Genomic DNA, 122500 nt, shown 5'->3' on the forward strand with positions numbered 1-122500 from the left:
CGTCTTCCCTAAGTCGTTGATTTTTCCCGAATCAGTTCGTCTATTTCCGCTTGTTTCTTCTCATAATCTGGACGGTCCGTTGTCCGACAGTTCCTTATATTATTATGACATGATAAAACACCTCTTCTAATTCCTGTCAAGAGATTAGGCGGTGGACTGGTGGTTAATTGGGGTTCACCCACCCGAATACGAATGTATAATTTCCACACGATTGTGGCAAATTATTTTTAATTCTCTTAAACAATTATCCATAACTAACGAAGTAACGCACCTGAACAAGCGTTTGTTAAAAAAAAAAAAAAAAAAATAAGTACACCCCGAATGGCTTTGAAGACACTGGAAGTGTCTTCGTGGTCACATACATACATACATACATACATAAGAGATTATGAAAATCCTACTGAAGACACCCGGATCTCCAATAAGTCTTCAAAACTTTAACTGCAGATCCGGAGCTCGCTTCCCAACACACTCCCACAACATCTAGTTTGCGGAATCCAGAGTCGGGATGCAGAATGTCCTCCAGGCTTCTCTCTCTCTCTCTCTCTCTCTCTCTCTCTCTCTCTCGATGAAGATTTTCTTGTACGAGATCTTCATCATTCTCTCTCTCTCTTGATGAAGATTTTTCTTGTACAAGATCATCATTCTCTCTCTCTCTCTCTCTCTCTCTCTCTCTCTCTCTCTTACTTGAAGGAAGATGCTGTTTCCTAGTTCCCTTCTACATGTCTTGTGCTTTTTCTCTGTTGTTTTATAGAGATTGTGTTGTTTTTTTTCGCTGTTAATTAGGAGTTTTTTGTTTTTCAGTTCCCTTTTTACAGCTCTTGCTTTTTTTTCTACAGAGATTGCTTTTTTTTCTACAGAGATTGCTTTTGTTTTTTTCACTCTTCCTTAAGAAGTGTTACTGGTTTCCAGTTCCCCTCTTTATGTCTTGTCTTTTTTTCTCTTGTTTTATAGAGATTACGTTGTTTTTTTCATTCTTAATTAGTTGTTGTTTTCCAGTTCCCTTTTACAGTTCTTTTTTATTATAGAGATAGCTTTTGTTTTTTTCACTCTTAAGAGAAGTTTTTTTTTTCCAATTCCCTTCTTCTTGTCTTGTTTCTTTTTTCGTTTTTATAGAGATTACGTTGTTTTCTCGCTCTTAACTGGGAAGTGTTTTTTCTTCCAGTCAACTCAACACATTATATTTAGTTTTGTAATATTACTTAAATATTGATCACCAAAGAAATGTTCCATAGCGACGATTTCATATTTATGTTCCCGGATAAATATGCTAATTTTTCCTTTCGTTCTTCTATGTTCCCATGAACCTATCATCAATATGTGGCCAGATATCTTGGTACAAATGTGATCAGAACAAACATAGCAGTATATACACGTATTCATGTGGTCCGAAGTGAATATTTTGGAATATTTATTTCAGGAAATGTGTTTTGACTGGGAATTTGTATCATTTAATAGGGGAATATGGAAAGTATGTAATTTATCTTACTTTAGTCTCGTGAGTAAGCCTTCGAAGAATCGCTAATTTTATGATATTTCGAGTTTAAAAAATATTGCAAAGGTTTTCTTTCACTATATATATATATATATATATACACATTGTAATATGCTTTCTTTAAGTTGATATAAAAATGACATTAAACTGCATTTTATCCACACATATATGCACACACAGAAATATATATATATATATATAAATATATATATATATATATATATATACAGTATATATATGTATATGAATATAAATATGTATAAATATATATATATATATATATATATATTATATATATATATATATATAATTTATATAAATGCATATGTATGTGTGAATATAAATATATATATATATATATATATATGTATATATATATATATATATGTGTGTAGTGCATATATATATATATATATTCATTTATATATTATATATATATATATAAATATGTATATATATATACATATATATATACATATATATATATATATTACATATATATATATATATATATATATACACACATTGTAATATGCTTTCTTCAAGTTGATATAAAAATGACATTAAACTGCACTTTATCCACACATATATGCACACACAGAAATATATATATATATATATATATATACAGTATATATATATATATATATATATACATATATATATAAATATATATATATATATGTATGTATATATATATAAATATATATTACAGTATACATATGTATATGAATATATATATGTATATATGTATATATGTATACATATATATATATGCATATGCATATGTATGTGTGAATATATATATATATATATATATGCATATGCATATGTATGTGTGAATATATATATATATATATATATATAATGTGTGTGCGTGCGTGCGTGTGAGTGCATGTATATGTGAGTGTGTATGTGTGTAAATAGGTAAACATGAAGAGACACCAGAAATTTTCTTGTTACTCTGAGCGTCAGAATAATTGTTGAGTCACACTATTACAAATATTCTTGTCTCGTTTTCGTAAATCTTCGTGCTAAGTTAGGTTTATCAATCCAGCATCTAAGCTAATGAAATGATATTCAAAAATGTTTGCACAAATATAGTATCGTAAATTAGAAGCAAGCCTAGGTAATACTTATAGAAGGAGTGATCCCTTCAGGAAAAAGAAATATTAAGGATACCACAGTTTTTGGCATGGGGGCCAGGAAGAGGAGCAGCAGGAGCAGGAGCAAGAGCAGGAGCAGGAGTAGGAGGAGGAGGATGAGGATGAGGAGCAAGAGCAGGAGTAGGAGTTAGAGCAGTAGCAGGAGGAGGAGGAGGAGGAGGAGGAAGAGCAGGAGCAAGAACCAGACCAGGAGCAACATCAGGAGCATGAACAAGAGCTGGAGCAAGAGCAGGAGCAAAAGCCAGGACCGGAAACAGGACAGGATCAGGAGCAAGAACAGGAGTAGGAGCTGGAGCAGAAGCAGAAACAGAAGCAGGATCAAGAGCAGGAGCAAGAACAGGAGCAAAAGTTGGAGCAGGAGCAGGAACAAAAGCAGGATCAAGAGCAAGAGCAAGAGCTGGATCAAGATCAGGACCAGGATCAGTAGCAGGTCCAAGAACGGGAGCAGGAGGAGCTGGGTGGGTGGTTTGTGATTTGAGATGCAAGATGACAGAAGCCTTTTCTTACAAGGACTGGCAGTGTTAGGAAAGAACCAGTTACAACATAATCCGAATGCGGATACGATCTTGAATGGCGTGTGTTGTGGTACATGTGATGAAGTAATGAAGGTAAATTGGTACAAGTTTTGCTAAATGATATGTTCAAAGAGAAAGGGGGTCGAGTTGCGCAGTCAATTTCGCACGAAAAGACACCACCGGAATAATGGCAAAGAATGTTGATAAACGCAACGAAGATTAAGAAAATTTTACGACCTTTGAAAACAGTTCGTCTGAAAATGTTCCAAAGGCTGATAGTGGGTGAAATCCAAGATCATGAGAGACTTCTGTGCGAGGGTCTAGTTCAGTGATAACTGAGATGCTTGGTGAATGCAACTGAAATTTATTAAACAAGCGTTGACTTTATATATAACGACTTGCAAGCAAGTACGTCACAAAAATTCAAACATAATCGAACATGAGCTACTATGATAACAACAAGAAGTTGGTCTAATAACAGTGCAAGGTAGGGCGATTGATAAGATATGAAGGAAAAACCGATACAGTGTACGAGCGTGTATGAAACACATGCAGTACACTGAACACTTGGCTCCAGGTCAATGTAAACTGAACTCAAGAGCTGGAAAGGTGTGTAAACTTGGATGTAATGAATATGAAAATGAGTTATACAACAAATCATTGGGTGTAACACATAACTGGAATAAGTTAGATCTATCTAATGGGTACGTATACTTATCTTTATAAACCTCTACGTATAATACAGCCTGAATTTTGTAAGCTTGCTTTCATTACAGCTTTATAGTGTTTCAAGCCAAATGGCTTAGTCTCCCAATCTCTGTAAATATCAGAAAAAAAAACTTCATTCAAAGAACTTCGTTGCAAACTTTACTCCAAGTTAATTCATTTCTCTACAATTTGGTTCTCGGTGCGGGAATGCATAGTTTATTTTTTTTAGTGGGTTTAATATGCAAAATATGCAAGCTAAAGATACCTGCAGGTTTTATATTCATACACCTGTGATAATTAGGGTAAGCAATATGGTTGTAATATTTTTTTTTTTTTTTTTTCATTTTAAAAATTGTTTTAGATTGGATGATGATGTGTTGTATTTTATGTTCCATCACAAATTATTTCTAATGAGATTTCTTGTTTTAATAGCTACTTTCTATGCGAGAGAGAGAGAGAGAGAGAGAGAGAGAGAGAGAGAGAGAGAGTGTGTTGGTTACATGTTTGATTATGAGTGTGGCAGTTAAAGTATACATGGGCTTCTCTGTTCCCATTATAAAAGAGAGAGAGAGAGAGAGAGATGAGAGAGAGAGAGAGAGAGAGAACCTATGAGTATTCATATTTGAAAACCCTTATTCTAAGTCATATTTCAATATGATTATTCGACCGTCCTTGTGGCGTTGTCAACAATTCTCTGAATATCGTTATCAAAGTACCTGGAGAGAGAGAGAGAGAGAGAGAGAGAGAGAGAGAGAGAGGTTTGAGTAAATGTTTGATTATGAGTGTGTCAGTTAGAGTATATATAGCTTTGTGCCTGTTCGATTATGAGAGAGAGAGAGAGAGAGAGAGAGAGAGAGAGAGAGAGAGACCCTCTCCAAGTATATATAAAGGTCAACATGTAGTTCCTTGTATGGATGTATGCTCGCCTATAAACTGGTACTGTACATCATGTTTCTTCTTTGTAGAGAGTACAGGCATAGGCCTATCATTTAGCTGATTTGAAGTACTTCATGATGCTTCTTTGTACAGAATACAGGTGTAGGCCTATCATTTAGCTGATTTGAAGTACATCATGATGCTTCTTTGTACAGAATACAGATGCAAGCCTATCATTTAGTTGATTTGAAGTACGTCATAAAGCTTCTTGTATAGAATAAGCTACAGATGCAAGCCTATAATTGAGGTGATTTGAAGTACATCATCTTCTTCTTTGTACAGAGTACAGGCATAGGCCTATCATTTGGCTGATTTGAAGTACTTCATAATGCTTTTTTTTACAGAATACAGATGTAGGCCTATCATTTAGCTGATTTGAAGTACTTCATGATGCTTCTTTGTACAGAATACAGGTGTAGGCCTATCATTTAGCTGATTTGAAGTACATCATGGTTCTTCTTTGTACAGAATACAGGTGTAGGCCTATCATTTGGCTGAATTTGAAGTACTTCATAATGCTTCTTTTTACAGAATACAGGTGTAGGCCTATCATTTAGCTGATTTGAAGTACTTCATGATGCTTCTTTGTACAGAATACAGGTGTAGGCCTATCATTTGGCTGATTTGAAGTACATCATGGTTCTTCTTTGTACAGAATACAGGTGTAGGCCTATCATTTGGCTGATTTGAAGTACTTCCTAATGCTTCTTTTTTACAGAATACAGGTGTAGGCCTATCATTTGGCTGATTTGAAGTACTTCATAATGCTTCTTTTTACAGAATACAGGTGTAGGCCTATCATTTAGCTGATTGAAGTACTTCATGATGCTTCTTTGTACAGAATACAGGTGTAGGCCTATCATTTAGCTGATTTGAAGTACATCATGGTTCTTCTTTGTACAGAATACAGGTGTAGGCCTATCATTTGGCTGATTTGAAGTACTTCATAATGCTTCTTTTTACAGAATACAGGTGTAGGCCTATCATTTAGCTGATTTCAAGTACATCATGGTTCTTCTTTGTACAGAATACAGGTGTAGGCCTATCATTTGGCTGATTTGAAGTACATCATGGTTCTTCTTTGTACAGAATACAGGCGTAGGCCTATCATTTGGGCTGATTTGAAGTACTTCATAATGCTTCTTTTTACAGAATACAGGTGTAGGCCTATCATTAGCTGATTTGAAGTACATCATGGTTCTTCTTTGTACAGAATACAGGTGTAGGCCTATCATTTGGCTGATTTGAAGTACATCATGGTTCTTCTTTGTACAGAAATACAGGCGTAGGCCTATCATTTGGCTGATTTGAAGTACTTCATAATGCTTCTTTTTACAGAATACAGGTGTAGGCCTATCATTTGGCTGATTTGAAGTACATCATGGTTCTTCTTTGTACAGAATACAGGTGTAGGCCTATCATTTGGCTGATTTGAAGTACATCATGGTTCTTCTTTGTACAGAATACAGGCGTAGGCCTATCATTTGGCTGATTTGAAGTACTTCATAATGCTTCTTTTTACAGAATACAGGTGTAGGCCTATCATTTAGCTGATTTGAAGTACATCATGGTTCTTCTTTGTACAGAATACAGGTGTAGGCCTATCATTTGGCTGATTTGAAGTACATCATGGTTCTTCTTTGTACAGAATACAGGCGTAGGCCTATCATTTGGCTGATTTGAAGTACTTCATAATGCTTCTTTTTACAGAATACAGGTGTAGGCCTATCATTTAGCTGATTTGAAGTACATCATGGTTCTTCTTTGTACAGAATACAGGTGTAGGCCTATCATTTGGCTGATTTGAAGTACATCATGGTTCTTCTTTGTACAGAATACAGGCGTAGGCCTATCATTTGGCTGATTTGAAGTACTTCATAATGCTTCTTTTTACAGAATACAGGTGTAGGCCTATCATTTGGCTGATTTGAAGTACATCATGATGCTTCTTTGTACAGAAGGTCAACATGTAGTTCCTTGAATGGATGTATGCTCGCCTATAAAGTACTTCATGATGCTTCTTTGTACAGAATACAGGTGTAGGCCTATCATTTAGCTGATTTCAAGTACATCATGGTTCTTCTTTGTACAGAATACAGGTGTAGGCCTATCATTTGGCTGATTTTAAGTACATCATGGTTCTTCTTTGTACAGAATACAGGCGTAGGCCTATCATTTGGCTGATTTGAAGTACTTCATAATGCTTCTTTTTACAGAATACAGGTGTAGGCCTATCATTTGGCTGATTTGAAGTACTTCATAATGCTTCTTTTTACAGAATACAGGTGTAGGCCTATCATTTAGCTGATTTGAAGTACTTCATGATGCTTCTTTGTACAGAATACAGGTGTAGGCCTATCATTTGGCTGATTTGAAGTACATCATGATGCTTCTTTGTACAGAATACAGGTGTAGGCCTATCATTTGGCTGATTTGAAGTACATCATGATGCTTCTTTGTATAGAATAGGCTACAGATGCAAGCCTATAATTGAGGTGATTTGAAGTATATCCATTTTGCATATGACAGTTAGTTTAGTACTACAAGCCCAAACTGCCGTTCTTAAAGGGTAAAGTAAATAACAATATACTGAATTCCAATTTGAGAGAAAAAAGATTCCTTTCCTTTTAACAATAGCTTCAGCTGTTAGTAGTAAACTCGAAACATCATCATACGATAATTGATCATGCTTCAGATTATCATCAGACAATTCTTAACCGGCTATTTCATTACCAGCGAATTTGATTTATACACAATATCTCTTGGGATATTTGCTCCAGAGGTTAGAACTCTGTGATACCTCTAAGGTAAAATTTTCTGGTATATCACTCGTAGAAATATCCCAAGTAGAAAGCTGCCATAGAAGAACTTCCATCAGGACGACAAGACTATCTCACTCAAAGATAGGTTTTTTCTATTTCAAAATCCGTTTTTCATCTTGATGACCTTTCCTCACTCTTACCTTAATAGATTGAATTTTATTCAATATATTACCCAGACACACAGTACAAAAGATAAATTTTCCCAGTACTATAAAATAAACAGGAATTCTCAATCTAAAATTCGTATTACCATACCTAACTCTGTATATAAGTAGAAAATTATAGATGGCACAACTTTAATAAAAGTCCCATCTGCAAGTCAAATATCAGCATAGGGTAAACCAGCTATCATTTCTTTGTCACCGAATACTAAGAAATTTTTTTTCTTTACTTTTTTTTTTTGAGTGAGGTTTACACGGTCGAATGATTCGTCGAACCTGCTTGTCAAACGGTTTGAAGAGGTTGAGTCAGCCACAAGTGCTTAAAGCGGGATTTCATAATTCACAAATTAACTATAAAAACTATAATTAAAAAAAAAAGATAGGAAATAAGATAGAATAGAGTGCCCGAGTGTAAACTTGTTCAAGAATAAGTTAGACAAGATCATAAAAAACTCTCTAAATGTTTAAACTAATTCGCTCTGTCAAAGAGCAAATGGAGTCACCAAGGATTGACTAAAAAATCTTTGAGACATTCAAAACCCTTTTAACTAACTACCTTCTCTTCTTGTTTTGTTAAAGTTTTTATAGTTTACATTGAAAATATTTATTTGAATGTTGTTACTATTCTTCAAAATATTTAATTTTTCCTTGCTTCCTTTCCTCACTGGGCTATTTCCCTGTTGGGGTCCCTGGGCTTCTAGCATACTGCTTTTCCAACTATGGTTGTAGCTTAGCATTTAATAATAATAATAATAATAATAATAATAATAATAATAATAATAATAATAATAATAACTCTTCAAAATTAACCGAATGTGTTGAAAATTTTATGCAAAGACTTTCGGGAGACTCTAGCGATGTGTTCTTTGTCTTAATAAAGTAATTCTATTGTAAAATCTATTCAACTTTATGAATAAAGACAAATTAATTCCCTTGTTATTCCAGACGGAAGTGGTTCCATCTGGGAGAGAGAGAGAGAGAGAGAGAGAGAGAGAGAGAGAGAGAGAGGAGAGAGAGAGAGAGACTTGTCAGACTTTAACATGTTTATGAATGAGTCTAGACAAAACCTAACATTAAAGGGCTGAAGGCAAAAAGTCGGATGTAAGGTGACTAAAGAAAATTAATCACTGCATATTTTGTAGCCAAACCTCATGAAAAATCATATCTGATAATAGGAACAAAATATGAATTATTGCATGATTACAAGGACCAACAATATATGGTAATACATAGAATTGTTTCAAAAGTAAAGCATTCATTCATGGTGACAGCTTACAACACGATTTGAGACGTTAACTTGTGATAAAGGCAGTGGCATATAGCAAGAACTCTCAAATTAAAGATAATTTGTCAATTAGATGCATACAGACTTATGCAGGTTTCCAACTTCAGGTCTTACTGAAATATGACAAATTCGAAGATAATTTGTATTTTTCCTAACCATACAAACCTTAGCTATTTACATTGGGTTTACCTTTTAGCGCAGCTGAAATGACGAGCCAATAGTTTTAACGAGGGTTAATTACCCCCGCGCTAGTTAGCGGGGGGTAGGGGAAGGGTAGCTTGCTACCCCTCCCCCCCCCCCCCACACACCGGTGACTTGCTTCACTTCACTTAGAGGTAGGACTTGACTTGGGGGTCTGGGATGGCGGGCACATATGTGAAAATACCTAAGGTTTGTATGGTTAGGAAAAATACAAATTATCTTCGAATTTGTCATTTGTTCCGTAACCGAAATACAAACCACGCTATTTACATTGGGTGACTTAACCCTTAGGAAGGGTGGAAAGTCCCCAGCCTTACTGACTTCCGCTTGCCCGGGGGCTCGATCCCTCAGTGAGCAGCACTAGAGAAAGGGAGCCCCTGTACCTCACAAGTTCCTAACATCGCTAGGAACGAGTGGCCTACATAAGCAGTGTGTGGAGGAGTGTGTGACTCGTCCTATGAAGTTGACCTTGAGACCTTCAGATAGGAATTCTAGGATAGGACGTTCCCAATACCACCTCGTCAGGGTATGGGAGACGCAACAGTATTAAGCTTAATACTAGGAGCACAAAGAAGCATGGGTTACTTGCAGAGGTCGAGGTCAGCTATGCGAGGACCAGGATGCTGCTTCCCCAAGAGAGGGGAGAATGAAGAGAGAAGTAAGGGTCAGACATACTCTTTCATTCACGCAGACTCAGGCCGGGTAACAACGCCCTCAACCTACTGCTACTTGTCCAAAAAGGAGCCTGAGGTTAGACCAGCTGTTTTGCAGCCACCACAGGGCCGATAGAAAACGTATCGAGGCTCCTGTGGGTCACGTCTTGCAGGTAGTGGGCTGTGAAGGTCGTTTGACACTTCCAGACCCCAGCTTGAAGTACCTGCGTCACAGAGAAGTTTCTCTTGAAGGCCAGGGATGTAGCAATACCCCTGACATCGTGGGCCCGAGAGCGACGTGACGGAGGAGGGTCAGGATTCAAGGCATGGTGGATAACCCTTCGAATCCAAGCTGAGATGGTGTTCCTGGTGACCCTCCTCTTAGTCCTGCCTGTGCTCACAAACAAAGCTCGCACTTGAGGACGGACTGCAGCCGTTCTCTTCAAGTAGTGCCTCAGACACCTCACTGGACATAGTAGCAGCTGGTCTGGGTCGCTTGTTACAGAACGGAGACTCGGGATCCTAAAAGAGTCGAACCGAGGATCCGACACTCCAGGATTCTGAGTCTTGGCAACAAACTCAGGGACGAACCTGAACGTTACCTCCCCCCATCCCCTTGAATGGGCGATGTCGTACGAGAGACCATGAAGTTCACTAACCCGCTTGGCTGAAGCCAAAGCGAGTAGGAAAGCCGTCTTCCAAGACAGGTGGCGATCGGAGGCCTGGCGTAATGGCTCGAAGGGAGGTCTCTTAAGAGACCTGAGGACTCGAACCACGTTCCAAGGAGGAGGTCTCACTTCCGACTGGGGGCAGGTAAGCTCATAGCTACGTATGAGTAGAGAGAGTTCTAGCGATGAAGAAATATCCACGCCCTTCAGTCTGAAGGCCAAGCTTAAGGCTGAGCGATAGCCTTTCACTGCCGAGACAGAAAGGCGCATTTCTTCCCGCAGATAAACGAGGAAGTCCGCTATTGCTGGAATAGTGGCATCGAGTGGAGAGATACCCCTTCCACGACACCAACCACAAAAGACTCTCCACTTTGCTTGGTAGACTCGCTCAGAGGACCTTCGCAGGTGCCGAGACATTCTCTCCGCAACCTGTTGCGAAAAGCCTCTCTCCGCGAGGAGACGCAGGATGGTCTCCAGGCGTGAAGCCGAAGCGAGGCTACGGCCCTGTGAGGGACGCCGGAGTGGGGTTGTCTGAGAAGCTCGTGTCGTGGAGGAAGCTCCCACGGGAGCTTCGTCAGGAGCTGCAGAAGGTCCGGAAACCATTCCGCGTGATGCCATAGCGGAGCTACCAGAGTCATCGAACAGTTGACCGATAGTCTGGTCCTGTTGAGCACCCTTCTCATCAGACAGAACGGTGGGAAGGCGTACACGTCGATGTTGTCCCACCGTTGCTGGAAAGCATCTTGCCAGAGTGCCTTGGGGTCCGGGACTGGGGAGCAGTAGAGGGGCAGCTTGAAGTTCAAAGCTGTCGCGAACAAGTCCACAGTCGGGGAACCCCACAAAGTCAGGACTTTGTTGGCTATCTGAGGATCCAAATACCACTTGGTACTCACTATCTGCGAGGCCCTGCTCAGACTGTCGGCGAGCACATTCCTCTTGCCAGGAATGAAGCGAGCTGATAGTGTTATCGAGTGGGTTTCGGTCCACCTCAGAGTCTCTACTGCAAGATGGGATAGCTGCTGAGAAAAAGTGCCTCCCTGCTTGTTGATATAAGCCACTACCGTGGTGTTGTCGCTCATCACCACCACGGAGTGACCCGCCAGGGACCGTTGGAACTGCTGAAGAGCCAGAAAGACGGCCTTCAATTCTAGCAGGTTGATGTGTAGGCACTTTTCTAATTCTGACCAAAGGCCTGAGGCCCTCTGGTTCAGAATGTGCGCCCCCCACCCTTCTTTTGACGCGTCCGAAAACAGAGTCAATTCCGGGGGGAGGACGAGAAGACTCACTCCCTTCCGCAGGTTCTCGTCGACCAGCCACCACCGCAAGTCCGTCTGTTCTAGAGACCCCATTGGGATCAGAATGTCCGGGGAATCGGATCCTTGATTCCACCGGGACTTGAGCCGCCATTGAAGGGATCTCATCCTGAGGCGGCTGTTTGGAACCAGACGAGCCAGGGAGGATAGGTGACCTAAGAGACGCAACCACGATTGGGCGGAAAGTTCTTCTCGCCTGAGGAAGGGTTCCGCCACCCTCCTCAGTCTTGCTATCCGGTTGTCCGATGGAAAGGCTTTGTGGAGATTGGTGTCTGTTAGCATGCCTAGATAAACCAGTCGTTGAGACGGCTGCAGAGAGGACTTCTCGAGGTTTACCACGATCCCCAGATCCTGGCAACGATCCAGAAGCCTGTCTCGGTGCCGAAGAAGGGTCGACTCCGAGTCTGCTAGGATCAGCCAATCGTCCAGATAACGAAGGAGACGAATGCCGTTCCTGTGTGCCCAAGATGAAATCAGGGTAAACACACTGGTGAACACCTGAGGAGCTGTGGAGAGACCGAAACACAGCACCTTGAACTGGTAGATCTTGTCGTCTAGGCAAAATCTCAGGTACTTCCTGGAAGACGGATGGATTGGGATCTGGAAGTACGCGTCCTTTAGATCCAGTGTGCACATGAAGTCTTGTGGTCTCACCGCAAGTCTGACCGTGTCTGCTGTCTCCATGCTGAACCGGGTTTGCTTGACAAACCCGTTCAGAGCCGAGAGGTCGATGACGGGTCTCCAACCTCCAGTAGCCTTCTTTACAAGAAAGAGTCGACTGAAGAAGCCTGGGGAGCCGTCGACGACCTCCTGGAAAGCACCCTTCTCGAGCATGGTCTCGACTTCGGCCTGAAGGGCCAGCCCCTTTGCCGATCCCGTGGCATAGGAGCTCAACGACACTGGATTCACTGTCAGGGGAGGTTGAGATGTTGTGAACGGGACGCGATAGCCTTGGCCGATCACTGAGACCGTCCAAGCATCGGCCCCGTGTTGCTGCCACCTGCAGACGCAACGCTGAAGGCATCCCCCCACAGGTGGACACGCAGGGGAACTGCCACCCCTAGGGCTTGCGGCCGCGGCCGCCACCCCTAGGAGTCTTGCCTCCCCTGGAGGACTTACTGCCCCTCTTGACCTTGGCTGGAAAGGGCTGGGGGCTTAGACACCACCTTCTTAACTGCCGGTGCCTGCTTTGGAGCCTTACGAGGCTGTTGCTGCTGTTGTGGCGGGGCTGGAGGGTTATAGGGCCGAGTTGTAAGGGCCCTATGGAGGAGGGAGTCCGTGCTGGATTTCCTCCACCTCTCAGCCGTTCGCTCCATGTCTTGAGGCTCAAACAGGTTCTCCCCCAGAAGGGAAACATGTCGGAGCCTACACACATCCACGGCGGGGACCTTCGGATGGAATCTCTCGGACACAGCATCGCGACGCTTCAACACCGAGTTGGCCCACAGGGTGGTAACCTGGTGCGAGAAAAACTCGATGGAGCGGGTGCCCGAGAGCAAGAAGGTCTCCAGGGCCTTCCTATTGGTCTCCTTGGACAAGTCCTCCAATCGCAATAGGATGCCCAGAGATCCTAGCCAAAAGTCCAGCCACGAAGTGGCCTGCATGGCACACTTAGCGACCTTCTCGTGGCTAAGATCTCTGACGCCGAGAACAACACCTGCCGGGCAGAGAGCTTCTCAAGGGGAACTCCCTTCGCCAGCTCCTCCACAGAGTGATGGAGAGGAAGAGCGAGGTTGGGCTCACCCAGAATCTCGAAATACCTCCTCTGCTGAAGACGAGGAGGAGGGATGAGCTTGTTCCCGGCAGTGGAACGACTGGAGGAGGCAAGAAGCGCGAGCTGAGCGTTGGCCCTAGCTCTGGCACTCTTCAGACCCCGAGACCAGGGCAGAGCCGCACTGGACTTCGGGGCCTTCCGAACGTCAAACACTTCATCCAAAATCGTCTTTGCCTTCACGGGGGGCGATGACTGGATCCATAAGCCCGTTAAGTTGCCTTATCAGGCTTAGGACTTGCCAGAAGGCATGTTCGGATTCCTGCTGTTCTCCTCCCTGCGGGCTGGCAGCTAAGTCTCCTGCCCCAGGGATCTCTTCCTGGGGTGAAACGTGGACATTCCCCCGGGTAGTCGTGGGTTCCTGGCGAATCCTTGAAGAGGATTTCGGGACGGTCTTGGAGTCCTTGGATTCCCTCCTGGGAGGGATACAGGATCCCAACAAAGAGATTCGAGGGGCCCCTTCCTCACGAGATGATTCTCCTCCATGAAGCGAAGTCTCCCCCCTTGGTGCCGAGGGGAAGACTACCGCCCCACTGCACTCACCTGAGGACGGAAAGGCCTCGTCCACGGGAGAAGGAGAAAGCACTCGAGCAGGAGAAGGGGCCTTCGCGACCGACCTCTTGGGAACCAACTTCGCCCTGGGGGAAGTCACCACGAAGTCGACTCCTCTCTTTCTCTTCAGCGTAGGAGAGACAGCCGTTGGTTTGTTACCCTGGTCAGCGAGTGCTGGTTTCATAACCCTCACGCCAGAGGACCAAACCAAGTCTGTTGCTCCAAGGACACAGAGTCCGAAATCCTCGCTAAAGGGAAAGGGATCGGGCGATCCTTCGGAGTGGACACCACAGTACCTGCCTGAAAAGAAGGTGGGGAAGAATAATGTACTAACCTCTCCTCAGTAGTATCCTTGTCCTGCACTACCAACCTGTGTTTGGGTGGAGGCGATCCCGAGCGTTGTCTAGGAACACGCGTTCCTACTGCTACCACCGGCTGCGGAATTCGCTGCGAACGATGGTCGCGCGAGGGCAAATGGTCGCGCGGGCGAACGATTGCGCGGGCGCGGAGGCGAGCGGTCGCGCGGGCGAGCGGTCGCGCAGGCGAGAGGGCGCGAGGGTGGGCAGGTGAATGAGCGCGTGTCCGAGGCGGCGAACGCAAGCGATGGCGAGGAAACGCGCTGCCGCGTGGGTGAGGAAGACCGCTGGCGATGTGGATCAACAGGCGATCGGTGATGAGCTGGTGAGCGCTGACGCGCAGGTAGGCGATGGCGCGTTGTGGCATGGTGACGTGTTGGCGAGCGATAGCGAGCAGCATGTGCCGGTGAGCGATCGCGCGATGGCGAGCTAGTAGCTGGCGAACCATGTCCCTTCAGAACCTCCGGCTGACGAAGCGTTGGAGAACATTGGCGCGCAGGCTGTAACACATGCGGGCGGTCCGGAGATCGCCGAGAAACAGGTGATCGCTGACGCGTAGAACGCTGGTGAATAGGCGATACCAAAATCGCCTGTGCGCGCTGACGAGCAGGTGAACGCTGGCGAGCAGGCGATCGTTGACGCGTGGGAGAACTCTGGCGAATAGGCGATACTAAAATTGCCTGTGCGCGTGGCGAGCAGGTGATCGCTGGCGCGTAGGTGATCGCTGGCGAGCAGGAGGTCGACGCGTGAGATCCTGTGAAGGGACAGGTGGCGCGGCGCGTTCACGAGCAGGAACAGGAAGATCGCTGGCGCGTTGGCGAACATGTGCTTTTGACACACGCGCTGAACGATGTTGCGTAGCCACAGGATCAGAAGACTGATGGCGCGCAGGGAGCTCAGCAGGAACTGTAGGATGGTCAGAGACCGCAGGGCGATGATCCTCAAATGAGCGCTAACGCTCAGAAGAGAGCTGACGAGCAGGAGAGCGCTGGCGAGGAGGGGGAACATCAGGTGAGCTCCGACGAGCAGGAGTGTCTTGACGAGCAGGAGAGCGCTGACGATCAGGAGAGCGCTGACGAGCAGGAGAGCGCTTGTGCGCTAGCACTGCTCGTGGAAGGGAAGAATCCCTTTGCCCCCGAAGGGACCGTTGCCCGTCGGGTGACGAGTTCTCCAGAAGGTGAAGATCTGGCAGGAGTTGGTGAATGGTCTGCAGAGAGGTCCAAGGGAGACGGAGCTGTAGGTTGAGGCTGACGAGGAGAGTCCCCTTCGGAGGAAGATCCAAACAGGCACCTCTTTAACCCCTTGTAAGGGGAAGGGAGGCCCTTGCGACGTAGCGGACGGTGAGCCTTACGGCGGAGGCGGCCTCGGGGAAGATCATCGGGACCATCAGTCCTCGAAGGGGAGTCTCAGTCAAAGCACTTCCCTTAGAAGGAAGCTGAGCAGCAGCAGAGACCGAAGGACTCACTTCCCCCTTCGAAGGATGTACGGAAGGGGGAGGAGAGCCCTCAGCACCAACATCCTCAACAGCACCTGCGGAGGATTGCCCAGCCACATCGGAGGCCTCTGCCACCACGACGTCAACGATAGACAGAGGGTCTACCTCTGCCACCGCCGGCGACTGCTTAACAGCAGCCCCCAACGAGACAAGGTCAATAAAGGCGACCCTGGAGGGCAAGCCCTTAAGCCCCAAGGAAGCCCAAATCTGTAAGAGATCATCATTAGACAAGGAGTTATCAATGGCCTCCCCCGGAGGAGGAGGGGGAACCGCCTCGCTATGGGAGGCGACGCCCTCTCCCCCACCCAAGGTCGGGAAACAGAACTAGGGCCTGCGCTACCACTCGGACGACTCTCCTTAGGAGCCGGACGAGGGGGAGCTTCGGAGGAGGTTTGGGCGGCGAAAGAAGAATCCCGAGAACCTTCCTCCTTCAAGGCAACCCCCGAAGGAGAACGGTCTCTCTTGGACTTCTTACGCCGGCGGCCAAACCTCTCCCACTGGGAGGCAGACCACTCCCTACACTCACAACACATGTTCTCCTGGTCACACCGTCGGCCCCGACACTGAGGGCAAAGGGTGTGAGGGTCCGTATCTAAGGCCGACATAAGGGTCCCACAAGGGCGGCCGGCTACACCAGGGCACGTACGCATTGTAATATAATAATATAATAATATAATAATGAAAGTCAACTTCAAACCAACACACAAGCTGTAGAAAAGAAAAAGCAAAAAGAAAGATTAAAGGCTGTCAACGAGGACGATGAACAGACACGTCTGTTCACCGCCGAGCCAAAAGTGAAAGTGAAGCAAGTCACAGGTGTGTGGGGGGGAGGGGTAGCAAGCTACCCTTCCCCTACCCCCCGCTAACTAGCGCGGGGGTAATTAACCCTCGTTAAAACTATTGGCTCGTCATTTCAGCTGTGCTAAAAGGTAAACCCAATGTAAATAGCGTGGTTTGTATTTCGGTTACGGAACAAGTAGAAATTCAGACTGTGATAGCCATTTTCTGAGGGGACCACCATCAAGAGGCTGTTTTGAAAAAGGTTATGAAAATTAATTCAAGTACAGTATTGAGACCACAGCAAAGGTGAAGTAAAGAAATTACTAGATAGTTTAATAAGAACACAGGTAAAAGACCTCCTCATCACAGGACTGGTCCGAAGAGTTTGTCTTCCATAAAAACAAAATTGCCTTTACTGAACTATAGTATGTACGTTTATATGAAAATTGAACAAAAATATCATTTGATAAAGTTAATCCAGCCAAAATTTCAAACCAATTTATCTATACACATTTGACATTTTAGATTAACTGAAGTTTGGGAATTTCTTTAAATATATAAATCAAATAATGACCCGCTTTCTGTGCACTGTTCATTAAATATTTGTATGTATGATCAACTCAAGGCAAGATTAAATCACCTCAAGAATGCTTGATTTAATTTTAAATTCATTATTCAATACAGTATTCTGGTATTTATTAATGATTGGGGGTTTTGAGATTTTAAGCATTCAATGAAAATAACATCGGCAGTTCATCGTTTTTTAATCGTTGCAGCTGTCCGTTTTATAAGAATTTTTATTTCCTTTTGTACATACTTGCTGGGATCCAGCACACTTCATCACTTACACCATCCTTCCTGTGTGCAAAATCAACTTCATTTGTTGTAACATATAAATCTCACAAAAATGCAATTGAAGCTTAATTATAGAACTTGTCACTGAAAAATAGAAATATCTCATGAAATGTGTTTTACCATTTTCATTCTAATAACTAACGATAAAATCAAAAAGAAGACTAATCTAATCAAAGTTAAATGATTTTCAACTTTATTTGAAGAGAAGTATGGTACAATCAATCCACTGGCAAACCACATGGCTGTGGACAAATGTAAAAACACATTTGATACCAGGCGGAGAACTGAAAACAATATCTGAGTTTTGTACATGTATTAGAGAGGTCAAACTAAAGACAATCTTCCTTTAAAAAAATCATCCTATTTACACGCTGTTTTAAGAAAATGGAAATATTTCTTATTCTCCCTTGATGTGCATCATTTCAGAGTACTGACAACATGCTTCCATGTTTTCTGAGTATGGATTATAAAGGGTCGCCGGCCGAAAATTTAATATACTAAACTCTTGTACTGTTTACGATTTGCGTAAACCACTTTCAGTGATATTAAATACATTAAGGCCAGTATACTAAAGTTTTCGTCACATCTAACAACTTGTAAATAAACCTTTTCACATTTACAAATACCTACAATCATATCTATATGCATAATACAATTTGTTTTTTTTTTTCTGGAATACAGTGCTTGAAGAAAATATACAGCTGAAGATTAAAATTTTCTAACATATTTTTTAAACAGGCACATTGAGAGAGAGAGAGAGAGAGAGAGAGAGAGAGAGAGAGAGAGAGAGAGAGAGAGAGAGAGAGAGAGAGAGAGAGAAAAGCAAAACTAAAACAGCCCCCTTCATTAATTAACAAAAACAATGAGTTGCCCTTGTCCCATACACATTCGAAAGTAAGTAAACCAAGTCTTCCATCTGGAGCAAATAAAAAATAAAAATGAATTGCAAAAGTGAGTGTGCCTTTTTTTCTTTGCCAGAGTTGATCTGAGTGAAATGGCAAAGCCAAACCTATACATTGATGAAACTGTGAAAACAAATAACCTTTGAGTGGGTGATCTCTTAGGGTGAATCTGCAAAAAATTGTGGAGGTTTGCAACACACAAACTGGTAATACACCTCCTCTTAGGGTACACCTTTTTATAAACTATCAAGTCTTACGATATAAAAATTAGGGTGGACAAAAGGACACATTAAAGTAAAAACTTTTGCCAATCCTTTTTCTAAACTTTGAACCATAAATGCTGCTTAGTCCTTACTTCTCTCCACCCACAGAAACACACACAAATAAAAAAATAAATGAAACATTAACAACTTAAAAAAGCACTACCACACTAGTACATTTGAGCACGAACACAAAACATGCAGCATAATTCTGTGAACAGAATTAAAAGGTATTAGCCCTTTAGAAGCTCAAAAGAATATTACTGTTGATATTGTCAAGGGTATAATCTAATTTTTGGGGTGGGCCAAACGGAGTTCTTATAAAATAATTAGATTAATTAATACATTATAACATTAAAAATGCAAATATTGGATAAATTAAAAAAGATCAAGATCCTGACATATTTTCCCTAATAAAATTACTTCAAAGACTTGACATTTGCTGTTGTTCAAGCATCAAAACATGTCTCGACTACAATATCAGTCATACTCCCCAATCAATACTTGGAAACCAACCACATAACTAAACAATATTGGCAAAAATGTTCTCTGCTCCCAACAAGCTCCCTAATATTGTTGCCAAGGCTTAATATTTTTTCCTCCTATGCTCACCTAATAGCAAAATAAAAAAGCAAAACATTTCCTTATGCAGTTGCATTTTATGTGGCTACCCAATAGCTGCATGCTGCCACGGAATACTTTGCATACTTGAGTATAATTGCGATTATGTTTGTTTGAGATATGCAAAATGTAAGCAATTTCAATCTACATTCGGTTCGTGACTGGCCATTGAGGCGGATCCCTAAAAAAGGAAGGATAGCGACGTTCTGTCCACTAATAAACACCAACATCAAGACAACGAAAAAATAATTAAAACTATACTTACAAAGAGTAATAACTCCTAAATTCTCATAATGGCACATGTTCTTGAATAATAGGAATAAAATAACATTTCAAAGTTAATAAGCAAAGAAAAATACATGGGGACTTTGAAATAAAAAGTACATTTTCACTTCCAGTAAAGACATAAATATCTCATCCATAGTTGAAGAAAAACCACTGAAGAAGAACATTGGTAATATCCGAATGGCAAACTTTAACGGATACCACTATTTCATTAACAAAATAAACATCTTCCTTAACAAGGTATAGCTTTGGTATTGTCCATTTCCCTCCATGTACCTCCCAAGCATCACATCTCATACTCTCAAGAATAAGAACAAAGGTCTGTGGAAAAGATACGCTATTTCTTAAAACTATATTTCTGAAGTGATGTTCATAATTACCAACTAAATCCAGTTTCTGAACGATACTACTTAATTACTACAAACAAATTCTCCCAAGGCCGACCCTGTTTGTTAACTGACAAAATAAAACGTACCACCTTTCTTAAAATTGATACCCAGAACTCCTCACAACCAACAATATTGATGGGGATGACTTTTGTCACAGAACTCAACTGTAACAAGAACCACATAGTGAAAGATGAGGTCCACCGGGAGAGATGCAGATTAGAGCTTGAAAGATATAAAAACACTGGTTATGGTTTTTCATGGTAATAAATAGGAGTGTAAAAATGTGGCAGTTACTGAACGTAAGATATGATTGCAAACTTAAATCTTATAAGGAAAAAAAAAAATGTCTCCAAAAAATGAAGTTTCATGGAAACTCAAAATTCCTTTTGATCACTACAGTGCCACCCACTTTTAAACATTGGGTTCCTCAGTTAATACATGTCCATCACATCTCTTTCTTTTCTAAAATTTAATAAAATATAACAAAAAGGTAAAGAACTCAACAATTCATTTTCTAATGCTGAAAGGCATTCTTGAAAGCCGACAAGTCCTTTAAAACTATGACGTGCCATTTTCGAAAAGTTGACACGTCATGTAAAAGTGCTGACAAGTCAATTTCGAATGTTAACACATCATCCTTTCTCAACATAGTTTCCGAATGTTTGCACATCACTGTAAAGTTGAGCAAGTAATGGTGGTGCTACAGTGACACAGAACTAAACATGAAATTGTCTTTATGTATCAATCAAGTTCATCTTCAAACATTACTCTGGATGAAGAAGATCTAGAAGATGAACTGCTTCTGTTCGTGGCACTGGAGGATGGATGCGTGCCACCGCTGCTGCTGCTGCTGCCGCTGTTAAGTACAGAAGCTGTGCTTTGTCCACCTTGCCTTCTTGCAGATCTAAGAAGTGAGAATAAAAATGGTCAACTCTCTTTAACAGACAGTCATTCTCGATTAACATTAACTCTCATAAGGCTCGCCTGGAAGGTTGTTCATAATAAACATTAATATCTTCAATAAAATACATTAGGTCTTGTTAAATATTTCAAAACTGAATCATAGAGAAAGCTTAGTAAAATTTACATTTTTAGAATTCATGCATCTAAAGAAATATATATTCATTATCAAAATACATCGAGTTAGTTTTGATTTCATTTACACAAAACTGCATGGTCTCTTGATTTCTGGTAAAACTCCTGCATAGCCAAGCTTGTTAAATATAAGGAACACATTCAATGGAGGTACCCTCAATTACCTACGAAGCAATACTTCAATTAATTACATGGTAAGGTTCCAAATACCAGGTAGTTAGCCTTAAGCAACAGTTGGTGTTATTTGAAATTTAGGGCAGCCAAAAACTGTTAATGACCTAATTTAAATTACAAGAACACATTTTTTGGATAATTTTATAAAATCTGCAATTTTGTTGAGATCTATCATACTTTTTTAGGATAATCCCTCTCAATCAAGCTAACCTGACAGATCCATTGAATATTGATGAAAATTTTCTTCTTTTTTACATTTAGGGGACTTTCTTATATCTAAAATTCCTGTCATCATTAATAACGAATAGTTAAAGAAAACCGTTAAGTTATCATTTAATCACAATAAACAAATTGGATTGAAAGCGTTGACACAAATTCTATTTCATGGGACTTCTCTATCACCCTGGGTATCACAAGTACAGTATAACAAATTTGCAAACTAGATGATATTGCTTTAATGTAGCCTTTTGTTTTACTTTATTGCCATCAGATTACCCATTCCACCTTTCTTACCTGATATATTTATAGACTGTACCAAATCAGAGAAAGGATCAAATATATTTGCAGTTGCTACATCAATACCCTCATTCCTTTGAAGACTCCATGTACAGGGGTCCAACATATTTCAACAAATACCAGTGTTTTATAATCTGTGGAATGAAAGCTTATTCACATAATTTTTTAAAAGAAAACTTCAACTTCTGACTCTTGAACGTTTTGTTGAAAGGCTTCTAAAGTAATTCTACTCACTAAGAACCATATTTTTTCTTTATATAAATTAGCAGACATCAAGCACCCTGTTTTCAATCCAGTATACTAGCTTATTCCATTGGACAGTATTGCAGCAAATAATACACTAAATGATGACTTGGATTCAACAGTAAAAATTGTGAGCATGGGTCTTTATGTTTATAATGGTATATTTTGCTTATGATGTTCAGAGATTCAGAAAACTCTATTAACCAAACTCTAAAGCTACTGGCCCACAGAAGAAAATTATAAAAATAGAAAAAAAATAATTTCCTCATACATTCTGGGTTAAAAATCAATAAAGTTGATTACATTGATAAAAATAAAGAAATTTGGTTCAGTATGGTAAATGAAACTTGGGATGCAAAAGGAGAGTAGCCTAACTTGCCTCCCAACAACTCAAGATGGGGGGTTTGCATGACCCAGGAAGGGAATGTCGCCATTGGCTGGAGCAGTGGTTCTCAAACTGGGTTCCGCAGTCCTCTGAGGGACCGCAAATGCATCTCAGGGGACCATGAAGGGTCATCAAATCCTATTGTTATAACATCCCCAAATGTGAACTATAATTAGGATTACTCTCACCATACTGTTTGGCATTTAATATATGATACCATATGATCTTTTACTCGTGAAATATAGTCAAAACGCAGAAAAAATGAAACATTCTATACCGCAGTATGTATCGCTCACTGGTTTTCTTATGAGAGAATAAAATGATGAAGGAGATAATACAGAAGTTAAATAAATGTCAAATGGACTTGGTAATATTCTATAATTCCAGGTTATGTATCAAGCATTACTGTACATATGATTAGGCGAGATACCAATTAACAAAAATACATACAAGGCATTTTGTCTATAACACACACACGAGAGAGAGAGAGAGAGAGAGAGAGAGAGAGAGAGAGAGAGAGAGAGAGAGAGAGAGAGAGAGAGAGAGAGAGATTGATTTTGGATGTCTCAAAGACTTTTTAGTCCATCCGCTGGGACTCATTTCCTCTTTAGTAGAGCAATTTAATTTAAGCATTTAGAGAGCTCTTATGATCTTGTCTAACTTAATTCTTGAGCTCATTTACTGTGTTACAGTTTACTACATCTGGCTGGGAGTCTAGGCCTATATGAAGTATTTGCTATTTAGTATGTAAAGAAATTGCCACATTGAGTAGTGTTGTATCTTTTCAATTCCACTTTGTATCCTTTACCTCTGGACTGATTTGTGCTAAGTGTGAATAGATTGTTGTAATCTACATTTGTTATTCCTTTAAGAATTTTAAATGCCTCTATTAGGTCCCCTTAGTCGTCAAGTTTGTAGATCAAATAAGGTCAAACGTTCCATCCTCTGTCTATATTCAAATTGCCTTAGTGAAGGAAATAGTTTGGTGACCCTAGCTTGTACTGCTTCCAGTCTATCTAATATCATTCTGAATACATCGAGCCCAGAATTGAACTCCGTATTCTAGATGGGGTCCTACTAGTGATGTATACAGCTGAGGTACAGTGTCTCTGTTTCTGTATTTGATTTGTCTCTTTAGGTAACCTATTAGATTTTGTGCTTTCTTTTCAACTTTTATGCTCTGTTCGGTGAACTTCAAATCCTTGCTGCTGATAATACAGAGAACTTCCTCCTGGTCTGCACTTCCTAGTTCATTACCCCACAGTGAGTATTCTGATTGTGGGTTACTATAATTATGTGCATGACCTTACACTTCCCACAGTTGAAAGGCATTTGCCATTCTCTGGACGATTCTCCTAGCTCCATTAGATCTTCTTCTAAGGCTGTAGAAGCCTTCTGAGTTCGCTGCATTTATGCCCTGTTTAGTATCGTCGGCAAATTTGGCTATTCTACTAGTTATCCTAAATCTATGATGTTAATATAGATCGGAAATAGCAATGGGCCAAGGAGGAATCCTTGAGGTACTCTGCTTGTAACAGCTGCCCACTCTGAAGCTTCTCCATTGATTACAATTCTGTTTTCTGTTTGTTAGCCAACCTTCAATCCATTCAGCTGGCTCGTCAATGATGCCTAGAGCTCTAATTTTGACCATTAATCTTTTATGAAGAACTTTGTCAAAAGCCTTTTGAAAATCTAGGTATATGATGTCTATTACACTGCTTTCATCATAAATACTAAATATATTGTGGAAAAATTCCATAAGACTTGTCTCACATGATCTCTTTTCTTTAAAACCATGTTGGCTATTTGTTCTACTATTCAATTTACTATTATTGATTAAAAATATTTGCAAGGCACTGAAATTAGACATACAGGTCTGTAGTTGCCAGGTTCTTCTTTTGGTGCCTTCTTGTAGATTGGAGGAACACTGCCTTGTTTCCATCCTTGGGTGCCTTCTTTCATTGGCTGTCATTCACAACATGATTTGTCAAAGTGTTGGGTTAGCTCTTCTTCTAGTTCCATAATCTCTCTTGGATGAATATCATCCTTTTATTTTATTTTTGACATCATCCATTCTAAAGGGTGAGAGAGAGAGAGAGAGAGAGAGAGAGAGAGAGAGAGAGAGAGAGAGAGAGAGAGAGAGAGAGAGAGAGAGAGAGAGAGAGAGAGAGAGAGAGAGAGAGAGAGAGAGAGAGAGAGAGAGAGAGAGAGAGAGAGAGAGAGAGAGAGAGAGAGAGAGAGAGAGAGCGTGTGTGTTACAAGGAGTTACAAGGATTTTGGATGTCTCAAAAACTTTTTAGCGCATCTGCAGACTCCACTTGCTCTTTGGTAGTGATTTACTTTAAGCATTTAGTTCTTATGATCTAGTCTAACTTATTCTTGAACTCGTTTATCATGTTACTGTATTCTACATCTGATGCACATCTATTCCAAGTAACCTATTTGCTATTTTGTATGTAAAGAAATTGCCACAGTGAGGGGTGTTGTATCTTTTCAAATCCAGTTTGTATCCCTTACCTCTAGACTGATTGATGCTAAGAGATTGTTCTTATCTACATTTGTTATTCCTTTAAGAATTTTGAATGCCTCCATTAACTGTCCCCTTAGTCTTTGAATTTGTAGATAAAATAAGTTCAAACATTCCATCCCTCATCTATATCCAAATTGCCTTAGTGTTGGAACTAGATTGGTGGCCCTAGCTTGTACTGCTTCCAGTCTATCTATATCCTTCTGAATACTTGGAGCCAAGAATTGCACTCAGTATTCTAGAAAGGGTATAACCTATGTGCATGACTTTACAGTTGAAATGCATTTATCATTTTCTGGACCATTCTCCTAGAATTTGCAGCATTTATGTCTAATTTATTATCATTGGGAAATTTGGCTATTGAGAGAGAGAGAGAGAGAGAGAGAGAGAGAGAGAGAGAGAGAGAGAGAGAGAGAGAGAGAGAGAGAGAGATAGATGCTAAAATTACATCTCTATAATACTTGAAAGTATCACTTCCAACAATAGCAAAACGTTTACTTTCCTTGAAGACAAAATCAAAGCTTCTAAGAAAAGGAAAAACAGAGGAATGCCTCCAGAGGTGGGTAAAATCAATAGATACAAACACAGCAGCAGATAATGATAGTCTAATGACCTGAAATTAACCCTTTTTGCACCTTTGGACATACTACATATGTGGATATCTTTACTCCCTTCAACGTCATTGAACTATTTTACGTCTAGTTAAATTTTTTCCCCTTTCATTATTTATGCCTAAGAAAATTTTACAAGATGTGTGATATTATACAGAAAAGAAAAATAATTTATTCAGCTAGAAGATATGAAATGTTAAGAAGGCTTATTACCTTCGCCAACTTCGTTGCGAAAGTTATGTTTTGATAGGTGTGTATTTGTTTGTACTGTATCTATTTGTGTTTGTGATTTGAAAAACTCAAAAACTATTTGACCAAATGTCATAAAATTTGATGGGATGATTATCCATGATCCCAGGACAATTTGATTAGATTTTAGGTCAAAAGTAAAGGCCAAGGTTATAAAAAGGTAAAACATATCTTTGTGGCTAATTAATATCTGATTTGCAACAAACGTGTGCCAAAATGTACATAATTCAATTGCCTATCCTGTGCTATACAGCATAATATAGGCAAAGGTATGCGCTCTACCAAGTGCCCGTTCTAGTCTCCAATTGGGGCTCGAGTGTTCAATTTCTTGACAAGGGGTTAAAATCTTAGGAATGAATGATTACCTACCTTACAACTAATGAAGCGCAATGTTATAACACCAAAGACAATATAAGAAAAACTGACTAAGATTAGCCTAATAGGGTGTTAAGATGGTACTTGCCTCCTCACCTTTCACCTGGGCCAGTGCTGGAATTACCACTACTTGCAGAATTCCCCCCGACTACCATCTGCCCGTCTTCTAACAACAATTTCCGACAAACAGGACAAGTACCATGCTGAAAAAAAATGGTTTGTATTAAGTTTCAATTCTACCCTTTTCATGACTCTGACCACGAGGAATTGTTCTCAAAATACAATGACGTCAGAAGGAGAACTATTGATAAAGTTGAAACATCAAATAAGTGGATAGTATTTTCAACATTAAAATCAATAAAAATTACGGTCTAAGTGTTATACAATGGTCTCATTAAACAAATACATAATAAAAGATAAAATTAATATAACATAATTCTTTGACTTTCATTAGACAATTTTATCAAAATAATGAAACATAACGGCGTCTCAAATATGCTTTTATAATTTATTCAATGAAATATTTAAGAATTTAAAAATTTCTAATATTTACTGTATACAACAGTGTAAATAAAATCAATTCAAACAAAATTAAAAGTAAACAGTACTTATTGATATAAAATATAACTTACGGTACATTATTGCAATATAACTTATTGAAATGAGCACATGAAAGAACTTGAAACACACCGTGCAGTTTAGAAAAAAATTAAGATAATGAAAAATTACAATTCATGAGAAAATTGTATGTTTCCTACCATACTTACCACAGACCAAGGTTATAGGAAAATTCTGAGCGCTCGCTCCCCAACCAGAGGTTCTCTCCCCAACATGCCTATAACCCCAAACATCCTTTCCATGGCGTGACCCTGACCTCTCTTGTTTTTTCCAGCACGCCCTAGAGGGATGCCTCAGGCGACCTTCCAGGTTGCTAGCCGCCATTCCACCCAAGTCTCAGAAACACGGTTCCTATCAGTAGAGTCTAACACGGGGAAAGATGGGGGGGGGGGGGGCATGTTAAAACTATTGGTTTGTGGTAAGTATGTTAGGAAAAATACAATTTTCTTAGAAATTGTCATTTGTTCCAAAACAATTCCTTAGCACGAACCAAGGTTATAGGAGCCTCAGAATTAGGAGGCACGGATTACACCCCTGTAAGAGAGGTATGAGGGCTGCAGAGAGGAGCAAGGCTTGTCAAGGAAAAATGCTACAATTAAGGTAAATGAAAATAGGGTAGTCCGAGAAACACTCACCAAGATAACATCTTCCTTCCCAGAGTAATCCATGGTAGGTAGAGGGGATAGGAATTTGAGACGCTCTACATGAAAAACATGGATCTCTCAGTGGGTACCCAAGCGGGGTTCAAGGGTCACCTGACCAGGTCTCTTGCGACTGTGAGGAGAGATCGGCGCTTCGTAACCACTGATCAGAGGCTGGTGACACCACTAGATGTGGGGGTGGGTGGTTAACATCTACCAGAGGCTGGACAGAAGGTGCACACATGATCTATGGATAAAAACATAGCATCCTAGCCTGAGCTGGGCAGCCTAAGGTAGGGGCACTTGAGATGGAAATCCAGGCTGAGCAGCCAGAAGCCAGCCAGGTTGGGCCTGCCAAGACGGAGACGCCTGAACAGCGGAAGCCTGGGTCGCATAGGGGACACGTGGCGCTGCTGGCCGCGGCAGGGGACCTCCGTCTGATTATGGGGCGCTGACCTGAAGCCGGTGTCCCCGAGGAGAGATCAGCATCTGGAAGCCGCCACCCCCTGAGGCAGGGCAACATCTACCAGCAGCTGGGCGGAGGCCGCACACGTGGCCGACAGATAGAAAGCCGGCAGCCCAACCTGAGCTGAGGCCTGCCAGCCAGGTTGGGCAGCCCCAGGTAGGGGGCTTGAGAAAGCAGGCCAGGCTAGGCAGGACAATGTGGCAGGAATCTGAGCCGCGAGGTCAACACGGGGCCAACCCACTGAACAGGGAGTGCTGCCCTGGGGCAGTTGCACAAGCCGAGCCATCTTCTCCCTAAACACTCCCTCTAACTCTGGTGTAGCCCTGGTGAGGGGGTGGAAGCGATCCTTGAAGGACCAGGACGTGGGAGGGGGGGAGCAACATTTGCAGCTCCCACACTGGCAAGGGGTCTCCTGGCGGGGAACTGAATGGGGCCCTGGGGTTACCAACAAATTCCCAGGCATCCCAAAAGGGGAGGTCAGCACTCAGTAGCCACTGCTGACCCGCGCGGCCACCATGAGGAGCCACTAACAGAAGCGGGGAACAACCTGTGCCGGGATTGTCCGAATCTCTCCGTCACCTGACTCACCTCCGCCCCATGGCAGAAACCACTTTGGCCGAAGCTGACGGCGCTACCATTAAAATCTTGCTATAGCACCACCGTCACTAGACACAAGACATTGATCCATAAAAGATCAAATTCGAGGCAGAATGAAAGGTAGTTAAAGCCTACTTTACAAACATAAGGTTTACTGTAAGACAACCTCGAGTTGAACCAAAGAACTATTGATAAAGTCAAGCAGATTTACTTGATTACTAAAACATAAACGTACACATGAAAAAATACTGTACATACAGTATATATTCTCACATACTCTACACATATTTATACAAGTGTATATATATACAAGTACATATAAACTATATACAGTATACACACGCAAAAGAAAAGATATCAATCTCAACTTCAAAATTTCAAACTTGCAGCAAATGTCTATGTTGAGCAGGCTGACACATATCTTCTATTGACCATATAGAAAAAATGTTTCGATTTTGCTACGGTTTTAAAAAAATTTATCAACTTTTAAATTATTTCTCATGCCATTTATTTCCTTATTTCTCCCATTGGAGCCCTTGGCTTATAGCAACTTGTTCCAACTAGGGTTGTACCTCAGCTAATAAAAATAATAATAATAATAATCAATGCCCGCACGCATGTAAATAAAACCATGCATACGTACCTACACGTATGCATGCCAAATATACTTCCACATATGCACGTAATAAAGCAAGAAACTGAACGTCTCTACGAGGGCTCAACAAAATCAGATGCTTAAACATAAGACCTAAATTGAGAAAAATGTTATTTTTATTAGTAAAATAAATTTTTGAATATACTTACCCGATAATCATGTAGCTGTCAACTCCGTTGCCCGACAGAATTCTATGGAGGGATACGCCAGCTATCACAATACTAGAAGGGGGTGTACTTACCAGCGCCACCTGTGGCCAGGTACTATAGTACTTCTTGTTGACACCTCCTCAATTTTTCCTCGGTCCACTGGTTCTCTATGGGGAGGAAGGGAGGGTCGATTAAATCATGATTATCGGGTAAGTATATTCAAAAATTTATTTTACTAATAAAAATAACATTTTTCAATATTAAACTTACCCGATAATCATGTAGCTGATTCACACCCAGGGGGGTGGGTGAAAACCAGTGTACAAGATTAAAGGATAGCTAAGTATCCCATATTTCATATAACAGTTATCTCAAATAACAATGAAATAATAAGTACCTGGTAAGGAAGTCGAATTGAACCGTTACTCTGCCTCTTTTTTAAGTTCGTCTTCCTTACTGAGCGCAGCGTTCCTCTTGGAGGCTGAATCAACTCAAAGGTGCTAAAGTATATAGGGCTGCAACCCCTACTAAAGGACCTCTACAAAACCTCTAACCCAGGCGCTTCTCAAGAATGAATTGACCACCCGCCAAATCAAAAGGATGCGGAAGGCTTCTTAGCCTACCGTAACAACCATAAAAACAACAATAAAAAGCATTCAAGAGAAAGGTTAAAAAAGGTTATGGGATTAAGGGAATGTAGTGGCTGAGCCCTCACCTACTACTGCACTCGCTGCTACGAATGGTCCCAGGGTGTAGCAGTTCTCGTAAAGAGACTGGACATCTTTAAGATAAAATGATGCAAACACTGACTTGCTCCTCCAATAGGTTGCATCCATTATGCTCTGCAGAGAACGGTTTTTATTAAAGGCCATCGAAGTAGCTATGGCTCTTACTTCGTGGGTCCTTACCTTCAGCAATGCAAGGTCTTCCTCCTTTAAGTGAGAATGGGCTTCTCTAATCAGAAGCCTTATATAATACGAAACCCCGTTCTTGGACATGGGCCTCGAAGGTTTCTTGATGGCACACCATAAGGCTTCTGACTGTCCTCGAATAGGTTTAGACCTATTAAGATAATACTTGAGAGCTCTGACAGGGCAAAGAACTCTCTCTAGTTCGTTACCTACCATGTTGGAGAGGCTAGGTATTTCAAACGATCTAGGCCAAGGACGTGAAGGAAGTTCGTTCTTTGCTAGGAATCCGAGCTGAAAAGAACATGTTGCAGATTCGGTCGTGAAACCAATGTTCTTGCTGAAGGCATGAACCTCACTGACTCTCTTAGCTGTTGCAAGGCAGACGAGAAAAAGAGTCTTGAGGGTAAGGTCCTTGAAGGAAGCTGACTGGAGAGGTTCGAACCTAGGTGACATAAGGAACCTTAAGACTACGTCTAGGTTCCAGCCTGGAGTGGATAGACGACGCTCTTTAGAAGTCTCAAAAGACTTAAGGATGTCTTGAAGGTCCTTGTTGGAAGAAAGGTCCAAACCTCTGTGGCGGAGAACTGAAGCCAACATACTCCTGTACCCTTTAATCGTAGGGGCTGAAAGGGATCTCTCATTCTTAAGATGTAATAGGAAGTCAGCTATTTGGGTCACAGAGGTATTGGTAGAGGATACTGAATTGGCTTTACACCAGCTCCGGAAGACTTCCCACTTAGATTGGTAGACTCTACGAGTGGAAACCCTTCTTGCTCTGGCAATCGCACTGGCTGCCTCCTTCGAAAAGCCTCTAGCTCTAGCGAATCTTTCGACAGTCTGAAGGCAGTCAGCCGAAGAGCGTGGAGGTTTGGGTGCAACCTGTCTACGTGAGGTTGACGTAGAAGGTCCACTCTTAGAGGTAGAGTCCTGGGGATGTCGACTTGCCATTGAAGTACCTCTGTGAACCATTCTCTTGCAGGCCAAAGGGGAGCAACCAGCGTCAGCCGTGTCCCTTCGTGCGAGATGAATTTCTGCAGAACTTTGTTTATTATCTTGAACGGTGGGAATGCGTAAAGGTCGAGATGGGACCAGTTCAGTAGAAAAGCATCCACATGAACTGCTGCAGGGTCTGGAACTGGGGAACAGTACAGCGGAAGTCTCTTGGTCATGGAGGTGGCAAACAGATCTATGGTAGGTTGACCCCACAAGGTCCAAAGTCTGTTGCACACACTCTTGTGGAGGGTCCATTCCGTGGGAATGACCTGATTCCTTCTGCTTAGGCGATCTGCTGAGACGTTCATGTTGCCCTGAATGAACCTCGTGACCAAAGTGAGGTTTTGACTTTTTGACCAAATGAGGAGGTCCCTTGCGATCTCGTATAGGCTCCTCGAATGGGTCCCTCCTTGCTTGGAGATGTAAGCCAAGGCTGTGGTGTTGTCTGAGTTCACCTCCACCACTTTGCCTAGCAGGAGGGACTTGAAGTTCAGCAGGGCTAAATGAACTGCTAGTAGCTCCTTGCAGTTGATGTGGAGCGTTCCCTGTTCCTCGTTCCACGTTCCCGAGCATTCCCGTCCGTTCAAGGTCGCACCCCAGCCCGAGTCCGATGCATCTGAGAAGAGATGAAGATTGGGGGTCTGAATAGCCAACGATAGGCCCTCCCTGAGAAGGAGATTGTTCTTCCACCACAAGAGAGTGGTCTTCATCTCTTTGGTGACTGGGATAGAGACTGCTTCGAGAGTCAAACCCTTGTCCCAATGAGCTGCAAGATGGAATTGAAGAGGGCGGAGGTGGAGTCTCCCTAGCTCGACGAACAGGGCCAGTGATGAAAGGGTCCCTGTGAGACTCATCCACTGTCTCACCGAGCAACTGCTCCTCTTCAGCATGCTCATGATGCACTCTAGGGCTTGGCTTATCCTGGGGGCCGATGGAAAAGCCCGAAAATCCTGACTCCGAATCTCCATTCCCAGGTACACAATGGATTGGGAGGGAATGAGCTGAGACTTTTCTATGTTGACTAACAGACCCAGTTCTCTGATTAAGTCCAAAGTCCAGTTGAGACTCTCCAGACAGCGACGACTCGTGGAGGCTCTCAACAGCCAGTCGTCTAAGTAGAGGGAGGCTCTGATGTCCGATAAGTGGAGGAATTTTGCTATATTCCTCATCAGATGCGTGAACACCATAGGAGCTGTGCTTAGGCCAAAACACAGGGCTTGGAATTGGTAGACAACCTTTCCAAAAACGAATCTCAGGAAAGGTTGGGAGTCTGGATGAATAGGAACGTGAAAGTAGGCATCTTTCAAGTCCAACGAGACCATCCAGTCCTCCTGCCTGACCGCTGCTAGGACCGACTTCGTCGTCTCCATCGTGAACGTCTGCTTGGTGACATACGCATTGAGCGCGCTGACGTCCAGCACCGGTCTCCAACCTCCTGTCTTCTTGGCCACCAGAAAGAGACGGTTGTAGAAGCCCGGGGATTGATGGTCCCGGACTATAACCACTGCCTTCTTCTGCACAAGTAGCGACACCTCCTGGTGCAACGCTAGCCTCTTGTCCTCTTCTTTGTAGTTGGGAGAGAGGTTGATGGGAGATGTGGTCAGAGGGGGTTTGAGGCAGAATGGAATCCTGTAACCCTCCCTCAGCCAACTGACAGACTGGGCGTCTGCACCTCTCTTTTCCCAGGCTTGCCAGAAGCTCTTGAGTCTGGCTCCTACTGCTGTCTGGAGGTGCGGAGAGTCAGTTTTTTCCTTTAGAGGCCTTGGAACCTTTCCTAGACTTGCTCCTGGAAGAGTCTGGACGGGAGCTTCCTCGGCTGGGGGCTCTACCACGAAAGGGCGGTATGAACCTCGTAGCAGGAGTATCAGCCACTGGGGTGCGATAAGTCCTGGGGACTGAGGTAGCAACCTTAGTCTTACGAGCCGATGAGGCTACAAGATCATGTGTGTCCTTTTGTATCAGGGCAGCAGACAAGTCCTTAACCAGCTCTTCGGGGAAGAGGAACTTCGAGAGCGGAGCGAAAAGGAGTTGTGACCTTTGACAAGGTGTAATGCTGGAGGAAAGGAAGGTACAAAGCTGTTCCCTTTTCTTAAGAACCCCTGATACAAACATCGACGCAAGCTCGCCAGATCCATCTCTAATGGCCTTATCCATGCAGGACATTAATAGCATGGCAGAATCCTTGTCCGCAGGGGAGGTCTTCTTGCTGAGGGCTCCCAGGCACCAGTCTAGGAAGTTGAACATCTCAAATGCTCTAAAAACACCCTTCAGGAAGTGATCAAGGTCTGAGAAGGTCCAGCAAACCTTCGAGCGCCTCATTGCAGTTCTACGAGGCGAGTCTACCAGACTTGAGAAGTCAGCCTGGGCAGAGGCAGGTACTCCCAAGCCTGGTTCCTCTCCTGTGGCATACCAAACGCCCGCTTTAGAAGTGAGCTTAGTCGGAGGAAACATGAACGAAGTCTTGCCAAGGTGTTGCTTAGTCTGCAACCACTCCCCTAAGATCCTTAACGCTCTCTTAGAGGACCTTGCTAGGACTAGCTTAGTATAGGAAGACTTAGCTGGCTGCATGCCCAGCGAAAACTCAGATGGTGGAGAGCGGGGAATAGCAGAGACAAAGTGGTCTGGGTATACCTCCCTAAACAGAGCCAAGACCTTACGAAAGTCAATAGAAGGCGGAGAAGGCTTGGACTCATCCACGTCTGATGAGGGATCCAGGTGTGCCGCCTCATCATCAGACGCCTCATCACCAGAGTGTAGCGAAGAGATCGGAAAGGTATGCTGAACAGCAGAGTCAGAACGAGCAGGAACAACAATATTAGTGGTTTCCTCTTCAAGAATCTGTTGAGGGAACACCTGAGGCTCAGACTGCAAAGGCTGAACAAAAGAAGAAGCAGAAGGTAGGCGCATGGGTGGAGGAGGCTGACTCCTGGCATGAGTGGCTGAACTCAAGGGTTGCGCTTGCTGAGTGGTTGGCGGAAGCGGAGTAGCAAGTTCCTGTTCCTGCGGTGTGAGCGGAGAGCGATGAGGTAGAGGCTGCGCAGAACGTAGTAAATGTCTCGCAAGCTGAGGCTCCTGAGGCGCAAGGCTAAGGTGTTGTGGTGCTTGCCTTGCGGAGGGTTGAGCTCGCTGCAGCGAGAGCTGAGGAGACTGACTCATGGATGGGAGAGGTTGTTGTACCTCAACCGAGTGTTGCATCACTGGTGGAGCAGCAAGTGGAAGCGGAGGAAGAGAGGTATAAGCCTCCTGATCCCATTGCTGAGGTTGCCTTAAGGAAGGCGGAGGCTGTACACCACTGGGAACAGTAAACTCAGAACGTGGCTCAACATCGTACGCCTGGCAGGCGGTACTGCGGTCAGGCGGAGCGAGCGCAGGCGGAGCGAGTGCAGGCGGAGGCGGAGGCGCAACCTTCTCAGCCCGACACTCACGCATCAAGACCGAAAGCTGTGCCTGCATGGACTGCAGTAGAGACAACTTGGGGTCGGCAGACACTACGGTCTGCTGAGGCAAAGCCTTAACAGCAGAGATCTGTTGCGGCAGAACCTTACTCCTCTTGGGCGGAGTGCAGTCGACTGATGACTGCGGCGAGTCAGAGCTGAGCCAATGACTGCAGCCCGGTTGAGCACTCGCGGACTGGACTCTGCGTTTGAGTGGTCTAGAGACCTGAGTCCAGCGTTTCTTCCCTGACAATTGATCAGCGGACGAGTAAAAGACGGGCTCAATCGTCTGCAGGTGGGAGTGACGGTCTCTGGAAGACACGCCCGCAACCACCGAGGATACTTCTGTGCGCCGATCAAGGCCTGCCGAACCCTTTTGCCCTTCGACATTGCTTCTCCCCTGGGCTTGGGAGCTTGCAAGAGGTCCCGGACTGGGAGGACGACTGGCACGCACAGAAGTATCCTCACGCACCACACTGACACTGACACTAGCACTTGGCACTGCACTGACACTAGCACTCGTCACAGCACTGGCACTAATTCCACCCACTGCACTCTTGACCTTAAGTTCCTTGACTTCGGCCATAAGAGACTTATGATCACTTACCACTGACTCTACTTTATCGCCTAAGGCCTGAATAGCACGCAAAACAACAGACATATCAGGCTGAGGGCAAATAGTAGGTTCGGGGGTAGCCACTACAGGGGTAGGAAAAGGTAGGGGATCATGAGGTGAGGAAAAAAGTGAAGAGTGAGAAGAACTCCTCCTAACTCTGCCTCTCTCTAACTTAGTTGAATACTTCAAAAGACGGACAAAATCAAGTTCCGAAAGTCCGGCGCATTCCTCACATCGATTTTCTAACTGACAGGGCCTATCCCTACAGTCAGAACAAGCGGTGTGAGGATCTACCGAGGCCTTCGGAATACGCCTATTACAAGACCTACATCGCCTATGGGTGGGGGCTTGTGAAATGTCAGACATCTTGAATCCAAAGAGTTAGCCAAGTGGGGTTTCAAAATCAAGCAAAAGATCGTTAACCGTTAATCAGGACTATATAAAAGCTATCTAAGCTAATATAAGAAGGTTTCCAGTAAAGCGACAGCCGAAATCAAAGAGAAATACTTCACCAAAAGCCGTGAAAATACTCCAAGAACATAAGCGTATCCCAGAACGTCTTGCCGGAAGCACGACAGAGGAAAAATTGAGGAGGTGTCAACAAGAAGTACTATAGTACCTGGCCACAGGTGGCGCTGGTAAGTACACCCCCTTCTAGTATTGTGATAGCTGGCGTATCCCTCCATAGAATTCTGTCGGGCAACGGAGTTGACAGCTACATGATTATCGGGTAAGTTTAATATTGAAAAATCTCAACTTAATAAGGAACTCCTTTATCCATAAAGTGACGGATTGACTAACGCTAATTATAAATATTGAAGGCATGCAAATGCTGTTACAGCATTCATTTAAGGTATACAATAAAATGTTAATTACTTTAATTATGCTGCTTCAATAATGAATCAGTACAAAGCTAATTGTTCCACAGCACAACCTCTAGCACCAGAACATCTGGAATGCTTGGTACAGGGAAAAGTAACAAACTGAGACCAGCACTACCTAACCTTGGTCCCTGTCCTGGATGGGGATAAGTGAAGATTCGGAATACTTGGATGAAAAACTTCTCTTGGAAGAAGAACTGTCCTTCTTATCCTTCCCGTGGGACAAGGCAATGCCATACTCTCACAGCCACAGAGGGGGAAACACAAGGTCCTATCTCGGACACAATCGAGACCACCTCTGTTACCGTTGATAACAGAGGAGACAATGAAAACCTCAGCACACTGGGCACTGACGAACAGGCTAACGAAGGACGAGAACCATTACCCTTCCTAGAGGGCGACCTGTCCTTCTAGCCTTCTTCTTCTTCATGGCCATCTTGGCCCATTGGGCACCTCTCCAGCTTACACATACTTCACGTGTCATTCGGGGAACACACACAGCCCAGACACAAAGTACACAAAACATGAGGATCCACCTTCACGTGACAGGAAAGCTGTACACAACTTCCCGTTAACACCTGGCCAACAACAAAGTAAAAACACAGATTCCATACTAGGTGAATGTAAGGGTACAGGAAGTAACAAGAAAAACTCGAGTAACACACGCTACAAGCGCAAAGGAAAAAACTAGCGTTCGCGAGAGAAGCAGTAAATCGACCACAAATGTGGACGATCAGAGATAGAATGGCGGCTAGCAACCTGGGAGTCGCCCGAGGCGTCCCTCTATGTCATGCTAGGAAAAACTAGAGGTGCCAAGATCGCACACATGGAGAGGAGGTTTGGGGGGGTATAGGCTTTAAATGTAATTTTAATAAAAAAGTAAAATGATTTCCATATCACCAAATTAAAAATAAAATTATTTCCATCCCACCAGACATTCATAATTCTTCTCTCCTGAAGCTTAATCTTATTGACATTTACCACAAATTAAGGTAAAAATTGCTAATTTTTTCTTCTTTTTAGACCACTGGATTCCAAAGTAGAAGACTGAGCTAGTAGCCTGGATCCTAATATTACTCTGTCACTGAAGTAAGCACTCATGAGCAACCACACGTTTCATATTTTAATGTAAAAACAGCTTTAAGCTTTGGCTGGCAGCTAAATGGGTCCATCAGGTTTCAAATGACAAGACTTTTCGAGTCTGTAGACTGGATCCACATATTATTACTTGCTAAGCTACAACCCTAGTTGGAAAAGCAGGATGCTATAAATACGAAAATAAACTACAAGGCACGTTATTAAGAATAACAACATTAAAATGAATCTTTCATATATAAACTATAAAATCTTCAAAATAACAAGAGAAAGAGAAATAAGACAGAACAGTGTGTCCAAGTGCTCCCTTAAGAAAGAGAACTCTACCACAAGACAGTGGAAAACCATGGTACAGAAGCTATGGCACTACCCAAGACTGGAGAACAATGGTTTGAATTTCGAGTGTCCTTCTCCTAGACAAGTTGCTTCCCATAGCTAAAGAGTCTTCTACCTTTACCATAAGGAAAGTAGCCACTGAACTATCACAGTGCAGCAGTTAACCCCATGAGAAAAAGAATTGCTTGCTAATCTCATTGTTGTTAGGTATACGAGGACAAAGGAGAATGTGGATAGACTAGGCTGGTGTATGTGTAGGCAAAAGAAAAATGAGCCGTAACCAGAGAGAAGGATCCAGTGTAGAACTGTCTGGCCAGACAAAGGACCCAAAACTCTCTAGCGGTAATATCTTATACCCCTCCTCTCACTGAAGTAGGCACTCATGATCATCCTCTTTACAGATATGTTATTGGTGAGTTATATCCTGAATTCCTGTCGAACAGTTAACATTCTAAGTAACTCTTTAAAAGTTTCACATTTATGTGTGATTGAATCATGTTTCAAATAGCAGTGAAGTAGTCTTATGTTGGCTTAGCCACCAGAACATCTGGTGTTTTCTCTAATGGTGTTAACATAGATACAAATGTCTTGTTGAAATGAGTCCCTTGCCAGCAAAGGATGGTTCGCGAAGTTTCAGAAACGCTTCGCCCTGAAAAGCGTTTCCCTGCATGGCGAGGCTGCTTCCGCTGCTGAAACTTACGCGAACGAGACGATCAAGAATATTATCGCCAAAGGTGGATACAAGCCGGAACAAGTGTTTAATATGGATGAGACCGGCTTGTTTTGGAAGAGAATGCCGTCGCGAACTTTCCTGTTCAAAGAAGAAGCCAAAGCCTCTGGCTTTAAAGCATTCAAGGATCGCGTTACCCTCGTGATGTGTGGCAATGCTGCTGGATTTTTGCTAAAGCCGGGGCTTATTTACAAGTCGAAAAATCCTCGCGCTTTGAAAAATAAAAATAAGAATCTCCTTCCCGTGTACTGTACTGGATACATAATCCAAAAGCATGGATTACGAAGATGCTGACCTCCAACTGGTTCCACCAGTGTTTCATCCCGCAAGTCAGTCAATATCTCTTAGAGAAGGGCTTGCCATTCAAGATCCTTCTCCTTATGGATAACGCTGGTGGACACGCAACTGACCTGTCGCGTGAGGGCGTTCAGGTTGAGTTCCTGCCACCCAACACCACGTCATTAATTCAACCGATGGACCAGGGGGTTATCAGGGCGTTCAAGGCCCTCTACACGAAGAATACCTTGGCGGACCTCGTTGCGTGTGTGGATGCTGCCCAAGATGATGAAGATGAAGATTTTAATTTGAAGGCGTACTGGCGGAAGTACACCATAGCCACGTGCCTGCAGAACATTCAGAAGGCACTGCAAGAAATGAAACCTGCAACCGCTAATGCGAGCTGGAAGAAGTTGTGGCCCCAGATTGTTTACGACGACGAGGGATTTACTCCGTCTGAAATCCAACACTCTGCAATACGCAAATCTGTGCAGTTGGCTGCGATAATTGGAGGTGACGGGTTTGGCGACATGACGACTGAAGACGTCGACGAGTTGTTGGACTGCCATTCCCAGCCACTAACGGACGCAGACCTAGAAGACCTGACGAAATCGGCCAGTGAAGAAGAGAGCGAAACACAGGAAGAGACCCAAGAAAATGTCGAAGAATCGGGCTTAACATTAGAACGGCTTGCCAAGGTCTGCAACCATATGAAGGAGGTGAAAGAAATGTTGCAAGAGTGGGACGAGGATATGGTTCGGTCTATGCAATTCTGCAACAAAGTCGATGACATCATGACTCCCTACAGGATGCTCTTAGAGCGAAAAAAGAAGCAGCGGCAGCAACTTCCGATCACAATGTTCTTCCAGCCTCGCAAAAAAGAGCCAGTTCCTCCTGCTAGTACGCCTTCGGAAGAAATTGAAGAAGTTTCCCAGGAAGAAGTTGAAGAGGTGTCCCAGGAAAAGACACCTCCGTCTGAAGAGACGTAAAATACTATCATTGGCTGCACAGTAGAAGACATCATCAGCTTCATCATCATCATTTCTACTGTGCAGCAAATTCATCGCCATCATCATTCAAGTTTTTCTTCAACTTCTTTCGTGGTGAGTACAGTAACAATCTTTATTTTTTACTTTAATATTCTAACATTTTAATATTTGTGCCTGTTTTAGTTTAGTATGCATTAAGTTAAAGGGAAGGTTTTAAAAGTCTGAAGAGTATACATGTTGTAACCTATCAAATTTTTTTGTTTAAAATTTACATTTACGTACGTAAAACACTCACTCACTCACTCACTCACTCACTCACTCACTCACTCACTCACTCACTCTCTCTCTCTCTTTCTCTCTCTCTCTCCCTCTCTCATAAATTGTTTTCCTGCTTTGCTACGTACAGTATGTACTGTATGATTTTATATAGATATGGTAAATAATATTTGTAATGACATATTTTCTAAAAGATTTTACTGTAATACCATTATTTATCACTTTCATCATGCGCGTTAAATGCCTTCTTTGTGTACTGAGCGTACTTTATGACGCCGTTGTTTCAGGCGGCGTCATAAAGAAAAACATTTCATTTGGAAGTCCTAAGAAAAATTAAGTAAAACATTGGTAATAACAAAATCAACATACCGTACTGAATAATCAATATATCGATGCAAAAACTAACCTATACACAGATGTGTAAATGCGTTTGTTTCTTCATTATGATCAGAGATAAACGTAAACAAAACATTGGTTGCCATTTTTTATCGTGCTTTTTGCCGTGTTTAGGAAACGCATGATATAAAATCGCCTTTAATATTTGTGCCTGTTTTAGTTTAGGGTACTGTAGTACATGCATTAAGTGTTCTGTACATTAAAGGGTAGTTTGTTAACAGAACTAAGTACAAGGGAAGGTTTTAAAAGTCTGAATATACATGTTAAATAAATAGGTAAATATGGTGTCACTACTTCGCGGATTTTCACCTATCGCGGTCGGGTCTGGAACCTATCTACCGCGATAAACGAGGGATCACTGTATGCCTAATGATTAAGAGGGTTTAGAAAAAAGACAAGGTACGAGGAACTTTTAGATAGAAAATTAGTAAATATGAAGTAGTGTCCTGAAGATGTGCTGAAGGGCCAGAAAACCATAGGGAAAAGAAATAAATGAAGAACTTGACCCTACGGTAGTTCATGACATAAAAGAATGAAGGAGAGAACTTATTTCTGTCTGACCTCCCAGGGGAGTTGAGGCTTTCTACGAATAAAATACATATAGTGTGAAGTGTCAATCTTAATGGCCTCCCTACCATTACAGGTTTCCCAATTCTGTTAATGTTATGATTTGTTATGAATGTAATATCAAAATCTAGATAAGTTCAGGTCATTAGACATTTAGTAAACATATAACTACTGTATGTATTATTAATTTCTTGATATACCCTTATCTGGCAAAACTTAGTAGCTAAGCCTATAAATTTCTATCTAACATACAGTTTTTATAATTCTTGCAAAGCTCTCCCCATTATACACAAGATTGGCTAGGTTTTGAGAGAAATATTCTAAAATACCAGAGGGTCAGAATAATAAGGACCTTTGAAAGACCCAGTTCTATACTAAGTTTTATAGCAAGCTATAGCTGACAATGCTGTAGTAACCTTCATAAAATTTTTTGGATATCTTCCTAAGAAGATTTCAATAACTTTAGTTAATCACTGGTAATCACCATTGATAAAATTGAAACTCTTAACATACCCAGTATTATTTCAATGCAGCCCTACTCCTCTTAAGATACCAGATGTATTGCAAGGAAAGAGTGCCGCATCTGAAGAGAGGAGAGACTAGCAAAGCCATGTATAAGCATACTCAGGCCTGCCGTCACGAAACTTTCTGGTCTCTTTCTCGAAGCAAGAGCACATCCACTGTCAACTAGCAATATATCAAGCACACCTTAAGTATTAGTAAATGCAGACCACAAACAGAACAGGTGGTCACCATGAAGACTACACAAGCCGGTAGAAAACATGCTTACCTCCTTGAAAATCTGCTGAAGGCCTTTCTCATTTAGACAAAACAATCCAAGTCTCTCCCAGTGTTCATTCCAAAAACGGGACAAAGACCGAAGTTACTTCTTGTGAGAAGAGATGGTCACAGGAAAATCCTGAAGGATAATCCAAAGGAGAAGACTTCTGTTGTCCTCCACCTCTTTCAGGTCCAAGGACCCAGGACATAGAGAGAGCAGGAAGGAAAGAGTTGCAAAGCAAAACTCCTTGGAAAAATTCATATAAACATACCCTGTTAATAAATACAATCATGAAACATATAGTCAATTGGTAATGAATTTGAATTTTTAATCCCTATATTGTACGTCATCTAGCATGCAATCAACAAGATGAATGTATTGTAAATCAATCAATGAATACAGCACACAAAACTACACCAAAAGTTTCATTAAGATCACATACAACTTTGATGCTAAAATTGTTATCCAGAATTTTCAACTGAGTATATATCAGTTTGTCTAAATTTTAACTGTCTATACAGTAAGCTGATTATCTATTTAGTAAAACTAACATTCCCAAATGACTGACTACTAGTTTAAAAATCACAGTCTAGCCTTTCGAACATGAAATACTGATTTTTAAAGTAATTTGTATTTTTCCAAACTATGCAAACCTAACTCCTTTAATAGGAGTACAAGTTCAGCTAAACTAAAAGAGTTGTTCAACTTTTAACAAGATGGTTGTAGTTATTGGCAGGTGGAGGGTAAGCCCTGCCCACCAGACAGTCAGAAAATTTTCCACTTTTGACCTAAGTCTTGTGGGCTCGTTGAGGCACGAAGTGTAACTTGAAAACAAAAAACTCGGGTTTGTATAGTTAAGAAAAATAAAAACGACTTTAAAAATTTTTAATTTTTTCTGACGGATACAAACCATTATCTTTTAATCGGAGGCAACAGTTCCTCCTTTAATTGAACCTGATGGCTCTGTTACTCACTATCCAAAGGTAATGGCAACTTTTGGCTGATGTGTTTGACAACAAGCAGAGTAATGAGAAATTCAATCTTCCTCATTCCTGGTTTTCTGGGCTAACCTAACTAATTTAGTATTTTGGTCCCTTGAAATTAGAACTCTTTTGATGGACCTTGATACTTATGGCAGTGTAGACCCAAATGGCATTGTTCATTGTTTTTTATAGACTGCTAATTTCTAAGCTCCTAAATTACATTATTTTCTGCAATTTAGCAAGAAGAGATTCTTTTACCAATTGTTGCAGAATTGGTAAGTTATTCCATTATGTAAACATGTTTGTGGTATCTCTAATCCCCCCCGAATAACGCCCAATTTCCATAACTCCCATATCATATAAAGTTTTTGAACGTCTTTTAACAAACCGTCTAAATAGATATGCTGAAGATAATCATCTGTTCCCTAGTTTGCAATTTTGCTTTCATAAAGGTCTTGGAGCACGTGATGCACTTCTTATGATCTCCAATGCTCTACAGAAATACCTAGATTGTGGTCAGGAAGTTCACTTGATTGGCCTTGACCATGTTAATCATGAGGCCCTGTTTTTCAAACTCAAACAGTCTTTTCTTAACATGTCAAATTCGTAAGTAATTTGCATTTTTACGAAAGATACAAACTTGGAGCTATTTATAGGGATATACTTTCAGCGAAGCTGAAAGACAAAACATAATAATCTTAGCGAGGGATAACAACCCAAACCTCTAGGAGGCAGGAGGGGGGGCGGGGGTAGCTGGCTACCCCGCTCACTCACACACCTAGACAGAGTACCTACTTTGCTTTCTGGCAGGACTTCTTGGGGGACAGGGCTAGCAGGACAATTTGTATAAATAGCTCCAGGTTTGTAATCGTTAAGAAAAATAAAAATTACTTACAAATCTGTCATTTGTTCTAACACTATATACAAACCCTTCGCTATTTATAGGGATGACTTGCCTCTTAGGAAGGAGAAAGTCCTCGCCAACTGGCGTTTGGCATTTGACCCATAATTCTCTCTCCTTCGATTTAGAACGTAGGTAGTAGGACCCCTGCCCTTGCAAAAATAAATGTGCTATGTACAATTAGCAGCCTGCAGAAGTTGTTTGTTTGTGATACTAGCAATGTGGACTGGTCTTAGTAAATAGGATCTCGAGTAGTAGAAATCTGAGAGTACTGAGACGATGCCCGAAGGCCTCCCTCGCAAGGGGTATTGGGGATGCAATAAGTATCATTTCTATACTTGGGATACACAAGCGAAATGAATCTTACCTACAGAGATGTAAGGTCAGCTGTGCTGGGTACCGTGGTGATGAACCCCCCCACCCCCAGGGAAAAGGTGAAAAAGGAGGAGGAAACAAGTCATTCTTTACTCATTCACCTAAGGCTAAACTCGGTAACCGCAGCCCTCAACCTTCTGGTACTTGGGCATCAAGGAGCTCAAGGTGTTTTTCACCACTTGTTGCACAGCCACCACAGGACCAATGGAAAACGTATCCATGTTCCTGTGGGTTAAGTATTGCAGGTAGTGGGAGGCGAAGGTCATCTGACGCTTCCACGCACCTGCACCACAGAGTGGTTTTCTTGAACATCAGAAACATGAGCTCTGGGTCGCTTTTGTGGAGGAAATTCAGGATTAAACTCAAAGTCGATGACCTTGAAGATCCAAGAAGAAATTGTTTTTCTTGTGACCCTACTCTTGACCTTCCCCGTGCTGATACACAGGGGTGAGCTGCTGCTATTCTTTCAAGGTAATACCACAGAATCCTTACCGACAAAATACCAGTTGGTCTGGATCTTCTGTTACAGAACAGAGACTCTCTATCTGGAATGGACCAAATCTAGGCCAAATGCTTCTCTCATATTCTATTTACAGTACTTGTACTGTGAGTTGAATCGCACAACGTTAACCGGAGTTTCCTTCATGTTGCTGATGCACGATATTTTAGCTTTAAGCTCTATGGAGCTCGATTACAGTTTAAAGCTCAGGAAATTATTTATTACGGCTCCGTCAGTGAGTATTCAATAGAAACTTTGTTGAGAGAGAGAGAGAGAGAGAGAGAGAGAGAGAGAGAGAGAGAGAGAGAGAGAGAGAGAGAGAGACGTATTCACATGATAACTAATAATAATAGCTTTAAACGAAATGTATGAAAACATATACAATTACATGTAATTAAATAAACATGACATTAATAGGAAAAAATATTTTACGATTAGTTATTTATTTATCGAAATGAGAAAAATAAATCGCTAATGTGTTTGATATACAGTACGTAGTAACATTGTGAGTCCATATATACTAGAAAGTTCTGTTCATTGTTTTTTTTTTAACTTGAGTCTGTACTTATTGATATAAAATTAATTGTAAATAAATAACCATAAGACTAAAAGGAAAAATGAGTTACAATCTTTTATTTAATTACCAAAATGAAAAAAAAAATAAATTGCTAATGTCTTTGATATGCATACGTAGTAGCATTGTGCGTTCATACATACCAGAAAGTACTGTTCGTTGTTTTTTTAACTTTAATATATACTTATTGAAATAAAATTAATTGTAAATAAATAACCACTAGGCTAAATGGATGATATGTTACAATCTGTGTATTTATTTACCGAAATGAAAGAAAAGTAAATCGCTAATGCGTTTGATATGCATAAGTAGTAGCATTTTGCGTTCGTACATACCTCACAGTAAGGTTCATTATGATTTTTAACTTAATTATGTACTTAATGATATAAAATAAATTTTAAATAAATAAGCATTATACTAAAAGGAAAAATATGTTAAGATCTGTTATCTATTTACCGAAATAAAAGAAAAATAAATCTCTCATGTGTTTGATGTGCATATGTCGTAGCATTGTGCGTTCGTACATACAGTAATACCTCGACATACGAGTGTCCCACATACAAGAAATCTGAGATATGAGGAAAGTTGAGAGCAAATATTTGCCCCGAGTATGAGACAAATTTGAGATACAAGGATATGAAACGGTTCCTTATGCAGACGCTAGGTGGCCGAGTTTGCGAGAGGCTGCTCACAAGGACAGCATCGTTCGCTCTTTCCCGTTGGATCTCCGTCGCTTAAAGTTATCTCCGAGCATCGGCCGTAGTGTTTAAATTTTTTAACGTGCTTTTTGCGTTAATCAGTACAGAATTAAGTGAATAAGCAATGGGTCCAAAGAAAGCAAGTGCAAACAAGGGTAGTGAAAAGAAAAAGCGTATGATGACAATCGAGATAAAGCATGTAATCGAAAAACATGCGAGTGGTGTACAAGTGACTGAGCTGGCTCGCCAATAAGAGAGGAGTACATCAACAATATGTACCATCCTCAAGCATAACGATGCTATAGAGAAGGAAATCAGAGACATGTTATTGAAGTGGCAGGAGTTTTCTGATTTTATGGAAAAGAGGCACCCGGACAAGTTGGCGTGTGGTCGTGCGTTAGCCTTTTGTGATGACACTTGTGTACGTCTTTTTCGTAACATTTTGAAGGGGATACAAAAGCAAACATCCCTAGATAGGTTCCTTTTAAAAAGGCCGGCAAAAAGTGAAGGTGAAAGCGAGTCAAAAAGCGAGGCAAAAAGAGCCAAGCTGGAAGAAGAAAAGTAAAAAGTGAAAACAAAATTAGAGTTAAGTTTTGTGTAGCATAAGATTAACATTTATTTTTAAGTGTGTGTTCAGTTAGCTAATTTCATTTAAGTTAAATTTAAAGTTTTGTTACGTAGTGTTACAAAAGTGTAGCGTACCGAACGTGTTGCCGTCAAGTCTCTCTCCTCTCCTTTCCCTCTCCCTCCTCCGCACACACCACCGTTAGCCACTACCGTCTGTCTCAAAGGTAAGAACTCCATAATAATGTCACATTTTATTGCAGATAATAACCAGTACATGGGTATCTGTTATTTTGTGAGCATAGGTTGTGAATTTGAACGATTAAAAACATGTTTTTCCACTGTAATATGCTGTTTTTAGGTGTTTTTTCAGAGGGTGGGAGCGGATTAATTTTTTCAAAGTTATTTTATATGGGAAAAATTGATCAGAGATACAAGCCAATTGACATACAAGCTTGGGTCCCGGAACACATTAAGCTCGTATCTAAAGGTATTACTGTACGTACACACACGAGAGAGAGAGAGAGAGAGAGAGAGAGAGAGAGAGAGAGAGTGTGTGTGTGTGTGTGTGTGTGTGTGTGTGTACGGCTACGCAATGTTTTATCATGATAAATAGTCTTTCTCTATGTACAGTATACTTTATCCAGCAGTACATTATGGTGCTATTTCAAATATTTTGGTAGTGTACACTACGATATCCGAGATGGATCACATCAATTCCGATGCAATCCATTTATGATGTCCTATGTACAACATAATTTACTGTAAGCTATTTTATTGTTTGCAGGCTATTTTATCGTTTGCCTAACCTAATAGTAATAAACCTGAAATTTAAAACAAAAGCACTTAAATGTTTTATTAAAGTACAATTAACTATCTAAATAATCATAATTCCCTAGAATGCAATAATGCTTCCAAAACAAAATCGAATATATATATGAGAGAGAGAGAGAGAGAGAGAGAGAGAGAGAGAGAGAGAGAGAGAGAGAGAGAGAGAGAGAGAGAGACCAACTGAACTTGAAAGCTTATTAGATTGGTTCTTAAACAGAACGCTGATGATGAACAGGAACGGGCACAGAAAGTGCATCATTTGATTGTTCTTACCAATTGGCAATATACACCATTTGCCGCAGAGCTTTGGCAGAGCTATATACTGTAAGACTGCATAGCCTCTACTACCTTTCGTCACGCACATATATACACATTTATTGGTGATTTGGATGGGGGTGCGATATATAATAGCTTTGTTATTTTTTATATTAAATGTGATTTTTCTATTTAGTTGTAATAACTATAGTGTTAAAATTTATGTTTTGTTTAAAAGTCCTTTCTGTCCAAGAGTCTAGTTTGTAAAAACCTAAGGGAATAGTTTGTATTATAGAAATATTTGTCTGTCAAGAGTGATTAAGGGTGAGGGGTTTGTTTGGTCACAATCCACCACAATACTCCTATTAAAGGACAAGGGTTTGTATCCGTGTAGGAACAAAAATAATCTATATAAAAATCTATGAAAACCAACATTTCAATTCTTTATATTAAATTTATACTTCTAAAACAGGTCTAAATGAACTATATATTATAAATAGGCTTATATTAACTCACATTCAAAGTTCAAAACCTCTATTAAAAATGGTTTAATAGCCATTTCTTCGATTCCTAGAACTTATGAAAACTTTTATACACTGACTTTTCATCATTTATGGAGTTCAATTTCTTTTTTTCATAATAAAGTACTGTACTAATAAAATATCCAGCATTTAACGACTAAATTTCAAATCCTATTTCAATTCCCGATTCAGTAATAATGTTGTTTGGCTTTTAAACAATCAAAACTATATTCCCAATTTTATTTAAATAAAATTTGGGAAATCAATCTTTTAACTATTGATCACAAACTATGGTAGCCTTTACTCAAACATTTCCATTAGAGCAACCAAAAGTCAATTAATTTTCTTCACATCAGTTACCACTCCCTAGATTTTCTGATATCATACAGGACAATTCTTAGATTTCCTAATTTTATGGAAAAACCAATAATTTCATGGAACTAACACTATATGTGATTATTAATGAACATAATTTCAAATGGAATTAATTTCTTCATCACCAAGGATCTCTTTTACTCCATAACTTGGGAGCACTGGTCTTGATGGGCTATCCTCCGTCCATCTGACCTACTGAAAAAAAAAAAAACCCTCAACCTAGAAGGTGTGAAGGGAAATACCTAATCTTTTTAAATCCAAAGACCTAAATCCTCGAATAAGAATCAAGAAATGTGACAGTCCAAGCACATCACAGTACCGTATACTAAGGATAATATCAATCAAGTTATTCAAACCTTCGTCACACTTACAAGACGACAAAAACACAGATTTACAACTAAAATACAAGAAAGGATTCGGATAACATCTTTTGCAGTTATTCAATAGTGGCCAAGTAAAGTTTTGAAATCTAGTGTAAGATACTCACAAGTTCTAACCATGGAATGATACAGTCACTGTGATAGCAATGTTCACAATGCAACTGGCGTACACCCTCATCTTCTTTGAAGTCCTCCATACATACCGAACATTGTAGTCCTTGTTCTAGAATTGGAAAGTAATAAAAAATATTAAAAGCTTACCATGGCACTAACGTAATTATATAAAATTAGTAATCTGTATGAGGTAATTATCTGGCAGAGATTCTGGGACTAATCAGAAAACAAAAATTCTAACGATTACAATACAGTACATGGAAACAGCTAACTAAATTCTTAAGTTGTAGTTACAGCCCATGTATTAGCAACCCCAATCCTTATACTCCCAGCACACTGCCTCCTCCTCTTCCTCTTTTAGCAGTTCTTAAGTTGTGATTGCTTTTATCCAAAGAGGAATGAAAACCAGTAAACATCAAAACAATTTCCAACCCTTGTCAATATCAATTCAAGCAAAAGGCTCACCCTAAGTTAAAGATAGGAAAACCTCTAGATAAGGTATACAAAGGTTTTTACTTACTATTTAGACAATTTTTTTTATAATGTGTATCCCATGAAAAGTGATTTTCCTATGCCTTGTGAGTCTAAAATTCACCCATTTACTTGCGGTACAGGTAGTAGTGGGTCCCTCCTAGTGTACCTAGCACAGTATGTTTTGGATATTACTACAGGTATAGGTTCTTTACAATTTTCATTCATCTCTAATCTGGTTCTTTTGGTAGCTTATTACACTCCTTTTAACACTTCCATTTTGTTCTGCTCTAATTTCCCTTGTAAAAAAAAAAACTTCATACAGATAATGATCTGTACTTAAACCCTGTAAAATACTAGAAATGTTGTTCAGCAGAACAAATACCTAAATTGCAACACGGACAAACCCCATTTATATTACATACATCTTCGTGAAGGAAGTAAACCCAATCCCAACCAGGAGATATCATCTGCAATCTAATTTTTTTGTTCTTTCCTGTTTCCAACCATTGTTTGCAGTGTTTCTTTGGTGACCTAAAGTGTTATGACCAATAATTTAATAAGAATTCCCTGCAGTATGTTGCACAGAGTAGTACTGTATAAATTACTTTTAAGCCAGTCTTTTTCTTATAAATAATAAAAACCTTTCTTTTTTCCCAACATCTTACAACATCTCTTGACTGTATCTCCAATGAATTATCACTTAATTTTTCTGGCAACTTTTCTTTTTCAATTAATAATTACCTAATACCCTGTACATGCAGTTAACGCATCATAGTAATACCTTGAGACACGAATTTGATTTGTTCCATGACCGCCGACGTATCTAAGAAAAAAAAATTGTATCTCAAAATAATTATTCCCATTTGAATTAAAAGAAACAGAATTAATCCATTCCAAGGGTAAGAAATTCACCCAAAACAAGCTACATGATTGTCGATTTTCTTTCAACACCTTATGAGCTTTAAAGGCCCTGGGATTCTCGGAGTGGTACATCAACAACAGCTTCACCTCACAATCACCGGTAGCGTTAGCGCAAAGGGCGAGAGTAAGCCTTATCCTTCATGGGCTTATGTCCAGGAAACTTCTTTTCCTCAGCGGTGATATAGATCCTCCTTGGCATTTACCCCCTCCCCCCAAAAAAAAAGCGGTGTCTCATCATAATTAAATACCTGTTGAGGTATGTAGACTTCCTTGGCAACAATAGAATTAAATGTTGAATAAATTCTTCAGCAGCCTTCACATCTGCACTTGCAACTTCGCCATGCCTAATGAGTAAGGGAATACCAGTTTGTTTTTTGAAATTTTCAAACCAGCCACGGCTGGCTCTAAACTCATCTCCAGTGCCTTGCAATGACTCTCCTCCCTCCTCAGCTGCATCCTGTTTAAGGTCATTGAAGATGGCAATAGCCTTTTTAGATATTTTAGTTTCTGTAACCGAGTCACCAGCCAGTTCCTTTCCTTTTCTTTTATCCATATCAAAGGTAGGCGCTCCCTCTTATCAAAGGTAGGCGCTCCCTCTCATTATGCAAATCCGAACGCAACTTTGACATCATAGTTTCGCCTTTAGAAAGCTGCACCTTCTTTATTGCGTCCTTTTCTTTGAGAATGATGGATATGGTGGACGCATTGCGGCCAAATCACAGATTCTCACACCTCGTTCATGCTTTCCTATTATCTCACGCTCTATTTCTACCGACGTCCTTTTCTAGGTTTTTTTTTCTTATCCCCATCCTTATCCTTAGATATAGGAGCCATGGTTCACAGAATAAATGTTAATAAATGTTAATAAAATAAAGGAAAACACATGAGAATCGTAAACACACAACACAACGTTTTCTGAACAACGACAAAGAACACACTGGAAGAGAAGTTCAGGTAACCTTTGGTGCTAAGTAAGCGTTCGGATCGACTTGGGTAATAGAACGAACACTCTGCCACCTACGGATTGCGTCGCGCAATTTTTTAAACCGTATCTCAAAAAAATTGTCTTACCTTAGGGTGTAAGTAATGATACAATGTATCGTCGTATTTCAAAAAAAATAGTATCGCAGTGCATTTGTATCTCATGCTATTACTGTACAGTATACTGGAGTATTAGAATATCGAAAAAGTAAAAAACTTGATCAGTTCATAACCCTTCAGTATTTACTTGCCCACACAAAAACATTGGTGAGTGCATTTAGCCATGACTAGTAAACAGTAGCATTAACAATTATTGCCTTCATAGTTACTGATAAGATAACATTAATTATGAAATACCGTGATAAAGGGCAGTCCTAAGCCTAACTTTAGATCAAATGGCATGAAAGGTAATAAACTTTCTTGACATGCAAATCTTATACTTTGTCTTTCTTCTATACAGTATTAAAACTTTGAGCACAATACTTTAATGATAATTTCCTTATGAACACAATTAAGGCATGTTAACACATGCACCTTTGTCTGGGATCTATGATATGTTCTGATTTTTTCTCTTATGTACAGGATTAAAAATTTCATTAACTAACAAGAAAAAAAGAACTAACTTAGTGTTCTTTATGCTTTGATTATCCTCAATCCTATGTTTAGTAAACACTTAAATTACACAACTCAAGTAAAAACCTTCTTATTGCTTTGTAGATCAGCAGGTCTTGTTTAAATCCCAACTTTTAAAAATGACAAAATTTTTATTTTTCGAAACTATAAAAAATCTTGCGAGTCCTTTAATAGGAATATACTTTAAGCTTGGCTAGAGCTTCAACTGTTGAAATTTGCAACAAGCTGTTGGTAGTTTCTGACCACCCCCGGGCCAGTAGATTTCAGTAGCCAACCTACTTCTCTTGTTCTACAAATATTTTATTTTGATTGTTTATTACTTCTCTTGTAGCTTATTTATTTCCTTATTTCCTTTCCTCAGTGAGCTATTTTTCCCTCTTGGAGCCCTTGAGCTTATAGCATCCTGCTTTTGCACTAAGGTTGTAGCTTAGCTATCAATAATAATAATAATAAATTTGGGTAGTAGACCCTCTTTCTGACAATGGCTGCCTCAGTTGCATTGATCTTGTACTGTCTTCTCATTGGCTCTTATTATATTCTTTTCAGAATTATTAGGCAAAAGTCATCCTTCATGGTGAGTAGTCAAATTCAGGAGTAACTGGCAAATCAAGGTTTTACAGTAAAATTTACAAGTCGGGTAAAATTTACAAGTCAGGTAAAAGAATACAGCAAACAAGCTACGTGTTTCTGGAGTGTCGTCTCCCTTCCTCAGGCGGGAGTAGAGTGGTGGAAACGATGCTGGCTACGTCGTTACATATGGCAATCTGGCTTAGGCGGAGAGGCGGTGGATTAACAATGGCAGCCTCAGATGTTGTGGGCAGAGTGAATGGTGACGTGGATAGGGTGACAAATTCTCATTGGCTAAGCCGCTAGCTAGGAGCAACTGTAGTTCAGTCAGCCTGCCTTCCTGCCTTCCCACTCATTCATGGGCAATGAGTCACCATCTTGTCCTCTGACAGCTGACCTTTTGATTGGTGGGAGAAATCACTGAGAGGGTATCCAGTGTAGGTAGGATGTCCGGTCGCTGATCAGAGGTGTCTTGGTCGGAGGTATCACAATCGGTAGTTGTCTTGGTTAGAGATATCATGGCTGGTGGGGTTACTCCTCAGTACGTTGTTCCTGCGACATGAGGGGACATATCCTGGGTAGTATCAGGTGCCGGTTTTTCTTGCAGTATGGCTTTGAGCTTCTAAATGGCATTCCCATAGGTGCGCACCCTTACGAGACAGTGAGGTGGTGGATGATTGTGAGCAGGTGAGATGGCATGCGATCACAAGCAGGTGAGATGATGTGTGATCGCGAGCAGGTGAAATAGCGCACGAACGTGAGCAGGAGTGAGATGGTGCGCAACTGCGAGCAAGTGAGATGATGTGCAACTGTAATCAGAAGAGGGTGCGCAACTGTGAGCAGGCGAGATGGCGTGCAACTGTGAGCAGGCGAGATGGTGCGCAACTGCGAGGAGGCGAGATGGCGCACAACTGTGAGGAGGCGAGATGGCGCGCAACTGCAATCAGGAGAGATGGCGCGCAACTGCAATCAGGAGAGATGGCGCGCAACTGCAATCAGGAGAGATGGCGCGCAACTGCAATCAGGAGAGATGGCGCGCAACTGCAATCAGGAGAGATGGCGCGCAACTGCAATCAGGAGACATGGCGCGCAACTGCAATCAGGAGAGATGGCGCACAAATGCAATCAGGAGAGATGCTGCGTAACTGCAATCAGGAGAGATGGTGAGCAACTGCAATCAGGAGAGATGGTGAGCAACTGCAATCAGGAAAGATGCGAGCAGGCGATTGGGAACATAACTTTAACCAAATGAAAAGGTGCGCGATAGCGCACATATAAGGTGACACTTCCATAGATGTATGCGATTTGCGCACAGGAGCGGTGGCGTTCCTGTAGGAGCACGCGATCGTCAACAGGCGAGATGGTGCTCCTGTAGGAGTGAGTGATCTCTTATAACAGATGAGGTGGCACACTCTTGGGAGCACGCGAACACATAGTAGCATCCTAATGCATAGTAGCACTCTAATGGGTGTGTAATCTTACAGTAACTTTTTCATTTCCAGAAAAGGATTGGGAAACACTCTCATGGGAAGAGAAATGGTAAAGACATTTAGATGAAACTCATAGTGATCAGTCTTGAAGGAGTAATGGTCCAAAATGAGGAAAAGAAAGCCGTCGCCCTTTCCTATTCTGAATGCCAGTGTGCTCTAACTCCAACAAACACGTAGATCTCATCTTGGTGCAAAAGACAAAGGTGCAGCAGTAATAAAGGAATAACTTCTAGTTCTCCTTCGATCGACAGTGTGCAAGAACGTTTCTTTCCTTCTTAAGTTACGACGCCATCACCTTCACGACTACACACTAGCAAGGAATGAACAAGAACAAATTTGTATGTTGGCAGGTTACACAGAAACTGTCAGTTGGCTACAATTTTTGGGAATAATGCAAAACCTTTAGTCCTTGCACAAAACGAACTGTTGACCATAAACCAGAAAAAGAAAAACTTAAAACAGCCAATTGACGGTGCATGGAGTACGTCTATTTTCGTCTATTTTAATAGCCAAAGTTCGAACCAAGTACATTCCTACTAAAGGACGAGGCTTTGTAGTATTCGTGTAGAAACAAATATCAATTGAGAGAGAGAGTTACAAGGATTTTGGATGTTTCAAAAAGTTTACTGTCTATCTGCAGAGACTCCATTTGCTCTTTGAAAGAGATTTAGTTTAGCTAATTGTTCTACCTATGGAGATCTAGCCCACATATGTATTGAGAATTCATTCAGCTATTTTTACATGAAATACTTTTAAAAGTTAATAGAAATGTGTTTAACATCTTAATTAGTATCAAATTTCCTTTCATACTAATAGCAGTAAGAATTTTTTATACTTTTGTTGGCTCATAGGCTTTCAGTAGCAGGATCAGCTGATATAAATGTTGGTCGTAAAAAAAATCTAATAATCTTTATTAGAATTTTAATATAAAAAAAGCTGTAAGAATTCACGATACATGTAGAGCTGCTCACTAGAGGTAGAGAGTTCAGCAGATGGTGTGTGAGAGTTAGAACATCATAAAATTGATCTCATTCATTTCGTGGGGACTTTATTTGTGGCTAGAGCAAATCCTGCACCACACGACAAAAGCCACTTACAAAATAATATCTTGAGGCAATAAGAACTATGATTTGTAAAGACTTACCAGCCTGATCTTTGGTGATGTTAACAGTTGGTATTTGTGATATTTGATCTCGAGATAAAGGAGGAGGACCAGTCCCATCCAACTGATTCATCAACTGAGTTATGATAGCATCCAGTCCTCCCCTGCCCCATGCATAGTCGCCAGGGTTTGAGGCTAGATTAGATGCTACTAAAACTGGGAAACCTGGGAGATCGATGCCTATGGGAGCCCCAGCAAATTCTGGACCTCCTACACTAGCCTCAATTACTCCTGTAGTCATCTGCATGATAAGGTCATGTATTAAAGGTGCGAGAGCATGTCTCTCTCCTCCACTCACTCTGCAAGAGAAAAATATAAGGTGAATCATTTGACAGTTTACAGATGTTAAAATGTTTCCTATCATTGAAGGACTCCTATTCCATGTTGCCATTCATACAGGGATTAAGGAAACTCTTGCCTGTGCTCTACTTTTAATTCTTTTACAAGTTGAAGACTCTCAAATTAAGTAATCCTGTTAAACCCCCTAAATTTTTTATTGGTGTTACTAATGTGAAAAAGCATGGCTTTCCAAAACAAGCTTAGTCACTGATGAACAGTAGCACAAAAATGACAAACCTACTTTTAAAATCAAGGAGTTATTCTGATCAGGATACACAAAAAAAATGCAAAGAGCAAGAATTCAATACTCTGAAAGTGATGGTGGATTACAAGTCTAACACATGAGGCTGAGACATTGGAGACTACCTCGCATCTACATCAAATTCTCAATCAACAGACAGGCAATATCTCATTATCTAGATTATAGAGTACAGTATAGATTTTGTAAAAGGCTTTCAACAACTATGGATACTCTAATACTGTACAGCATTTACCCTCTGGTAGGGGAAAGATGTTGCAAAAAATCCACATCACTTTCTTGTACAACAGAACAGCGGCTTCCGATAAGCTAGCATACCTCTACCATTTTCCCCCTTTACTAGTGTCACTTACAAATACTGCATCACTGGTTGCACAATTTTGATATTTCCCAATTGATATGTGACTCTTCAAAAGAAAATCTATCAACTAACAGGTAATGATATCACATACAAATGAAAAATATGCACAATCCTACCTCCTTCGTCCGTGCCTAGGGTTAAGATGCCTTAAACGCTGACTCCTCCTGGTTCCTGGGCCTGAAGCTGACCCTGATGGAGATGATGAGGCCCCTTGTCCACCAGAAGTGACATCTTGCAGCATGTCCCACGTGTCAAATTGCTCTAAGTCCATATCACTTGATGTATCACTATCAGAATTTTCGGCACGTCCATCCAACTCTTCAATAAATCCACTATTACATCGGGGACATACATAGTCCTATCAATAAAAAAAAATAATAAAATCAATGTCAGAGTTAAAACAGGAACATATTCTGTGAAATGTACCGTACAAAAAATTATGAAAGGCGAGGAAAAGTCTTTCTAACCAATGACAAGATGAGAAAACATTTGTAAAGTACAGTAAACAGATGAATATGAAATAAAAGCTTGATAAGACCTCAATTAGTTCATATAGTATTTACATAAGGATTGTACATTCATGAATTTGGGCAATATAATAAGGTGCTGGGGACAATGAGACCATTCACTCACCATGTGCAACTGGGGATAAAAGGTAGAAGAGGTTGGACAACAATAAGGAATACAGCTGCATTAGCTAAGGTATCACTTGTAAGTGGTCACTTTTCAGCAGGTCTACTAGCATCATTCAAACTCACCGTACAAGTAGTCTATATCTACGTTACTACTACGTACGGTATTTCTTATATGGCAGTGTACAATAGTTAATATAAAAAACACTAATACACAATGAATACAGTAACTCAATAAAAATATGACAAATTTAGAAGTACCGTATTTCCCGTGTCATAAGACGCACCTTTTTTCACGAAAAGTGCCCTCCAAAATCACCCTGCGTCTTAACACTTAAGAAAAAATTGTATAAGGGAGTTTGACACCCTTCAAACACCCAACTATTGACATACAAGCACTCAAACTCACGAGATAGAATATAATCCTACAATTATCATTAATATGTAATAAATTCATTTATTTTTATATTGCACATCCTTCAATGAAGTACAGTAGCAATTTTTTCTTTTTTTTTTGTAATCAGTTGATGACTTGCTAAACCTCTTCTACAAGAAAACATGCCAACCAAGTCTCATAGCAGACGACGCTATGACAGAGTTGTTTATGATGTATATATCTATAGTCTGATATTTTGTTGACATTTTGTAATAAAGCAATATATTGATAATGACTTTGTTGCCTGAGTTACGAAATAATACACTGACAGTTGGAAAAAATTCCTGTTTGTTGAGTGCAGTATTACCAAGTTAGCAGAAAAGTAACTAGACCTAGAAACACATAAACAGTAACAAAATTATTCCACCTAAAAGAGTGTCTAGATTTCTTAAATCAATAATTACATTTTGTGTGAAAATTTATGGGCTGTACGAGGAATTTTGGAATTAGTGCTAGAATTGTAAATCTTTAACAAAATTTTATGCACATTTGGCAACACTGCTTTAATGTAAACAACACTTGAAACACCAAACACTCTGACTAAACGTGTTGTTGTGGTGGAAACTATGACAACTTTAGAGGTTTCTTATATGAATATGTAATAAAATTGGGATAATCGGCCTATAGCTAATTAATATTAACTTAAAAATTTCATAATTCACCCAAAATAAGAAAAGTTACGTTGCAAGACAGTTATCACTCTAGAATCTGACTAGGGATTTGTACTAAGAAGTTTTTAAAATCCTAATTTTTTTTTTCTAGTAGAACTGCCTTGCTAATTTAAGGGTGCGTCTTACCACTTGTAGCGTCTTATGACACGGGATAGACGGTAGATATCCTGTTTTCAAGATGAATAAATTATAATACTGAGTGAATTTTACCTGGTGAAAGTTTTTTTACAGTAATAAATAGTTTGTTTTCTTTCTCCTCTTTATTTTTATTTATTTATTTTTTTTGAGGTGGGGACGGTTTCAGGATTTTGGGATATTGGGCTCGCCTAGCCTTGGACACTGCTGAGTTGAATTTGTCGTTGGCGAGTACAATCGTAGGGCTACTCGCTATTCATGGCGAGCGCAATAATAAAATATAAAAAGATAAATAAAACTAATAATACTGTAATAGTAAAATAAATACATCATATCTGCGTCCTGAATTTAACGTCGTAAATTTTTGGGCAGCATGTAAAACTATCGTAGAATTAGAAAAATGAAGCGAAAGAATATGCAATACTATTGCAGACTCGCCCTTCAAGAAATTGTTAATTTTCCAGTCAGTGCTTTTATTCCATCCAGTACTTTTATAAAATTTCGAGTTTTTTTTCCGGGCATTACTTTTATTAAATTTAGAGATTTTTTCCACTCGGTACTTTTATTCCATCAGTACTTTTATTAAATATTGAGATTTTTTCCACCCAGTACTTTTGTTCCATCAGTACTTTTATTGAATATTGAGATTTTTTCCACCCAGTACTTTTATTCGATACTTTAGAGTACCATCCAGTCGCCTTTTCTCACTGCTGCCAGCACAGTCTTCTGAGTCTCCATAGTAAATTTCGAGTTCTGGACGTAGCGGTTGAGGGCGCTTACATCCAGAACCGGTCTCCATTCCCCTGAATTCTTGGGAACTAGGAATAAGCGGTTGTAAAACCCTGGAAACTCCAAATCCTGCACCCTTTCTATCGCCCTCTTCTCGAGTAAAAGCGACACTTGTAGATGCATGGCTTGCCTCTTCGTTCCTCTCCTGTACTTGGGCGAGAGATCCACCGGATCTGCGACTAAAGGAGGCTTTAATACAAACGGAATTTTGTAACCTTCCTTTAGAAGACGTAACGACCAAGGATCCGCTCCCTTCTTCTCCCAGGCCTGCCAGAAGCTGTTCAGCCTGGCTCCTACTGTTTGAAGGGGAGAGCCATCAGACCCTGCCCTGGCTGGACTTGGCTCCTCTTTTCCTTTGCTTCCTTGCTTCTGGCTTGAAAGTACTTCTCCCTGTACTTTTACCTCGAAAGGGCTGAGCAGAATGAGAATACGACGTCCCTTCTTTAGTTCTACGAGAAGAGAAGGACGTAGACAAAACCTTACTGGCTGTTTTAGTAACCAAATCCTGAGTAGCCTTCTGAGTCAAGTTTGCAGCCACTTCCTTAACTAAATCCTGCGGAAATAGAGCCGAAGACATGGGCGCAAAAAGCAACTCCGATCTCTGACATGGAGTGACACCCGCAGAGAGGAAAGAACATAAAAGTAGCTCTTTTCTTTATAACTCCTGCAGTAAACAAAGCAGCAAGCTCATTAGAACCATCCCTGACTGCTCTGTCCATACATGACATAAGCTGGATAGGACTACTTGTGTCCATGTCCTTCATCTCGGTCACTCTTCTGCTTAAGGCTCCCAGTGACCAGTCCAGTAAATGAAATACCTCAAATGCTCTAAACAATCCTTTCAAGAGGTGATCAAATTCAGACATAAACCACAACACTTTAGTCCTCCTCATGGCCATGCGACGAGGAGCATCCATGAGGTTTGAGAAGTCTCCCTGCGCAGACGCCGGAGCTCCCAAACCTAAGACCTCTCCCGTCTCATACCAAACGTTCGATTTAGAGGCTAACTTAGCTGGTGGAAAAGCGAAGCATGTCTTGCCCAAAGCTTTTCTTGTTTCCATCCATGTTCCCATTAATTTTAATGCTCTCTTAGAAGAGCGGGAAAGCACCATTCTAGTATAAATAGAAGTCTTCACTGTCCTACCTAAGGTAAACTCAGAAGGGGGAGATCGAGGAGTAACCGCTGAATCATTGTCTGGAAATAACTCAGAGAAGACTAACATTAACTTTTTGAAATCCACCGAATGTTGAGGTGGTTTCTCCTCCTCATCTTCCGAGATATCCTCCAACTGTTCCTCATGAGAGAGAGCCTCATCCTGATCTTCTAATACAGAGGTTGCGGCTACGTTTTGTCCTAAACGTTGACCCTCCTGTGTGGGCTCAACAGTGTCGACATGGGCGCGCTTGCGTTGTTCCATATTAGTTTCCAACTGACAGTCACTCGACTTGCGTTTACTGTCACTATTGATTCTATAATGGGGCGAGTCTGGCTGGCGCCGCCTCCTGCCGCGCCACATTCACGCGATAATCGCACTGCCGCTCCGAGGAGTCCTGGCGCGCTGCGCTCATGCGCTGGTGCTCTGTCCATTCATGGCTCGATTGTTGTAGGTCGTCACGCTGGCGCTTAGAGCCTACCTGGCGTTGTTGGCCTTCATCAATTAACTCCTGAGGCTCGCCGCGCTGCCGCTTCGGCTCCGCTTGCGCATTGCGCCTGCTTCCATCTTGCCGCTTCGCAGCTAGCTTCGCCACTTGGCGAACGTTAACACGCTTGACTTGAATATCAGCTGAATACTCCTTTGATATTTGTTGAGAAACAGCGCTCTGCCGAAACAAATCTACTCCAACCTTCCGCTGAACAGTGGACTTGGGAGACCGCCTGTGCAATATCACATCAGTCCCAGAGACAACAGGCCGCCAGTGCGACAACGGGTCTACCACAGAAGACTGAAGCCCAGCCTCACTGCCAACGACCGGTCGATAAGACTGCATCATCGACGAGAGTTGTTGTTTCATGTTTAACAACATATTCCACTTTGGATCGTTCTGAGGAGATAATTGTACAGCCTTTTCTATAGCGAATTCGTCTTCTTCATCGCTCTCCACATCTTTATTCCTTTCGGGAGACGAATCCCAGTCCGAAGGAAGAGGAGGAGCATGAATCGTTACACACGAACCAGAAATTAACTCCGCATCCGAATCCATTACTCTATCCACCTCAGAAACCACCTTCGAGCGCTTCGCAGACGAACACTCGTCAAGGGACCGAAAACGTTCAGGTGTTTCCCAATGACTACAACCCGGCTGTTGCGGGGAGGAAACGTGCGGCTGTTCCACTGACTGAACTTTCCTCTTAATCGGTCTAGATTCCTTACGCCACCTATCATCAGGTGACTCCTCATCTGAAGAGGGAGACAAAGCACTAACCTCACTTTTTCTATGGTGAGGGTGAGCGCCCTGAGCTACGCCATCAGGATCACTCGAGGGAACGTCTACGCGACTGATGGAGCCTCTCATTCCCTTTCGCCCTTCGACATAACTTCTCCCCTTCCGGGAGCTTGACAGCGGTCTTAGGCTAGGCGAACGACAGGATCGCGCAGACACGCCCTCCATTACACTAAACACATTTGTCGGACTTTTAACACTTGAACGATCACTAGTCCGACCACTTTTAAGAAAATTAATTTCTGACATTTGTTTTTTGTCCGCTGCTAAAGATTCAACCCTCACACCGAGAGCTTGAATTGCGGATAACATATCCCTCATCGTAGGCTCTTTCGGCTCTTGATCTACCACTACGGGGGAGGTAAAAGGATTAATTACATCAGACCTAGATAAATCCACAGAACGGGAAGAACTACGTCTAATCCTTTCTTTCCTAATTCTATCTTTCTCTAATTTCTGAGTATAACGCTCGTAAGCTACCCACCGACTTTCCGTTAACGAAGAACATTCTTCACATCGATCCCCATAAGCACACGATTTTCCTCTACATTTAACACAAATCGTGTGCGGATCCACAGAACCTTTAGGAAGTAGAGTCTGACAACCTTTACTACACCTCCTATATAAAGGGGAGGGGTCATATTGAAAAGTGACAGAGAAAATTAAACAATAACAAAAGGTCAAAATAACTAAATAACCTCCCAATAATAAAGATTTTAAGAATATTTGAAAAGGAAAAACTCCAAAGCAAAAGCCAAAACAAAAAGACAGAGTACATCACCAAATAAACCGTCCAATTGAATGTAAATAAGCGAGTGAATTTTCAACGTTCCGACCAGCACGACCGGCAGGAAAAATCTGATGAAGTGGGGGTGGTTCTACCTGTAGTCCACCAGGGCACTAGTGTACAACTGACATACCTGCGTTAGCCGCGAGTTTTGAATTGGTTCTACCGAGGTGTCAGGAACGCTAGCCATTCTTATATAACCAGCGGGTAAGTTTTATGTTTAAAAAACCCTATTAAATAGCGTGGTTTGTATTCCAGTTACGGTACAAATTTCTTATGGAAGGAGGTGAGAAAGATGGAGGTCTCTCTCTTTTCTGATTAATAGGTTGTGAGCTACCAGGTTTTTGTACCTTCCCAATACAGGTGCACCTGATAACTTGGTTTCAAGTGGAATCTCCATTAAATCAAGAAGCATATGGCCTGTGAGAGGTTAGTACTATCCTTTGTAATGGGGGATGAAAGTTGGATAGTGGTGGGCAATGTCTTTTTGTTGATACGCAATAGTAAATCTTTAGGAGGAAATGTTCTTGTCTTATCACGCAGCACTTTATCATTAGATGGGGAATTTCTTTTTCGAGAACTACCTACAGTAGTGAGAGAGTTAGATGATTCCCGTGGAACGTTTTCTCCTGTTTTTAATGCTTTGCATAGGCAGTAGATTTATTGATTAATCCCTTGGCATGCCCCACGCATACATGTTCAATAACTGATTTATTGAAGGCAGCTTCTAATTTATAAAACTGGCAGCTCCTACGATTAGATTTATGATTAGAGTTGCAGTTCAAGCACCTTGCCTCAAGTGTGCATTCTCCATGGTGAAGATTGGAGCAAGTATTACAAATTTTATCATTCTTGCAAACTTTCGAAGGATGCTCAAATTTAGAGTAATTAAAACATTGCTGTGGCTTCTGCTTAAAAGGTCGAGCTCTAATCCTTTTATTTTCTAGTCTATGTGAAAAGGTACATCAGCATCCTGGAAAGTAAGGATAATCATTGATGTTCCAGGTACATTCTGTACTTTCCACACTGATAGTGGACACATAGCCAATACCCCTTCTTCCGTAAATTCATATAGCTCCCTATTGAAAACCACACCCCTTCCACAGCTAAAGTTTAGATGGAGTTTGATGTCCAATTTTATATCATCATCTTCTGTCTTGAAATTGGACAATATAACAGATTGTGTGTATGACTTGGCATTTATCAAATAACTTTTCTTAGCGAATCGTTCCTACCTTCCTCTAAAGAAATTTGCAGATCTTGAAATAATTTTCTGTACCTCCTGTAGATTGGTTTGGTTTTTTATGGGATGGCATAGCTATTTCTATGTCTTTATCAATCCAGTCTGCTGGTCTGTAGACATCCAGATCTGTAGGTACCCCACCACAAAGGGCACCCTTAATACTCATATTACCTACTTTAATATTCATAATGTTACAGCTTGCATTGAATGCTTCCTCATGATAAATTAAATGATAACCAAGAATCCCATTTATCATCTCGGTTTCATTCTAATTTCTTTTATCAATCCGTAGCATTCAAATATTTTATGTAGCACATCATAATTAGCTTCTAATGGGATTTGGGTAACATGTAGGATTTTCATTTTCCTGTCGCCCAAATTAAAAATTTTTCTAATGTTCAAAGAATTGGCCTTTTTAGTTCCCAAGTCATCAACAGAATTTTCTTTAAATGAATTGCCAGAGTCGTCAACAGTGCCGGGGGAGAGCCAGCATATCCAGGGGAGGGGGGGGGGGGTTGTTTTCAGCAGAATCCATTAGAAAAAATATAAGGGTATGTGATATTTAAAATTGTTTGATTCACCTCCTTGAGAACATTAAGGCATCACATGTTGGAAAGGAAATTTGCACTCTCCACTATTGGCACAATGAGAGTATACTTCCCAGATGGTCCACTCCATACCCTACCCGAAGGATAGCATCAAAACAGATATAGAGGCACAGGTGTAAGCTGAACCCGCCTGTTAGGACCGAGACCAAGAACCTAAGGAATCCTCCTCCCTGTATCTGTAATGATGGGCTTCTAGCCAAAAGCCGAGAGTCCTACCCCAAGCATTGGATCCCCCTGGATTCCGAAGACCCAACACTTGAGAATAGTTCTGCCAAAAAGGTCCAAACCATCTTCAAGTTGGCTGAGATCATCCAATACTCTCAAATATTTGAACGCAAACACCTCCCAACCGTGACACCTACTCCCATCCATCAAAGCAAGCAGCAACCGGATGTAGAAACATCCACGCCAGTGGTAATAACGGATTTAGACACATCCACGCCATATTTTTCATTTATTTGTTGACATTTGCGCCCGTTCGTTATGTACAGACCAGTTTTAGACCTGCGCATAAACCACACCCTCCTGCGCATAAACCACGCCCACCTTTACAGGATTACTTGTTTCCTTATAACCTTTCCCCATTTTCCCCATGTCATTCAAGTATTTTTATCTGCAGCATTCAAGTATTCTACTTGACCTAGTACAGTACAACTGTGTCCTTCCTGTTATGTAATACACACATGTACATATTACATTTTACGCAATAATTACTCGTTTTCTTATAAACCCTCCTAATTTTTACCCACTCCAATCAAGTACAGTATTCTTCTTGACCTGACCCTTCTGATATCGTATGTACCCACAATACCCACATTGACATACATGTACAGTATTTCATTTTAACCTAATCGTTCTTCTAATACCATATGTTTAACCAACACCCACCTGTACATAGGATACTTGAATAACTAGGGTATAAAAAGTAATAAGAGTCTTAACCCCTCTAATAACGTTATTATTTATACGTTGATGCAATACCCACTTGTATATTTCTCTTGCTTCCATGCCCCTTTTAACCATTTTCTCCCTTATTACAAAATTTCAATTTATTGCCTTTTCCCTGGAAACCTTTGTCCGTGTTAAGCCTTTGTTTGAATTCTACTCCTTTTGTGTTCTATTATGGAACTTCCTATACAAACGTGTAGTAGTTGTACAGTAGTTATCCTTACTTAAAAGCCATAGCAAAGTTTCATGGAGATTATTATGCTACACCAGATGTAATTAATACTTTTCTTAGCGAACATAATGTGATACCCCAAAAGTTACAGTGTCAAGTGTTGTTGCTGGTTAGCATACTGCGAAGATAACCATCTGTATTACTGTAACACTTAAATTAGAATTGCTAAGACCAAGAAGAAACGCTGTTGTGGTTATACATTTAGTGCCAATAATGGTACATTTCTAGAAAGAGGTCATCTCCCCCCGTGGAAGGTAATTTTGTTTGCTTATCATTTTTTAGCAAAACAGTGAGACTACGATAGCGTCATCGAGGGTATTGATATATCCTCTAAAACCAGCATGGACTGGAGAAGCTTCTGTTTGGAGGTTACAGAATACTTCTTTGACAACCAAGAGGCGATTGGTGGTGAGGGGACAGTGGTCGAGATCGATAAATCATATTTTGGCAAAGCCAAATACCCGAGGAAGACAATTAAGTTCTATATGGGTGTTTGGGGGGATTGAAAGTGTTTCTAAAAAGTTTCTTTAATGCCTTAGTCGATCCCCTACCTAATAAACGTCATGCTACAACCCTTATTCCGTAAATTCAACAATATATCAAACAAGGTAGTGTAAATATAAGTGATAAGTGGGCTGCATAAAACAAGATATCTGAAATTGGTTACCAACACAAAAATGTTAACCACTCAAAAAATTTTATTGACCCCCAAGATCAAGACACCCAAACCCAGAACATAGAATGTTTCTGGAGGGAAGTTAAGGAATGGGTCGAGAGGCCTGGAAATCAAACTAAATATTTCAGGCAATACTTTTGGAGGGTTTCATTTACCCACCACTACCAAAAGTACACTTTGTTACATCACTTCTTCCTTACTACCCTCCACTATCTCCGATATAGCAGCAGGTGCCTGAAGACCCCGATGATCCGCAACCTTCAACCTCCCGATCATAAAGTCATTATTTATTACTTTAAGTTTAATGCAGTTCATTATTTAAGTTATATTGATGTTAGCGTGCACAGATTAACATTACCGCTTGCCAGTATATACGGAGCTTGATGTTTTTATTTTTCAGCAAGCGAAGCGAGCCCGCGGCAGAACAAAAGCCACTAGATTTAGAGTAAAACATTTGTAATGTTAGCGTGCGCAGCTCAACATTACTGCTTGCCAGTACTTACGGAACTTGATGTTTTAATTTTTCAGCGATCAAAGCGAGCTACGGCAGAACAAGAACCATTATATTTATGATAAAATTTTAAACAGAAAATATATGTTTTCCTGTAGTAAATAATATGATTTCACCGAATTTAACTTTATTTCAATTACAACCAAACGCAACAGCATGAGTTAGCAGTACTGTTTGTTCTGTTGTTTTCAATTGACACAAAGGTCAATTTCGGTTAAATCACGTTACAGTATTTACTACAGGAAAACATATATTTTCTGTTCAAAATGATTCCCTGACAGTAAGTAAAACTTTACCGAACAACTCATGCATATATATTTGAAAGATATTAATTGGTTAAAAAATCCAGCAACTGATGAAGTCATACAAAAACCAGAAAGAAGCGGAATAAAACATGCTCACTACCCCATAATCATTCTCTCAATAGGGTAAATATATGATATTCTAATTTCTAGCAAAATCAAAAATTTCAAGTAATTTTTATTTTTCCTAACATACTTACCAAGAACTACTTTCTTAGGAGTTACCTGTAACCTCCTCTCTACCGACCAGAGTTTTGTGTAGTGTACCCCCCACCCCGTTTTCTATGGAGGCCTACCCCCGGCATTAAAGAATGTGCCCCGAGGGTAGGCTTATCGTAGGTCGATGTCCGCCCGGGTCAACAGCTTCAGTAAGTTCTATTGGATTAGCACAATGCTTGCAAGGGAGGAGAGGCACTCGGGGAAGGAAGGGAGGGCCATTACCCGAAAGTAGTTCTCGGTAAGTATGTTAGGAAAAATAAAAATTACTTAAAATTTTTGATTTGTTCCAACACGAATACTACCTCGAACTACTTTCTTAGGAGACTTACACTTTAGGAGGCGGGAGTGCTATTCTGACCCCCTGACCCGGTAAGCGGAGGCCAAGAGGCCCAGGAATAACGGTACCTACTAGAAAACGGATGAGAGGGTAACTACACAAAGAGTTCAAGTTAGTGTCTAAGTACTCACCCTTTGAAAAAACTTCTTCTGATTTTGCCTTCAGTAGCGTAGCCGTGAAGAATGTGTTATCCAATGGTATAAGTTGGTACTCCCCGATGAGGCTAGGAAGCAACTGGGTAGGATGGAAGGAAAACGCACCTGTGTCTCCCGGTTGCTAGCCGTGATTGAGCCTGGGGCTTTTACCGTTACACCGCTTGGAGGGCGGAGATGACTGTTCCAATGGAGTAGTCCTTGAGGTAATGGGCAGTAAAGGTTGACTGGTTCGACCAAGTACCTGCTCGCAGGATCTGACCTACTGCCATGTTTTTCTCAAAGGCTAAGGAGGTGCTCAGGCCTCTGATGTCATGAGGTCTGGGGGTGCCTGACACTGCTATGCCTTCCTCCTTGAAGGCTCTTGCAATAACTTGTCTCAACCAGAAGGAAATGGTGTTCTTGGACACTTGCTTCCTAGTAATACCCATGGATACGAAGAGGCTCTTGATGCCTGGGCGGAGATGAGCCATTCTTTCAAGGTATTTTCTAATGGTCCGTACAAGGCATAATTTTAAATCCTCTGAATTACTCGTCCTAGGGATGGCAGGTATTGTAAAACCTTCGAACTTCGGATCCCAGACTGCTGGGTTCTGAGTCTTAGCCACAAAAGAAGGGACGAACTTGAAGGATACTTCTTCCCACCCCTTCGAATGAGAAACGTCATATGACAGCCCATGGATCTCACCCACTCTCTTAGCGGACGCCAAGGCCAGCAAGAAGACGGCCTTGAGAGTGAGATCCCTGTCCTCGATATCTTTCAAAGGTTCAAAGGGGGGGCCACCCAACCTCTTCAGGACCTTGGCTAAGTCCCACTGGGGCACCCTACTCGCCTGTGGGGGGCAGGACTGCTCGAAACTCTTGACAAGCATCGCTATGTGCCTCGAGGCCCCCAGGTCGATGCCCTTCAGGAGGAAGACTTGGCCTAAGGCGGCCCGAACTCCTTTTATGGCTGGGATTGACATTCCCATCTTGTCTCTAAGAAACACCAGAAAATCTGCTATGTCTGGGACAGAGGCCTTAAGAGGCTTAATGTGCTTCTCAGAGCACCACTTCGTGAAGGAGGCCCACTTAGCCTGGTAGACCGCGGCTGAAGACTCTCTCAGGTATAACGACATTCTCTTAGCAGTGGATGAAGAATATCCTTCTTTCTTCAGGAGCCGCTCGATAGTCTCCAGGCGTGAAGACGTAGGGAGAGTGGGTTGTCGTGGAGCCTGAGAAAATGAGGTTGATGCAGAAGGTCTGACCTGTCGGGCAGAGGCCACGGTGGTTGACTCGCCAGGTCTTTTAGGTCCGCGAACCACTCTCTCTCCGGCCACCAGGGCGCTACCAAAGTCATCTTTAGGTTTCGGGCTGTCCTTACTCTGTTGAGCACCTGCCTTATCAACGTGAAAGGGGGAAAAGCGTACACGTCTAGATTGTCCCACTTGTGCTGAAAGGCGTCTTCCAAGGCTGCTTTCGGGTCTGGTACAGGAGAACAATATACGGGGAGTTGGGCGTTGAGTTTTGTTGCAAAGAGGTCCATCACCGGGGAACCCCAACGTTGGATGATGAGCTTGGCTACTTCTGGAAGAAGGGACCATTCTGTCCCTACTATCTGGCCCAATCTGCTGAGACCGTCGGCCAGCACGTTTTTCTTCCCGGGAATGAACCTCGCTAACAACACCACTTGGTTCTCTTCTGCCCAATCTAGAATTTTTATGGTGAGATCGCACAATTCCTTCGACTTCAAGCCTCCTTGCTTCTTTATGTATGCTACTACCGTGGCGTTGTCGCACATCAACGCCACGGTGTTTCCCTTTAGAAGATCTGCGAAGTGTAGGCAAGCCTTCTGGACTGCCTTCAACTCCAGGACATTGATGTGGAGTTCCTTTTCCCCGTCCAACCAGGTCCCTCGTGCTGTTTCGTCGAGGAGATGGGCTCCCCACCCTTGGTTGGAGGCGTCTGTGAACAGTAGTAACTCGGGGGGATCGCTCGCGAAGGGCATCCCCTTGAGTGAGTTCGACCGGCAATTCCACCATTCCAGGGAGGGTCTCGTGTTTGGTAGAACTGGGATTAGGACTTGTTGTGAGTCCAGTTGGCACCAGAGGTTCTTCAGGTTCCATTGTATGGCTCTGAGCCTTACCCTCCCTTGGGGAACTAGTTTCTCCAATGAGACCAGGGTGACCTCAGTTTCTGCCAGTCTTTCGCTCTCCTGGGGCGCCCCGACAGGAACGGACGAATGATATTCATGAGGTTGTTTATTCTGTCCTCCGAAGGGAAGGCTTTTCCCAGAATGGTATCTAACGTCATTCCCAAGTAGTTCATTCTGGTGGATGGGGATAGGTTTGATTTTTCCGGGTTGATCACGATGCCCAGATCCTTGCAAAACTGGAGGAGTTTCACCCCTTGTTCCTCCAAGAGGTCCTTCGAGGAGGAAAGAAGCAACCAGTCGTCCAGGTATCGGATGGGGCGAATGCCTCGTTCGTGAGCCCACACTGAGAAAGTCGTGAAGACTCTCGTGAACACCTGGGGCGCTGTTGACAATCCGAAGCAAAGGGTCTTGAATTGCAGGATCTGGGAACCCCATTTCACCCGGAGAAACTTTCGACTCGAGGGGTGGACCGGAATTTAGAAGTAGGCGTCCTTGAGGTCTATGGTCATCATGTAATCTTTCTCCCTCAAGGACAGCAGGACTGACTTCGGAGTGTCCATTTTGAAGTCTGTCTTCTTGATGAACTTGTTGAGAGCCGACAGATCTATAACCGGTCTCCACCCCCCCGTCGCTTTTTCTACCAGGAACAGACGACTGTAGAAACCCGGGCCTGGGAGAAGAATTTCTTCCATGGCGCCCTTCTCTAACATGGAGGCTACCTCCTCTTGAAGGGCGGTCTTCTTCAACGGGTCTTTGGGAGCTAGCCATTCCGCCCGGCTGGCCGGATAAGAGGGGGTGGTTCTGCTAAGAACGGTAGTCTGTAGCCCTCCTTTAGTACGGACACTGTCCAAGGCTCCGCTCCGTGAGCCTTCCATGCTTGCCAATGTAGTCTGAGGCATCCCCCAACCCGAGGCTTGGGCGGGGATAGAGGGGCCTCCCACTCTATCTCCTTCTGGAGGAGCGGCCTGAACGGCCTCTCCTAGAGGCAGAGTAACCTGTTCTGAAGGAGCTTGAGGATGCTGGAGCCCCCCTACGGGGGGGCTGAGGCGCTGAGGACCAGGAGGAAGAGGGAGCCTCTTTCCTCGTCTTGCTGGGAGAGGCCTGGGCCGTCGCGGCACTATCTGAGACGGACCTCTTGTAGGGAGGTCTCCTAGAAGGCGTAAGCCTGGGGGTGTTCGAATCTTTCCGCTTCGAGACCTTCTCCATAATGGTCTCTAGTTCTTTTAGGGGAAACAAGGAGTTGCCCCACAAGGGCAGGCTCCTCATGGCCCGCGCTTCCCTGTCTGGGACCTTCCGGGACACCTTAGCCAGGACGGTGTCTCTTTTGCGGAGTACCCAATTCGCTGTCAAGGCGAGCAACTGGTACGTTAAGAATTTTAAGGTTTTACCCCCGGAGGTAAGAAGTTCCCTCAGGAGGTTCTGCTGGTCAGGGACCGCGGGGTCGAACGAGGCTTGCACTCCTACTAAGGTGGAAGCCCACCAGTCCAGCCAAGAGGAGACGTTCACCAGACCCCTCGACATTTCTTCCATCAAGGAGGCCTCCGATGGAGAAAAACAAACTGGGGCCGAAGAGGCTTCATCTTCTGAGACGCCCTGACCCAGGATGTCAAGGGAAGGTTCCACTTTACAGGGGCCTGGACGACGCCCCTCTGGCACATATACTTTGCCCTGAGTCTTGAGGCCCTGGAGCAATTTTGAGGAACTCTGGGTTTTGGGGGCCTCGGCATTACTAGCCACCACTTTGTCCACATACTCTTGCCCTAGGACCAGATCTCGGGCTAGAGGAAGCGCTAGAGAGGACTTAGGTTGGGTAGGGGTCTGCATTATCCGTAAAAGGCTGGACCTCCAGTAGTCTTCGTCAGTAGCTGCAGGTTCCTCAATCTTATGGTGCCTCCTGATAAGGCCAATCACCCTCCTATAGGCCGAGTCCTCCGTTGGGGAACCCTCCCTCCCGTCAGCCGAGGTCTCGGCTTGAGACCGGGGAGCTGGGGCGCCGGGCACACCGACTGGACGTCTAGTTCTTGGAGCCAGGGGCGCCGTCCTACCGAGGTACTGGACTTCATCGGCGGGGGCGCCCGCACCAGGGGCAGGGGTTAATGCAGGCATCGCCGACTCAGCGAGGACTCGCGTCCGCTCAAGGGCTCTGGGTGACGAGGACACGTTTCCCGTGGGCTGACCCGACAGCGGGAACCGTTCCTTCCGACCCGAAGGCCGCACCAGCTGGGCTGGTTCGGCCAGGCTGCCCGAAAAGAAGTGCGTTTCCCCCCGCTGGGCGGGGTGAACCGGAGGCTTCGAGGACTTTCGCCTACCTGTAGAGTCCTTCCTACGGCCTGATCCCGAGGAACCGGGTCACCGGGCACTCCCCACCGGGCGCTTCGGTTCTGGAATACCAGGCACTCCCTTGCGGTGGTACCGGTCTTCCCCGGCGGGAGCCTCCGCACCAGGTTCGGGGGTCAGAACTGGCATCACCGTGCCGTCGAGGACTACCGTTCGTGTATTCTCTCTGGGGGACAAGGACGCGGCTCCCCGTGGGCTGACCCGACGGAGGGAACCGTTCCTTCAAGTCCGAGGGCCGAACCAGCTGTGCTGATCCGGCCAGGCTGCCCGTAAGGAAGCACGGTTCCCCCCGCTGGCGGGGTTAAACGGAAGCTTCGCGGCCTTACGCCTGCCTGAAGAGGCCTTCTCGCCTTTCTCCCTGCGAGGGTTATATCTGCGTCTGGAGGATGGCCTTCGTGGCGAGAAATCCCTGGACTGCCGGTCCGGGGAACGCTGCAATACAGACCTGGGAGGCTCCTTCTTGGCGACGTCCTCGGCTGCAGAAGTGACTGAAAAATACGCCAAAGAGACTGGAGAAGAATTAGGGACACTTTTCCCCCACATGGGGTCATCAGAGGAGACGTGGCCTGCTTGCACCAGGACTCCGTCTCCCAACACACTCCCGAAAGTAGTTCTCGGTAAGTATGTTAGGAAAAATAAAAATGACTTGAAATTTTTTATTTGTTCCAACCCGAATACTTACCTCGAACTACTTTCTTAGGAGTTACCTTCCCCACAACGGACCTACCTCGTCTCCTACTCTGGGTAGGGGAGGGTGGTAGGGAAGCTCTGTCAGACGAGACGCCCGGCGAAGCAAGGGGGGAAGGGGCGCTAGTCTTCTTAGGCGACCTCTTCGTCGCCTACTTCTTCTTGGTGCTATACCGCACCCACTCAAACTCCTGGGGAAGAGCAATGGGCACTTCCCCACAACTGACTTACCTCGTCCCCTACTCTGGGTAGGGGAAGATGGCTGTATAAAGAAGCTCCATTCGACGAGGCATCGGGAGAAGTAAGCGGCGATGAGAGGATCGTCTTCCTATGAGACCTCTTGGATGCATTCTTCCTCTTGGTGCCGAAGCGCACCCACTGCACTACGTTCCAGGACTAGCACTCCGGACACGTGGCTGTAGGAGAACATAAGCTGCCCCTACACGACGAACACAGAGGATAAGGGGAGGAAGGATGATTTATTGTTAAATTGTTCTCTTCAGCTATTAATTCCTTGAAGGGAATCAAGGAATACACTGGGTAAGCACAAGGGTGGAAGGTGAAAACACAGGAACACCCGGGAATAGTACACAGGAAACACAAGTTACCACGCGGGGAACACGTGGGACACTCAGAACGCACACAAAGGATCGATAGAGAACGAGGGCGACGTGTTGACACGTCGCGACCAGAGAACTTACTGAAGCTGTTGACCCGGGCGGACATCGACCTACGATAAGCCTACCCTCGGGGCACATTCTTTAATGCCGGGGGTAGGCCTCCATAGAAAACGGAGGGGGGGGGGTACACTACACAAAACTCTGGTCGGTAGAGAGGAGGTTACAGGTAACTCCTAAGAAAGTAGTTCGAGGTAAGTATTCGTGTTGGAACAAACTGGAATTCGCTATAAGAAATGGACGAGTGCTGGCTAGTTTGGGATTTTTCTCTATATGTTTAATAGGGACTGGGGCATAATAACTTACATACCAGGAGATTAAAACGTGAAGTCCATTGTTTACATCTGAGAGACTAAAGGGGACTTATTGCGCATGTTTTCCCATGGTTTGGGGAGCTTTCTGTGCATTTACAAAGACGTATTTATCAGGTGGTTTTTTTAAACCAATTAACGGCTTACAAGTATTTCTTCATAAATACCCGGATGTTATTCTACAACAGCCATTTTTTTTTTCAGCTTCGTTTTGAGATTCAACTTAACCACCGTCTCCAAGAGGGAACTTAAGGGAAGCACATCAATCTATTTCAAAAAAAAAAAAGAAGTGACAATGTCACTAAAAAGGTAATGAATTATTTGTGCTTTACTTTTCATAACGGAAGGATTTATTTGTGATTTACTTTTAGTTTGTGACCTGGGATGGGGTATCTAGCTAGCGGTTGTGACCTGGGAAGGGGGGTTTCTAGGTTAGGTTAGGTGGGTTTGTTAGGTTCTGTACCCGTTTACAAATATCAAAAGTTAAATAATATCGTTTTGACCCGTTTTCAGCCACTTACATGAACCATATATTTTTCCAACTAGTTATCTTGTGCTTATTTTGCATTTCTGACCATTATTATTACCGCGAATCACTGGTTTATTACATTTCCCCAACCAAAAAAAAAACCCTGGTTTCCCACTGGTGTCCCCTATCATTGTCTTTATATAAGAGGGTCCAAAAATTCATGAGAGAGTGGTTTGCCCCAATAATCAAGGTCAGAAAGGTATAAAATGCAAGATAGCAAGTAGGAAAAATATATGGTTCATGTATTTGGCTAGAAATTAAAGTATCATATATTTACCCTCAAAAGTAAATAGGCTCGGAATGATTATCATTTTAATCAATCAATAAGCTAGTTATAATTTACAGTCACCATTATAAAGAGTAAAATGTCAAAATAGCAAGCACTAATCCTTTTCAAGGGGATGTGTGTAGGATGGCGGCCACCTTATTTTCAACTTTATCGGAAACTTGTATAGAATATAAACTGTTATAAATACCCAGGGTAAGTACTTACTATACCGATATACAGTGGTAACTCTACATACAAATTTAATCCGTTCCACAAACGACTTCGGGTGTAGAAAATGTTCGGATGTTTTCCCATAAGAATACATTGAAATAGGATTAATCCGTGGTTGAGCCCCAAAACCTATGATAACTCCTAAATAAATTACTACACATAATTACACATGACAAATGCACTCTAAATTAGATAATAGACATGTACAAAAGAATAATTATAAAGAAATAATAAATTAGAAACGTGTTTTTAGCGTCACTTTACCTTAGAAAGTCCAGCGCAGGTGTCGGTCTTGCTAAGCAGAGAGACAGACAGACGGGCGCCGAGGGGGTAGAGGGCGTGACTACGATAAACGTACACTACCGTAACTTATTCTAACTTACACTAAGTGAACTTTAACCTAACTTAGCTTATTTATTTTTTTTTACATTTTCTTTTTTTCTTTTTGATGATTAATTTTAATCACTTTCACACACTACACTTAAAATTGATTGAATTTTTTTCTCTTCACTCTTTGCCATTTTCTTTGAACCACTTCCTTCCTCCTCATCACGAGTTTGCTTCACAGTTTTTTTTAAAAGAAGCTATCTATAGAAAGTTGCTTGGTGCGACTTTTCAGATGTTTCGAAAATGAGTTAGGCAAACATCATCGAACTGCGCAACTACACGACAAACCTGCAATTTTTTTGGATGGTATTTGTCGATGAAGTCGACCACGTCTTGATATTTTCCTAACACCTCTTTTATTTGCGCGGAACCTAACACAAGCTCTACCTCCTCGATCCCTTCCTCGTCATCACTCATGTGCTCAGACATAGCATGGAGTTCCTTGAGCTCCTCTGTAGTAAGTTCGTCGTGATGTTCGGCGACGAGTTCCTTGACGTCATCTGCGTCGACCTCCAGACCCATGGACTTGCCAAGGGAGACGATTTCCTCTACGTCTTCCGCTGCACCCACCACGGGATCAGGTTCGGGGTCAAAACCTCGAAATATCGGGGAGAAACTGCATCAGGCCACAGCTTCTTCCAGGCAGAATTGAGGGTTCGTCGAGTTAATCCCACCCAAGCCTGATCTATGATCTTCAAGCAGTGCACGATGTTAAAGTGGCTTTTCCAAAATTCATGCAAAGTTAAGTTTGTGCTTTGCGTGACATTAAAGCACTGCTTGAATAGGTGCTTGGTGTAGAGCTTCTTGAAGTTTGAGATGACTTGCTGGTCCATGGGCTAGAGGATAAAGGTGGTATTCGGTGGAAGATACAGCAAATAGGGCAAGAGTCAACCGATCCTTCATTGGCTTATGCCCAGGCAATTTCTTCTCTTCGGCAGTGATGTAGGTTCGACTGGGGATCTTCTTCCAAAACAGCCCGGTTTCATCATAATTGAACACCTGCTGCTCTACGTAGCCTTCTTCCTGCACGGTCCCTTCAAAGCTCTTCACAAAGTCAGCTGCAGCCTTTGTGTCCGCACTAGCAGCCTCTCCGAGGCGAACAATTGAATGAATCCCAAACCGTTTCTTAAATTTTTCAAACCAGCCACGAGATGCCTTGAAATCGTCTGAGGAACGTTCGGTTGAACTCTCCCCAGCATCACCCCCAGAGCTCGCCTCCTTCAAGTCAGTGAAGATGGCGTGCGCCTTCTCGCAGATGATAGTTTCGGTGATGGTGTCGCCAATAATCTCTCTGTCCTTGATCCAGATTAGCAGAAGTCGTTCCATCTCTTCAATGACAGGACTACATCGTTTTGAAATGATGGTGATCCCCTTGGAAGGTTTCACTGCTTTAATGGCTTCTTTCTGTTTCAAAATAGTCGAGATCGTCGACAAATTTCGGCCATATTCTTTTGCAAGTTCACTCACCCGGACGCCACGCTCATGCTTTCCAATAATTTCTTGCTTTACTTCTAAAGAAAGCATTTCCTTCTTCCTTTTCTCACCACTACCACTTGCGAAACTAAGCCTTTTAGGACCCATGATTTACGTAAAAACCCGTAAAAGGATGAACGTAAAAAATCACGATTAAAATAGTTAATAGCAGAACGCACAGGGCACAACCACACAGAAGCCGAATAAAACAGAGGAATGACCTAAGCCACGCTAATTGAGGGTCCCTCCGAGGTAGAAGTGCTGCCTTCTATCGGCGGAAATAAAAAATACTGTATATCCAGCGCTATGAGTACTATCTACGCGTACGTGTACTGTATTGTTTACTTCGGGGGTAGAGTAGGAACGTGTTCGAATTGTACTTCGCATGTCGAAAAATTCGGATACAACCAGTACGACGAAAATTGCTTACTTCGTGTGTCATAATAAAATTCGGATGTAGAGTCGAAAAATTGCTCGAATTTGACTTCGGATGTGGATACGTTCGTGTATAGAGGTTCCACTGTACAAAGATTTTGAAAACCATCTGATTTGACGTGAAATTTATTCCACTGTACAAAGATTTTGAAAACCATCTAATTAGACGTGAAATTTATAAGTCGAACAAGCTCTGTACTTTGCCACACAGTTTCTCGCTCCCATAGTTCCTAGAATTCCCTATAGATGACGTTCTAATCGAATCAACAGCGCCATAGCGGCGGAATACTAAATTAATCATCGGCCGCGGCAATTTGAAACAACCCAAGAGGACCTCACTTGACCTGGGGATTAACTTGGATTAACTTTTTCACCCAATCATAACCCATTTTTTCTAAAAATTCAAATACGGAAACAGGAGCACCCATCAGTGTGTAGATACTTGTGAATCTTTTTTCAATTCTGTCGACCCTAGTATGGTTAGGATTGTGAATTTTACAACAAGTGCCGAGTTTACAAAATATTTATATAAAATGGGACTTTTAGGTGATTTTTCGGGCATTTGTGAAAAAATGTCGTATAGGTGAAATGCGCTATAAGTATGATGGAAAATGGGCGAATAGTGGCAAAGCTAAGTTTTTTTTGCCGTTGTTCATATAGTTATTGCCGAAAGAAGATCGCCGCTAACCACGGTAGCTTTATTTCATGATCAAAGCTACCGTACGAAGATGCATTTGTTATATTAGCAAGTTTTATTTACAGTTTTTCTCAGAACCAGATTCTCCCTTTGTACAAAAAGTTTGCCTCACACACTAGTTGATAGGTACAACTTCTGTCGCGACATGTGTGCGGACATCTTAGTGATGGACCGTTAGAAAAATTGGCAGTGTATATAATTGAAAAACGTTATTTGAAGGCATTCCTGGAATTAGTTAAACGTGTTTATCTGCTCAATACCCACGATTCTGATTCCGAAAGTCCTAGTCCGTCCCAACACCCGTCCCCTCCACAACGTAGTGTAACAAACCATCCACAAAAAAAGTTGTCCCATTCCCCTACATCTAAAAGTGCCCGTCCAACGTGCCCTCCCGAAAAGAAGTTGTCTCTCGGCAGAAAGGCAATACCAGTTGAAGACTCGGACTTCAGTGACTTCGATTAAATAGGGGACCGTTGTAGAGGTTACGAATAAACCCGCAAGCTGAACAGAAAATAATGTAAGTACAACCCTCTCCGTTTCTGGTATGTGTGATCGCGGCCACATGAATGCATGATGTCGGCCGATTAAGAATATGCTTGTGTGTATGGGTGATAGCGGCCACATGTATGTATGATGACTGCCGATTAAGAATAGGCAAGTGTAAGGGGGGTCACCTGTTTAGGTTTAAGATTAATTACACGGCAATGTACGGGTGGTTGCAGGGGGGCGTTAACCCCCCACGTTAAGGAGAGACACGTCTTGTAGGTAAGGTTAGGTGGGCCCATTAAAGTTAGGCAGTGTTCTATTCTAGAGTTATTGCAGAACATCCTTTTGTAGGACAACGTCCACGTCTTACGAACGGTTAGAAAACAGGAAGAAATTCCCGTTTTCTGTGCCTGCGGGAGGACCTGGCCGCTGATCTACAAAAGGCTTCTTTTTTAAGTATCAATTTCTGATTTGCTAAAATTAACATAACTTACAGTAGGTTCTTTTATTCGGGGTTTTCAACTCAACATACTGTCCTCCTTACATGCATACCAGTCTAACGTAGCAGTTTGTTTACAAACAATGTTGTTGGAGTTACTAGATTTTCAATAACAGCTATACACAGTTTAGTGTCAATTTACTAAAAAGGAAAATTGTACATACGACCACAAGAAAAGTTTTGACTTAGGGAGCCTTTGTATATCAGTGGACAGTTCCTCACACGTTCATTAAAATGGACATCAACTAACCTAAACTATCCCCCCTAACCTAACCTACAAGCCATGTCCTTACCTACTTACCTAACGGGGGGTGGGCTTACACTGCCGTATTCTAAGTTAGACAATACATACAGGTGGCGTTATCATACATACACCTGATACTTTAAGAGAAAAAAAAATATAAATTTGGTCACTCCAGCCTAGATCTTCTTACCGCTAGGGCGGTAGTAAGGAACAGGCAACTCTCCCTACGACAAGGTAGGCTAAGGCAGGCTATAGTGGCCTCATTCCCTACAAGACAAAGAACCCAAGGTTGTAAATATACCACCATTTCCCAAATACTCATGTACGTTAAGCTACGCCTTCTAAACAGTACTGTTCACATTTCGGGATAGAAATACGTAAAGCCGATGAGACTGTGGCTGCGAACCATAGGCTACATTACATTGTCACGGCGATATGCCTTCTTTAAGAGGCTACAGTGCCGTAATTACACATATGGCCGGGAAAATAATGGCATTCCTTAAAGGAGGCCGCTTTCCAAAAGCTAAAATGCTTACCGGCAAATTTGGAGTTATCTCAACATTACATTTGTGACAAAAAAATCTATTTGAAGACGCAGCTGTCTCAACTCCAGCCTCCGCCATTTTGGTTCACTTAAAAACATTGGTCAGCATTTCGATTTTAGTCAAAAGTAAATTTTAGGAAAAAAGTCTTATTTACTCAAAATATATGCACAAAAATAAATAATAATATTATTTTTTCAGTTTCCTTTATTTTTTTTCTTCATATCGACTGTAAAACTGAAAAATTCTAATTTATAGCATTTGTGAATGATCTTAACTGTCATCGTCATGAGTCTACTGTAAAATATCGATGAATTACGTGACTTGTAGTACAATGTGCTGTAAATAGTTCACTATTATAAAAGCAAAACTATTTGATGAAATTTTGGCGATAGAACTTTCTCGCTGTATCACCAACCGAGTGACGTCAATTTTATAAGCAAATGGTGATGCAATAGCGAATGCTTTTACGTTCCACGATAATATTAACTGGGAGGACGAATTCTAGGTGTGGTATTAAAGCAAACATTACAGTTTAATGAATCGACTGTGGCGAGTTTTATATACACTAAAGACTAAAATGGGTTGAATTCCATAACATATAACTTTAACCGCTTTGAAAAACTACCTTACCCAAATACAGAAATAATAGTTTTCGGATTTATCATAGCCCGGATCCCGATGTTAGAAAGAAAGAAGGAAACTAAAGAAATAAATAAATATTTTAGATTTACAGAAGGGATTAGCAAGCTGCAGGAACCAACACAAATATAACTTGGGCAAATAGGTGGTTATTATAGAACGAAAGCAAGATCCAAAATCTATCTTTCGTGGAGGCCTGATTGAATATTCTTGGAAGTAGACCTACTGATGGGTTAAGTTGATAATAATAATAATAATAATAATAATAATAATTATTATTATTATTATTATTATTATTATTATTATTATTATTATTATTATTATTATTATTATTATTAGCCTACTAGCTAAGCTACAAACCTACTTGGTAAAGCAAGATGCTATAATCCCAGGGGCTCCAACAGGGAAAAATAGCCCAGTGAGGAAAAGACAAACAATAAACGATAGAAGAAGTAATGCACAATCAAAATAAAATATCTTATAAACAGCAACAACATTAAAACATAAATTTCATTATGTTTCAACATTTGCTGCAAGTTTGAACTTTTGAAGTTCCCTTGATTCAACTAACCGATTAGGAAGGTCATTCCAAAACTAGGTCACAGCAGGAATAAAACTTCAAGAGTACTGTGCAGAATGGAGCCTGGCTATTAGAATTAACTGCATGCCTAGTATTACGAACACGATGAAAGTTTCCGGGGAGATCTGAATGTAAAAAATGGCCAGAATTATAAAAATTCTTATGCAACATACATACCGAACTAATTGAACAACGGTGCCAGAGATTAATATCTAGATCAGAAATAAGAAACCTAATAGACCGTAAGTTCCTGTCCAACAAATTAAAATGAGAATCAGCAGCTGCAGACCAGACAGGAGAACAATACTTTTCCTACTTTACTCTGATGGCTGCTTTTCCGGTCCCATGCAACAGGGGAACCCTCTCTCTACAGGACCTCCACTTTCGTTTTACCTTGTTCGTTTAGAGTATTTAACGTTTCATATCACGTACTGTTAAATCGTCACTGTCAAAAGACTCATGAAATAAGAAAGTCTTCAGTTTCCTCTTGAAAACCTTAATGTCTTCAATCATTCGAATGTTTCGTGGGAGCTTGTTATATAGTCTCGGGGCCTCATATTTAAAGGCTCTGAAGCCTAAAGTAACTATCCTCGTGTCGACACAATTTGTTGGCTGTGTAATATGTAGCAATTCTCTGAAGTATTTTGGACGCCCGGTTCTGATAACTTGGTGGGTTAGTATACATATTTTAAGTTCAATTCTCGCTTTAATCGGGAGCCGGTGTAAATCGATTAGTATAGGGGTGATCCTATCTCTAGGTGGGACACCTTTTATTACTCTTGCTCCTCCGTTTATTATGTTTTGTAATTTCTTAAGTTGCACTTTTGGTAAATTGTAGTAGACAGAGTTACAGTAGTCAATCTTTGTAATAACACAGTTTATCACAAGTTTCTTTACAAAATTTTCGTCCAGGTAGTACTTTTTTTTATAAACCCAGTATTTCTTAGATGATAACCAGCCGTTCTTATTACATTATTTATTTGGGCATTTAGAGACAATACTTGAAACAAGGTAGAATGAAAAAAAGATTAAAACACTTCTTCAGAATAGATTGATCACCAAAAATCTTGAAAGACTTTCTCAGTAAGCCAAATTTTTGTTGTTGGGGAACCACTGCCCTTGATCTCCTTACAATCGTACTTTGAGTTTTGTTAAGATTCAACTTCATACCCCGTAATTTGCACCATGTTTTAGCTAGATCTCCATTGATGGATTCAGCAACCCCAGATCTATATTCAGGAGATGCAATTGATGCAAAGAGAGTAGCATAATCTGCATTATGGTGCCCATCGACAACAACTCCTTGCGATCTATTATTTAAAAATTCAACAATGATGCTAAAAAATGACCCACCCACTCCCAACTGTTTGAGTTTGAAAACAAGAGTCTCATGATTAACACGGTCAAAAGCAACACTAAAATCAAGGCTAATCATACGAACTTCATGACCACAATCAAGGGATTTCTGTACAGCATTGGAGATTGTAAGAAAGGCATCACATGCTCCAAGGCCTTTACGAAAACCAAATTCCAAACTAGGGACCAGATGATTGCCTACTGCAAACCTATTAAGACGTTTTGGCCAAAGACGTTCAAAAGCTTTAGATAATATGGGAGTTATGGACATTGGGCGGTAATCAGTTGGACTTGAGCTACCCCAAACACTTTTACATAGAGGAGTAACCTCACCAATTATCCAACAAGTGCTAAAAGCTCCTCATCTTGCAAACTTGCACAAAATAACAGATAATTTAGAGCTAAGAAATTTGCAGTCTTTATAAGATACTAAGGCAAAATACTATCCATAAACATCAAGGTCCATCAAGAGAGCTTTAATTTCAGGAGATCAAAAAGCTAAACTAATTAGTTTAGCCTCAGAAAAACAGGAATGAGGAAGATAAAGTTTCTCATTACTCTGCTTACTGTCAAACACATCTGCCAAAAGGGTTGCTTTTTCCTTAGGACAGTGAGTAACAGAGCCTTCTGCTTTAAGTAAAGGAATAACTGTTGCATCTACACCAAAGAGTGCAGATTTAAGGGTAGTCCACCACTTATGCTCCTGTACCAGAAAGGGTTTCTTTTATGGTTAAATTGTATTCCTTTTCAGTTGAAGCATAAACTCTCCGAACAAAAGTTCTTAGCTGGGTATAGTTATTCAAAGGTCAAATCTGATCTTTTAACCATCCAAAGATGATAGCCCTCCTGCTTCTCCAAATAAGCATGTCTACAATCATCATTGAACCAGGGTCTGTCCTTCACTTGATACTTTAGCAGACGAGAAAGGATACGCCTATCAATTATGTTGACTAGATTCTCATTCAAAGGGACAACACGATCTACACTACCATACAATCATAACCAATTCAATCCCAAAAGATCTTGCAAAATCCCATTCCAGTCTGCCTGAGATTTCATATATATATATATATATATATAAATATATATACATACACACACACACACACACACATATATATATATATATATAAATATGTATATACATACACACACACATATATATATATATATACATATATATATACAGTATATACATATATATGTATATACACACACACACACATATATATATATATATATATAATATATATATAATTATGTATCTATATATATATACTTATATAGTCATATGTGTATATATATGTCAAATTATATACATATATATGTATATATATATATATATATATACACACACACACACACACACATATATATATATATATATATACACGTATATATATATATATATATGTATATATATATATAATTTGACATATATATACACATATGATTATATATGTACATATATACACAGATAATTATATATATATATATATATATACATATATACATATATATATATATATATATAGGTGTGTGTGTATTGTACGGAACGAGTGTTAAGCACTCGATCCTCCAAGAAATTGAGGTCGTGTGTTTCATCAACATATTGTAATCCTTATTTCATATCAAACGAACACTTGTGCAGATATTATTATATGTTGTTCTTAGAGAGAAAGAAATCATCTTTCCGTTAGGTATACTCACAAAGTACACTTTGAATTTTACCTACGTCTACTGTACTTCGCTCCCCTCCTGTGTCAGGTCTTTACATTGGTGACCCCAGAAGCTGACCTATCAAGCATGAGCGACGCAAAAACCGAAAACGCAACAGTCGCTGCCACCCAGGTGAAGCTCCCTTGTTCACTCCCCGCAGCACCGAGGCGTAGTTCGACAGAGCTGAATCTATTTTCCGTAATCGACAAATTACGCGGACACAACGTATGACAGACATAATCCTGGAATTTTTCCTGATGATGTCTGGGGACATATTAACCCTTGGTACCGGGAGCAACCAAGGCCCATCTTATACGACAATATCAAGGCTCAGCTACTGGAGATGTATTCAGCGGGCCCTGAGGAGAGGGCCAAGTATTTTTTTTAGACTAATTTACACCCTGTTGGGGATACTAAGGCAAATCACACCTATTACGAGTTCCAAAGTTTGCTAACCCTTTCACCCACAGCCACCGGAGATGCAAGATAGGTCGACATCTTACGGGAAGCAACCATCACCCGATTACTAGAAGTGGTAAGGCCAGCAGTTCACGAAGCATCCTTGCTGCCACTATCAGAATTTCTTAATAAGATTGTGAACCTCACAGCATCCTACAAGGGCCAAAACAGCATGCAAAAATTCGCTGCATGAACAAAGTAAAAAGGAAGGAGGACTACAGCAGCAGCAGTGAGGAGGAGCAGGTGGCCCCACTCCATACCCGTCAGCCTTCATCATCTACACCACATAAGGAGCGTGGCTATTCGTCGGGATCATGGCACCAAGGTGGTGAGCAGAGAGGAGCTTCCTCTCAGGGCCACAGGGAGAGCCTCTGTTTCTAGTATTTTAAGTTCGGCACTAAAGCCAGATATTGTGAAAAGCCCTGCAACTGCATGTCAAAAATCAGACTGTAGGGCTGCAGCAGCCTGCTGCAGCCCTGTGCAAAAGTCATGCATCCTACCAAGATCCTTCTTCCCAAGTAAGTGATGGCCCTGCTAGAGGGCCAAATCATCTGTACTAATATCTACATGGGTCAGTCAGTACTGTTAACCTGCCAGTGTCCTTTTTCATAAGGGATAACAAGTTGGGAATGAGATTCCTAGTGGACACTGGCGCCTGCCGATCATTTGTTCCACATTCATCAAGTAACGCCTCCTGCCGGAGGTACAAAGGACCTACAATCAAGATTAGTGGGGTGAGAACGATGGATTTATCCTTCCAAGGAAAAAAATACTGTTGGCCGTACATGGTAGCCAACGTCGAGCAGCCCTTGCTGAGAGCTGATTTCCTTCAGACTTTCAAACTCGCAGTGGACGTCGCCTCCAAGCGGCTTCTGCAGCCGCAGGAGATGGGGATGGCTGCGAACCCAAGCTGTGATACACCACTTGAGTTCAAGGCTCTTATGGAGAATTCAAGGGTGACTTCAAGGAAGACTTAGTTGTTCGCCAACCAGGGGCCCCTCAGCACGGGGTTAAACATCACATTGTCACAGAAGGGCCTCCTGCTTACTCCCGCTACAGGAGATTGTCACCAGAGAAATTCAAAGTCGCCAAGGAAGTGTTCTCTAACTTGGAGCGAGCAGGAATCTGCCAAAAAGATTCCTCACCCTGGGCCTCCCCCTTACACATGGTAGCCAAGGCAGACGGTGCGTGGAGGCCCTTTGGGGATTATCGTCGACTTAACAATGTCACAGGGCCAGATCGTTACCCTCCTCCACATTAATGATATTACAAATAATCTTGCATTGGCAAAATATTTCTCCAAATTCGATCTACTTAAAGGTTATTTTCAAGTGCTCGTTGCCACAGAAGACATCTCTAAGACTGCCATAATTACCCCATTTGGCACTTACACTTTCATCTCAACCTGCTTTGGTCTCAGGAATGCAGGTGTCACGTTTCAGCGCTTAATGGATTCCATCAAAGGAGACATGACCTTCGTCGTCGTGTATGTTGATGATATACTTATCTTTAGACTCTCCTTCAGGCAGCATATTCAGGACGTCCATAGAGTACTACAATGCCTTAAGGAAAATGGTCTTGTGGTCAGACCTGATAAATGTGAGTGGGCATGGTCTTCAGTAGAGGTGGCCACCATCAAGAGTTTTCCCATCCCAAGGATGTCAAAAGTCTTCAGGAATTTGCTGGAATGATAAATTATTATCACCATTTCCAGCCAAATGTTGCAGAAATTATGGCACCGCTATATGGCGCCCTTCAAGGGAAACCAAAGGAATTGATCTGGACGCCACTACTTCAGAAGGCATTCTATGAAACCAAGAGAGCCCTGGCATCCGCTACAAGGTTGTCATGTCCCTCTCCTGATGGAGATCTAATTCTCACAACGAATGCCAGCAGCGTTGCTATTGGAGGCGTGTTGGAGCAACAGACGTCGAATAGAAAGCAGCCACTCTCCTTCTTCGGTGAGAAATTAACTGGCCCAGAGAGGAAGTACTCTACCTTTGACATAGAGCTGCTGGCAGTGCACAAGGGAGTACGCCAATTCCACCATCTCCTTGAGGGTAGGCCCTGCACCATCCAGACGGACCATCTGCCTCTCGTCCATGCATTTACTAAAGCTGCAGATGCATGGTCTTCCCGTCAGCAACATCAGCTCTCAGCCATCACGGAATTTCCCTGCCGGATTGCATACATTAGGGGAAACTCAAATAAAGTAGTAGATGCCCTCTCATACAATGCCATAAACGTAGTGCAACTTAGAATAAATTAAAATGATATTGTGGAAGGTCAAATGAATGACAAAGAATTAGTGCACATCCTTCGTGAGGATAATAATTTGAAGTGGATTTCTTAAAAAGTTGGATGGTTTTCCCTACTGTGTGAAATAAGTTGCCTTTCAGAAAGACTGCTTTTGAAAATGTGCATAATCTCTCTCACCCATCAGGCAGTTCAATAATGAAAATAATGATAGAGAGATATTTATGGAGGAATATGAAAAGTGATATAAAGTTTTGGTGTAGGAAATGTGTTTCTTGTTAAAAAGCAAAAGTAAGTAAGTGGGTAGAAACTGGTGTGGGAAAATTTAATAAGTTACCAGCTAGATGTCTAGCCCACATCCATGTGGATATAGTAGGTCCCTTAACTCCGTCAGAGGGATACGAATATTCATTTACGATAGCTGATAGAAATACAAGGTGGCCAGAGGTGGTTCCCCTCCATCAGCCGATGGTTGAGAGTTGTGCAAAGGATCTTATTCAGTGGGTGGCTAGACACAGTGTCCCAGAAACCATTGTGAGTGATAGAGGAACAAGTTTCACGTCACGCCTTTGGGAGGCATTGGCTGCATCCCTGGGCACATCCTTACATCACATTACAGCATATAACCAAGAGGCGAATGGCATGGTGGAACGTTTCCACCGCACGTTAAAAGTATCTCTTATGGCTAGGTGTTAAGGTCAACACTGGCACTGCAACCTACCCTGGGTGCTGCTGGGTCTCCGTACCGCTCCCCATGCGGCACTTAATTTGTTGCCAGCTGAAGCATTGTACGGTCAAGTAATATGAATACCAGCGGATGTCCTTCCAGGCAGCAACGAGCCACAGGGTTTAGCAGACGTACGAAATACCATAGAAAAAATTATGCCTGCAAAACAGTCGTATTCCGATGTCACAAAAAGATATGTGCCACCAAACCTATTCAATGTCTTTCATGTGTTCGTTCGAATTGACCATCACCGCCCACCTCTTTTTCCTAAGTATGAGGGCCCATACAGTGTATTAGAAAGAAGTGAAAAAGCGTTCAAAATTCAAATAGAAGGCCGTGCCCTTTGGGTGTCTATCGACCGACTAAAAGTAGCTTATCTACCTGAGCATGAAAACAGCTCTGCTTATTAGGGGGGGGGGGAGTCATGTACAGAATGAGTGTTAAGCACTCAATCCCCCAAGAAACTAAGGTCATGTGTCTCTTCAACATATTGTAATCCTTATTTCATATCAAACGAACACTTGTGCAGATATTATTATATGTTGTTCTTAGAGAGAAAGAAATCATCTTTCCGTTAGGTATACTCACAAAGTACACTTTGAATTTTACCCGCATCTACTTCACTCCTCCTGGGTCAGGTCTTTACAGTATATATACATGAATGTATATAAATTTATATATATATATATATATATACATATATATATACATATATATATATATATATATACATATATATATATATATATATACAGTATATATATGAATATATATATATATATATATATACATATATATACATGTGTATATATATATATATATATATATACAGTATATATATATATATATATATACGAAAATTATCTGGGCTTGTGAATCCACTGTCTTCTCACCTTTTCCCTTGTTCATTTGCAATCTATAGGGACTCATTCAGTTATTTTTTTTTTGCCCATATATCATTTCTTTCTCATTATATGTCTTATATGTCCTGCCCATATCCATTTAATTTCTTAACATGTTAGAATATCCTCTACTTTAGTTTTCTCGCGTATCCATGTTGCTCTTTTTCTGCCTCATTATTTTTTTCATAGCTCTTTGAGTGTAACTAGCTTATGTTGTAGGATTTGCTAAGGCACCAAGTTTCTTATGCATGAGTTAATACTGGTAGGACCATCTGATAGAATATATTTCAGTTCAGAGAAAGAGGCATTTTACTTTTCATTATCTTTTTTGTTTACCAAAACCTCTCCATCCCATGCTTATCCCTCTTTTAATTTCTGTGTTATGTCCTGGGGAAACACTTACTGCTTGCCTTAAGTAAGCATATTCATTAACAATCTCTAGAGGTTCGTCCTTAACCCTTATTCGTTATCTCTGTATTTTCATTGAATATTGTGTTAGTTTTGCTCATATTCATTTCCAGTCCTACATTTCTGCTTTCTCTCTTCAAATGTTCTATCATCTTCTGCAATTCCTTCCATGATTCACTAAATATAATTAAGTCATCTGCAATTCTTAAGATATGAAGGTATTTCCCATTAATGTTAATTCCTGCATTGTCCCAATCTAAATTCTTTAAACAGTTCTTCTAGGGACGTTTTGTATAATTTAGAAGAGATAGGGTCTCCTTGTTTAACTCCTTTTGTCAATTAGAATTTTTTCACTAAATTTATGTAGTTTTAAGATAGCTATACTACCTTTTTAGATATTTTTAAGGGTTGTAACAATGTTACATCTATACCTCGTCTTTGAAGGTCTTTCATTACTGCTAAAGTTTTGACAGAATCAAAATCATTTTTCATACTGTTTATATGCCAAAACCTTTCTCATTCTATTTAAAGGCCATACATAGGGGTTTGCCATACTTAGTTTTGTTATTAGCTGGTTAAATAGACGGATCTGGTCAGTTGTTTAATATCCGCTTCTTAAAACTGCATGCTTTCTTAGCTGATTAAATTCTATCTATCTTTTCATTTTACCTAATGTGATCATTGTAACTATTTCAAATATTAATGAGAGTAAACTTATTGGGTGGTAATTTTTTAGGTATTTTTTTTTTTTTTCTAAGCTGCAGGTATAGATCAGTCTTGTGAACATTTTGTGTAAAGTTCAGCGAGAATTGCTACCATGAAATCTCCTCTATCTATCAATAAATCCTTTGTTAGGCCTTCCTCTTCTTATTTGACTCTTTTCATGACTTTTATTGTTTTTTCCCTTCTTCTGCTACTCTCAGTACTGGATCAGTTTGTTTCATTATTTCTATTGGCGAAGATATTTCTTATATCCATTTTCATCCTTTAAAGCAAACATCTGTTGGTGTCCTGTTCCAAGTCTCCTTTATTATCAATTCGACGATTCTTCCTTTCTTTAGTGTTTGCTCAATTTTGGTCTGATTGTGTTTACGAGTGTCTTATTTTCTTAGTTTGTTTATATATTTTGAAAATTATATATCATCTTGCTTGGATTTTGCGCTCATTTCCAATATTTCCTTTATTAGATTTTTGTGTTTTCTGATAGTTTTCCTTAATCTTGTTTAGAAAATTTTCCACCTAGCTCTTGTGCTGACCCCAAAACAAATTTTGTAAAATTTTTATTAATTTTTTCGTCTTTTCCCTCTATTTCATCGCGTAGCTGGGAGTACCTATTTTGCATTACTAAGCTAAACTCATCATATTTTTTTTTCTTATTACAGGAAGGTTTATTTTCTCTCTTAAAATCAGCCTTTTTCTTTCCTTCCTAAGAGCTGGACCGATTTTACCTCTCACAATTCTATGTTCACTTTCCTTGAACTTGATTAGAGCTGTTACCTCTTTAACTAAATTATTTTTTTACTGTGAATAAAATCTATTTCGTTTTTATAGTTAGGCTTCTCCATATTTATTTTATATATTAAATAAAAAAAGGTGTTAATGATTTTAAGCTTTATTTTTTTTCAGCAAATTCTACAAGAATGTGTCCTCTGTCATTTCTTGTGCCTACTTCAAATTTGCCTACAGCTGATTCTCCTCTCCACTTATGACTTACTTTACATATAAATCGCCGAAAACCAAATGCAAATAGTCTTTTTTTTTCTTTTTTAAAGATATCTCCAGATCTTCATTAAAAGTTCATATTTCTTCCTCTGTATTGGATGTTATTAGTACATACTTTTAAGTCTGATAATCAGTCCTCCAATTCTATCACTGATGCAATAAGAATTTTCTACGCTACCTGCACGATTTTTATTAATAAGAAAATCTACTCCATTTTCTTGGTTTCTTTCATATCCTCTGAAGCAAAAGGTATGACCTTCTTTTAACTCGATATAACATTCCTTTATTGTAATTTTACTCAATCTTTTTATATCCCGATTGATTTATTTCAGATCTTCTAGTAACACAGAAAGATTTTCTACCCCTGACAGGGTCCTGACATTGTATGTTGTGAGGTTCAGTTTCCAAAGGTGGCTCTCTCTCTCTCTCTCTCTCTCTCTCTCTCTCTCTCTCTACACACACACACACACACACACACATATATATATATATATATATGTATATATATATATGTGTGGTGTGTGTGTATGTATGCATACATGTGGACGCACATACACATACACAGAAACATACATACACACACACACACATATATATATGTATATATATATATGCATATATATATGTATATATATATATATATATATACTCTGTATATATTGCTAATAGAAAGGCATTTTGAAAACTGGTTTTTTATGACGAACGCTGTATTATCAAATCTACGGAGTACTTTTCTGTTTGTAAGGTTTCATCTTCATACCTTATCATCATAGTTTAAAACTAAAGACAAATAACATAATTATATATTAAAGCATTATATAATTGTCTTCTGTAAACTAGAAATTAGAGGAAATTAGTAATATAAAAATTGTTAAAAATTTAAAGATAAAATTAGAAATAAAAAACAAATGATGGATATAAATCGTACGTAAAACATGCTAGGATTAGAAAGCTGATAGCACAAATTTGATCAATATTGGAATGGGTTTATAACAGAAATTACATCGTTAGTATGTTTTTGATAAATTCACCAAGTAGGTCTATCAGTATTTTATGATGGTCATTGTGTACAAATTGCAATAGGTCACATACAAATCGTCCAAAAAAATATGATTTTGTTGTTACGTCTTTTGTCAGATGCCAGGAAATCACGACTAAAGAGTGTTTTCTCGTAATTCTTTTTCCTGGGGGACCCCCAGACCGCACGCCGTCAGTCCCATTTCAAATTCTAGCCGCCGCTCCCAACCTGAGAAGACGCAGATGCCAGTACTTGGCTGCACTCGGGCGGAGTTAGTAAAAAAATAAAAATAAAAATAAAAATACAAATAATCTGGCAGAGTCATGGTGGTATTACTATGGGACAGTACAAGGGTGGCGGAGAGTTGGCGTACGGGTGATGCACTGACTATATACGGGGCTCACGTACAGGCTCGTATGGCCACGTGCAGCTGCATTCTGATATCACACGACTGTAAAGGCACCACAGAGGGATGTCATGTACACTACGTGTGGTCAGCGTAGCATTCTCGCATTTACGTTTAACAAAGTACAGCTGCATATAGACATCATATTTTTGGAGGATAAATTGCAAAATTTCATTGTGGATGACATCCGGTTTTTGCATACAGCTGCATACAGCTTCACATGGCCCCAGAATAATCTAAAAGGGCTTGCTGATTGGAACAACTCATCATTTGGATTTTAGAATTTGCACCCTACACATCAAAACTGATCCAGTGCACGATGGACGGAGATCTACGGATATGGATTCTGCTCCATTCGCAGCACACTTATGCTGTTATTGCAGCTTATCTCCTGGACTCTGATGACAATGAAGAAGATAGATAAGAGCCTATAAAAACAGAGCAGAGCATGTTGGGTAATTACATTTATTATTCATGACTTTCCTTTATGCACCTTCTAAACATATTACGTCTTTAACTAATATATTTTCAGGTGAAACATTGGCTGCAGAGGAGACCTATGTTTGGGCAATATCATCATGTGATGGAAGAGTTAAACCTTGAAGATGTTCAAGCTTTTACAAAATTTGCCAGGGTGAGTCTCGATTTACTCGAAGAACTTGTAGCACAGGATGCAACACAGGATTACATAGCAAGATACAAATTATAGGCAGGCTCTGTCACCAAGGCTGAAGTTAGCCACCACTCTTCATTACTGACAATAGGGAACAGCTACAATATTTTGCAGTATGCCTTCAGAATTGCTCACAGCACTAACTCTGTGGTTGTTCCTGAAGTCTATCAAACTATCATCGATGAGCTTTCTGGCAAACTAATTGTATGCCCAACAACCCCAAAAGGATGGAAGGAAATAGCAGACTTGTTTTACAGAAAAAGAAATTTGTCTAATTGTTTGGGAGCCATAGACGGCAAATATGTAGCACCTCGTAAGCTGCCAAAATGTGGCAGTTACTACTTCACCAACAAAGAAATTGTTCTCCTGGCTGCAATTGATGCAGATTACAAATTTCTCTTTGTTGACATTGGATACACCCGTAGCAGTTCTTTTACAACTCTGAAACAAGTCACTTAGGAAAATGCCTTGCAATTTCCAGAACCTGAACCTTTGACTAATGAAGAGGACAGCTTCGAATGTTTAGAAATAAATTCTATGCACAAGAAAATATCCATTGTAACAGTTTACGAACCTCCAAGAACAAATAATAAATACCAATATCTTCTTTGATTAATTCTGTGTACTCATTGAGATGATTATCATGGGAAAAACGAATTAGTTATTTGTGGAGACTTCAATCCTTGGATGGATGATGTATCAAATCTTGATGCTTTAGCATTCAATGAGCTATTAGAATCATATCAATTGGTGAATAATGTTGACTGTGCAACTACTTCAACTGGACATACGTTGGACCTAGTTTTTGACTGATGGAATGAATAACATTATATCTGATATAAATGGAGAAGAGAAGTGCAATATCTCTCTAGTGCACAAACATTACATTTCGTCAACCTCTACAGAACATGCAGCGGGGAAGAAAATAAACTTTAGATATAAATCAAACCTCTCTTATTTTGTATTTATTGAAGGAGTGTTTTAATTATTTCATTTTACCTTGTTTCGAGTGTTGTTCTGCGGTCTGGTCTTCAGCTGCTGATTCTCATCTTAATTTGTTGGACAGGAACTTACTGTCTATTAAATTCCTTTATTCGTGGATAGTGCCATAGCTTCAGTACCATGGTCTTTCACTACCTTGGGGAAGAGTTCTCTTGCTTAGGGGTACAGTCTCGGGCACACAATTCTATCTTATTTCTCCTCTTGTGTTTTTTTTTTTTTCAAGTTTTTAGTTACTATTCTTAACATATTTTTTTCAGTAGTTAATTACTTCTCGTGTAGTTTCCTTATTTCCTTTCCTCACTGGGCTACTTTCCCTGTTGGAGCCCTCGGGCTTATAGCATTCTGCTTTTCCAACTAGGGTTGTAGCTTAGCAAGTAATAATAATAATAATAATAATAATAATAATAATAATAATAATAATATCTGGCACCGTCGTTCAGTTAGTTCATTATGCATGTTGTATAAGATTTTTTCTTTATAATTCTGAGCATCCTTTACATTCAGATCTTCCCGGACAGTTACATCCTGTTCGTAATACTAGGCAGGCAGTTAATTTTAATAGCCAGGCCTTCTCCATCATGAGGCTCAATACTACACAGTACGCTTGAAGTTTTATTCCAGCTGTGACCAAGTTGTGGAATTATCTTCCTAATCGGGTAGTTAAATCAGTTGAACTTCAAAAGTTCAAACTTGCAGCTAATGTTTTTATGTTGAACAGGCTGACATGAGTCCTTTTATAGTTTATATATGAAATATCTGTTTTAACGTTGGTAATGTTTTTGAAATATTTCATTTCAATTGTTCATTACTTCTTATATTGTTTATTTATTTTCCATGAAGAGATGAAAGTTACTTCATGAAACCGTCACACTTAAATTTAGTTTTAGTAAATGTCAGTGTAGATTACATGAGTTTTAACTAAAAATATAATCAACCTAGAGAGAGAGAGAGAGAGAGAGAGAGAGAGAGAGAGAGAGAGAGAGAATTTCTATAAATAGAATGGCAAACTATCAGTAATCCAAAAAGAAACTTTAACTGCAGAAGATACGGACTATAACCTCATATGTATTACTATCATGGAGCTAGATTATAATTTTGAATAAGTGGGTTTGTATTTTATATATAAATATATATATATATATATATATATACATATATATATATATATATATATATGTATATATATATATATACAGTATATATATATATATATATATAAATATATATTTATCTACATTTATATATATATAAATATAAATATATATATATATATATATATATTAATCATCAGCAACTATATATATATACAGTATATATATATATATATATATATATATTTATATATATATATATATATATATATAGTAATCATCAGCCGTTGCTAGTCCACTGTAGGACAAAGGTCCTAGCCCTGTCCTTCCACTCTTGTCTGTTTATGGTCTTTCTATGCCAGATTTTACCAGCAAATTTCCTAAGCTCGTCAGTCCATCGATTTTTTCTTCCTTCACCTGCTTATTCTTAATGTCCATCTATTATCTGTCACTCTCATATGCCCTGCCTTTGTTTATTTCTTTTTCTTACAATGTTGTTAGAATATCCTCTACTTTAGTTTGCTCGTGTATCCTTTTTCTGTCTATTTGTGTTAATATCCTCATTATTCGTTCCAAAGCACTTTGATTTGTAACTAGCTTATGTTCTAAGACTTATGTAAGACTCCAATTTTCTGATGAATAAGTTATTACTGCTAGGACCAAGTGATTAAATATTTTTCCATCTAGAGAAAGTGGCATTCTACTTTTCATAATTTCACTTTGTTTACCAAAAGCTCTCCATCCTAAGCTTATCCTTCTTTTAATTTTAGTTTCATGTCCTTGGGAAACATAAGTACGTATATTCATTAGCTACTGTTTCTCACTGTTTCTCTAAAGGTTCTTCCATTACCATTATTTGTTGCCTCCGCATTTTCATCGAACAATATTTTAGTTTTACTTATATTCATTTTCAATCCTATATTTCTCCATTCTCTATTCAAATCTTCTATCATCTTTTGCAATTCCTCCCATAATTCACTTAATGGAACTATGATATCTGCAAATGTTCCCAATCTAAATTCTTAAACAGTTCTTCTAGGTATGTTTTGTGTAATTTAGAAGAGATAGGGTCTCTTTGTATAACTCTTTTGTCAATTGTGATTAATTAAAGAGAGATGTGGTCTCCCTTATTAAGCGGTAATTTTTCAGGTCTTTTGTGTCTCCTTTTATTTTGAATTAGCATAAAGATGAAGTTTTTTTTTTTTAAACTGTAGTTATAGAGCATTCTGGCAGATATTTTGTGTAAATTTCATCAAGTTTTACTACTATGAAATCTCCTCCATATATACTATATAAATATCATATATATATATATATATATATATATATATATATATATATATATATATATATATATATATATATCATGCCAAATATTCTATTATGCTAATACAATAGATAAAGACAAATTATTTTCGATTTGATACTGCAGTTACATTCAACCACGCCCTCCCTCTCTCCTAGTATATGTATGTATTAACGTCAGACGTAAATCTCAGTATCATTTGGTTTTTTATTTCTATGCATACTCTGTCGGTGTGTATGCTCCTGCATGTAAATTAAGTGCTTATGCTTACTTTGCTGAATTCAATTCAATATGACCTTTTTAAGGAGATTAAACCATGAATTGACAATACAATTTTTGAGGGACTAAGATCAATTCTCAGAAACCTCTGATATGGCTGTTTTAACAGTTAGCTTTCGCATTGTTCAGTATCTGGAAATTTAAATGGGATTATAATGTAATTTTATTACTACGAATTTTGTTCAATATCATTTGTAATCTACGTGGTATGAAAACCCCAAAATTCTATAATTGTACAAGTTTACTAGGTCTGAATGAAACATGTTTCAAACAAAGCTGAGATTTTAATTTTTGGTGGTCTTTGTTGATTGTATAAAACAAGAATTCTACAGTAGATAAAGGGAAAACAGAAAACAGAAAATCTTCAAAGAAATAAAAAACAGGCTTTTCAGAGATATGTCTAACATGAAGAAATTAAAAGGTTTTCATGATATAAAGCTTGGAATTTACGAAAACCTTCAGACCTTGATAAAACTAATACAATTATGAACACCTTCCGTTCAATAGTTGCTTCTAGAAGAATGCAATAAAAGAAATATGGAAGATTGAAATTATTCCCCCGCTCTCTCTCTCTCTCTCTCTCTCTCTCTCTCTCTCTCTCTCTCTCTCATATTCCCAAGAGGTAAAAATTCATTACATGTGAGCTGGAAATAAAGAGATTGTGTTTCTGATATGAATCATGTTAGAAGAAGTGGAGAGACTAATTACAATTCGACGAGTCGAGAATTGCTATTGGTTGATGATCGAACGGAAGGATGCAGGCGCTCCAATAATTAGAGATAAGTCAGAGGTAGTCCACTGATGAGGTTTTCTGGGAATGTACAGTGTCACGGACAAATATATTGTTTTAAAGGCTAAGCAGTAAAGGAAATGCGCGGAAAGTAGGGTGAATATTGCCGAGCTATCACCTTGCCTCCCTGATCCATGGGTGTCTGGGAAGCAGTTCGAGCCGCTTTCATTTCTCCTTGGGTTTTCTGATGGCCCAAGCACACGTGTATTGAATTCGTTTCCATGTCAACAGGTACACCGGGGAGAGGGGACGCAGAGTAAGAACCAGTATGGTGCGGTTACGTCACCTGCCATCCATAGGCTGCGTTTACACCAAGCGATTCGAATCGATTCAATTCATGGAGAATCATTTGACTCGAGTCATTTTGAATCGGTATAGTTCCGACCTACTGAATGATCTGATTAACACATCATTCAGTACCAAGGCAGCCTTCGAGGAGTATGGACGTCTTTGCTGTTGCAGAAATAGCATTGTTGCTGTGGCTGAGAAAGCGTAGACGGGGGTGCATCCAATAAATTCCAGAAGACCTGAATTTGGGAGCTTTGGACATTTGTTCCCAGATTTGGTCAATAATCCGATGAAGTTTTATGACTTCTTTAGGATGACCACAGAACAATTTAAGATATTGGTTAAGTTGATGGGACCCTCCATCAAGAAGCAGAATACCAATTACCGTCTTGCAATTCAACCTGAAGAAAGACTGGCCATTTTCCTAAGGTAAATGTATTATCTAAAATAATTCCACTTATATATTGATTGAGTGTTTAAGGTAGCTGTAAATTATATAAAAAATATAGACATGCTTTATGTCTGGTTATGGATACAATATTGCTAACGATATGGATACAAAGGTAGGTTTAACAGTTTATATTTACCTCTTAGGCTTCTGTTACAGTAGAAATTACATGTATTGCGCTAATCTGTAGAGGGAATTGCTGTACTAGGCAATATTATTCTGCATATTAAGAAAATTACAACAGAAAGCATTATGGATATGGTTATATATTTTTATTTGGCAACTGTAGGGTGTATTGTCTACTTTTTAAATGTGTGACATAACTGTTATGTCCTCCAACTTAAAAAAAAACTGTTATGTCCTCCAACTTAAAAAAAAAAAAAAAACTTATGTCCTCCAACTTAAAAAAAAAAAACTGTTATGTCCTCCAACTTAAAAAAAAAAAAAACTGTTATGTCCTCCAACTTAAAAAAAAAACAAAACTGTTATGTCCTCCAACTTAAAAAAAAAAAAAACTGTTATGTCCTCCAACTTAAAAGATACCTTTCACAGATAAGTGAACTCAGAAGAAGTACTATCACTAGTATACGGTGATGGTGTAGTATTAGATGGATGTTGGTGTTGGCCAGTCCAGTAACCGTAGCTAGAGTTTTGGTCCTTGGCGAGTTTTCTACGAAAGGCCTGATGTATTTCTATTTTGATGTCAATACTGTCGATGGGTGACAATTGTTTCATAAGAGGGAGAAGACTTAACAGGAACTGGCGATCTGGGTCAGATTCATTTTCATTTTTACAAACTGCTTGTTCTCGCAACTTTTGCAACTCCCCCACGATTTGCCCATCTACATCACTTGGAAGCTCGCAGCGACGTCTTTTGTTGGCATTATGCTTCTTTGCTCTAGATGATGGCTGCTTGATAACAGGTGTAGACATACTTGTACTTCCCCCTTCACAGACGTCAACATTGGTTGCTGTTTGTACAGAACGCACACTGTCAGGTGCATCCGTGATATTAGTAGTTGATGAAGCATCATCCATATCAAATTCAGAATTTATGTCCTCATTTGGGGGTGTTGGTACATTACATGATGTGGCTCGTGGTGTCACATAGGGTATGAGGAATTCCATAGCATCGTAGAATACCCATTTCTTGGCTTTGATGCTAGCTGATCCAGATGTATGAGTAGTAAATTTCCTCTTTTCTCTCATGAAGTTGCTCCTTAATTGATGCCATTTTTCCTTGCAATCGGATTCTGTGGAAAAAATAATAATGGTGATTAGAAGGATGGTCATAATAGTAGTTATTATTACTTTAATGACAACAGCGGTGATGAAAAATAACATGGAAACAGAAGCCCTATTCATAGAGGGTTGTCTCTTTCTCTATTTAAGACATGTTGCTACCGGAGAGTCTTTTGCTTCCCTTGGGTCCCAGTTCCGCATTGGGAAGACTACAGTACATAACATTGTCAAGGAAACAAGTATTGCCGTATGGGAGGTATTACAACCACAGTATATGCCAGTACCTGATCATCAACAGTGGAAAGAGATAGCAAGAGCATTTTTCGATAAATGCAATGTTCCAAACTGTATCGGAAGTGTGGATGGCAAGCATTGTCGCCTGAAATGCCCACCTAATGCAGGCTCACTTTTCCATAATTATAAACAGTATCACTCTATTGTATTAATGGCTATTGCTGATGCCAAGTGTTGTTTTACTCTGATTGATGTTGGGGCATATGGGCGAAACAGTGACAGTGCAGTCTTTAGTAACTCTAATATGGGTAGGTCATTTCTCTCTGGTCATTTAGATATCCCACAGCCTAGTGAAATACCTACTACTGATATCAAAATACCATTCTATCTCATAGGAGATGGAGCTTTCCCTTTAAAGCCCAATATAATGAGGCCATATCCTCGAAATGACCTAAATTACTCTAGAAAGGTATTCAACTATAGGATGAGTAGAGCTAGGAGAACTGTAGAATGTGCTTTCAGAATGCTAACTCAGAAATTTGGTGTACTGAAAACATCAATGGAAACAAGCACTGGGGTATCTGAGGCAATAGTTAAAAGTATCTGTGTGCTTCATAATTTCATTCACCATGAAGACAGCATGAACTTTCGTAGTGATAATGATGATGTAATTGATGACCACCATCAAAACATGAGGAGCCTGTCACCAACAAGAAGTACTAGGCCTACAGCAGAAGCTTTCTCCATTCGCGACACTCTGAGAGAATACTTTGTCTCACCAGGTGGAGCTGTCGAATGGCAGGACAGAAACATCCACTGATGTACATATTCGCTGCAGAGGAGATGACCACACCAGTTTTTACCATATCACATCTACTCTTTAGTTAGGTTTAAGGTATTGTATACGGAGGATAATATTAAAATAATTATAGGCAGCTATGTTATTCCTACTATTCTGTCATATTACCATTTACTTTTAGAAGAACATTATGTGAACATTAGTGAACGAAATCAGAGACAACTGTTAATAATAGGAACTGTAGCCTACACCCCACCCTATGTAGCCTACACCCCACCCTCTACTCTGCCTGGTGCCTGGCTGGCTGGCAATTACGTTATATCACATTTGAAAAGTAGACAATATACCTTACAGTTGCGAAATAAAAGTATCCAACCATATTTACAATGCTTTGTTGTTGTTTTTAATAGGCAAAATAATATTTCCTATTACAGCAATCCCTTCCATAGTTCAGTGCAGTACATGTAATTTCTACTGTAATAGCAGCTATAATAGTTCAATAAAAACTGTTAAACTTACCTTTGCATTTCATTTCTGTAGCAATATCAGTCCATAATGCAGCAATTACATCACGATCATGGTGCATAGGATCACTGGGATCATAAATAGCACGTCGTTCTTGCACTAAACTGATGAGGAGTTCCACATGCATGATGCTTCCTGCTCGTCTGACTCGCCTTGACTGATGAAAAAATGGAACCGCGCGCATCAGTGATTCTGAATCGCCATGAATCTCCATGATTTGAATTGACTCGATTCGCTTGGTGTAAACGATTCCATTGAATTTAACGTGGCGAATCATGACGAATCATGAATTGGGATGATTCTCCATGAACTGAATCGATTCGATTCGCTTGGTGTAAACGCAGCCATAGGTGAGACAAGCCTTTCACTCCCAGCAATGTAGTGGAAATAAGACGCACAGACTATGTGAATTAAGACTACGGGCCGACCAAGGGAATGGCCCGTGCCAACGAGAACTGTTGGCTATAATCTACAGCAAGTTAAGCCAGTTAAGTTCGAGTCCTACGCGTGAGTGGGCAACCTTCACTAGGCCCATCGGCCATGGTAAGCCTACCACAGCCATGGCGGACGTCCATACACCAGTAACGCCACACGACGTCCAATAGTTTCTTTTAATTTAAATGTCTCACCGTCTACTCTCCCCGGGTATTGTACCAGTTAAAAGTAAATTCCATTGTAATTGACCATTGAAATCATTTAAGAGCAAGCGAGAAACTTATTAATCTTCTGTTATGCACACTCAAGACTTAAAGTTCTCTTTTACTCGCTTTGAAGAAGATTTATGCTCATTTTAATTGTGAAACTTACCTTAGACAATAAATCTTACTTTACCATTTAACCATCGTCTAATTGACCGCCTCCTATCCTGTATGATCTGATTATTACCCCACGCCCTTATGACAACAGTATAGTCCTGTACTAACAGTAATTGTAGAGAATACTATTGAAATGTTTTATACATTTTATTGGGATGTTGTTAGTACATAATACCTATTCACCTTATAAATTCAATTATAAGGAAAACATGGTTTCAAATACATGAAAAATAGCTTTAAGATAGCTTAAAATTGTATCACCTCCCTGGGGTTTACAGCAACACCCCACCCCCGGACCCCAGCTGTTTTGGTTATGTTTTCCGAAACCAATTTTTTTGAACTTGCTCGATCTGCGCTTACAGTTATATGTAGTTGTAAATGGTAGGCTGGAAATGATGGATGAAAATAAATTTGGAATTTTAATATTATTTGATCTTAGTGCTGCTTTTCATTCAGTTGTGCATGGACTACTAAATGATTTATGGTCCATCGATATTGGGGATCAAGCTTTTGTATACCTAAAAGACTACTTGGTTGACAGAAATTACTGTGTGCAAATTGGAAATTCTTATTCATCATATGAACCTTTAAACAGAGGAGTACCTCAGGGGAGTGTACTGGGCCCAATCTTATTCTGTATGTACAGTATACTATTGATTTGTCAAAAATACTGCAAAAGCATGGAGTAAAGTTCATACTATTTGCAGATGATACACAATTTTACCTCTCCATAAATGATATAGACGGCACTACTGAAACTCTACAGTAAACCGAATTCTTGACAGTGTTAGGGAATGGATGAAAATTAAACATCTAAAATTAAATGAAAAGGAAACTGAATTCATGGTGGTTAGAAAGGTAAACACCATAAGAAACTTAGGTGCTATTCAAATAAACATAAAAAACAACTCTTCACCAATATCTGATAAAGTTCGTGATCTAGGCGTATCTCTTGATTGCAACTTGTGTTCCAATGCCCAAATAAATAATGAAGTAAAAACTGCTGGTTATCATCTTAGAAATATTGCTTTTATAAAGAAGTACCTATATGGACATTCTGTGAAGAAACTTGTGATAAACTGTGTTATTACCAGGATTGACTATTGTAACTCCATCTACTATGATTATAAAAAGTGTTATCTAAAAATGACAAAACATATTAAACAGGAGCAAGACTGATAAAAGGTGTCCCATCCCGAGGAAGAAACACTCATATACTAGTTAATTTACACTGGTGGCCTATTAAAGTGAGAATTGAGTTTAAAACATATACAATAGCCCATCAAGTTATAAGAACTGGACGTCCAAAATATCTAAGAGAATTGCTACAATTGTGCAGCCAACAAATTGAATTGACACCAGAATAGTTACAGATGGTTTCAAATTATTGGAATCTAGATGTATGCCTACTGTAGGCTCTAGAGCCCTTAAATATGCGGCCCCGAGACTACAATAAGCTCCCACCAAACATTTGATAGACTGAAGATATTAAGGCTTTCAAGAAGACACTATAAAACTTGCTTGCTTATAGATTCCTTGGCCCTTGCGGCCAGGCATGGGCCCTTGCAACACTGCAGCCCCTAGTCTGAATACTTTCTTGTTCTCTAAGTGCTTTGATAGTGTGAATTTGGCAATAAACGAGCAATATGGGGTGTAAAATGTTGGATGCTTTTTAACGAACATGATAAAAGGACTGTGGAGGTCCTGCTGAGAGTAGGGTTCCCTGCTGTATACGACCAGAAAAGCAGCCCGTAAAGTAAAGTAAAAGTACTCTCATTCCATTCTATTTTGTGTGAAATGATAAATTCGCCTTGAAGATTTGGTTGATGAAACCCCTTCCACTTTGCAACATTCCCAATAAAAAAATAATTCACAATTACAGGAATTCATAAGGTAAAAGGGTTGTGGAAAAGGCCGTTAGATTAACTGCTTCCAGATTCCATAGCCAGTTTACTACAATGCCACAAACTCCAGGACGAGTCAACACCATCACATATGCTTGTTGTGTTCTTCATAATTACTTGTGATCTAAGAACCTAGCTCTTGATGCATCAATTGTTGATGAAGAGCATACTGACCGCCATAAACTTATTCCTGGAACTTGGAGACATACTGCTCACTTTCCAAACATGGAAACCCAGTTCCTTAGCAATAAACTAACAGCTATTTTAGCTCAGAAGGTGGAAGCAATGAATGGCAAGACCGAATTTGATTGAATAATAAAACAAAGACTGAGTCAGATTCAACATTATTTATTGATTGCCATGTACATATATGCAAATAAATGTGCAATCTATTATTGTACACTTTACATACATTTTATTCCTGCAAATTCAATGTTGTATACTATTATGATTTTATCAAGGTATGAGCATTCACAATAAAGTGTAATAAGAAAATTTGTAATTACTTTACCTTAAAAGCTTATGGCAAATATTTCTCATGTACATCATGCTAATTTCATTACCAAACATAAGGAAGCATTAGCAATATTAAGATGAAAAAATCCTTGCTTTGTGAAAATTATTATAGGTTATAAGTTGAAATGTGAAATATTTACATTTAGAGTCCATTACATCTATAAATTTACTCCTTGCTGGGATCCTGTGTCTCATCAGGATCATGTTCCATGGCTTCCTCGAAATGCTTTAAGAATGAACTTGATCCTTGCAATAAATCAAAACTGATGGGAGATGGTGTAGCATTGAATAGGCTGGGCTGGCTGACCACTACGGCATTACATGGATCCCTGATGATGCTCTGCTTTAACTTTTCAGATGAGGATGACGTAGGTGGCTGATGTATACTGCTGGTCGATACCCTCGGCGAAGACGAAACTACCTTCTTGCCTGATGATTTGGGCTGCAACAGTGACTGTTATGTATGGCTATGGGGTTGGGGATAAAAATTGTGAAGGTGTAAGAAGGACCAGGATGCTGCTGGCAGGACTGCTGTTTTGGCTGCTGGTCGGGCTGTTGCTGGTAGGACTGCTGAAAGTCTTGATGCTGCTGCCACCATGACATCCATCTGGCATCAGAATAACACCCACTCATCCATGGAAAGCATATCGGCCTGGAGATACTCGACAAACTTGACCCTAGCACGCACCCGAGACTGCGTCTTTGACTTGTAATACTGGGAGTGCAACTGGGCCTGCAAGCTACTGGTCTTTCTGAGGAGCTGCAATAAGGAAAAGTAAGCATAAGTATTCAGCAATAAAAGTAGCAGTCGTAAAGTTCCCTCTACAAAGAAATCCATACTTACATGACTCAGAAGGATTTCCTCCCTTTTGCCTGCAGAAGTCCCAGAGGGCATATTATCATCATCATTATCATTAACGGAATCCCTCTTCCTCCTGCCAAATTGTATTGTGATGGAGGCTGTAATTGTGGTAGATGTCCCTGAAGAAGTATATGATCTGGGGACATGCAGCAAAAAAGAAGGGCCAAAACCCCTCGGGTCATCTCTTTTGGCTTCTGCCACATCATCAGTGGTAGGAAGGTCATGCAGCATGGTCTTCTTCTGCAAGGAAGGAAAAGAAAGGAACAATCATAAATATAACCCACATCTCAACAAACATATACAGCGACAGTAACCAAAAGGAAATGGAAATGTGAAAATACTAGTAATTGGACTTACAATGCCTCCAACCTTCCTCTTCGGTATATCACGATGCGACATATACTTGAAAACAAAACCAATGTTCTGCATCATCCACTGTTGCCTGTTGGAGAGCTGGTTCTACCCAGATCCTGAAGGGGTACTTGTGGGATCTGTAATGCATCCAACTTCATCTCTCTGTGTCCTCAACCATCGCTCCATCCTGGTCCAGTATTCAATGCCCAATTCAGCTGCCTTGTCCTTCATGCCTTGTTATTCACTGCCTGATCCTTGAACTCACTCAGAAGGTAGTTGCAGAGGAACTCGTTCTGCCTGAACCATTCAGCAACATTCATCTCCTCTTTTGTTAGATTCAATGTAGAGGTCTTCTTCTTCTTGCCGTTTCCAGTGGAAAAAGTCTGACTGATACCTTCATGAGTAGCCTCTTCATTAGCAGTTGGGGCAGCAGCAGCAAGACTTGTTGGAGCACTTGATAAACCAGAAGTTTCATCCTCCTCAAGATCCACACTGGGAGCTCTTCTGGGATGAAGAAGGGCCTCCTTATTTCCTCTTCCATTTCCTGGGGTGTTCTTTGGAGGCCTCTTGAGTCCTGGTAGATTCGCAGCATTTGAAGCTGTAGTGGGTTATGGTGCTCTGGTGCGAGAGTTTTATACTGCAGCGTTGACGCCATGAGCATGTAACCATCCGTGTCTGCATGAGGTTGTCCGCGAAGTCTGCACAGCCGTGCGTAAATTATCTGAGCTCAGTCCATGACAGACTGCCGTAGGAGACACATTCTAAGGAAGTGAGGGTACGTACTCAGTGCAAGGTGAGCACGTAGTCAGTCCGCAATCATACAAAGTGCTATATTGGATGATGGTAGGATGAAAGATGAAGCGAGCCACAAAAGAGGAAAAGCTAGGAAAAGGGCCAGAGGAATGAGGCAACAGATTGTGAGCTTAGTGTTTAAGGATGCCAACTTTAGAAACAAGGTGACTATTGAGCCAACTCTCTGTTTTGGAAGTGAAGTGTGGGTATGGGATACAGATGAAACTAAATAGACTGAAGTGGTATAATTTGTAGCCAAAGTATATATGGTACCAAGATGAATTGAAAGGGTAAAGTAGTGCCTGGATTAAGACAAAAACTATTTGTTATTGTACCGTTGGAGTATATAGGGTACTTCAAGGATAAGATAAAGAGCTTACTCTTGGATATATCTCTAGGTACAATCCCTGTCCAATACATACTCATAAATCGAAGAGTTTTGCATACCTTTTCACACCTATGTAAATGGGTAATTGGTGATGGGTCAGTAGACTGCTTGACGTGATACTGATGAGCTTTCTGCATAACTGCAGGAAGGAACTAATGCTGTGAAGGTTTTATTCCACAGGGAGTTCACCCACGATTCAGTCGTTTAAGTTTTTCTAGAGCTATTCTTGTTCGTGATCCCCATAGGACCTCGCTTGAAATTACGAAGTAATAATAATAATAATAATAATAATAATAATAATAATAATAATAATAATAATAATAATAATAATAATAAATGGTTAAATGGTCAGCTTATAGATGAAAGGATAGATAGAAGACCTTTTAAACAGGTTGGTCATGGAGAAAGAATGGAGGATGATATGTTGCTTAGGATATAAAGGTCTACAAATGTGGTTAATAGAAGAAGCAAGAGAGGTATTCGAGGGGAAGAGCCTTAACATCTTAAAGTGATGACTGTTATATGTAGATTGAATTTATATATTTTACGTAATTAGACCTGTGAAAAAGGTTTATTTGACATATTAAATGTTAACATTAAGTTAAAAATAAATTGCAATGATTTGTAATCAAAGGTGTCATTGTTCCAGAACAAGAGCTTCAGGTAATTTCACGAAATTTATTGATGTCTCCAGTTCTATTTATTATATGATATAGTCCATCCAGGAAGTTTCTTGAGATTTATAGAAAATGGGTCTTGTGTACATAAAAAGTGCATTTGATGCTTTGGAACAGACTCAGAGACTTGCCTCATCCAACCCAGAGTTAACACTGTTCTTGTGGAGACATAATTTGTGACACATGTAGTGACACTGCTTAATTACTTCCATTACTAAAACACTGCTAATTTAGAAGAAAACAAGGAAATCTTGGAAGATCGAATATCATCAGAAGCAGTGTTTTCAGATTATTATCATTTACATTTGAACTCTGTTCAGGGAAATCTTTCGAAAGTTGTCATTGAATTACGGAATTTATCACTGGATAAAATCTCAGACCTGTATCACTTTATGAATTTGTGTAGATTATTATTAGTAGGTGAACTGTGAGTATTTTATGAATCTTTATTCTTATTCATATTAAATATAGTGATTATTATATGTTTACTTTCTATCATTTTCTTTCAATGTTCTATGCTAAATTGATTATTAAGGGAATAAAACATGAAAGTAGATTTCATATAATCTACGTTTTGATATAGCTGACATAACAATGTACTGTGTTCAGAAGGGTTCTTCAAAATATTGATTAGATATATGTGTGTAGGTGTAAGATCGCAACTAATGCTTGGGAGGATCCTGAGCAATAAACTCTTCCATGATTCAGCCGTTGGAATACGAATGTGTCAGTGATAGGAGTATTGCATTTTCTCAGGAGCCAGCCCCTGTCATGCACATTCTTGTGTCTTGCATGTTGTAAAGATAGAATATCTCCAAATGACACAATTAGCTTATCTCTTCCCGAGATAAGCACAAGAGATTTGTACCAGACAAATCAAGAATGCTATTGTTTTAGTACAGTCACGTTCAAAACTCTTGGTACTCTTAATCTAAGAAACATCTGCACTATGCAGGGATGCAGCCGCAGGCAGCACTGGTCCTATGAAGTGGCTGTTTTAAAGAGACACGTTATCTTTCAAATTGTCATAGTTTTACTTGCACTTTCAAGCTCTGATGTGTTTGCCATTGCCTGACTAAATCCATAGAGGATTCATTTAATTGGCTAGATACATCAAAGGTTTGCCAGTTCCTTGTGATGCTCAATGACTATTTAGGGCGAAATCCAATCGAGGCCCTTTGCGTCAATAAGCGTAGGAGGATATGACTACGATGATATGTTTTATCGGGGGAAAAATTAAGGTAAAAGCTAAAATGACTAAAATAGTTTATTTTCAATATATGGTTTAAATTTTCAACCACTCATTAAGAAATGAATCTAAATACTAGGGCAACATTAGACTTTATTGAGTTGTTCATTGTTACACTTAATATCTACTTGGTTTGTATGTTATTATTATTATTATTATTATTATTATTATTATTATTATTTGCTAAATTACAACCTTATAGTTGGAAATTTAAAGCAGGATGCTATAAGCCTAAGGACTCCAACAGGTAAAATAGACCAGTGAGGAAAGAATATATATATATATATATATATATATATATATATATATATATATATATATATATATATATATATTAATTTTGGTGTTGGTAAACGTTGTGTGTATCTTTTTACTTATACACAATTAACTTGTAATCGTTTCAGCCTGGAAAATGTATCAAGCTGATACGAAACGTCGGCGCAAATAAATGAATGGAAAAAAACAGAACGCGTCTCCTTACTCCAATATGTATATATATATATATATATATATATATATATATATATATATATATATATATATATATATGTATATATATATAAATAAATATATTTATATATATACATATATATGTATATATATATATATACAGTATATATATATATATATATATATATATATATATATATATATATATACATATATATATATATATATATATATATATATATATATATATATATATATATATATATATATATATATATATATATATATATATATATATATATTAGTAGACTTATTGGTCATATATGTATAAATTATCAATAGCGTATATACGGACAAATGTTGAACCAATGGTTTGTAAAAAAGGGGCATGGTCACCAAAATAAAATTTCTGTCACCATTATTAGTCAAAATATCACACATTATGCATTTTTATAGCGGCCATTTTGAAAATGGTTGCTATGGCAACCAACACAATGTATATCCAATGGTGTTGAAATTATCATATATAGTCCGGGCAAACTATATAATGCACGATTCCACTAGATTTAAGACTAGGAACTAAACCAAGACAGTGGGTAGGAATAAAACACGACATTCATTTAGATATTCGTTTATTGAAATATGAAACGTGGAATCTCTCTCTCTCTCTCTCTCTCTCTCTCTCTCTCTCTCTCTCTCTCTCTCTCTCAGTAATTACAAGAAAATATTATTGCAAATAAAGGAAAATATCAATGCTGAATATCACCAAAGATCATAAAATTCAGCAACGAAAAATGTGCATTGATATGAAGAATGTTTTCTTACTCTCGATAGTTAATTCATTGTAATTCTAATAGGATTAGATTGTTATCTAAAGCAAAATGAAACGCTACATTTTAACGCGCTTGTAGAGATTTAACCAGCATAGTAAAGAAAGTCTATGTTAAGCCACGTATACAAAATTACACGAAAACTAACGGTATTAATGATTTAGCCTTTTACGAGCTGGCCTTGTGCAAGAGCCCGTGTCTTGCTCTAGGCAAGGCTTTCTTAAACAAACGAACGAACGATTTAGCTTGTATCATTAAGTAACCATCAGTGCAGTATTGAGCGTCGCTAGCAAAGTCTTCTCATCACAGTCGTTTCGTTTAAACGTTTGATATACCTGAATAGCTAGCTACTTTTTTCCGACTATTTCACTGGAGAGGTTATAATTTTTATGCATTTCTTTTAAGACCCTTCGTGTAGGTAATGATTACAGAGACATCATAATATACCTTATAGAATGATTTAGAGCAATGAAAATCAACAATGAGAGTACGAGCAAAGATTAGGCCTTTAAGCTACAGTTTAGGCTAAAACTTTTAATCGCTTACAAAAGAGAATATTATAACTGATGTCCTTGTCAAAATAAATAGTAACAATCAAGGTCTATAGTCTACTCTAGACGTTAACACAATATAGTTACATCCGCTTTACAAGCATGTATATTAGGTATATACATTCTTACATTGCTTTGCATATTATCCAAAAATAAATAAATGTATTGATTCATGAGCTAGAGTTACGCATTCAGCATCATAAACGGTTAAATTCTCCACTTAATTCCCAGTCCCACGCTATCCAAACTTTTATAGATTTGGCAATACATTGCCATTTTAAGTAATCTTTTGCATTTGAATTGGTCACATTTGCTTAAAGAGTTTGAGCCTATTGTTCTCTTAAAAGAAATCATGGTCAATAGGGGAAACCAAGTAATAGAAAATTATTTATTATAAAGCTTTACTTTTTATCACATCTTAATCATTATACATCTCTTTATAAAGTGAATATTTCTTAAACACCGATTCCACACTACAATACTTCATCAAGATATGGAGCAGACTGGCCGTCGCAATGACGTAAATACTATACTTTACTGTAATGTCACGGTGGTTACCGGACATGTTAAGCATAGTTTTTAGACGGCTCTTCAGGCATGCCAACCTTCCGGAGTCAGAAGGAGAATTTTCTCACGTTGTTATTGCTTCGGGAGATTGCGTGTGGTTGCCCTGGAGGAGTAATGGCAGTTGCAAACTGATTTTATTGCTCATATTTCAGAATGTTTCGTTCTATCATTTTGTTCCATGATATAATATTCAAAATGGCAATAACTTTAACCTGATTTTTTTTGTATTAAACAATTTGGCTCTTACATTTCATAAGTATAATAATTAACATAATTCTTTTCAATTTGGAACAAAAATAAGAGTATACATCAACGTATTGTGAACGTACTTAATGTTTCAAATATCCCATTATACCACTAATGTCTCAAAATAGTCTTCTGTGGAGGAGCTAACTGATTATATGAGGCATTGTTCAATGTGTTCAAAATACTTCAAATTTTCCTCCTTTTTTTCGTGTAGAAACGAATCCAAAGTTGGCTTAGCGATGAACTTTCCTCACGATGGAAATTGCTCAATCTAGACTACGGTACCTCACAAATTTCTATAGTTATTTTGATATTTCCTGCGCAGGTAGGCAGTGCCGACAATGCACCCTACAATAATAATAATAATAATAATAATAGTAGTAGTAGTAGTAGTAGTAGTAGTAGTAGTAGTAGTAGTAATAATGATAATAATAATAATAATAATAATAATAATAATAAGAAGAAGAAGAAGAAGAAGAAGAAGGAGGAGGAGGAGAATAATAATAATAATAATAAGAAGAAGAAGAAGAAAAAGAAGAAGAAGAAGAAGAAGAAGAAAGTAGACTGAGGTGGTACGGTCATGTCATGAGAAGAGATGAACAGTATATTGGGAGGAGAGTAATGGAAATGGAGGTACAGGGAACGAGAAGGAGAGGGAGACCAAAGCGAAGGTGGATGGACTGTATCAAGGATGACCTTCGATCATAGGGGTTAACCGGTGATGAGGTGTGGGACAGAGGTAGATGGAGAAAGCTGACCAGAAACATCGACCCCGCATAGAAGTGGGAAAAGATTTAGACAAAGAATAATAATAATAATAATAATAATAATAATAATAATTATAATAGAAGTAGTAGTAATAATAATAATAATAATAATAATAATAATAATAATAATATTAATAATAATAATAATAATAATAATAATATATGTCTATTCCGGTTCCAATTGAATTATAGCTAAAATATAAGTTCATATACAAATTATTGTTATATCTTCAAAATAAACGGGGCACATTCATGTGGTAACAGAATTTGAGTGTGGTTTCTATGCCTTGTTTTTCGATCGTTTATCATTTATGATGTGTTTATGTGTCATCTCTTTCATTAGAGGGCATAGACCTTCTCCATTATGGGAATTTTGTTTCATTACAGAATACTTACTGAGTGTTTATACCATTGTACCAACTGTGTGTCACACGATCGTACATAGTAACGACATTTCATTTTGTGTATATATTATGCTTGTATCTTCGCTCTCCCCTCGCACTAACATTGAACCTGAAATAACGTGTCTGATTTTCTCTCCCCTTTAACTGTTAACCGGTGCGGTGTCGGTTGAACAGGAAATTTCCTGTTGCATTGAGTTTTTGTATATAAAGGCGAGTGTTCTGTAATAAAGTTACTCAGTTGCTTTCATCCTGCCTTTGAGTCACAACATTCTCTCGGCTCGTCACACCATTAATACAAAGTATTACATTGGCGGTAAATTTGCTGACAGATCTAATTTTACCTATATGAAAAACTTTCCCATTCTCTATGTTCGTATCAATGCAAAATTATATCTACAGTATATACTGATATTATTATTATTATTATTATTATTATTATTATTATTATTATTATTACACGCTAACCTATAACCTTAGTTGGAAAGGCAAGACGCTATAAGCCCAAGGGCTTCAACAGGGAAAATTAGCCCAGTGACGAATGGAAATAAAGAAATAAACTATTGTACAAGAGAGTAATAAACGATTGAAATAAAATATTTTAAGAACAGTAACATCATTAAATTATATTTTTCAAATGTAAACTTTGGAATTTTTTAAAAAGAGGGAGAAAAATAAGATAAAACAGCGTGCCTGCAAGCGAGAGATCTCTAATCCAAGACAGTGGAAGGCCATAGTACAGAGGCTATGGCACTACCCAAAACTGACGAGCAATGGTTTGATTTTGGAGTTTCCCTCTCCTAGAAGAGCTTCTTACCGCAGCTAAAGAGTCTCTTTTACCCTTACTCAGAAGAAGGCAGCTTCTGAACAATTACAGTGCAGTAGTTAACCTCTTGAGCGAAGAAGAAATGTTTGGTAATCTTAGTGTTGTCAGGTGTATGAGGACAGAGGAGAATGTGGAAAGAATAGGCCAGGCTATTCGGTGTATGTGTAGCCAACGACAAAATGAACCGTAACCAGAGAGAGGGATTCAATGTTGTACTATCTGGCCTATCAAAGGACCCAATAACTCTCTAGCGGTAGTTTCTTTAAGTTTGATTTTAAATGATTTAATCACGTTTTTCTATTTTATGATTGTTCCACATAATTGGGCTTCGGACAGATAAAACCCTATCGATATTTGTGTCTTAGTACCTGTAGTTCATGTGCTTTGTCTTGTGATTCTTTCACGAGTGTGTCTGACCTGTGGGACTGATAATAACTCTACCTGAATGTGCCTATTTACTATTTTACACATGAACATTGACTCATGATGCTACAGCACTCCGTTAACTGTAAGCCATTCTAATATTTCAAGTGGTGTACTATCCTTGAATCTGCACTCTTTGGTGTAGATGCAACAGTTCCTCCTTTACTTAAACCAGATGGCTCTGTCACTCACCGTCCAAAGGAAGGCAACTATTTTGGGTGATGTGTATGACGGTGGACAGAATAATGAGAAACTTGATCTTCCTTATTCCTATTTTCCTGAGGCTTAACTAACTAGTTTAGCTTTTCGATCTTGTTAATTTAAAGCTCTCTTGATGGACTTTGATGCTTATGGAGGTGTATACCCAAATGGTATTTTTCCTTCATTCTCAATAAAAACTACAGATTTCTTAGCTCCGAAGTTACCTGTTATTTTGAGCAAGTTACCAATAAGAGGAGCTTTTAGCATTTGTTGGAGAATTGGTAATATTACTCCACTATGTACATGTTTTTGTGGTAGCTCAAGTCCAACTGATTATAGAAATCGAGTTAAAACTCCAGCTAGGAGATAGCCTCCTTCCCCCCCCCTCTCTCTCTCTCTCTCTCTCTCTCTCTCTCTCTCTCTCTCTCTCTCTCTCTCTCTCATTCACGCCCGTAACCCAGTGTATTCGAAAGTGTTCGGTGCATTTTAGTGTGCCCTCTCCTAAGTGACTCTGTGCCCCAAAGCAAATCGTGTGTCACGCAAGACTAAAAGGTGATTTTGAATTCATTGGATTAGAGTGAGTGTTGGCATTGTATAACGTTTATGTAAACGGCCCTGTAGGCATGATAGGTTTATAAAGTGATCTGGTTAACTATTATTCAATAAGAGTCAAACTTAAGCATTGTATTATTTCAGAATTATTGCAAGGATTTCTATTATTTTCATTACATTATTTCTTTTCTAAGGGTTAAGGTTTCTTCAGATATAGTTGAAGTCAAGTTATATAATTTTGGATCGTAGCATTTTTGTCTTATTCTAAGTTTGACTCAGACTTAATATTTTTCCAGTGACTTAATTTCATTATGCAAATTCTTTTTAAAGTATTGTAATTTATATAGAATATATTAATTTTTGTAACGAGTGTATTATTCCAATCATCTTGATTTAAGACCAGATTCTGCTCGTATTCCTGTTAGGATCCACAGTGAGAGTTGAATAAGTGTTAATAATACTTAAAAGTAATTCCCCAGTTTAGTTTTGAGTGTGCTTAAGAGACCTTTGGATATTCAGTGTTTTATATATTGCTGTCTGGGAGTTATTTAACGGTCTCAGAATTTGCGTATTGATGTTTTTGAGTGTAAAAGTTTTAAGGTAAAAGCAAACGAGGGAGTTTGGAAATTCGAGAGGTTAAATATCTTGCCAGTCGTAGAATATATAATATTATATGTTTGGTTCCCAGTCCCGAGCTATAGTATAGTATATTTTTCAATAACTGTATAATGTTTTTTTCGGTTCTCAGACCCAGGATCCAAACATATATATATATATATATATATATATATATATATATATATATATATATATATATATATATATATATATATATATATATATATATATATATATATATGTATATTATAACACTATATGGTCCCGAGTCTGGGCACCAAAAAATATATCATATATGATGATGATTACGACTGGCAAGCTATACAACCTCTCGAATTCCAAACTCACCTGTTTACTTTTACATTAAGTCTGTTATACTTGAATATATTGATACATAAACTCTGAGACAGTTAATTAACTCCCAGACAGCAATATATAAAATACTGAATATCCAAAGGACTCTTAAGTACACTCAAGACTAAACTGGGTAATTATTATTATGAATATTCAAACAACTTTAACTTCGGTTAATAACAGGATACGAGCAAATATGAATTAATCACGAGTGATTGAAATAATACACTCTTTACAAAAATGAATATATACTATATAAATTACAACATTTGAAAAGAATTTACATAAAACAAATAAATCACTCGAAATTTTAAATCTGAACAAAACTTAGATTAAGACAAAAATGTTACGATCTGAAAATTGTATAATTACTTGACTTGAAGATATTGAATCTAAATAAACCTTAGACTAAGATAAAAGAAATACTTATGAAAGCTATACAATCACCTGTTTCACTTGAAATTAAATCTGAATACAATATTTAAGTTTGACACTTAATGAAAATAGATAATCAGATCACAATACAAGGACCTATCTTCTTCCTACAGGGCCATTTATAAAAACTATAAGAGAATTTATAAAAGAACTCACTATGATTACAAAAACTAATCACGCCAAAACTTTGATATTTCACCGAACACTTTTGAAACAATACACTGAGTTGCGTTGAGAGTGAGAGAGAGGTGGAGATGGCTGTGTCTCGAGGCTGGAATTCTCTATCTATCTATCTATGCAACCCTGGGGTTGCCTTTTTATATGAAATTTAGCTACTTCCTGAAGTTTCCAGGATAGCAAGTCCCAGTAGAATGGGCACTGGGCTAAGGCATCAGAGTTACCAAGTATTGCTCTCTCGAACCTCTACTCACGCAACAGGGAGCTGAATCCTGGGTTTCCTGAGAAACTATCACGCACAGCGAGGTGACTCTCTGTCAGCTAGCTCCACCCACCCTTTGTTCCCGAAATAAAAAAAAGATAAGACCTATCACTAGGTTTTTCGGGAAAATTCCAAAGCACATGGCATATTGTGTATAAAAAAAACATTACATAAGCCCTTGTTCCTATTTTGTATTGTCACATAACAATCTCAAACAGATTATGTAAGACTTCGTACGAACATACGTGAAATAAAAACTTAATTCTTAAAAGTAACATAAATTTACGTATACGGGCTTGAATAAAGAATACAATGAAATTAACGACGAAAGTCTTATGTAATTTATATGATAAAATTAAATCTACACGAGAAGACCTAATCTTAAGAGCTGGCTAACCTCTCATCAATGCACATATGAAAACATAAATAAAATCATGAATAAATTACTGTATTTACTCTACGCTAGACCAGCTTTGTAAGAATATTTTTGGGCAGCTTTCTAAGGGATATTTAGCCACGGTGATACTCCCTGAGAATTGACCACAGGTCTCCAGAATTCTAACTCCTGGCGTGAGTATCCTTAAAAATTTTCTTAAGGATATCGCATAATATCAGGGGACGTATTTCTTGATACGACACATAGCAATCTTCACCCCAAATAGAGTTTTTGCTCTGAGGGGGAAGAGTGGCGAAATTGAAGGGGAGCTGTCATCAAGGTTACCTGGTGGATCCCCTTCCCATACTACTACAGGCCCAATATGGCTACCCATTCCTTTGTTAGTAGCGAATTACGCACGGTGTATCTCCCGCTTGCTCTCGGTGTTTTTGTTACTAATATCTGGATATATCCTGCATTCTCCAGCATCTTCAGCCTCTGGAAAGTTAAGCATTTAATCTTTCCTGTGTATAATTTTTAGCCTCCTTCTCACAGTTAAATTAGCATAATTTAACTCTGTTTATCGGAGCCTGGCCGTTCACCGGAGGAGCCATTTTGGACGCTCTCGTTTGCCATATATGCCTTATTTAGTCAGTAGAACGACGTTCCCGGTATTTACCTTTATGAATTATAGCTATTTAGACAAATTATACTAGTGAAGATAAGATCATGCACGTATACTTCCTCTTCCTTACAATGTGTCGATCGTATACACTAGAGTCTCGCCGATATAGCGTAGCCAAGATCTCGAGTCGCATTAGGCTAGCCTACGCGTTTTAGTATACTTTCGTACATTATCCCCATTTACCTTCTTGTATTGTTTTATCAATTCAACAGGAGATAGTATATCTCCTAGAATTACCTATATAATTCGATACTCGTCTCTTTTAGAGATTTAAAGGGTAAACCCTACCTTCCCTCTGAGTGTCGCCATTAAGCGACAACCCTATCTTGGTCTTGCCATGGAGTAGTGTACTCCGGCTTGACTAGGCTATTGTTTTCTGTTGTTGGCAACTCTACTGTCGGGGGAGTAGTCACTCCCCTGCTGGTTTACAGTTGCGGTCATAGGAAGCCTAGCTTCCCTAGCCCACATCCAAAAGTGGTAGTACACTGCCGCTACCTTTTCCCTTGCGGTCTAGAAGACATGTCTTGTTTCAGCGAAGTCTTGGGCTGAGGAATCGATATTCTTCTGCTGGCCAAGACGGCGCCGATATTGAAAAGATGTTTCTGAGTTCGTGACCGAAAGCGGGTGGCAATTGTGCCGCCTTCTTCTGACACGACACACAAGACACTTTCCCTTCATCTCTCTGTCCTTTAGCGATGCCTTAGCCATTGCAAAATCTTTAGTCGGTATTCTACAATCTCCCCACTTGCCGGGTGGGTTGTGTTGCTGGCCGGGTTCCTACATAGGTGGCTTGATTGCCGCTTCAGCCTTCCCCCTACGGATGCAAGGCTCCGGGAAAGGTTATGCCGGCCATGACGGCTGCTGGTGGGAAACCCTAATGTCTTTGAGTGTTCTTCAGTCCTCTCTTGGACTGCCATCCACAATCCCTGGAACCGGCAGTGTAGCCGGCAACAGACCCTGTGGTTGGATGGAAGCTAGAATCATACATTCCCCCTTCCATTTGAACCCTCATTCTGAATGAAGGCAGTAGGGACAGTAGCCCCTACACCCTTATTTTATTGTACTAAACTATAATGATAAGGTAGCCCTTCTCTCCATGCTTTGTCTCTCTCTGTCGGCTAGTGCCGTCAGGTACTAGCCTAGCCGGTAGCATGCCGACCGGACTAGTGCCGCCAGGTACTAGACTAGCCGGCAGCATGCCGGCAGAACTACAGTATAAGTTTATACAGTAGCCAGTATTTCTGCAGTATAGTACAAACTCTAGGCAGAAAACTACAGTATATATTGTACAGTAGTTTATATTTTCCAACATATTCTGTGTGTCCTCTCACAGTCCCTTGTTGAGACCAATTACAACATTGAAGTGAAGTATTCCTTCAATACCCTGATGAGCCATAGGTCATCAGAACTTATATATTTTACCCTACAATATTAATATTCTTTTTGGAAGGGTTAGTGCTAGTATACACTAATTTTAGCTCTAGATATTAGAGCTCTTCCACTCTAGTTTTCCTTAAATAAGGAAATTCTAAACATTAATATTGAGGGAGGTCCCAGCAATTGGCTGGACAGGAGGCACAGATATGTGTCTTTCCTATTTCTCTCTAGCTTAATATCCTAAGCTAAATTGGTAATAGTAATATAATTTTATGCATGCATAAATGATTTATCAAGTGTGATAAATTACCATATACTCATTTCATTTTCCTTTCGTTACAGGAGGAGAACAAGGTGAAATGTGAGGTTATGTACTGTAACCACAAGAGTAAGAACTTTTGCGGTCACTCTATGTGCAGGTCTCATGCCCCCTGCTCAATCGCAACCAAAACCTTGAGGTATTGGGACCCCAAGGACTGTAACATCTGCTCGGCCTTGATGACCGAGGGTTTCGGAGATCCCAAGTCGGCGGCGTCGGGGGACGCTGCGAGGAAAAAGCTTTGGAGATGGGTATGAGGGTTCCAGAAGAACTCTCCGGGATCATACCTTCCCAACGACATGATGAGAAGCATGCTGTTCCCGAAGGCAACAGCTAATGCCGTCACCACAAGCACGACCCGGGCCTCCTTGCATCCAGATTGCAGTTGAGGCCGACATCAACGAGGCGATGAAAGGCATGGACATCCATCAGGAGAGGATGTCTGATGTGTCATCGGACACGGAAAAGGATCTCCTTCAAGAGGATCCTGAGGAAGAGGTGGCCCTGCCACCCGGAGAAGACGAGGATCTTGATTCGACGGAAGCGGAGGACCCCCTTCTGTCTGTGTCGGCATTCCATTAGACTCGCTGGGTCAAGCTGTTATGGCCCAGACTATGATGCTAATGGATACTCTACGTAAGGAAAACGTAGATATGAAGAAGGAAATGACGAAGGAGTTCCGCGAAGCAACTCAAATTGTCACTTCCCGTGGGTCTTTCAAGCGACCCAGAGTACAGGACCTACCACCCTGCTCCGAAACGAATCCCTGGAGGTATGCGGAGTTTATGCCTATTACGAATGGGAAACTCTACATTTCGGAGAAGATGGGAGCCGTCCACCTGGACGACATCGAATTTTGGCCAAACTTTGCGGCTTACCCAGAGTATTTCATCCGGCTAAAGAGTGAGCCAGCGTCTAAAGAAGAGACGCAACCAAAGGAAGTCATGGTTTTCGACCATGACAAGGCACAGGCTCTCTTGACGAGTAGCCTAAAAAAGGCACGGTATACCAACTCTAGAGTTTCTGTACTGAGCAAGAAACACCCTACTTTTCTTGCTCCTTCTTCAAGAGCTTTCCCTTTCTCATCAAAAGCTCTCCAAAGTGTGATGAAGGCTATTGATGCAGGCAAACCATGTCCTACGCTAGAGGAGTGTAGGCCATTGTCTCTGGCCTTGCCCACAGATGAAAAGGAATGGAAGGAGGTCCACCTAACCTTCTCAATCTCCAAACTCGATGCGGACATCGCAGGACAGCAGTTCAGCGAGAACCTCACGAAGTTGCAGGACTTTCTCCTGAGACAAGAACAGGAGACAAGGGAGAGGCCAGCCGCTTCTCTTTTCCTCCAGAACTGCATGGAGATGTGTGCAGGTGTTCCTAGTAACCCACACATGTACACAGTTCTGGCCAAGATGCACATGGTCACTTTAGTCAAGGACTTGTATGCTTTCGTGAAGGCCAGGAGGGCCTGCAGGGAGTTTGTGTTTACCAATGCAACGGTCAAACACGAACCAAGGAAGCTGATTATGTCTTGTATCTGGGGCAAGGACCTCTTCCCAAAGGAAGTAGTCCAAGAAGTTGTCGAGAAAGCCGCGGCGGAGAATAGGAATCTTCTCCAAAAGTGGGGCATTTCTTCAAAGAGAAAATATTCCCCTGATGCTGGTCCCCAACCTAAGAGGAAGACAAAGAAGCCACGACTTCCCTCTGTGCCTGTACAACATCCCACGGTCACCATGACCACGATGCCCCAAGTGGTTGCTCAACCACAAACCACCTTTCAAGTGGTACCTCAACAGCTAGTAGCCCAGTCACCAGCCTTCAATCCAAGTCTTGAGAGGCACACCACTACCTTTCACCCGAAAGGAAGAGGATCTAGACGGGGCTTCTCAAGAAACCCCTCACGAGGCAGGGGGGACGTGGTCAGGGTGGCAAACCCTCAGGACCATCCAAGCAATGATATGCTCCTGGTAGGAGGGAGACTCCTCCACTTTCAGGATCGTTGGACCTTCGATTCCTGGGCCCACAGCCTAATGAAGAATGGACTAGGATGGAAATGGAACAAATCTCCACCTTCATTTCCTCAGTTCTTCCAACACTCCACCCCCTTACTGGAAGAATATACCTTAGAACTCTTGAACAAAAAGGTTATAAGGAAAGCAAAGTCCATCAAATTCCAGGAAAGGCTGTTTTGTGTTCCCAAGAAGGACTCAGACAAACTCAGAGTCATTCTAGACTTGTCGCCACTCAACAAGTTCATCAAGAAACAACAAGTACAGGATGTTAACCCTTCAACACATAAGGACTCTGTTACCGACAGGGGTGTACACAGTCTCAATAAACCTGGCAGATGCTTACTGGCACCCTCCAGTCAGTCGGCCCCTCTCCTCCTACCTAGGATTCAAGTTACGGAAGACAAAGTATGTCTTCAGGGCCATGCCCTTCGGACTAAACATTGCCCAAAGGATCTTCACGAAACTTGCGGACGCAGTTGTACAACTACGCCTAGATGGCGTTCAGGTAGCTGTATACCTGGACAACTGGCTGGTGTGGGCAGCATCCAAGAAAGTGATCTAGTTCCTGGAACATCTTGGATTCAAAATCAACCACAAGAAGTCTCGGCTCTTTCAGCTCAGGAGTGTCAATGGCTGGGAATCCATTGGAACTTGCAGTCACACCATCTCTCCATCCCACCAAAGAAGAGGAGAAAGATTGCGCGTTTTGTCAAGAGACTACTGAAATCCAACAGGATCTCAAGATGCCAACAGGAAAGAGTACTGAGCTCTCTCCAGTTTGCAGCAGTAACAGACACAGTGCTAAGAGCACAGCTGAAAGATGCGTCAGGAGTCTGGAGAAGATACGCATCAAAAGCTCGAAGAGATCTACAGAGACCGGTACCGACCTTACTACGATTGCTTCTCAAGCCGTGGTCGAAGGTCAAGAGCCTAGCAAGGACTGTTCCCTTACAACCACCTCCCCCATCGGTGACCATCCATATGGATGCCTCGACAGAAGGATGGGGAGGTCACTCCCATCAAAGGAAAGCCCAAGGGACCTGGTCATCCCTGTTCAAGACCTTTCACATCAACATTCTAGAGGCCATGGCAGTCCTCCTGACGTTGAAGAAGCTATTCCCTCACAGATCAGCCCACATCAGACTGGTCTTGGACAGCGAAGTGATAGTGAGATGTCTGAACCGACAAGGCTCGAGATCGCCCTACATCAATCACGTGATATTGGCCATCTTTCGCTTGGCAAGAAAGAAAAGATGGCACTTATCGGCAGTTCACTTACAAGGGTTCCGCAATGTGACGGCGGACGCTCTATCCAGGCTAAAGCCGATAGAGTCAGAATGGTCCCTAGACGCAGACTCATTCTGCTTCGTCTTGGAAAAAGTCCCAGAACTGCAGATCGACCTCTTCGCAACGAGCGACAACAAGAAACTACCACAATACGTAGCCCCATACGAGGACCCTCGGGCAGAGGCGACAGATGCCATGTACCTCAATTGGAACAGATGGACCCACATCTACCTGTTCCCTCCAACAAATCTCCTACTGAAGGTCCTCAACAAGCTGAGATCCTTCAAGGGAACTGCAGCAGTAGTGGCCCCCAAGTGGGCCAAGAGCAACTGGTTCCCTCTGGTGATAGAACTGAAGTTGAGGCTGTTTCCTCTACCGAACCCAGTTCTATCAAAATTGGTTCAGAAGTCGACTGTCTTCACTTCATCGCCTTAGTAGTCAAGAAAAGATTTGGGATCTCGAAAGACAGTATAGACTTTCTAGAAGAATAAAAGTCTAAGTCAACCAGAAGACAATACGAATCGTCTTGGAAGAAGTGGGTTGCTTCTGTTAAAGCCAAAAAGCTGACGGAAAACTCGATGGATTTCTGCCTGTCCATCTTCATCCACCTTCACAAGCAAGGCTTGGCTTCCACCACGATAACTACGTGTAAGTCAGCTTTGACTAGACCTCTTCTATACGCCTTCCAGGTGGACCTGTCGAACGAAATCTTCAACAAGATTCTGAAGGCATGTGCTAGACTTAAGCCAGCAGCCCCTCCAAAGCCCATTTGTTCGAACTTGAACAATGAAGATTGCTCTCTAAAGGATCTAACACAAAAAGTGATATTTTTGTTCGCTATAGCCTCAGGGGCTAGAGTTAGTGAAATAGTAGCCCTATCAAGAGACGAGGGCCATATTCAGTTCAAAGAAGTAGGAGAACTGAATCTTTTTCCCGATCCTACCTTTCTCTCCAAAAACGAGTTACCCACCAAAAGGTGGGGTCCCTCGAGAATCTGCCCTCTGAAGGAAGATGTCTCTCTATGCCCAGTAGAGTGTCTAAAGGTCTATCTTCAAAGAACTTCAGACTTCAGGGGAGGACAGCTCTTCAAAGGCAAAACCTCAGGATCAAACTTTTCCCTAAAACAACTGAGGGTGAAGCTCACCTACTTCATTCGCAGAGTGGATCCTGATAGTACACCCGCAGGTCATGATCCGAGAAAGATTGCTTCGTCGCTGAACTTTTTCCAGTATATGGTTGGAAATCCTCTAGAATCTTTTATAAACATTATGCG

At 40.5% G+C, this 122500-nt stretch overlaps 3 protein-coding genes across 4 annotated transcripts; all 3 read right to left on the reverse strand.

Annotated features, from left to right (window-relative positions):
* Positions 1–2651: 2651 nt before the first annotated feature.
* Positions 2652–19817, reverse strand: LOC137614823 (cyclin-dependent kinase inhibitor 1C-like). The gene is made up of 2 exons (XM_068344487.1): positions 19781–19817; positions 2652–3115 (listed from the first exon to the last, which is right to left on the reverse strand). Exons 1-2 carry the CDS (start codon positions 19815–19817, stop codon positions 2652–2654), a joined length of 501 nt encoding a protein of 166 aa, XP_068200588.1.
* On the reverse strand, positions 17903–79233 carry LOC137615261 (E3 ubiquitin-protein ligase RNF126-B-like). 2 transcript variants are annotated; one of them, XM_068344986.1, is made up of 6 exons: positions 79080–79233; positions 56145–56386; positions 55052–55368; positions 48835–48950; positions 26461–26567; positions 17903–21093 (listed from the first exon to the last, which is right to left on the reverse strand). In XM_068344986.1, the coding sequence occupies exons 1-6, from the start codon at positions 79164–79166 to the stop codon at positions 20931–20933; spliced, it is 1032 nt and encodes a 343-aa protein (XP_068201087.1). In that variant the 5' UTR covers positions 79167–79233; the 3' UTR covers positions 17903–20930. The 2 variants fall into 2 exon arrangements, with proteins under 2 accessions (XP_068201087.1, XP_068201088.1); XM_068344987.1 differs by having other exon boundaries at positions 20953–21093; positions 26453–26567.
* A 13463-nt stretch (positions 79234–92696) lies between these two features.
* On the reverse strand, positions 92697–100092 carry LOC137614824 (uncharacterized). Its single transcript, XM_068344488.1, has 4 exons — positions 99952–100092; positions 97733–98410; positions 94871–95043; positions 92697–92762 (listed from the first exon to the last, which is right to left on the reverse strand). The coding sequence occupies exons 1-4, from the start codon at positions 100082–100084 to the stop codon at positions 92697–92699; spliced, it is 1050 nt and encodes a 349-aa protein (XP_068200589.1). The 5' UTR covers positions 100085–100092.
* Positions 100093–122500: the final 22408 nt, after the last annotated feature.

Source organism: Palaemon carinicauda, chromosome 21 (assembly GCF_036898095.1).
Source record: "Palaemon carinicauda isolate YSFRI2023 chromosome 21, ASM3689809v2, whole genome shotgun sequence".
In the NCBI taxonomy this organism is placed as follows: domain Eukaryota; kingdom Metazoa; phylum Arthropoda; class Malacostraca; order Decapoda; family Palaemonidae; genus Palaemon; species Palaemon carinicauda.

Bases quoted from the DNA above. Each gene is read 5' to 3' on its own strand.
- LOC137614823 (XM_068344487.1), bottom strand. From the start codon at position 19,817: ATGTGCCATTATGAGAATTTAGGAGTTATTACTCTTT. The intron at 3,116-19,780 runs GTAAGTATAGTT...CCACCCACCCAG, and splicing joins TTTAGGAGTTATTACTCTTT to CTCCTCCTGCTCCCGTTCTT.
- LOC137615261 (XM_068344986.1), bottom strand. From the start codon at position 79,166: ATGGCGGAGGCTGGAGTTGAGACAGCTGCGTCTTCAAATAGATTTTTT. The intron at 55,369-56,144 runs GTAGGATTGTGC...TTTCTCTTGCAG, and splicing joins CCTAGGCACGGACGAAGGAG to AGTGAGTGGAGGAGAGAGAC. The intron at 48,951-55,051 runs GTAAGTCTTTAC...TTCCAATTCTAG, and splicing joins CATCACCAAAGATCAGGCTG to AACAAGGACTACAATGTTCG.
- LOC137614824 (XM_068344488.1), bottom strand. From the start codon at position 100,084: ATGCATGTGGAACTCCTCATCAGTTTAGTGCAAGAACGACGTGCTATT. The intron at 98,411-99,951 runs GTAAGTTTAACA...TTTTTTCCACAG, and splicing joins TACAGAAATGAAATGCAAAG to AATCCGATTGCAAGGAAAAA. The intron at 92,763-94,870 runs GTGAGAAACAGT...TCATTCCATCAG, and splicing joins GAAGAACCTTTAGAGAAACA to TCAAAAACTAGGTCCAACGT.